The following is a 140,589-nucleotide window of genomic DNA, read 5'->3' on the forward strand; positions in this document are numbered from 1 at the left end:
TTGGGGATGGATGTGGGGTGGATAGAGGTGGGGTGGACAGAGGTGGGGTGGATGGAGGATGGATGGATGGTGTGACGTTATTGACATAAACTGGGACCATATAGATCATTGTTGCAACCAAGGTCCTGTAGTGGCACCCAAATCTTGTATAAAGGGGGTCAAATGGGGTGTCTAGGACAAGGTTATGGTTTACTGGTTATGATTATGCTGTCTATATGTGTGTATCAGTTTTGTAGTTGAAGTTATGAATATTGGCTCTATACTGTCTGTATGGCAAACTTATGCTATGCTTCTGGGTGACATCCCAGACAAGCTGAGATTAGCTCTGCCTAGCCTGCTTGATGGCCCATTAAGGACCATCAGCTATACAATGGACCCATTGAGAGAAGGCAGATACGCCTTGTACCTCAGCAAAGTATGCAGGGGCTGGCCCATGTGACTCCAGACTCCATTTTGCTGTAATTTTCCACAGTAAGAACAAAGAGGTGTTCTTACACCTGGAAAAGACTATATAAGGCTGATGCCTGATCTCCATCTTGTCTTCAATCCTGCTTCTTACCTCTGGAGGGACTTTGCTACAAACTGAAGCTCTGAACAAAGGACTGAATGACCCATCCCAGCGGGGGATGTATTCCAGAGACTTGATTTGAACCTGCAGTTTATTCCATCACTGCTGCAAGCCTGAGCCAAGAACTTTGCCATTACTGTATGTAATTGATTCCATTTAACCAATTCTAACTCTCATCTCTATCTTTTTCCTTTTATGAATAAACCTTTAGATTTTAGATTCTAAAGGATTGGCAACAGCGTGATTTGTGGGTAAGGTCTGACTTGTACATTGACCTGGGTCTGGGGCTTGGTCCTTTGGGATCAGGAGAACCTTTTTCTTTTACTGGGGTATTGGTTTTCATAACCCTTTGTCCCCATAACGAGTGGTACTGGTGGTAATACTGGGAAACTGGAGTATCTAAGGAGATTGCTTGTGAGACTTGCAGTTAGCCAGTGGGGTGAGACTGAAGTCCTCTTAGTCTGGCTGGTTTGGTTTGCCTTAGAGGTGGAAAAACCCCAGCCTTGGGCTGTAACTGCCCTATTTGAGCAATTTGTCCTGAGTTGGCACTCTCAGTTGGGTTCCGCCAGAACCGCATTGTCACAGTGGCGTAGTCGTGCTTGGATCCACAGAACCAGGTCAATTAAGCTTTGGGTCAGAACCCCACGCTATCCAAATTTGAATTTTGGGATTGAGAGTTTTGTTGGTTAAAGAGCTGCTGCAATGGCTGAGCAAAGAGCATATGAGGGACTTGGGAAAAAAGCCCTGGAAAATTTGTGTTCAGAAAAGAGGATAAGCTTTAGAAAGAAAGCTACAAAGGAAGAACTGAGAAATCTGCTAATAGCCAGTGATCAGGGGGCAAGAGCACAGCCCTTACCTGAGGCTGCAGAAGATGCAGAAAAAATTAGGATGCAAAGGGTGACAAGTAAACTGCAATTTGAGCATGAACAGAAGCTAGCAGATCTTCGATTGCTGGAGAAGCACAAAATAGCAGAGTTAGAAAGAGAGAGAGAGAAAGAGGCTGCTGAGAGAGAGAAAGAGGCTGCTGAGAGAGAGAAAGAAGCTGATCAAAGAAAGAAGGAGGCTGATGAGAGAGAAGAGAGAGCCCGTAAGGGGCGTCTAGAGCTGCTCGCTGCTGAGCAGGAGACTCACAGGATGGAACAGGAGACGGCCAGACTTCAGCTCCAAGTAATGGAAGAGCGGAGAAAGTCATCCCCACCTGGTACTCCACTTCCCCCCCGCCATGAGAAAAACTGGGAAAGGATGTGTCCCATTTACAATGATACTGAGGATATAGAGGAGTTTTTGTCTACCTTTGAACGCCTCTGCAATCTGTACCAGATCCCTGAGGGTCAGCGAATGCCTGTCCTGCTAACCAGACTGACTGGAAAAGCCAGGGAGGTGTTTAATGACTTGGGGGAACAAGAAGCATTAAATTATGAGCGGTTTAAGGATTCTGTGTTAAGGCGGTTCAAGGTTACTCCTGAATCTTACAGAGTTAAGTTTAGAGAGTTTAAAATGTCTAAGGATTGTACTTTTGTAGAATGTGCTCATAAGCTGATGGGTTTTGTTAAAAAGTGGGTTATGGGAGCCAAGGTTCATGGGAGTTTTGAAAAACTGCTGGATTTAATAACTTTGGAACAGTTCTTAGACATTGTGCCTGACAATGTGAGAGCAGCTGTGTGTGACAGGGACCCTGAGTCAGTCCTACGGGCAGCAGAGATTGCTGATGCCCATACCCAAAACAGGGCTCGAGAAGGGTGTAAAACCCCGGGGAAAACTAATCACCATTCTCCCCAGTTCAAGAGGAGGGAAGGATTTAAAAATAAACCTGACTCTTCTAAAGGAGTTCAAGGGGGCCCGGAGGGTAGGAACTCACATCCCCAGCAGGTTACATGCTATCGCTGTGGTATGCTGGGCCACATGAGACCAGACTGCCCGACACTGAAGGGCAGCCCAAAACCAGCAACCCCAAATGCCACGGCCAATGCTAACCCTGTTGTTGTAAACTCACAGGCAAGCCACACAGAGCCCAGCATTGGTGCCCTGTGTGCAAATGCTGTTTCTGTTGTCTCTGAAGGATTTGACCTTAAAACTCACATTAAAGCTAAATATGGGGGAAATAATGCAGAGTTTATTAGCAATGCAGAAGTGAATGGAGTGAGGTGTATGGCATGGAGGGACACCGCAGCAGATATTACTCTGGTTAAAGCAAGTCTGGTCAGGAAGGAAGATTATTTGCCAGGTAAAGATGTAACTGTTGTAGCCTTATCTAAGTATTTTGTCAGGGTGCCTTTGGCTAAAATCCACCTGAAATGGAAGGGATTGGAGGGCACCATGGTTGTGGGAGTAAAAGACATAATCCCTAAGGATATTATGATTGGAAATGATATTAAAGCTATGGTCAGTCAAGTTAATACAAACCAGGCACAAGAGAGGATTGATCCCAAGGTTGTGCCTATGGAGGGTTTCTCCAAAAGTTTGTCTTTGGAAAGTAGCTGTTTGGCTGTAAATGAAGTTTCTGAATGTCTATCTAATGTCTCAGAAGTAAATCTGGAATTAGATCAAGCGAAGGGAGAGGAGAACAAGGAGATTTTGGATGAGCCTAGGCAGTCTTGTGAGCTAATGGCTTTATCTAGTCAGCAGTTTGGGAAGGCAAGGAGAGTGGAAGATGGGTGCCCCTATACCTTATCTGTTTCCTGTGCGAAGAATAGTGACAGTGAAGGAAATGTGCCTGTGTCTGTCAGGGGTGTTGACTTGCCTATGGAGGAAGCTACCCCAATCTCCAAGCAGTTGTCTGTGAACAGCCCGGTGTGCTGGAACAAGGGAAATGAAATCCCAAACAGTATGTCTGGTAAAGGAAAATGCGTCTCCAACTCTTTTTTGTCTGTGGAGCAGACAGAAGGTGCCTTTCGGCCTGTGATGGTTGAGAGTAATTTAGTTGTCTCAAAGTTGGTTCTGGATTCAACCAAAGCCCAGGAAGGGAATGGTCCTAAGTTTGCATCTGCTGGGGAGAATGGCCCCGTAACTAGGTTGCATCCAGTTAGTGGCTTAGCAAAATCCCAGAGACCAAACAGTTCTGGTGCTTGTATTTTGCCTGTTGCTCATGTGTGGTTGGAGAAGGGTGTAACAACTCTGTCTGATCAGGGTGATACCCTAGCCAGGGCACAAGGAGAGCAGAAAGGTAATTTGGTTGTGTTACCTACGGACAGTTTAACAACTTGTAGCAAAAAGGAAAAAATTCCTAAGCTTGTGTGTGGCAAAGAGAAGGGAAGTATTTCTAACCTTTTATCTAGAAAGTCTATGGGGTCGCCTGAAAGGGGATTGTGTAGAGATCTGCCTGATGGGCCAAAGGTGATCCTGAATATAAGTAAGATCCAGACAGAGTCTGTTGTTGCTCAGGAAAGTGTTCCTTTAGGGCAAGCCCTAGGTGAAGAGGGTAAGGGCAGAATTTCTGTGAGGGGTGAATTGCTGCTTAGAAAAGCTCCTGGAGAAAGGAATCCTCATGGTACTCGGTGCAAGCAGTTCCCTGCAATTGAAGGGTGTGAGAGTGATTTAATCAAGGAAGTTTCAGTTCCTAGCAGCCAAAAATTGTCTGTTGTGAAGGGATCCACTAACTTTCCTTGTAAAAGATCCAGTGTGGGTAGCTTTAAGAAGGTCTCAGAGGAAGTAAAAGTTGTTAAGGGATTGTGGCATCCCTATAACCAAGTGGCTGTGTGGGGCCAACTTGTTGGGGAGACAATGGTGTTGGAACAGGAATGTCTCCTTTCTGATTCTTTAAATGAGCAGTTTGTGCTTCGGGGTTTGAGGACAGATTTGGTTACTGATGTGTCAGAGCAGAGCAGTTTTATGGCTAAATGCTTGAGGATGCGGGGGAGAGGAAGCAAACTCTCACCCGCAGACTCTTTGGATTTGTGTGGTATCTCTTTAAGACAGAGTCCAGCCTTGGAAATGATAGCAGTTGCGAATATGAAAACTGGTGGACTGGCTCTGGTCTGGGGTAGTGCAAATTACTTGCCTGGCTGGGAAAGGAAGGACTTGCTAATAGCTGTTAGCAAAGAGGGCCCACCCCATCAGCCAGTAAATTCTGTTAAGCAAGAGAAATCAGGGTTTGATCCTGCAGGACAAGGAGGAAAGAGAAAACTGAATTTTGCAAAGGGAAGCCACAGGTTGACCCTAAAATGCCCAAACTCCAATGGTATTGAGCCAAAGGGGTGGCATAACAAACATGACTGTAGATGGACTCTTGCAATGAACTTGTTGTTATTGCTAAATTTTGTAATTAATGTGTTGCTATTGCCACAAACGGTAAAAATATACAATGTGCCTAATCTTTTGGAGAATTCATTGAACATGTTAAAAGGAATACATGAAAACACACGTTATGTTAAAAGGCCTTGTTACACTGGGGTTTCACAGGCAATGCATATAAACAATATGGGAACTTTTCACAGGGGAAAGGACATTCCAGACCTAATGTGCTGTATGAAAAGGAAGACTGAGGCACACTGCCATATTGCTTTCATGGCTAAATGCCAAGATTCCTGGACTATGAAGAACATTAATATCTGCATTTATGCAATGTTAATTGGGTTCCAAACATTGGCCCAAGCTTGTATGGATAAAGTAGCAGTTTTCTTTAGCTCTTGGCAAGATCACATGGCACATACAGGAACCATGCTGCCAGAGCAGATCCAATCCACTATTGTTCTAACTAAGTGTTACCTTGAGTTTGTAAAGAGGTTCAATCATGTTATTGAACATGACTTTGATAAACCATTTCTGTTATACACTGGTATGGCTTCTAACCCCATACTAGCTGTAGTGAGACAGAACCCAGGATGGGAAGCTCTTGGGATGCAGTCAGTGATGTTTGTGTCATCCCTTCCTGCATCAATTTTGCGTTGGGGGTGTGACGTTATTGACATAAACTGGGACCATATAGATCATTGTTGCAACCAAGGTCCTGTAGTGGCACCCAAATCTTGTATAAAGGGGGTCAAATGGGGTGTCTAGGACAAGGTTATGGTTTACTGGTTATGATTATGCTGTCTATATGTGTGTATCAGTTTTGTAGTTGAAGTTATGAATATTGGCTCTATACTGTCTGTATGGCAAACTTATGCTATGCTTCTGGGTGACATCCCAGACAAGCTGAGATTAGCTCTGCCTAGCCTGCTTGATGGCCCATTAAGGACCATCAGCTATACAATGGACCCATTGAGAGAAGGCAGATACGCCTTGTACCTCAGCAAAGTATGCAGGGGCTGGCCCATGTGACTCCAGACTCCATTTTGCTGTAATTTTCCACAGTAAGAACAAAGAGGTGTTCTTACACCTGGAAAAGACTATATAAGGCTGATGCCTGATCTCCATCTTGTCTTCAATCCTGCTTCTTACCTCTGGAGGGACTTTGCTACAAACTGAAGCTCTGAACAAAGGACTGAATGACCCATCCCAGCGGGGGATGTATTCCAGAGACTTGATTTGAACCTGCAGTTTATTCCATCACTGCTGCAAGCCTGAGCCAAGAACTTTGCCATTACTGTATGTAATTGATTCCATTTAACCAATTCTAACTCTCATCTCTATCTTTTTCCTTTTATGAATAAACCTTTAGATTTTAGATTCTAAAGGATTGGCAACAGCGTGATTTGTGGGTAAGGTCTGACTTGTACATTGACCTGGGTCTGGGGCTTGGTCCTTTGGGATCAGGAGAACCTTTTTCTTTTACTGGGGTATTGGTTTTCATAACCCTTTGTCCCCATAACGAGTGGTACTGGTGGTAATACTGGGAAACTGGAGTATCTAAGGAGATTGCTTGTGAGACTTGCAGTTAGCCAGTGGGGTGAGACTGAAGTCCTCTTAGTCTGGCTGGTTTGGTTTGCCTTAGAGGTGGAAAAACCCCAGCCTTGGGCTGTAACTGCCCTATTTGAGCAATTTGTCCTGAGTTGGCACTCTCAGTTGGGTTCCGCCAGAACCGCATTGTCACAGATGGATGGATAGAAGGGTGTGTACAGGGATGGATGGATGGATGGATGGATGGGAGTGTATAGGGATGGATGGGGAATTGGGGATGGATGGGGGGGTATAGAGGTGGGGGTGGATGGGGATGGATAGATGGAGGATGGATGGGGGGTATAGAGGTGGGGTGGATGAGGATGGATAGATGGAGGATGGATGGGGGGTATAGAGGTGGGGTGGATGAGGATGGATAGATGGAGGATGGATGGGGGGTATAGAGGTGGGGGTGGATGGGGATGGATAGATGGAGGATGGATGGGGGGTATAGAGGTGGGGGTGGATGAGGATGGATAGATGGAGGATGGATGGGGGGTATAGAGGTGGGGGTGGATGGGGATGGATAGATGGAGGATGGATGGGGGGGTATAGAGGTGGGGTGGATGAGGATGGATAGATGGAGGATGGATGGGGGGTATAGAGGTGGGGTGGATGGGGATGGATAGATGGAGGATGGATGGGGGGTATAGAGGTGGGGTGGATGAGGATGGATAGATGGAGGATGGATGGGGGGGTATAGAGGTGGGGTGGATGGAGGATGGATAGATGGATGGATGGATAGAAGGGTGTGTACAGGGATGGATGGATGGGAGTGGATGGGGGTGGATGGGAAATTGGGGATGGATGTGGGGTGGACAGAGGTGGGGTGGATGGAGGATGGATGGATGGATAGATAGAAGGGTGTGTACAGGGATGGATGGATGGATGGATGGGGGGTATAGAGGTGGGGGTGGATGGATGGATGGATAGAAGGGTGTGTACAGGGATGGATGGATGGGAGTGGATGGGGGTGGATGGGGAATTGGGAATGGATGGGGGGTATAGAGGTGGGGGTGGATGGGGATGGATAGATGGAGGATGGATGCGGGGTATAGAGGTGGGGTGGATGGGGATGGATAGATGGAGGATGGATGGGGGGTATAGAGGTGGGGTGGATGAGGATGGATAGATGGAGGATGGATGGGGGGTATAGAGGTGGGGGTGGATGGGGATGGATAGATGGAGGATGGATGGGGGGTATAGAGGTGGGGGTGGATGGGGATGGATAGATGGAGGATGGATGGGGGGTATAGAGGTGGGGGTGGATGGGGATGGATAGATGGAAGATGGATGGGGGGTATAGAGGTGGGGGTGGATGAGGATGGATAGACGGAGGATGGATGGGGGGTATAGAGGTGGGGTGGATGGGGATGGATAGATGGAGGATGGATGGGGGGTATAGAGGTGGGGGTGGATGGGGATGGATAGATGGAGGATGGATGGGGGGTATAGAGGTGGGGGTGGATGGGGATGGATAGATGGAGGATGGATGGGGGGTATAGAGGTGGGGGTGGATGGGGATGGATAGATGGAGGATGGATGGGGGGTATAGAGGTGGGGGTGGATGGGGATGGATAGATGGAGGATGGATGGGGGGTATAGAGGTGGGGTGGATGGGGATGGATAGATGGAGGATGGATGGGGGGTATAGAGGTGGGGGTGGATGGGGATGGATAGATGGAGGATGGATGGGGGGTATAGAGGTGGGGGTGGATGGGGATGGATAGATGGAGGATGGATGGGGGGTATAGAGGTGGGGGTGGATGGGGATGGATAGATGGAGGATGGATGGGGGGTATAGAGGTGGGGTGGATGGGGATGGATAGATGGAGGATGGATGGGGGGTATAGAGGTGGGGGTGGATGGGGATGGATAGATGGAGGATGGATGGGGGGGTATAGAGGTGGGGTGGATGGGGATGGATAGATGGAGGATGGATGGGGGGTATAGAGGTGGGGGTGGATGGGGATGGATAGATGGAGGATGGATGGGGGGTATAGAGGTGGGGGTGGATGAGGATGGATAGATGGAGGATGGATGGGGGGTATAGAGGTGGGGGTGGATGGGGATGGATAGATGGAGGATGGATGGGGGGGTATAGAGGTGGGGTGGATGGGGATGGATAGATGGAGGATGGATGGGGGGTATAGAGGTGGGGGTGGATGGGGATGGATAGATGGAGGATGGATGGGGGGTATAGAGGTGGGGGTGGATGGGGATGGATAGATGGAGGATGGATGGGGGGTATAGAGGTGGGGGTGGATGGGGATGGATAGATGGAGGATGGATGGGGGGTATAGAGGTGGGGGTGGATGGATGGATGGATAGATGGAGGATGGATGGGGGGGTATAGAGGTGGGGGTGGATGGGGATGGATAGATGGAGGATGGATGGGGGGTATAGAGGTGGGGGTGGATGGGGATGGATAGATGGAGGATGGATGGGGGGTATAGAGGTGGGGTGGATGGGGATGGATAGATGGAGGATGGATGGGGGGTATAGAGGTGGGGGTGGATGGGGATGGATAGATGGAGGATGGATGGGGGGTATAGAGGTGGGGGTGGATGGGGATGGATAGATGGAGGATGGATGGGGGGTATAGAGGTGGGGTGGATGAGGATGGATAGATGGAGGATGGATGGGGGGTATAGAGGTGGGGTGGATGGGGATGGATAGATGGAGGATGGATGGGGGGTATAGAGGTGGGGGTGGATGGGGATGGATAGATGGAGGATGGATGGGGGGTATAGAGGTGGGGGTGGATGGGGATGGATAGATGGAGGATGGATGGGGGGTATAGAGGTGGGGGTGGATGGGGATGGATAGATGGAGGATGGATGGGGGGTATAGAGGTGGGGGAGGATGGATGGATGGATGGATAGAAGGGTGTGTACAGGGATGGATGGATGGGAGTGTATAGGGATGGATGGGGAATTGGGAATGGATGGGGGGGTATAGAGGTGGGGTGGATGGAGGATGGATAGATGGAGGATGGATGGGGGGTATAGAGGTGGGGGAGGATGGATGGATGGATGGATAGAAGGGTGTGTACAGGGATGGATGGATGGGAGTGTATAGGGATGGATGGGGAATTGGGAATGGATGGGGGGGTATAGAGGTGGGGTGGATGGAGGATGGATAGATGGAGGATGGATGGGGGGTATAGAGGTGGGGGTGGATGGGGATGGATAGATGGAGGATGGATGGGGGGTATAGAGGTGGGGGAGGATGGATGGATGGATGGATAGAAGGGTGTGTACAGGGATGGATGGATGGGAGTGTATAGGGATGGATGGGGAATTGGGAATGGATGGGGGGGTATAGAGGTGGGGTGGATGGAGGATGGATAGATGGAGGATGGATGGGGGGTATAGAGGTGGGGGTGGATGGGGATGGATAGATGGAGGATGGATGGGGGGGTATAGAGGTGGGGTGGATGGAGGATGGATAGATGGAGGATGGATGGGGGATATAGAGGTGGGGTGGATGGGGATGGATAGATGGAGGATGGATGGGGGGGTATAGAGGTGGGGGTGGATGAGGATGGATAGATGGAGGATGGATGGGGGGTATAGAGGTGGGGGTGGATGAGGATGGATAGATGGAGGATGGATGGGGGGTATAGAGGTGGGGTGGATGGGGATGGATAGATGGAGGATGGATGGGGGGTATAGAGGTGGGGTGGATGGAGGATGGATAGATGGAGGATGGATGGGGGGTATAGAGGTGGGGGTGGATGGGGATGGATAGATGGAGGATGGATGGGGGGTATAGAGGTGGGGGTGGATGGGGATGGATAGATGGAGGATGGATGGGGGGTATAGAGGTGGGGGAGGATGGATGGATGGATGGATAGAAGGGTGTGTACAGGGATGGATGGATGGGAGTGTATAGGGATGGATGGGGAATTGGGAATGGATGGGGGGGTATAGAGGTGGGGTGGATGGAGGATGGATAGATGGAGGATGGATGGGGGGTATAGAGGTGGGGGAGGATGGATGGATGGATGGATAGAAGGGTGTGTACAGGGATGGATGGATGGGAGTGTATAGGGATGGATGGGGAATTGGGAATGGATGGGGGGGTATAGAGGTGGGGTGGATGGAGGATGGATAGATGGAGGATGGATGGGGGGTATAGAGGTGGGGGTGGATGGGGATGGATAGATGGAGGATGGATGGGGGGTATAGAGGTGGGGGAGGATGGATGGATGGATGGATAGAAGGGTGTGTACAGGGATGGATGGATGGGAGTGTATAGGGATGGATGGGGAATTGGGAATGGATGGGGGGGTATAGAGGTGGGGTGGATGGAGGATGGATAGATGGAGGATGGATGGGGGGTATAGAGGTGGGGGTGGATGGGGATGGATAGATGGAGGATGGATGGGGGGTATAGAGGTGGGGTGGATGGAGGATGGATAGATGGAGGATGGATGGGGGGTATAGAGGTGGGGGTGGATGGGGATGGATAGATGGAGGATGGATGGGGGGTATAGAGGTGGGGGTGGATGGGGATGGATAGATGGAGGATGGATGGGGGGTATAGAGGTGGGGGTGGATGAGGATGGATAGATGGAGGATGGATGGGGGGTATAGAGGTGGGGTGGATGGGGATGGATAGATGGAGGATGGATGGGGGGTATAGAGGTGGGGTGGATGAGGATGGATAGATGGAGGATGGATGGGGGGTATAGAGGTGGGGGTGGATGGGGATGGATAGATGGAGGATGGATGGGGGGTATAGAGGTGGGGGTGGATGGGGATGGATAGATGGAGGATGGATGGGGGGTATAGAGGTGGGGTGGATGAGGATGGATAGATGGAGGATGGATGGGGGGGTATAGATGAGCATGACGGAGTATATCCCGGGCTCTAACCAGGACGGTTAGAGACAGGACACATGGCAATACACAGATAGCAGTAGCTGGATGGGGTGGTGTGTCTGGTGACAGACAGAGGCTGATAGACAGACAGACAGATGTGCATCATAACAGCGCACACCCCAAGTGCACCCAACTGCAAACGCCGCGTCAAAAGCAGCCCTCCCCATGATGGCCTCCCCAGGGCGCAGCTCTGACTGCAGGGACCTGGCAGCAGAGGGCAGTGCCACGACATGCCAATCTGCTGCATTGGGGGAGGGGGGCGCGGGGGGAGAGATCAGCGCCTTTCCAGAGCAGTCTCCTCAAACCCAGCCCCTCCTTCCTTCCCCGCCTCCTCTGATACTGCCAGGGACAGCGTCAGCGCTGTGCCCCCACAGGCACGGAAACCAGGGTGTGCCGGGGTACATTGCCCCCCACCAGGGCGGCTGGGTCAGAGAGTCACGGCATCCATGCCAGGCTGGAGTCTCTTCTCCCCCTGGGGCAGGCACAGGAGACCGAACAGCTGGGTTGCCAAGAGGGGGCGGCCTGCAGCGGACGAGCGAGTGAGACTGGTGCCTCTCCTGGAGGAAGAAGGGGCGCGGTCTGGGTGGAGGCTCCTCTGGAGGGAGAAGCCCTGCCGAGCTAACGGGGGTGTGGGTGGAAACAGCCTTTGCCTCCAGGCGCAGGACGGGACCGTGTCATTAGCATGGCACAAGTTAAACGGATTAAAACCGGGCTAACGGAGAGGTCTCAATGTGCCTCTGGAACCGGGGACTCATCACCGAGTGGGTCTGTTTCCAGCAGGGTCCCGCAGCAGGAATTGGTTTTTGGCCCTGTGCTGTTTAATGTTTTTCTCAATGACCTGGAAGAAAACATCAAATCACCGCTGCTAACGTTTGCAGATGGCCCAGAACTTGGGGGGAGAGGTGAATAATGATGAGGACAGACAGGTCACTGACACAGAGTGGTCTAGGTCACTTGGAAAACTGGGCGTAAGCAAACAACATGTGTTTTAATAATGTGTCATTATTGTCCAGCCAGCCCGTCGTTACAACCCTGTGAGGATTTTCTGTTTCACAAGGGCTGCACCCCAGTGTGTCTCACCGTTTTTTAACCCTTTTAAAAATATAGCTAGGAACAAACCATGCAGGCCATACTTATAGGAGGGGGCACGCTATCCTGGGAAGCTGCGATGCTGAAAAAAAGCTTGGGGCCCATGGTGGATAATCATCTGAACACGAGCTCCCGCTGTGATGCTGCGGGCAAAGGGGCCAAAGCGATCCTGGGATGCACAAACAGGGTGTGTCAAGTAAGAGCAGAGAGGTGAGTTTACCTCTGCATTTGGCACTGGTGCAACCACTGCTGGGATCCTGGTTCCAGCTCTGGTGCCCCCTATTCAAGAAGGATGATGATACGTTGGAGAGGGGTCAGGGAAGAGCCAGAAGAATGACTGAACAGTCAGAAAACCTGCCTGATCTTAACAAAGAGCAGGATTTGGAGAGATTTGATCACAGCCTATAAGGGGAACAAATGTTTGATAATGGGCTCTTCCGTCTAGCAGACAACAGCCTAACGTGATCTGGTGGCTGGAAATTGAAGCCAGATGAATTCAGGTTGGAAATCAGGCCTACGTTTTTACCAGGATGGGGAATTAACCAAGGGTCGTGGTGGAGTCTCCTTCCCTGACAAGTTTTGAATTGAGAGGGGATATGCTGTAGTTCAAACAGGGCAGGCCAATGGCCTGTGTCAGGCCGGAGGGCGGGTGAGCGGATCACAGTGGTCGCTTCTGACCTTGGACTCTGGCTCTGTCCTTGTTTGCCTGCAAGGGGCTGCAGCTTCCCCTCAAAGGGCGAAGATGCTGGAGCCCAGCAGCTGGGCTGCATTCTGGGGCATGCCCTGGGGATTGTGGGGAAAGGAAAGTGATCTCAGGAGGGTGCTGCCATGTGTGAGGGTTTGGAGCAAGCCCTGTGTGTAACTGGTGCTGGCCTGGCTCGCCCGCCCTTCTGGTGGCATGTTTTGGGGGACAGGGCCTGGGTTCCAGTCCAGCTGGGAAACAAACTGGAGAAGGTGGGGGAGCACTCTCCCTATCTCCCTTCCTGGCAGGATGGAGGCCCACTGACCACACAGCGTGGGAGTGCAGTTTGCTGGACAGGACCAGGCCTGTTGGCCCATCCTTCCCTGCGCTGGTTCAGGTGCGGTGACCTCCGCGCAGCTGGTGGCATGATGCTGCACTCCAGCCAGACAATTCTTCCCGATGCCCAAGCTCCAGCCTCCCTGCTCGTCTGGCCATGGCCAGCTTGGCTAGCAGAGCCTGTTGCCAGCTTCCTCGGTGCCATGGGCACAGGGTGTATGAGGAGGGCTCTGCTCCAGGTCTGGCTGCTGGCTAGCCTCCACCATGGTGCTGCCCTATATGTCCATGTCCCATGCTGCGTCCCCGCCCGGCCCCATGACCTTGAGGATTCCAAGGAGGTGAGGGTGTGGTATAAATGTGGGGGGCTGGGGGGATGCAGTGACAGGAGGTGGGGTATACAGGGACACCAATTGAGAGAGGGAAGAAGGGGGCCTTTTGGGGTGTGCTTCGCTCAGGCTGCGATCCTGGGGGTTGTTTCGGGGAGAGCAGTTTATGTTGTTCTTTGCTCTGGGCTGAGCAAAACGGAGCGGGGGCCTGTGCCTCTGTTGCGGGGGACTAGGCCATGCCTGCGTTGGGGGGGGAGGGGGATGTGCCGGTGCAGGGCTCCTGGGAGGGGAGGGGGGTTGACTGCAGGGCTCCAGCCTGGGGGGAAAGGGCCATGCCTGTGTGGGGAAGGCAGCGGAGGGGTGAACTGGGTGGCAGGGTCCTGCTCTTTGGAACACTCTAAGGGCTGCGCTCCCCTCTCCCCCCAGCAGGGAGCAGGGTGGTGTCAGACCCCTGGGGCAGGCGATGGGGTTTGCACTCCCCAGGCTGCACCCAAGTGTGTCGGGGCTGCTCAGAGGGGGTCAGTGAGCCCCTGCCCCATGTGGGGGGCAGGGCGTGGAGGAAGCCTGGGGCTGGAGCTCCCTCCAGGGGTGAGAGCTGGGGGACACAGACAGGGGGGCAGTGGGCTGGGGGCACAGAAGGATGCTGGGTGTGGGGGCTGCCTCCAGGGGTGAGGGACAGGGGCGTAGCTGGGAGCACAGACGGGAGCTGGGGGCGGGGCTCATGTCAGGGTGGGCGGGGCTTGGGGCGGGGCTCCCTGCCAGGGTGGGGGGCGGAGCTGATGGCGGCAGCCCAGCGCGGCGGCGATTGGCTGCGGCGAGGCATAGAGACAAGGCCTGTCCATCAGCCCCGGGGTGGGGCTGCTCGCTCGCCATTGGCCGGCGCAGCGGCCAATCGCCAGCGCCGAGCCCGTGGAACCGCAGGGCGTTAACGCTTCGCTGCCCGGGGGCCAGGGAGCAGCTCCTCCCCCGGCCGGCGAGGGGCAGCTCGGGGACGGGGGGGGGGGGGAGCGAGGCCTGAGAGCCTGGGGTGGCCTCGGGCTGCACCCGGGTGGCAGCGGGGGAGCGGGGTCCTCTGCAGGCATGTGGAGAGTCCTGCACACAGATGCCCACACGCGCGTGTGACTGGCCACGCGGCACGGGCACATGTGTGATTGGCCACACGGCACAGGCACATGCGTGTAACTGGCCACACGGCACAGGCACACGTGTGATCGGCCATGTGGCAAGGGCACACACGTGTGATCGGCCACGAAGCACAGGCATATGCATGTAATTGGCCACGCAGCACAGGCACATGCGTGTAACTGGCCACGTGGAACAGGCACATGCGTATAACTGGCCACACGGCACAGGCACACGTGTGGGCAGAAAACACTGGGCACCACAGTGCTCTTTGGCCCAGTCGAGGCAGGACAAGAGCCCAGGGCCAGGGGCTGCAGCCAGACACGTTCCCACTGGGAATAAGGCTCATATGTTCCCCAGGGAGGGGATTAAACCGGGGTGGAGGCTCCATCTCCAGATGCTGCCAGGCCAGTCTGGCTCCTTTGGGGAAGACACTTCAGCCAAGCCCGAGTGATTGGGCCCAGTGCAGAGGGGCCGGGTGAGATGCGATGCCCTGCGTTACGCTGGAGGCCAGGCTAGATGGTCTCATGGGCCCACCCAACTTTAAAATCTGTGCAAACGTAACCCAGCAAACCCAAGCTCCCCTGATACAAATGCACACGCGCACTCCCCCAGGTGGACGGACTCGTGCTCACACACTTGCTGACCCAAGCACAGCCATGCACACGCACAGAGAGATCCGTGCAAAGTACACGCCACGTTTGCAAACCCCAGCAATTGGTACCGCTCTGAGGAGAGGCCTGTTGCCCCTCCCCTTGCTGAGTCGTGCAGGGGCTGGGGGCTTCCTGGCATGTCTCTGTGGGGGACGGGGGCACTCTGACTTCATTCCCTCCCCTGCTGGGGCTGAGGTGGTGCCCAGGTCCCCTCTGGGCTGCACCCTCCCCCCACACCTCAAGCTGAGCTGGGGGGAGGGGGATTGAGTGAGGCAAAACCTGCCTTCTCCTGGGAGTGTGTGTGCATGTGTGTGTATATATGTGTTTGTGGGTGTTGCTGCCCTCTAGTGGCTGGCTTGCAATGACTGGCGCTGAGCGGGTTGATGAGCGGAAGCGGCCGCAGGGATAGTGTTTGTTTATTGGGTTCGGGTCTGCTCCCTGAGAGGTGCATGGTATGTATAGGGGCAAACAGCCCATGTAGCAGTGGGGCCTTAGCAGGGACCAGCCAGGCCAGCTCTCTGCCTGCCAAACAGCCTCCTCCGCCCCGGGCTACTCCGCTGCACCACAGGGGTCTCTTGGGAGGGACCATTGGGACTCCCCAGGCCAGAGGAGCCCCCAGCGATCCTGCCTCCAGCCCACAGGCTTGTGGTTGAGCCGCAGTCAGCCTCAGACAGTCTTGTGGCCTCGTGATGGGGCATCTGCCCCACACTGGCCCATAAGGGGTTAATAGGCAGCCAATTAGAGAGGGGCTGCAAGGAGCAGCCAATCATGGCCCGGCAGGTTCCTATAAGAAGTGCTGGGCAGAGCAGATGTCAGTAGCTGACTGGAGCTTGGGGAGAGAGATCAGGCTCCTAGCAACAGAAAGGCGTCACAGTACCCTGGACAGAGTTTGCTGCTAGCAGGGACCAGGGAGGCTAGAGTGAGCTCCTGGCTGGCTGCTGAGACTGGCAGGTTGAAGCCCTGAGGTAAGGGTGAAGAAGGTGCTGGGGGCCATGAGGAAGTGGCCCAGGGAAAGGTATGGCGAGGTTGGAGGAGACATAGCACATGGCTGCCACCTACAGGGTTCCTGGGCTGGGACCTGGAGTGGTGGGTGGTCCCAGGTTCCCTGCCCCCTTGCCACTGAAGGAAGTGGCTGGACAGTGGACTGCAGTTCCCCCCTGGAAGGGGGGAGAACCAAGGGTGACAGCCAGAGGACTGTGTGCTGAAGAGGATAGCGCAGTCCTTGGGGCGACATGGGTCCAGGAGCAGAGGTGATGGTGGGTGAGACACCACCAGAAGAGGGCACAGAGCTAATTCCCAAGGCTGCCAGTAGGAGATGGTGGTGAGTCCCACCCCATTACAGGCCTTCCTTGCCAGCATGCCAGCTCCATCCTGATGGGCATGGATTTCCCCCCCCCACCAAGCTTTTGGACCTACTAGGCCAGAGGGGCAGCTGTGTTGTGGGATCCTCCAAGGCAGGGTTTGGAGGGGACTGGGTCTGGTTTGCCAGCAACACCCTGGGGAGGAGGGTTTTTAGCTCAGTGGGCTCCCTAATCCCACAGAGCCAGACCCCATGGCTGGAGCTGACCTAAGAAGAGCTCAGGAGAAAAGCAAGGTGCAGATATTTTGCAGGGATGGCAAGTGACCCTGGCCACTTGGAGTCTGTACGTTGAGACTGGGGAAACCTCTGCCCTGGATTGGCCAAGCGTGGGGCTAGAGGCAGGTGAAATATTTTCTGGCACAGGCTGTACTGCATGACCAGACCCAGAGAGTCAGTTCTCTGGCCGGCACTGTGGGGGAGACCGGGGCTGATGTGACATGTGGCTGCCCCCAACATCCTTGCTGTTGTCCCCACGTCCCAGCCAGGAGAGCGGGGGTTGTGCTACAAGGACAGTCTGTTAGACATGGGGTGCAATCTGACCCCCTTGGCATGTTCCCATTGATTCCTGTGGGGCCAGGATCCCAGCTGGGGTGTCTCCCCTGGGAAGGCACTGGGCTCCCTGATGGCCCTATGAGTTTGTGGGTTGCTCTCTGCGGCATAGAATAGAATATCAGGGTTGGAAGGGACCTCAGGAGATCATCTAGTCCAACCCCCTGCTCAAAGCAGGACTAATCCCCAAACAGTTTTTTTTAACCCCAGTTCCCTAAATGGCCCCCTCAAGGATTGAACTCACACCCTGGGTTTAGCAGGCCAATGCTCAAACCACTGAGCTATCCCTTCCCCCTCGGCAGCTCTAGGGGGAGTTGAAGGAGGAGATTGGTGTTGGTCGGTGTATCACGGTAGCGCCCAAAGTCCCTGCAGAGAGCAGAGCCCAGTGCAGCCCAGACCCAGAGCAAGAGAATCCCTGCCCCACAGAGTCCACATACATGGAGCAGGGCTGGGCTGGACTGGGGGCGGGGGGGGGGGGATGTGGAGCAGGGCTGGCCTGCTGGGAAGATGGCACTAGGGGAAACTCGTATGTCTACAGTGCAAACTTAGGTCGATTTTACTGAAGATGTCATTGAGCCTCCGATTTAAGCAGGTCGATTTTGCATGTCCCCACTATGCACATTGTGTCAGCGGAGCGTGTCCGCATTGGCAGGACTTGCATCGACGCATGGAGCGCTGCACTGGGGGTAGCTATCCCACAGTGCATGGAGCTGAGTGGAATGTTGGGTTGGGCTCACAATGCCTCATGGGACCAAAACATTTGTGCAGGTGGCTATGGGAACATGGCTTTAGCCCCCCATGATGCACTTACCTCCCTCCCTCCCTGAAATCCATGGCAAACAAACCATCCCTTTTTCGTGCCTTTTTTCCCTGCACAGACGCCATAGCACGGCAAGCATGGACCCCGCTCAGCTGTATGCTGTTGTGAGCATTACAAACACCTTGCGCCTTATCCTGCAGTACTTGCTCTGTTCTGAGCGGCAGCTCCTGCTTCGGCTATGTGATGCCCCGCAAGCAGCCATGCTGGAAGCCCTGGAGCGGAGCAATTAGCAGATGCTGGCGACAGTCGCGCATCACCTTGACATGGAGCGCTGCTTCTGGGCCTGGGAAACAGGCACTGACTGGTGGGACCGCATCGTTGTGCAGCTATGGGATGATGAGCAGTGGCTGCAGAACTTTCGAATGCGCAAGGTCACTTTCATGGAACTGTGTGAAGAGTTCTCCCCAGCCCGAGAAGTGAGTGGCAACAGCTCTGTGGAAGCTTGCAACGCCAGACTGCTACCAGTTAGTGGGGAACCAATTAGGAGTGGGTAAATCTACCATGGGGTCTGCTGTGATCCAAGTTGCCAGGGCAATCAATAAACTTCTGCTAAGAAGGGGAGGGACTCTGGGAAACGTGCAGGACATAGTGGATGGTTTTGCTGTGATGAGGTTCCCTAATTGCAGTGGGGCAATAGACAGAACACACATCCCTATCTTGGCACCAGACCACCTTGCCAAAGAGTGTATAAACCAAAAGGGGTACTTCTCAATGGTATTGCAAGCGCTAGTGGATCACAGGGGCTGTTTCACTGACATCAACATGGGATGATCGGGAAAGGTGCATGATGTGCGCATCTTTAGGAACTCTGGTCTGTTCAGAAAGGTGCAAGCAGGATCTTTCTTTCCAGCCTGCAAAATAACTGTTGGTGATGTTGAAATGCCAATCATGATCCTGGGAGACCCAGCCTACCCTTTGCTCCCATGTCTCATGAAGCTGTACACAGGCAGCTTGGACAGCAGTAAGGACCAGTTCAACCCTAGGCTGAGCAAGTGCAGAATGGTAGTGGAATGTGCCTTTGGACGTTTAAAAGCCCGTTGGCGTAGTTTGCTTACTTCGTTAGACCTCAGTGAATGCAGTATCCCCATTGTTGTTGCTCTGTGCTCCATAATATCTGTCAAACAAAGGGAGAAAAGTTTCCAGCGGGATTGGGTGGAGGCAGATCACCTGGCAGCAAATTTTGAGCAGCCAGACACCAGGGGAATAAGAAGAGCACATCGAGGTGTGCTGCATCTCTGTGAGGCTTTGAAAACTAGTTTTATCTATGACCCACAGTAATATGATACTTATGTGTGTTGTTCCTTACCCTAGCTGTCTCCTTCATTGCATGTCCTCCCCTGTAAACTACACCCCCACTCACCATTGTGTGTTGAATGAATAAAGAGCCTTGTCTCCACAATCCCATTAATTTTTATTATGCTCACAAACACTGATAGACAGCAAAGAAAAATAAGATTACATGGGGACGGGGGGGACAAGCCCAACTTGCTTACCAGTGCACTGCAGTAACAATCAAAGGTGTGGTAATGAGCACCTTCTGGTCCTTGTACCCTGCCCTGGAGTTGAGTGCAAGGGATACTGGACCTCCTCTCTACCCTACCCTACCACTGCATCCTAGGATGTCTGGGAGAGGAGGATGTGGAACTTGGTGACGATGGCAGCAGGTTCAGCATATGCTGCAACGGGACTCTAGCATCCAGCTACCTTTCTTGAACCTCAACCAGATGCCTCAACATGTCTGTTTGCTCCTTCATAATCCGCAGCATCTCCTCCTGCGTCACACTTGTGTTCCTTGCATGCTCTCCTGTCCTCACGGTCATTGTGCAGGCTCTCTGACCGTGCAATCCTCCACACGCTGAGCTCCGTCTTGTCACTCTCAGAGGAACGCATTAACTCGTTGAATGTGTCCTCCCAAGTCATCTTTTTCTGCCTCCTAAACTGGAAAAGTCTCTGTCCCGGCATGGAGGATGCACCTACGGACAAGGTTTCAGCTACAGAGAATACAAAGCACAAGGGTAGAATGAACAGTGCATACATTGTGTCTGGTGCAAGGTTAAATCTTTTTTATAAAAGAAACACCCCTCAATGCACACCCCCTGCAAGCTACAACTTAAGCAGAAGCGCTGGCTACTGCAAGAGTCGGTTTGCTGCTCCAGCCATGGTGAGTAAGGCCACGAGGCAGGGGTGGGAAGTCTTTTGCTGCAGCTTTTGTTAAGATATCCTTGGGATCAATGGTTGCAACATCAGCACAACCCCCTTTCCGATAGCAATCGGGATGGTGCTTGAGGACAGGCACCAGGGGAAAGCCCCACAGACAGTTGGATTGTTACAAAAGCGGCACCAGGTTGGGGTGGAAGGGAGACGAACAGGAAGCGTCGCGCGCCCCCCTCCACATACACACACCTTTTAAATGCTGGCTGCAATACACAGTGATCCCTTCCAACCACAACCAGGGCACGCTCGGGAAAGTGTGACTGTGTGACCCAGAATTCACCAAACGGGGCGGATTGTTTATCAAATTGCTTGCAGTTTAAGGGCTATCATTTAAAGTTTTCCCCTAGGTGACTCTATGCGATATCACTCTCCTGAGGGTAACAGGTGGAAAGGGAGCAGATGCTGCAACCGTCTGGGTACAGACCTGGTCCTTGTGCTGCAATGATTCCAGAAGAGTTAATACTGGAGTGGGGCGGGAAAGTGTCCTACCGTGGTGGACGAAATAAGGCAGCCCTTCCCAGAAACCTTCTGCAAAGGATTGCAGAGTGCCTCCATGAGAACTTCTTAGAGATCTCAAGGGAGGATTCCCAGGCCCATAGGTGGCGACTTCCCCTCTTTTCCATGGATGCTCAACCCCTCCCCCACTCTGCCCCCAGCCCCACCCCCACTCCACCCCTTCCATACCTAGAAGAAATCATTAGAAGGCTGGAAATATTTAGATAGATGCAAACAGGTTTATTTCTTTATTTTGGCTTGTGGCTCTCCTCTGTGCTAACCCCAGATGCTTTTGTTTGCTTGTAACCTTTAAGCTGAACCCCCAAGAAACCACCTCCTCCTCCCACACCTAGTTAAGTATGCACCACATACGGACGTCGACTTTACAAGCCCTATTTTGGGTGCTTAATTTGTTGGAATTGCTCTTTTAAAATCTAGCAAAAGCCTATGTTCCAGATGTATTTTCTTCCTTTTTGTTTTTAATAAAATTGACCTTTTTTAAGAACAGGATTGGATTTTTGGTGTCCGAAGAGGTTTGTGCTTGTGGTTTGATTAGCTGGTAGCCATAGCTAATTTCCTTTGTTTTCTTTCTCAGCTCTTCCTCGGAGGGGGATGGAAGGGCTGGAGGGTACCCCACAGGGAGGAATTCCCAAGTGCTCCTTCCTAGGTCCAAGGAGGTTTCTTGCATTTGGATGGTGGCAGCATGTCCCAAGCCAAGTTCAGAGAGAAGCTGTAACCGTGGGAGTTTAATACAAGCCTGGAGTGGCCAGTATTAATTTTTAGAATCCTGGTGGGGATTTAGCCTTGACAGATGTCTACTGAAGCGCTACGCCTCTTGTGGAGGTGGAGTACGGACGTCGACTTTACAAGCCCTTTAGGTCGGCAGAAGGGACGCGGTAGTGTAGACACATACATTATTAACTCGGCCTAACGTGGCATATGTCAACCTAACTTTGTAGTGTAGACCAGGCCTCAGGCATGACGGGGCAGTGAGTGAAAAGAGCGGAGTAGATTTGCAGCACAAGGTCAGGGTGCAGTAACTACAGGACCTGGAGCTGCAGGTCCCAGCTGCCTGGGTGTTGTCCCTGCAGGATTCCTCCCCTGGCAGAATGAGCCCCCTCGGCAGCGCCCATCCCGTACAGGGTCCCCCTGGCAGCGCCCATCCCTGCAGGATGTCCCTGGCACTGCCAGGGGGTGGCTTAATTCCCCCGAGCCACATCTCCCCCATATCAGGCTGACGCGACTCCATCCGTCTGGGAGCCAGGGCAGAGGACCGGGGAGCTGTTCTGGCCTCGGGCTGGCTATGCCCCACTGACTGGTGCCCTTGTTTGGGGCGGGTGAGCCAACAGCTGGGGCTATTGTCTGCCAAGTGCCTGAGCAGTAAATAAAGTCCCGCTGGCTGGTTTCCTCCTGCTGAACAGCATCGCGGAGATAATGACCGCACTGGGCATCCATGACACAGGCCCATTGTGTGCCCCGGTGCTTCCCTGGGCTGACGCCCGCCGCTGGCCGAATAACGGCAGGGGAGCCCTGGCCAGCCAGTGGGCAGAACAGAGCCAGCCTGGGTCCCACACACCCATCCGGGAGACATTCTCACTCTGTAAAGCCAGGGTCGCCCACACGGACAGGCTCAGGGAGAGAGCAAAGAGTATCTGGCAGTGGGGAGCCGCCACCCCTGGGGCATGTCTGGTGGGGTCCTGCAGGGCTCTGCTCCTGGCCCGACGCAGGTCAGGAGCTTTATCGATGTTCTGGAAGAAAGTATCGAATGGCTGCTGGCGAGGTTACAAAGGACACGCAGAGTGGTGCAGGGTGGTGAGGACAGCTCCGTCTCACGGAGCGATCGGGATTGCCTGGGCTGCTGGTGCCCTGGGACCAAACAGGTTTAAAAGCCAACAGCAAGGTCATAATCAAAGGACAAAGGGTGGTGGCCACATGTCCAAGGTGGAGGCAGTGTCCTGGGAAGCAGGGACTCTGCAAAAGACTTGGGGGTCGTGGGTGGCGGAGCCGGGGTGGCTGAGCCGGGGTGGCTAGCAGGAGCAGGGAGGACATAGCACTGGGGAGACCATCACTGGATCCTGCGTCCGGCTCTGGTGGTCACACGTCAGACAAGGCACTGATAAACCGGAGAAGAGCTACTGGAAGGATGCAAGGGCTCGATGAGGCTGAAGGGACTGGAACTGGGTAGTTTGACCCAGAGAAGGGTCAGAAGCGCCCGGCCTACCAGCACTGCCCAGGGGAGCAGGATGCGGAGAGCTCTGCAACCAGCAGACAGCAGCAGACCCAGAGCTGATGGCGCCAAACAAATCTAGGTTTGAAATAAGGTGTTGCTGTAAGAGCGATGGGAATGAGCGCCTGGAGCAGACCCCTCCGAGCCTGGGGCATTCGCCAGCACCTGGGGCTTTGTACGGAGGCTTTGTGAAAGCCCCGCTGTGGAAGTGCGGGTGGGATGCCGGACTTGCTGTGAGCGGTGTTGTGCAGTGGTTCTCAACCAGGGGTAGGCGTAGCCCTGGGGATATGCCGAGGTCTTCCGCAGGGGGGTTACGTCAACTCATCTAGATATTTGTCTAGTTTTACAACAGGCTCCAGAAAAAGTACCAGCCAAGTCAGTACAGACTAAGATTTCATACAGACGATGACTTGTTTGTATTGCTCTCTATACGAGACACTGACAAGTAAGCACAATATTTAATTCCAGTCGCTTTATTTTATAATGATATGGTAAAAATGAGAAAGTCAGCGATTGCTCAGTAACACCGTGGCTGTGACACTTTAGGATTTTGATGTCTGATTTTGTAATCAAGCTGTTTTCAAGTGAGGTGAAACTTGGGGGTACAAATCAGCCTCCTGAAAGGGGGACAGTAGGCTGCATAGCTGGAGCACCCACCCATAGCTCAGCGCCCACCAGCCACCCGCGGATCAGCTGTTCGGTGGGCCCCGCCGGTCACCGCTCAGCGGCAGGCGGGAGGTGCTGGGGGGAGGGGACAGAGCAGGGGCAGGAAGTGGCGGGGGAAGGGCGGAGTAGGGGTGGGAATAGGAAGGGCAGGGGTGGGACCTCGGGGGAGAGGGCAGGAAGAGGTGGGGTGAGGATGGAGCCTTGGGGGAAGGGGCGGAGTGGGGGTGGGGCCTCAGAGCGGAGCAGGGGTAGAGCCCCCATCTGGACAGAAGAAAGTTGTCACCTGTGGTAGGCTGGAAAGGTTGAGAGCTACTGGCACTAGATCATCCTAATGAACCCTTCTGACCTTCACGTCTCGGAGTCGGTGAAGCCTGGCAATGGGGCTGCTGACCACGCTGCCTCCCATAGCCCCCGGGAGAGAGTAAAGTCACCCCCCGGGCATGGAGGCTGGGGATCTATCTGTCTCGGATGGTTTAAAACAAGTCCTGCATCTTGCCAGGGGGTTAGACCCTTATGGTCTCTTCTAACTCTCTGGGTCTATGATTCTATAAGGACAGCCACAGTGGGTCAGACCAATGGTCCGTCTGGCCAGTGTCCTGTCGTCTGACAACGGCCAATGTCAGGGGCTTCAGAGGGAATGAACAGACCAGGGCAATGATCGAGTGATCCAGCCCGTCGTCCAGTCCCAGCTTCCAGCAGGCAGAGGCTAGGGACACCCAGAGTATGGGGTTGCATCCCTGCCCGTCTTGGCTAACAGCCATCGATGGACCTATCCTCCATGACTGTCATGGATCCGCAGGTCCAGTCCCTGGGAGGACCCGTCAGTGTGTCAGCTCTCTTAGGGGTAAGCCCTATAGCTTCACCGCCCCTTGGGCCCAAGCCGCAGAGCCTTCAGCCCCCCACTTCACTCGCTGAGCTCCCTGCGGCGAGTCCACCTGAGTTGGACACCTGGGGAGACTTACACACCCCAAGGGAGCAAAGCACCCCGACTCCCTGCCTCAGGAGTGACTCTCCACCAGTGCTGGAGAAGCAGGAGGGTTTATTGGCTGTCTGGAGCACAGCGTAGAAAGTCCTTAGGTAACATGGAGAACAGAAAGTTACAGCAACGTCCATCTGGGTCAGTCCAGAGCCCTCCTTTGACCCCTCTGTAGGCCCAGTCCAGAAGCTTCTCTTCCCTCCAGCAGCCCACACTTAATAACCTCCCCTGGTCTCTTCACAGTCCTTTGATCTCCAGCTGGGCACACTCAGCTGGCTTCCTGCGGAGGGTGGGCCATCCATGGTCATTTGTTACTTGGTGCCAAATGTCCGGGCAATTGGAGTGGCCATTGTCTTCTGAGACTCTCCATGGGCAGGGGGCCCAGGCCCCAAGCAGCTAATCACGCCTGTATCTCTGGGTCTCTGCAAAGAGTAAACCACCTCCTCCTCCCACACCTAGTTAAGTATGCACCACATAGGGGAAACTGAGACACGCTCAATAGTCATCCAAAATATTATGAAAATTCCCACTCTGTCACAAACTTATTCTATAACCCAGTTATATAATAATAATAATTAATGGAGATATCCTATCTCCTAGACCTGGAAGGGTCATTGAGTCCAGCCCCCTGCCTTCACTAGCAGGACCAAGTGCTGATTTTGCCCCAGCTCCCTAAGTGGCCCCCTCAAGGATTGAACTCACAACCCTGGGTTTAGCAGGCCAATGTCAAACCACTGAGCTATCCCTCCCCCAGTTATAGTTTTGGCCTTCACAACATCCCCTGGCAATGAGTTCCACAGGTTGAATGTGCATTGTTGAAGAAATACTTACCTTTGTTGGTTTTTAAACCTGCTGCCTGCTAATTTTATCAGGTGACCCCTGGTTCTTCATAGAATATCAGGGTTGGAAGGGACCTCAGGAGGTCATCTAGTCCACCCCCCTGCTCAAAACAGGACCAATCCCCAGACAGATTTTTACCCCAGATCCCTAAATAGCCCCCTCAAGGATTGAACTCACAGCCCTGGGTTTAGCAGGCCAATGCTCAAACCACTGAGCTTATGTGAAGGGGTAAATAACACTTCCTTATTCAGTCTCCACACCAGTCATGATTTTATAGACTTCTATCATATCCCTCCTTAGTCGTCTCTTTTCCAAGCAGAACAGTCCCAGTCTTTTTAATCTCTCCTTATGCAGAAGCTGTTCCATGCCCCTAATCATTTTTGTTGCCCTTCTCTGAACCTTTTCCAGTTCTTTTCTAATATATCTTGAGATGGGGCGATCAGAACTGCACGCAGTCTTCAAGATGTGGGCGTACCGTGGATTTATATAGTGTCATTACGATATTTTCTGACGTATTACCTATCCCTTTCCTACTGGTTCCTAACACTGTTAGCGTTTTTGAGTGCTGAGCGGATGGGTTCAGGGAACTATGGGTCCAAGGTCTCTTTCTTGAGTGGAAACAGCTAATTAACACTCCATCGTTGTGTATGTAGAGTTGGGATTACGTTTTCCAGTGGACATCACTTTGCACTTATTTGAGAGATCCTTTTGTAACCTTGCTCAGTCTGCCTGCGACTTAACTATCTGGAGTAATTTTGTATCAGCGGCAAATTTTGCCACCTCAGTGTTCACCCCGTTTCCCAGATCACTTATGAATATGTTGACTAGGACTGGTCCTTGTACAGACCCCTGAGGGACACCACAATTTACCTTTCTCCATTCTGAAAACTCACCATTTATTCCTACCCTTTGTTTCCTGTCTTTTAACCAGTTACTGATCCATGAGAGGACCTTTCCTCTTATCCCATGACAGCTTACTTTGCTTATGAGCCTTTCGTGAGGGACATTGTCAAAGGCTTTCTGAAAGTCCAAGGAAATTCTAGCCACCGGATCACCCTTGTCCTCATGTATATTGACTCCCTCAAAAAATTTGATTGGATTGTGATTTCCCGTGTTGATTCTTCCCAGCATATTGTGTTTTTCTATGTGTTCTTTACTGTAGTTTCAGCCAGTTTGCCTGGTACTGAAGTTAGGCTCACCGGCCTGTAATTGCCAGGATCGCCTCTGGAGCCTTTTAAAAAAATTGTCAATCCTCCAGTTCTGTGGTCTAGAGGCCGATTTAAGCGATAGGTTACACACCCCAGATTGGAGTTCCCTCAGAACTCCTGGGTGATTCCATCTGGGCCTAGTGCCTGTTGGATTGATCAGTTTGTTCCAAAGCCGGATGTGGAATCTCGAGGAACCCCTGTTTCTAAGAGGGGACAGCCTGGGACACACCCTCCTGCCCCACAAACACTCCCTCCAACACACACACAAGAACACCCTGTTTCTGGTGCGTCGGTGCCTGGAGTGCGAGTGACCCAGCCTGGGCCATGCACTGCAGCCCTGGTCCCCGGCTGGAACAGAAACGATCACAGCCACCTGCGGGGTTCTGACAGGGTAGATGGTGCTCGGGGTGGGGGGGCTGGTCAGGAAGATGGTGCCAGGGAGGGCTCTGCCAGTCCTCCCAGCCCCACCCCTCGCCCCACTCTGCTCCCCCGCCCGCCCCAAAGGGAGTGTCAGACCCAGGGCACCCAGCTGCGCTGTCCGCGCTGGGGATGGCCACAGGGGGGCAGCAGAGGGCCAGGAACGAGGTGCTCGACAGACACCTGCCACTTGTTCGATAAATAATTTCAATGAGCTAATTTGCATGTCAGTAAATCATTTGCATAGGAGCGGGGCTTCCCTCCGGGGCTCAGCCAGCGGTCTGGGTCTCCCCATGGCCTGCCCCCCCTACCCTGCCCAGAGGGGGAGTAAAGCCATTGTGGGGTCCTGGGCCAGAGCAAGTGGGGGTCCTTCCCCACCCCTTCTGCCTGAACCCCCCACATGCTCCTGCGGGGGAAATGGAGTCGGGGCAGGGAGCACCCATTTTTGTGGGGTCCCCCAACTGGCCGTGGCCCCTGAGCATGGGCTGTGTTGGCCCAGTGGCTAATCTGCCACTGACCCCCCCACAACCCAGCCCCAGAGCTCCCCACACCCCCAACCTCCACATGGCCCAGCCCTGGAGCTCCCTGCCCCCACCACAACCCAGCCCTGCAGCTCCCTGCACTCCCCTCCCCACCCCCTGCATTGTCCAGTCCTGGCACTCCCTGCCCCCTCTTCCCCCCACAACCCAGCCCTGGCGCTCCCCATGCCCCCTGCGCCCCTCTTCCCGCATGGCTCAGCCCTGGAGCTCCCTGTGCCATGCTTCCCCCCACCCCCGCATTGCCCAGCCCTGGAGCTCCCTGTCCCCGCTGCCCCCCTCTCGCCCCCCTCACCCCTGCATGGCCCAGCCCTAGGATTGCCAACCCTCCAGGACTGGCCTGGAGTCTCCAGAAATTAAAGATGAATCTTTAATTAAAGATTATGTCATGTAATGAAACCTCCAGGAATACGTCCAACCAAAACTGGCAACCCAACCCAGCCCTGGAGCAATCCCATGCCTCCAGCATCCCCGCATGGCCCAGCCCTGGAGCTCCCCATCCCCCCACGGCCCAACCCTGGAGTTCCCCGTGCCCCTGGACCCGCCCCACATGGCCCAGCCCAATCTGGGGGTGGTCCAGGGTCGGTCGCTCCCAAGGACCCAGTCGATCTTGGCCTCACTGCTGGGCCTGGGACACGTGGGCTGAGACCCTCATCCCCACTTGAGGCCCGCCCGTGGTGGCCGCGGTGTCTTTGCCCTTTGCCCACAGCCGTAGCCGGGAGGCGCCGCACAGACCCCAGCAACCATGTTCCCCAACTACGCAGCACAGCAGGCCTGGCCGCCCGCACATTCGCGCCCCTACAGGGCTCACCAGCTAGTCGAAGAGATCCCAGCCAATGCCTGCCCCTACCGACGGGGCCACCCTTCAGTCCCTGCTGCGCTGGCTGGGCTAATGCTGGGCCCTCCGGCCCAAAGGCGCTGTAGCTCCGTGGCCCTGAGGCAGCCAGGCCCCCAGGAGAAGGAGGCTGGAAAGCTCAGATCTGGCGAGTGGACACAGGCCGGGTCTCCCCCGAGCCCCACACCCGCCTGCACCAACCACCCCCTACAAGCCAGTGCCCTGCATGGCTCCCTTCACCAAAGCGCCGCCTAGCACAATACAGCAAAGACAATCACAGAGTGCACTGCAAAACCAGCCTCACACAAACCTACCGGCCGGGAGCCAGGGCTGGAGACCCAGAATCCCGGACAAACTCAGCCCTGCGCGGGCACCCAGGTCGGTCCCACGCTCGGCCCCAAAGCAGGCGGTCCCTCCCGGGCCCGTCAGCGAATGACACTGCAGCCGAGGAGATGCGGGTTTCCTTGGGAGTTCCCTGCCCAGCCAGGAAGCGCTGCCTGTTGGGGACAAGGCACCCAGAGCAAAGAGCTGGCGTCTCGGCTTTAAACGGGAAACCCGGCTCAGCCTGACCCGGGGTGCCATGAGCACAACATGTAACTCGGCGGGGTGGGGCTGTGTGTCATAGGCCCGATGCGCGATGGTGAGTCTCCTTCAAGGGTTTTGGAGCAGGGGGTCTGAGTTCCACCATCCAGATCCCCCCATCTTGGCAAAGCTCGGATAAGCTCGTGTCCTGAGGCCAAACCGTGGTGCCCCCAGGCCTCGGACCACGGGCCCTGTGCTGGGCCAATGCTCTAGCGTGGGAGGCTAGGCTGGGCCTAGGGGAGGCGACATCTCTGTGTTCCCAGCTTGGCCAGGTTCAGGGGGCTGAGTTGATTGCCTCTCGCCCCGGTGCCGCTCTGGCTGCCCCGGCTCGGAGCCGCTATCTGAGGCCAGCAGCCGGTGGGCATCCTGCGGGGTGTGAGCCTGGCAATGCAGCCAAGGGGCCATGGTCACATGAAGCCAGCCCCACGTGGCCCAACAGGGGCAGCTCCTCTGGTGCAGGATGGTGTGATAAATTAAGGGGGGGAAGCTCCCTTTTATGGACACCCAGTAGATATAAAATCCCTGTTAGTAGCTCTTCTCGACTTGCTTTACCTGTAAAAGGTTAAAAAAAGCCCATAGGTAAAAGGAAGGGAGTGGGCATCTAACCAAAAGAGCCAATGGGAAGGCTAGAACTTTTTAAAATTGGGAAAAACACCTTCCCCTTTGTCTGTCTGTTGTTGTTCTCTGGAGAGAGGAGACCCAGAGCAGCGATGTTGTAAGAAACTATAAACCAGGTCTGACACATCATACCTCGAACCTACTTATCTGAAACCCCAGATATGTAAGTGGATCAGGGAATGTCTAGGAAGACGCGATTAGGTTTATCTCTTTTATTTCTTTATGGCTTGTGGACTTCTCTGTGCTAACCTCAGGTGTTTTTGTTTTGCTTGTAACCTTTAAGCTGAACCTCAAGAGAGCTATCTTGATGCTTAATTTGTGTAATTGTTTTTTTGAGATCTAGCAAAAAGCCTAAGTTCTAGCTGTATTTTCTTTCTTTTTGTTTTTAATAAAATTTACCTTTTCTAAGAACAGGATTGTGTCCTAAGAGGTTGTGCACATGTTGTTTAATTAGCTGGTGGCAACAGCTGATTTCCTTTGTTTTTCTTTCTCAGCTCTTCCCCGGAAGGGGGGATGAAAGGGCTTGAGGGTACCCCACAGGGAGGAATTCCCAGGTGCGCCTTTCTGGGTTCTCTAAAAAGGGTTTTTTTTGCACTTGGGTGGTGGCAGCATCTACCCATCCAAGGTCAGGGAAAAGCTGTAACCTTGGGAGTTTAATACCAGCCTGGAGTGGCCAATATTAATTTTTTTGATTCCTTGCGGGTCCCCAACTTCTGCACTCAAAGTGCCAGAGTGGGGAATCAGCCTTGACAGACGGGCACCTGCCCTTTATCCCAGCGGGGTGGAGCTCAGGGGGCCGGGTCAGTGCCAGCCTTGGGAGGGGCACCAGGGGCTGCACGGGCTCTGCTCAGGGAGGTACCTCATGTACCACAACTCTGTGAGGGGCTCCAATGCTGGACACTGGCTGGGGCGATGGGGGTTCACACGGTGTAGGGGGAGCAGGTGGGAACCCCGGCCAGGGGATCTCGCTCCCTGGAGCTGGGGAGAGCCCATCTCTGCCCCACACTGGGGCCTTTGCTGGGTGCCCTCTTCCTGCCCAGGTCGCCCTTCCCGCTGCTGCCTTTGCACAGGGCACTGGTCAAGCTGTATCCTATAGGACTAATCTGCTTGCTTGTGTGTATATCTTTTCTTATAGTTTAAGTATTTAATGTATTGTAATAGGTTTATAAATTTATATTAAAGTAAGTTTGGCTGGAAAGCAAGAGACCTACAGGCCATATCCTGTATGTTAAGCTAAAGCAAAGTTAGCATATCTACATTAAAACCTTTTACTCAAAAAGCAAAGTTAACCTATAGCTTGTTACCTAAATAAATAAGTACCCACGCCTATGTTTATGACCTTTTATCTAAACCAATACATAGTAAAAATGACATGGGGGCTTTTCCCACAGACTTAACAAGTACGCCACAAAAAACGGATGTGCGTACGTACCTGTCATCAATACGCACATACATACTAGCCTATGGGGTAAGTGAACCCCAACATTTCTGTGGGTAAAAAAAAAATTTGGGCGTAAACGAAAAAATGTCCTGCATTTGCCCTATAAAAAAGGTAACCCACCTCAATAAAGTATCATTCTCCATTTTCTCACTCCATCTCCATTTCTCACTTACTCCGTTCTCACTTTACTCTGGTCTCACTTACTTCCTCCACCCTATCTATCTACAACAACTGCTCCTATTGGTAGGCGATACTTGTTCTTCTTAAACTTGAAGTTTCAAGGGAACTAGGCTAAGGTCGGTTTCCCGAAGTTTTATTCTTAGTTTGTTTATTAGGTTTTGATTTAAGTTTAAGTCAGTCAAGTAAACCCTGGTCAGCTTCGATGGCGCTTAGCATTTTCTAAGCACTGCATCCCTCACTCAAAAATTAAAAAACCTGAACCGCAAGGCTGGTCCTGTGTCTCTTATCATCAGGTTATCAAAAAAGGGTGTGAGTATATTAACCGAAGCTTTGTTGCATATAATACTATATTATCATCTGAATCTTTTAAATAGCAGTAATGCCATTGTAACTTTGTAACTCTTAAGTATTTTACCATTTACTTACTATTATTAATTTTAATAAAAAGTCTTTAAGGCTATATCTGTCTCTGTGTGAGCTTCCTGTCATACCCCCGAGGGTCCTTTATAAATTCTGTAAAGCCTAATTCAAAACAAAAACTTTTATCTTCTAATCAAACAAATTGGCAAGCCTAACCCCTGTGACGAACTGGGACTGTTCTTGCTGGGGTGTGTGAGTGCTGACAGGGGAGTGTGGCTAGGATGGTCTGCATCGGGGGATGGGAGTCTGCCCGAAGGCGCATACCTGAGCGTGTAACATGAGAACCCAGGAAGGGGTTGGAGGCCAGGTGACACCTTGGCCCGGGAAACTGAACAAAGGCTGTGGGAGGGGTCGCTGAAGGCAGAGTGCTGGAAGCAGGCTGGAGAGATGGCTGGGAGGGGGAGATGGCTCTGACCCCTCAAAGGGGGGTGGGCTGGGATGCCCTGGGACCCCAAGCTGGACCTAACTGAGGGGGGCCCTGTTGTCTGTGCCTGCAAGACCTGTCTTGGACTGTATTCCTGTCATTCAAATAAACCTTCTGCTTTACTGTCTGGCTGAGAGTCATGATGAATCGCAGGAAGCCGGGGGTGCAGGGCCCTGAGTCCCCCAATACTCCGTGACAACCCCATACTAATTAATCTTATTAATAATAATTATTATTACAATCAAATACAATTAAATTAATAAATTAAATTCCCATCTTATCCAAATTAATATTATCATTACACTCTCAATCAGGCTACAACGCCCCGTCTGGACCCCGTGTGCCCGACTGGCTACCTGGGTTCAAGGACGAGGGGTTCAGACTGGCGCGGGTGCCGGGACAGGCTGCTGGGCTGTTCAGGAACCACGAGTGCCTTTGTCCTGGGTTTGTACAGCGCCGAGCACAGCGGGGTCCTGGGCCAGGGCTGGGCTCCTTGGCACTCGGTCATGACCATATTGGAGAGCAGGAGATGGGCACAGCTGGGCTCTTCGGCTGGCAGCGCGGGCTGCCCGGAGCGGGGGGTGAACGCCAGGATGGGCGCAGAGCTAGTGAAGCGCAAGGACAGTGTTGGCACCAGCACAGCTGGGACCAGCTGGCCAGGGATGGGTGTCACCCCATGGAGGGGGCGGGTCTGGACCAGCCTCTCAGCGGGAGCAGGTTTCTGGCTGGGATTCTGTGCCAGGATCCCCCTCCGGCCCTGTTGCTGCTCCCCTCTGTGCCAACCTGGCACCTGAAGGGACCCTGGGTGGGGATGGCCCCAAGGCCAAGCTGCCTGGCCGCTCCAGAGCCCCCTGGGGGCAGTGGCTGTGGTGGGGGAGCTGGAGAACCTGGGGTGGCAGGTTTGTATAATTTTTGGTGGTGCCCAAAATGGTGGTGACCCCTCAGCTCCTGCCCTGTAAGACGATATATATATCACTGGTCTACAATTTTTGAGAAGTCGTCTGCTTCAGAGATAAAATGTGCTATTGATTATGTATTTTGATGTGCTGAATTCAAATATGACAATTAAAACAACCGATTGGCTACTGGTTCTAAGATATTTAAGTTTTTACATTTTATGTCCATGTATATTGTGTAGATAGTGGAGTTTTAATCATCAATTGTAAACCTAGGTCTTTTCATGTGTTTATGGTTGCTTTACAGGATAATATTTCACCTGTCCTGTTTATGTAACACTTTAAAAATCAGCAAAAGGGTTATATCAATAAAATGTATTATGAAACAAAAGGCAAAAAACTATTCTGTACATAGTTTAGTCCTATTCAGTGTCTACTCGGCACTTCTTGGCTTGTGTCTTGTATTCATTAAATGGAGCATCTCTTGTCACTGTCCAGCAATAGTCTGCAAGCATTGATGGGCTCCATTTGCCCTGATAGCGTTTCTCCATTGTTGCAATGTCCTGGTGAAATCGCTCGCCGTGCTCATCGCTCACTGCTCCGCAGTTCGGTGGGAAAAAATCTAGATGAGAGTGCAAAAAATGTATCTTTAGTGACATGTTGCAACCAAGGCTTTTGTATGCCTTGAGGAGGTTTTCCACCAACAACCTGTAGTTGTCTGCCTTGTTGTTTCCGAGAAAATTTATTGCCACTAACTGGAAGGCTTTCCATGCCGTCTTTTCCTTGCCACGCAGTGCATGGTCAAATGTATCATCTCGAAGAAGTACACGAATCTGAGGACCAACAAAGACACATTCCTTTATCTTAGCTTCACTTAACCTTGGAAATTTTCCACGGAGGTACTTGAAAGCTGCTTGTGTTTTGTCAATGGCCTTGACAAAGTTCTTCATCAGACCCAGCTTGATGTGTAAGGGTGGTAACAAAATCTTCCTTGATTCAACAAGTGGTGGATGCTGAACACTTTTCCTCCCAGGCTCCAATGACTGTCGGAGTGGCCAATCTTTCTTGATGTAGTGGGAATCTCTTGCACGACTATCCCATTCGCAGAGCAAACAGCAGTACTTTGTGTATCCAGTCTGCAGACCAAGCAAGAGAGCAACAACCTTCAAATCGCCACAAACCTGCCACTGGTGTTGGTCATAGTTAATGTACCTTAAAAGTTGCTTCATGTTGTCATAGGTTTCCTTCATATGGACTGCATGACCAACTGGAATTGATGGCAAAACATTGCCATTATGCAGTAAAACAGCTTTAAAACTCGTCTTCAATGAATCAATGAACAGTCTCCACTCATCTGGATCGTGAACGATGTTGAGGGCTGCCATCACACCATCGATGTTGTTGCAGGCTACAAGATCACCTTCCATGAAGAAGAATGGGACAAGATCCTTTTGATGGTCACGGAACATGGAAACCCTAACATCACCTGCCAGGAGATTCCACTGCTGTAGTCTGGAGCCCAACAGCTCTGCCTTACTCTTGGGTTGTTCCAAATCCCTGACAAGGTCATTCAGTTCACCTTGTGTTATGAGGTGTGGTTCAGAGGAGGAGGATGGGAGAAAAATGTGGGTCCTGTGACATTGATGGTTCAGGACCAGAAGTTTCATCTCTTCCTCGTCTGACTCAAGTGAGAATGATTCTGGTGCATCAGGAACCGGCAGTCCTTCTCCGTGGGGTACTGGGCGTATAGCTGATGGAACGTTTGGATAATGCACAGTCCACTTTTTCTTCTTTGACACACCTTTCCCAACTGGAGGCACCATGCAGAAGTAACAATTGCTGGTATGATCTGTTGGCTCTCTCCAAATCATTGGCACTGCAAAAGGCAGAGATTTCCTTTTCCTGTTCAACCACTGGCGAAGATTTGTTGCACAAGTGTTGCAGCATATGTGTGGGGCCCATCTCTTGTCCTGATCTCCAATTTTGCAGCCAAAATAAAGGTGATAGGCTTTCTTAACCATAGTGGTTATACTGCGCTTTTGTGATGCAAAAGTCACTTCACCACAAACATAGCAGAAGTTATCTGCACTGTTCACACAAGTACGAGGCACCTCTGCTCACTTTGGCTAAACAGAAATGTGTCCCTTTGCAAAATCAAACACTGACAAATAAGAGAGCACGACACTGTATGATTTCTAGAGCTGATATAGGGCAATTTGTTCCGCAGAGTGATGTAAGCTTCGTTATGATTGCATCATCCACGACTTCTAGGAATAACATGATGCAATTCATATCATGTATGACACAATACCGGCTTCAGATTGCATCATTCATTGTTTTGCCTAAAAAGCAAGTACTGTCCAAACCCAGTCATAGATTTATTCATAGATCCAGTCAAAGATGTATTTTAGTCATTTCTGGTATAAATTGAGATCCCTTCCCTTTATAACTCACTTATCCTCCGCCATTCCCAAGTCAAGGGTCGTATATACCGACCCAATAGCATATCTTGAAAACTAGAGCCAATCAACACTTTTAAGCATCATTTTCGTTCTCAGTGACCCAGAATGAGTAAAGTTTGACTACATTTATTTCAGAAGCAGTTTGGCTGTAGAGCAGTGTATTTTATTAAATAGCGTAAACATGGACTGGAAGCTGGAAGCATTTAAGTTTCTCTTTATTGCACAATATCACTATCGGAAAAATCCATTGTTGATTATTAGTGGTCCTACAAATCAAGAATTTGTTGCTGGGATAAAATGAAGCTACAGCGCGTCGGCGCCACAAGATTACAAGGGTCAATTAAAAGTGGAAAGTCAGAAGCAGCCCTCGCTTGCTTCAATATACAGTATTATATTTGGTTGCACCTGTTGTGACCAAGTGGGAATGTTCTTAATGTTTTCTCTGAATACGGTGCGGGTGCCTCAGTTTCCCCTGCAAGGTGTCAACTGAAGGTGTCGGGGACAAAGAGATCAGGTGGCCTCTTTGTCAGGAAGAGACACAAAAGCCAGAGGAGGGAGTGTCAGTTTGGAGCTGGCTGGGGAAATGGGGAAAGGCCCAGAACTTGGGTCTGGGCTCCCCACCCCCCAAGATGGACCTGACTGAGGGGTCATGTTCTCTGTACCTACAAGCTCTGTGTTCCTGTCGTCTAATAAACCTTCTGTTTTCCCGGCTGGCTGAGAGTCACGTCTGACTGCAAAGTTGGGGTTGCAGGGACCTCTGGCTGCCCCAGGAGCCCCGCCTGGGCGGACTCGCTGCGGGAAGCGCACGGTGTGGGAGGGGCATGCTGAATGCTCCGAGATCAAACCCAGGAAGGTGGAAGCTTCTTGCCCTGGAGACAGTCTGCTCAGAGAGAGGAGGATCCCCCGGAGTCCTGACTGGCTTTGAAGGAGTGGTTCCAGAGCATCCCAGCATCCCCTTCCACACCATGCGCTTCCCGGAAGTCCGCACAGGCAGTGACACTCCCTCCTCTGGCCTTTGTCTCTTTTCCAGGTATTAGGAGGCCACCTGATCCCTTTGTTCTCCAACACCTTCAGTTGGCACCTTGCAGGAGAGCGGCCCAGGCCATCAGTTGCCCGGAGACAGGGTGTCGGCCATTCTCTGTGCAGACAGCATCACACTGGCCCTCTAGGGGTCTACAACAACCACACCCCCTTATCCCACCATCTAGATCCTTAAGACATGCATAGGGGAAACTGAGGCACCCACACAGTATTCAGAGAAAACATTAAACACATTCCCACTTCGTAACACCCTGTATACGACCAGTTACGTACTTTAAAGGGTGTAAAATAATCAAGTATTGTGCTAAACGCAATGATACTCCAAACTGACCACCAAGTTTAAGTTGCGTGTTTTTCCACTCAGGTGAGGGCTCTGGGGTGGAGCTGGGGATGAGGGGTTCACAGTGCAGGAGGGTGCTCAGAGGTGGGGCTCAGGGTTGGGGTACTGGAGGCGCAGGCTCTGGGGTGGGGCAGGGCTGGGGATGAGGAACTTGGGGTGCAGACAGGCTGCCCCAGAGCTAGGACCAGAGAGGACTCCCACCTCCCATACTGGCAGCAGAAAGGTCCGGGGGACGGACCCCTCCTCTCCCCCCGCAGCACACTCACTCTGCACCACGGTCACTGCACATGCTCCTAGGGCCTGAAAACCCACTCGCCTCCCCTATGGGGGATACCGGGGGGGGGGATTGGGGGGTTGCCATCATGTGTGGCCTCCCTGCTGCTCCCCTCACCATAGCCTCAGGGGGGATGGGGCTGCCCCTTGCCCAGCATGGGGCAGGTGTGGGGACTGCAGAGTGCAGGGGGGGGCAGGGTGTCACAAAATTCCCCCCAGCCCCAGCTGGTCAGGTCTAGGAAGCCCCCATCTCCCCTGTGGTGGGTGGGTGCTGGGGGGGGGGAGAGGGGACTGCCATCACATGTGGCTTCCTTCCTCCCGTGCTGCAGCCTTCTGCCCCTCACCCTACCCTCACTGGGGCTGGGGGATGGGGCTGTCCCTTGCCCAGAGTGGGGCAGCAGTGAGGGCCGCGTGTGTGTGTGTGGGGGATCACAGGGTCAAACACTCACCAACGCCCCAGCAGCTGCTCAGGTGAGCGAGGTCCACTCCAGATGTCCGTCTCCCGGCCGGAAGCCCCCTTGGCGGCTCCTCCAGGTGGGTGCGTGGGGGGGGGCTGCCAAGCACGCGTGTGCCCCCCCCCCCCCCCCCAGCGGTGCTGCAGCACTCTGCCAGCGCGACGCTTGTGCACCAGCAGCGGCAGCCAAGCAGAAGCAAGGGAGGGGCCCGGGCTGTTTTCTTTCAGGCTGGGAAGATGCGGGGGGGGGGGGGGGCCGGGGCCCGCCCCAAGCAGGGCAGAGACCCAGCTCCAGAGATGGGTGGAGCGGAGCCCCCAGCCCTGAATCTTCCCGGTGCTCGGGCACCACGAGCCCATATCCCTGTCTGGCATTGCACCAGCCCTGCCCCGGTGCCCCCCGTTCTCTGCCGCCCCAGCCCCGGGGAGCCCGGCTGGCCCCTCTCCAGCTCCGCAGTCCCACATCGCTGCCAGCCCCCCGGAGCGGACGCGCCCCTGGGGCGTGGGGAGGGAGCCGCTCTCCAGACAGACACCGGCGCGGGCTCCCCCCAGCCCAGGAAAAAACCGGTGATGACCCTGCTGCAGGCGGGGGAGGCTTCCAGCCAGGGCCACAGGGAGGGGCTTCCTCTCAGGAAACCCCCCCCCCCTCCCCTCCCGACACCCTCCATCTCCTCCGGGCGTCCAACTCACTGCGGAGCCACTGGCCGGTGCGGCTGGGTCCCGGCAGGCAGGAGATGGAGTGAGCCCCAGGGTCCCCTTCAGAGCACGGTAAGGGGGGGCGTGCGGGGCCCCCGCCCCCATGAGCCTCCATCCCCATCCCCACCCCGCCCCCGCTACCCGGCTCTCACTCCAGCCAGCCCAGGGGCCCAAAGCACTTCACCAATATCCCCAGACGCCGGGGTCCCATTGGAGGGAAGAAACTGAGGCACGGGGCGGGGAAGACAGCAAGTGTGAAAAATCGGGACGGGGGCTGGGGGATAATAGGAGCCTATATAAGAAAAAGCCCCCCAAATTGGGACTGTCCCTATAAAATCGGGACATCTGGTCATCCTAAACAGCAGGTCAGGGACTAAGCCAGGAATCAGAACCCTGGAGTCCTGTGGCTTAGCTCCCTGCTCTAACCACTAGACCCCACTTCCCTCCCCCCCAGGATTCTGTGTGTCTGTGAGCCTCACAGCAGGGAGCCACAGGGCTGGGTCAGGCTGCAGTGCCGGTGCTGGGTACGTGCCCTGCCGGCTGGGGGAGCCGGAGCCGGTGCTGCGTACGTGCCCTGCCGGCTGGGGGAGCCGGAGCCGGTGCTGGGTACGTGCCCTGCCGGCTGGGGGAGCTGGAGCCGGTGCTGCGTACGTGTCCAGCCGGCTGGAGTTGTTGGTGCCAAGCAAATGGGAATGAGCCAAGTCTCTGCCCAGCTGGTGCCTTCACCATCCTGGCGAGTGCAATGCAGCCTGCTCCTGGTGTGGTCCAAGCAGGGCTCCCCTGGTGGGGCAGATGGGCACAAGCCAGCCCCTGCCGTGGGGTTCCTGATCTCAGGCCAGTCGCTGCGGGATGGGGCCGGGCTGGACCTACTGGCCATGTCTTGGTGCCACACCCCTGGGGGAGGGGCCCAGTGGGACTGGGACCCCAGGAAGTGAAAATGGGTCCTCCCCCATCCATGCATTTGCTGGACTGCACATACCCCCATGTCCCCTGTGCCCGTCCAGCTCCCCTTGCCCACCCCACTGCCATGGCTGTCCCTCCCCCCACATCCCTCTTCTCCCATCTGTCACCCATCCACCCATGCCTCTGTTGCCCCCCCACTCTGCCCCCACCAACTATCCCTCTCTATTGTCTCTCTGCCCCCTGCTCCCCCCCTTCTCTCCCCCAACTTTGCCCATCCCCCTCCAGCACCAAAGTGCAGTTTGACCCTGGGGAGCCTCAGGCTCTGGGACTCACCCAGGCCCCTGCAGCAGGGTAGAGACAGAGTCAGGAAACCTGGCACCTGCCAATCTTGTGGCCCTAGAAGGCCAGCCACTGCCAGCACCAGGGATAGAACCTAGGAGTCCTGGCTCCCAGCCCCCTGCTCTAACCACTAGACCCCAGTGTTGCCTCAATTCTCCTCACCATGCAACTTGGCCAGACTCTGCGGGACTTTGGTCCCTGGACCTTTGGCATTTTGCTCCAATGCTGTGCAGAGGGGAACCCCCCGTCTCCCTGCCGTGGGAGCAGAGCTTCCAGGGACATTGGCTTTGGCTGCTGGTAATTACTGTATGGATCTAACCCCGTCCAAATGCACTGTCTGCTCCCCTCTCTCTGGGCACCCTGCGAGGTCTCTGTCGGGGGTGGGGGCAGGCGAAGGTGACTGGGGCGTGTGTGTGGGGATTAGGCAGGGAGCAGAGGGGTGGGGGAGCACATTTGTATTATGATCTGTGATACTGTAGTCCCCAGGACCTCAAATCAGTCCCCTCTCCCATGGCGCTAGGTGCTGTACAAACACACGACAGACAGTCCCTCCCCCAAGGGGGCCTCCCCAGTCCTGGCCCATGTCTAATCTGCCCCTGTCGCTGTCCCCAGAGCCACTCCCATACCCCGTGCCCTGCCCCTCCCTATTGACAGCTCCGCAGGGCAGGGGTCTCCTTCATCTCCTGCATGGCTGGAAAGCGCTGGGTGTCCTGGGGCATCTATGTGCCTGCCAGCCTGACGGCAGGAGCGGGTGCCCCTGCCCCACCGGTGTGGGGTGTCCAGACTCGCTCAGAAAGCTGCCAGCTGGCGTGGCAATAAGAACAGTCAGACGGCTGGGCTCCCTGCAGGCTCTGGGGTGAGGAACAACTCCTCGGCCCCCATCCAGGGGCTCTCAGCCCCCAGCAGGCCCAACAACCCAAGCCCTGCCAGGCACCTTTCAGCAGAGGTGCCAGGGTGCCCTGAGGGAGCGGGTCCGAAGCATTAACTCCTGTCCCTGATGCAGCGGGGCAGGCAGAGGGTTGCTGCAGATTGCGAAGCAAGGCAAATGGGCAGGGGGTGGGGGAGACCCAGGAGTCCTGTCCCTGCCCCCTGCCGTAACCCATCAGGGTAGGGACAAGAACAGCAGCGTAGTCTCACTCCCAGGGAGGTGGGTGGGGCTCAGCCATAGCCCGAGTAAATTGACCTGGGCGCTAGGACTCGTTGCTGCCAGGTTATTTTTGCAGTGTAGACGTACTCTAGACCCACTCCCCTCCCAAAGCTGGAGATAGAACCAGGAGTGCTGGCTCCCACTCCCCTGCTCTGACCACTAGACCCCACTCCCCTCCCAGAGCCAGGGAGAGAACCCAGGCGTCCTGGCTCCCCAGCTCTTTCTTGAGCTGCCAGACCCCAGTCCTTTCTCCCGCGGACATGAGCTCTGACCTGCTGCCAGGCCCTGCTGCCCGGGCCCTGTGTGCTGCGATCGGGGGCCGCACATGCTGCCCCCTCCCCCGCTCCTGCCTGGGCTGCCAGTTCAGCGCAGAGGGATCCAGACCCGTTTCCTGCCGTCTGCAGCCCTCCGGCCTGGGGGTCATTTCCTGGTCTCAGCCGGCGCCTCCGGAGCTTGGGGATGTGACTCACGGGCTCCCTGCCCCCCAGGGTCCTACCGCCATGCCAGGATGGCTCCTGTCCTACTGCAGGGCTCCCAGCCTCAGGACCTGCGTGGCACCGGGCACAACAGTTGCACTGCTCATTGCTGGCCTGGGCACAGCTGGGATCTGAGCCAGGCAGGGGGCTGCAGAGGGGTGGCCTGGCTCCCCCTTTGTCTAGAGGCCTCCAGGGGGCACCCTGGGGTGTTGAGCCCCACGGGGCTGGGGAGGGGGGCTGGATTTGGCCTGGAAAACAGGTTCGCTCCATTTCCCCGGAGAGCTTTGCTGGCCTCTGAGCCGTAACCCCCAAGCATGGGAGTGAGTCGGAACAAGGAGAGTTCCTGCTTCGCAGGCTCAGCTGGGAGCCCCGGCAGGCCCTGGGGGGAAGCAGAGCCTGGAGCGCTGCCTGCCCCGAGCGAAGGGCGCAGACGTGGGCCTGTCTACACTGCCTACCTTACAGCGCGGCCGTGGCAGGGCCGTGACCTGGGCAGTGCAGTCACGCTTTATTGCCAGGGGAGAGCTCTCCCGGTGATAAAAAATAACCACCCCGAACAAGGAGTGGGAGCTTTATCGCCGGGAGTGCGTGATAAAGTGCTGTCTATACTGTTTTCTTACACCCCTGCATGACTAAAGTTTTAGCACCAAAAGTGGCAGATTAGACACAGCCTTAGCTCCAGGGACGGGCAAGAAGGGGCTGGGAAGGGCCCATCCTACTCTAGGCTCCTCGCTGTTCACCAGCTGGGCTTTCTAAGTGCTCTAAAATCCACAGGCTGACTCGATGGCTGTGCCCTATGGGTCCAGGGGGGTCCCTACCAGCTCTGGGAGGGGAGTGGGGTCTAGTGGTTAGAGCAGGCAGCGATCTGGAATCAGGACAACCGGGTTCCTTTCTTGGCTTAAGGAAGTGGGGTCAATTGGTTAAAGGAGGAGGGCTCAGAGCCAGGACTCCTGGGTTCTGGCTCCAGCTCTGAGAGCGGTGTTAGAGCTCTGCTGGTTAGAGTAGGGGGCTGGGAGCCTGGGCTGCTCCAGCTATGAGAGGGGAATGGTCCCTTTGAGAGATGGGGCCTTGTTGGAAAACAGCAAGGACACCAAGGTTGTGCAGATCTTATCACGCCTGTGTGCATACCCGGGGCTCCGACTCTGGCTCCGACCCTCCCTTGTGAGGAATTCAGGGCTGGTCCAGCCTGCCCCGGGGACGCTCTCCAGACGTGGGCACCGGAGCGTGGGGAGACGACCCTGCAAAATCAGCCAAGGTCCCAGCCACCTGCACCCCAAATCGAGGGCCCCTTTGGATCTGGGGGCAGCTGAGCCTGGCCTGGTGGGGGGCTGTGTTGGGGCCAGTGAGGCTTCTCCCCTCCAGGGGCATGAAGGGCATTCCCATTTGCAGGGCTCCAGTACCAGCGATGGGCCCTACACCCCCCCGCCCCAACAAACACCCACACAAGGGGGAGGTGAGAGCGGCTGGAGACAGCCTGGCTCAGGGGCAGGGCATTGGCAGGGCCCAGCCTCCCGCAGCAGCTGCATCCAGCTCTGGGGAGGGGTGTGTGTCTGGGTGCAGGTGTGTGTACATGAGCATGTGGCATGTTTGTGTGTGTGCCCTGGGCATGTCCACATGAGCATACAACTGTGTCCATGCATATGTGTGTGTTTGTGTGCATGCTCACACCATTATGCGGGCGCCCCATAACCCAGGTGGCTCAGTGCGGGCGGCTCCTCACCCGTCCTGCCCCATAGCCCGACGTGGCTCAGTGCAGGCTGCTACCCGCCCCATAGCCCAGGTGGCTGTGGGCTGGCTGCTCTCTGCCCCTGTCCTGCCCCATAGCCCAGGTGGCTCAGTGCCCACAGCTCTCTGCCCCATAGCCCCAGGCGGCTCCGTGTGGGTGGCTCCCTGCCCCATAGCCCAGGCGGCTCAGCGCTGGCTGCTCTCTGCCCCTGTCCTGCCCCATAGCCCAGGTGGCTCAGTGCCCACAGCTCCCTGCCCCATAGCCCAGGCGGCTCAATGCCCACAGCTCTCTGCCCCATAGCCCAGGCGGCTCAATGCCCACAGCTCTCTGCCCCATAGCCCAGGTGGCTCAGGGCTGGCTGCTCTCTGCCCCTGTCCTGCCCCATAGCCCAGGCAGCTCAGTGCCCACAGCTCTCTGCCCCATAGCCCAGGCGGCTCCGTGTGGGTGGCTCCCTGCCCCATAGCCCAGACGGCTCAGTGCCCACAGCTCCCTGCCCCATAGCCCCAGGCGGCTCCGTGTGGGTGGCTCCCTGCCCCATAGCCCAGATGGCTCAGTGCCCACAGCTCTCTGCCCCATAGCCCCAGGCGGCTCCATGTGGGTGGCTCCCTGCCCCATAGCCCAGGCGGCTCAGTGCCCACAGCTCCCTGCCCCATAGCCCCAGGCGGCTCCGTGTGGGTGGCTCTCTGCCCCATAGCCCAGGCGGCTCAGTGCCCACAGCTCTCTGCCCCATAGCCCAGGCGGCTCAGTGCCCACAGCTCTCTGCCCCATAGCCCCAGGCGGCTCAGTGCCCACAGCTCCCTGCCCCATAGCCCAGGCGGCTCAGTGCCCACAGCTCTCTGCCCCATAGCCCAGACGGCTCAGTGCCCACAGCTCCCTGCCCCATAGCCCAGGCGGCTCAGCGCCGGCTGCTCCCCGCCCCTGTCCTGCCCCAAGGGCGGGCGGGGCCGGCCTGTTGCCCGGGAGTTCCCGGAGCTGCTCGCCCCGCCCCGCCCCAGCGGTCAAAGGGACGGTGCCGAGGGGCGGCCACCTGCCGAGGCGGACGCGGGGGGCCCGGGCCGTGGGGACCGCGGTCAGCAGCGCGATGCAGCCCCAGGTACCGGCTCCGCGCTGCTCCGGGCGGGGCTTGGGGCCGCGGGGGCCGCCGCAGGGCCACACCCGCGCGGGGCTCCCGGGGGACCGGGCCGGGGGGTTGCAGCTGCTCGGGGTGCCCGGGAGCTTCCCCCAGCACCGGCGGGTTCTCGGGGCTCGCGCCAGGGCACGGTCCGTGCGGCTGCTGCAGCCCGGGGGTCCGGGGAGGCACCGGGGCGCGTCCAGCCCCGGATCGGGTCACATTGTCGGGCTGGGAGCTCCTCGGGGGGCGCTGGGTGCGGGGGCTCTGTGCCGGCCTGGGGGGATCAGGAGGGCTCTGTGCCGGCCTGGACCTGTGGGGGGAAAGGGGGTCTGTTTTGGTTGGGGTTGAGAGGGACTGTGTGCTGGCTGGAGGGCGCCGGAGGGGGGTTCAGAGGGGCTGTGTGCTGGCCGGGGGGTGCGGGAGGGAGTTCGGGGGGGGCTGTGTGCTGGCCGGGGGGTGCGGGAGGGAGTTCGGGGGGGGGGCTGTGTGCTGGCCGGGGGGTGCGGGAGGGAGTTCGGGGGGGGGGCTGTGTGCTGGCCGGGGGGTGCGGGAGGGAGTTCGGGGGGGGCTGTGTGCTGGCCGGGGGGTGCGGGAGGGAGTTCGGGGGGGGGGCTGTGTGCTGGCCGGGGGGTGCGGGAGGGGAGTTCGGGGGGGGCTGTGTGCTGGCCGGGGGGTGCGGGAGGGAGTTCGGGGGGGGGGGCTGTGTGCTGGCCGGGGGGTGCGGGAGGGAGTTCGGGGGGGGGGGCTGTGTGCTGGCCGGGGGGTGCGGGAGGGAGTTCGGGGGGGGGGGGGGCTGTGTGCTGGCCGGGGGGTGCGGGAGGGAGTTCGGGGGGGGCTGTGTGCTGGCCGGGGGGTGCGGGAGGGAGTTCGGGGGGGGGGGCTGTGTGCTGGCCGGGGGGTGCGGGAGGGGAGTTCGGGGGGGGGCTGTGTGCTGGCCGGGGGGTGCGGGAGGGAGTTCGGGGGGGGGCTGTGTGCTGGCCGGGGGGTGCGGGAGGGAGTTCGGGGGGGGCTGTGTGCTGGCTCAGTGGGCCAGTGCCAAGCACAAGGCGTTCGGTCCATTGGTGCCTTCCCCATCGCACGGCCACGTACACCAGTGCCCGCTCTCCTGCCAGGGTTCCTGGGGTAAGTGGTTTCAGAAGGCGAGGGCCAGGAGTGTGGCTGGGTTGACCGGGAGCCGTGATCAGCCGGGTTATAGCTTTGCGTGTGGCCAGGCTGTCAACTGGCATCACCATAAATTAGCCTGTGCCGGACCCTGATGCAGTCAGTGCCCGGAGAAGCCTCCACCCTTCTCCCCAGGGCTGGGCTCGGCTCAAGGCCACTGCGGAGCCTGCTGGCAGGGCAGAGCAGGGCAAAGTCCTGTGTCAGGCCTGGCACTCGGGTGCCAATCTGCTGGCTTCAGAACAGGTGGACACCGGCTTGCAGAAGCCCTTTCTCCCCTGGGTGGCTGGGGCCCCCGGGGTGTTTGCTCTGCTCCCAGGGAGCAGCAGTTTCGCTTTCGTCTTGGCTGCCTACAGAGTGGGGGAGGGGGGCATTTCCCTTGGCAATGGAGCAGAACTCAGCTCCCCCCAGCATTCCCTGGCCCCCGGGCACTCAAAGGGCAGGGAGAGCCTCTGGGTCGCCCCTGCGGAGCAGTCAGCTAGTGCTTGTCAGCCTCCCCCAGCAGGCCAAACTCGCCAGGCACTGCCCTGGGCATGGCTGGCACCCTGTCTGCCTCTCACCAACAGCCCTGGCAGAACTGGGGGCCAGGGGGCACTGCCCTGGGCATGGCTGGTGCCCTGTCTGCCTCTCACCAACAGCCCTGGCAGAACTGGGAGTGAGGGGGGATCAGTCCCCATGGAATCCAGTTCTCTTTGCCACTGGGCCTTGCCCAGCCACCCAACTTCTGGGCAAGCCACTCCCCCTCCGGGCCTCCATCTGGCCCTGGGTGAAAGGGGGGCGCTCCTGCCCTGGGCAAAATGGGGGGTGCTCCTGCCCAGGCAAGGGGCTTGGAGATCGAGGGTCGAGAAGCCCCGTGCTAGGGTTACTAGAATCGCTGTTGTCTGACAGTTCGCCCACACCCTGGGGGGGGAGTGGGGGGCTGTGCAGTTGAGGTGCACAGGGAGGCTGCAGCTATGCTGGGTCCGATGGTGATGAGCGTCCGTGAAAGGGGTTGGAAGGAATCCACCTCCCCAGTGGGGCAGCTCTAGTTCCGAGTCTGAGTCCGCCGTGTACCTCTGCGGGCTGGAGGTGTGGGGGGGTGCAGAGAGGAGGGCGTGGAAAGGGGGCTGGGGGGTGCGGAGAGGTGTTGAGGGGGGGCTGTGTCAGTACATCTAGTTTGTCTCTATCACTCCATTAAAAGGAATTCTTGTGACCTGCGCTCCCCCCTCCAGTGTTTGTAGCAGATCTTTGCTGTTCTGCTGAATGCCCCCCTTGGGCCTTTGCTTTGTCCCTTCCCATGTGGCTGACCCTCGTCTAGGTGGGAGAGTCCGACCAGTTCTACAGGTATAACTAGGCCCTGCCTGGCCGGGGAAATGGCCCAGAATGGCCCTTGCGGAGTCTCCTCCCCGACCGCCCTACTGACACTGAGGTAAAGCGCCTGGGTTGGGTTTAGCTCAACCCCCTTCCCCAGGGACATGAGCTCAGGGCTTGTCTACACCCGAAACTCGTCCCAGTGTAGTGAAAGCCGTCCGGCCCTGCTAGGGCGAGGGCAGTTTTACTGGGATAACGTGCTGGGACTGGCAGAACTGTTGCCACACTGGACGGGGAGGGAGCATTCTGGGTATACGGCCCCTTTGTCCCAGTGTCGCTGCGCCCAACTAGGCTGGTTAAAATCCGCCCTGAACCCACGTGGTTGCACTGGGACAAACACTGCATGTGGAGCAGGGACACAGAGACGACGTGCTCAGCGTAGCCTCGTGGATAGACTCAGTCCTGTTCCTGGCTCTGCCACTGGCCTGCTGTGTTACCCTGGGCAAGTCACTTTGCCCCTCGGTGCCTCAGTTTCCCCACCTGGGGATAATGACACCGACTTGCTTTGGAAAGCACCTTGAAACCGACTGTTGACAAGAGCTGGGTGGGCATGAAGAGCGTCCCCAGGGATGGCACCGTCGAATGGGTCACTTTAAAAATTCACACCTGCCGCAAACACTTCCCACGTGGCTCCTGTGGGAAACGTGAGCACTGCCAGAATCAGTGAACGTTCCCAGGCTGGGCTCGCACCCCCACCAGACACTGCGCTGGGAACCCCTGGGTCCAGGCTTCTCCCTCCGCCAGCATCCCATCTCCCCAGAGAGCACAACACGGGGCAGGAGCCCCCTCCTTGGGGGTGGGGAAGAGAGACAGCTGGGTTGGGTGCCCCGGCCAGCCTGTGTACCCAGCACTTCTCCCCTCAGAGATAACCGCTAGTCCTGACGTGCCAGTGCCCGCAGTCTGGGTGATGGTGCTGAAAGGTCAGGGTTCAAACCTACCCACGAGACAGCCCGGGGGATGGCGGGGGGAACAGGGATAGATGCACATACAACATTTTGTTTTTATCTCTGTCTTTTCAAAGCCAAATCCAAACCTCAGGAATGGAGGGGAGGGGACAATGAGGCTGATGTGGGGGGGCGGGGAGGAGACAAGGAGGCTGATGGGGGGGGGCAGGGAGGGATGGGACGATGAGGTTGATGGAGGGGGGATGATGAGGTTGATGGGACAGGTGGGGACTATGAGGTTGATGGAGGGGAGGGGACCATAAGGCTGATGGGAGGAGGGGGCAGGGGAAGGGACCATGAGGCTGTTGTGTGGGGGGGAAGGGACGATGAGATTGATGGGACAGGTGGGGACCATGAGGTCAATGGGAGGGGAGGGGATGAAGAGGCTTGGCGGGGGGGGGGGGGAAGAGGAGGGGACCAGAAGGTTGATGGTGGGGGAGGAGACCAGGAGGCTGATTTGGGGAAGGGGACTTTGTCTGCTCTTAGCAAATATCCCCAGTGGCTGGACATGGGGCGCTAGATGGGGGGGTCTCTGAGCTACTACGGGGAATCCTTTCCCAGCTCTCTGGCTGGTGGGTCTGAGCGCCAGAGGTGGGGTCAGGCAGGAATTTCCCCCCAGGTCAGATTGGCAGAGGCCCTGCGGGGCGTTCCTCTTTCCCTGCAGCCTGGGACACAGGTCACTTGCAGGTTTGAACTAGAGCCAACGGTGGATTTGCTGAGACTTGATTCATGTTGGGAGCCAAGGCCATCGGTGACTCCATCCGAGGTTGCGGATGAGAAGCTCTGGCTATGGAGGGGGCAAAGACAAGTTAGGGAAGCCCGACTGACAGTTGCCTGGGCGATCCTAGCCCTCTCCCTCCCACCCCCGGCATGGGCACCAGTCCTGGTTACCACGGGTTAACTGGGTTTTGGGATCAGAACCACACGCTTGTCAACATTTAATTTTGATATTGGAGAGTTTAACAGTTAAAAATCAGTTACAGTGATCAGAGAGGCAGACCCATGAGCAAGATCCCGACAGAAAAAGGCTGGGAGAATTGTGCGTACGGGGCGCGTGGCCTTTTAAGAAAAAGGCCCCAGAGCAGGAACTGAAAAATCTGTTAATTGCCAGTAGGATGATCAGATAGCAAGTGTGAAAAATCGGAATGGGGTGGGGGGTAGTAGGCCTCAAATATCGGGACTGTCCCTATAAAATCAGGACATCTGGTCACCCTATTTGCCAGTGATAAAGAAACAGACCCAGCGACAATGCTTGCAGAAACCAGCAGTTAGAACGTGAACAAAAGTAAAAACGAACTGTTATGGAAGGAGAAGCTGCTGAAAGAGAACGCCTGTGCTTTGAACAGGGACAAAGAATGGCATCGATTCGATTGCAGGAACTAGAAGCTAAGGCAGAAGTGGACAGACTTAAGCTCCAACTCCAAAGAATAAAGGAACAACAGGAACTGACTGTATCATCCTGGAAAGCCAGCTCCTCTCAACAACAGAGCTGGGGATAGAATCTATCCAGTTTGTAACAATGTGGGTAGGTTGTTTGACTCTAAGCAGTTAACTGTGTGTAACCAAATTTACCCCAACACGGCCCCCTTTTATGTAGATGCTTTTACTGTGAGCTCAGGTGAAGGTGACCCCATAACTGGCCCAGAGAATGTAAAAGTCAATGGTAAAAGCTGTTTAGGGCAGATTACAGCTTCTAACATCACTCTTGTTAAAGCAGATCTTATCAAAGAGGAAAATTATTTACCAGATAAGCAGGGCCAGCTCGAGGCACCAGCTGAGCAAGCTGGTGGTTGGGGCGGGAGATTGTCGGAGGCGGCATTCTGCCCAATCCTAGGGCGGCCCGGCCGCTTTTTGTTGTTGTGGTTGTTCTTGTTCCGCTCCGGCTGTAGGGGGCGGCGGCGCGGAGAACCAGAGCGCCCTGCAGGGCAGTCGTCTTCCTTCCCTCCCACTGCCCCCCGCCCCAGCTGGTCCCCCTGCACCCGCGCTCCCAAAAGCCAGAGCCGGCCCTGCAGATAAGAGGGTGAATATTGTAATCCTCTATAAGTTTGCGGTAAATGTGCCTTTAGCCAGAATCCATCTTGATTGGATTGGTGTTAAATGTGAAGTTATAGCTGGTGCGAGAAGTTATTGCCTAAGAATCTTTTGATTGGGGATGATATTAAAGCTTTGTTCACTCAAGTTGGTGACATAAACCAGTCACAGGAAAGAAATAATCCTGAACCTGTGTCTACTAGGGGCAAGATTTGCCTATGGAGGGTTTCTCCCAATGTTTGTCTGAGGAAGATGGCTGTTTGTCTGTGCAAAGAAGCAGGGCAGATGTGGAAAACATTTCTGAGTGTTTGTCTGGTATCTCAGAAGTGAATCTGGCATTAGCTAGGGCCAGGGTGACCACGTGTCCCGATTTTATAGGGACAGTCCCGATTTGTGGGTCTTTTTCTTATATAGGCTCCTATTACCTCCCACCCCCTGTCCTGATTTTTTTCATTTGCTATCTGGTCACCCTAGATAGGGCTCAGGAAGATGTTTCTCTAGAGCAAATTAAAGTTGGTGATCAGGTTAAAGCCCTAACTGAGGAAGGAAAGGATACAGTCTTGGTGGGTGATACATTGTTGGCTAGTAAAGCTTGGGAAAGTGAGTCTGACCCAGGTAAAAGTGATGTGCTGAAAGTAGCTCAGTGTAATAAGACACTATGGGTGGAAAACAGGAGTTTATCTGTTAAGGGAGGGGAAGGGATAGCTCAGTGGTTTGAGCCTTGGCCTGCTAAACCCAGGGTTGTGAGTTCAATCCTTGAGGAGGCCATTTGGGGCAAAAATCTGTCTGGGGATTGGTCCTGCTTTGAGCAGGGGGTTGGACTAGATGACCTCCTGAGGTCCCTTCCAACCTTGATATTCTATGATTCTAAGGCAAAGAAAGTTTAGATGAACCTAGGCAGCCTTGTGAGCTGATGGCTTTATCTAATCAGCCGTTTGGGAAAGCAAGGTGTGTGGAACATGAGTGTCCCTAGACCTTACCTGTCACCAGTGTGGAGAATTGTGACAGTGAAGGAAACGTTCCTGTGTCTGGTAGGGGTAATGACTTGCCTATGACTAGAGCTATCCTGATCTCCAGGCAGTTGTCCGTGAACAGCCCTGCATGTTGGGACAAGGGAAATGAGATCCCAAGCTGTTTGGTTGTTAAAGGGGAATGTTTTCCTAGCTCTTTTCTGTTTGTAGAGCAGACAGTAAAAGCCTGTCCGCCTATGATGGTTGAAAATGTATCAGTTGACCCAGAGTTGATTCTGGATACAACTAAAGCCCAGGAAGGAAGTGGTCCTGCTTGTGTGTACGGACTGTGCACAGCAGGGTGTATTGGTGGGGGTTGCCTGGCGTGGGACAGGAGTGGGGCATGGCATGGGGTGGGGGCACATGGGATGGGTGTGCATGGGGGATCATAGGGGGTACACAGTATGGTGGGTGTGGGATGGGGGTACATGGCATGTGGGATGGGGCAATATGTTGTGGGTTGAGGGTATGCTGGGTGATTGGGGGTACACGCTGTGCATGATATGGGGTACACGGCATGTGGGATGGGGCACAGGGCATGCGATACAGGGTGTGCGATACAGGGTCCGTACAGGCTAATATGAGGGGGGCAAGGAGTCCAGGAGAGCTGGCTGTATTTTAAAGAAGCCTTATTGAGGTTGCAGGAACAAACCATCCCAATGTGCAGAAAGAATAGCAAATATGGCAGGCGACCAGCTTGGCTTAACAGAGAAATCTTCAGTGAGCTTAAACACAGAAAGGAAGCTTACAAGAAGTGGAAACTTGGACAGATGATTAGGGAGGAGTATAAAAATATTGCTCGAGCATGCAGGGGTGTAATCAGGAAGGCCAAGGCACAATTGGAGTTGCAGCTAGCAAGGGATGTGAAGGGTAACAAGAAGGGTTTCTACAGGTATGTTAGCAACAAGAAGAAGGTCAGGGAAAGTGTGGGACCCTTTTGATGTGGAAAAAGCTGAAGTAATTAAAAAAAAAAATTAAAAAAAAATTAGGAAGCCAAAAAAGAATTTGAAGAACAGCTAGCCAAAGACTCAAAAAGTAACAGTAAAATTTGTTTTAAGTACATCAGAAGCAGGAGGCCTGCTAAACAACCAGTGGGGCCACTGGACGATCGAGATGCTAAAGGAGCACTCAAGGACGATAAGGCCATTGCAGGGGGGGGGGTTCTGTAATTCTATCCATGTACTGCTTGTGTCACATGTGTTCCTATGGAGCTCTACTCCTCCCTTCTGCAAGTCCCCTCCCAATGGAGCTATCCTGCAGGACCTAGGTTCCCCAGGGCTGGGTTCCTCCAGCCCCAGAATCTAGGATTACCATACGTCCGGATTTTCCCGGACATGTCCGGCTTTTTGGGCTCCAAATCCCCATCCGGGGGGAAATCCCAAAAAGCCGGACATGTCCGGGAAAATCGGACATGCGGTGCCGGGCCGGGGGCTCGGGGGGCCCGGCCGGCGGGGCTCGGGGGGCCCGGCGCCGGGCCGGGGGCTCGGGGGGCCCGGCGCCGGGCCGGGGGCTCGGGGGGCCCGGCCGGCGGTGCTGGGCCGGGGGCTCGGGAGCTCGGCCGGCGGTGCTCGGGGGGCCCGGTGCCGGGCCGGGGGCTCGGGAGGCCTGGCCGGCGGGGCCGGGTCGGGGGCTCGGGTGCTGGGCCGGGTGCCGGGCCGGGGGCTCGGCCGGTGGTGCTCGGGGGGGCCCGGTGCTGGGCCGGGGGCTTGGGGGGCCCGGCCGGCGGTGCCGGGCCAGGCCGGGGGCTCGGGGGGCGGCTCGGGTGCCGGGCCAGGGGCTCGGGGGACGGGCTGGGGACCTGCGGTGCTGGGGGCCGGGGGTGGGCCGCGCCTCCTCCTCCCCCCACACTCCCCCTTACCTGCTTCAGGCTTCCCGTGACTCAAATGTTCGCGGGAAGCAGGGGAGGGGGCGGAGACTTTGAGGAGGGGGCGGGGCTGGGGGCGGGGCTGGGGCCCCTTTAAAGTGTCCTCCTTTCGGAGGCACTAAATATGGTAACCCTACAGAATCAGACGAACACACCCACACACACCAGAGCAAGTCTGAGTGGACCTGGTCAATCAGCACTCTCAAGCTGACCCCCTTATATGCCCCTGGACTCAGCAGTCTGGGTCGAGCAGCTCTTCCAAGCTGCCACCCTTGTATGTCATAGGTTCAGCACGTCCCTATCCCCACTTTCACGTCACAATTATACTGGTAGTAACCCACTTGATGAGCAAACCCCACAGGATTTTTGGGCACTACAGGGATCTTTAGCTTAGGTAAGAGGAGCGTTGCTGCAGAGTAAATGGGGAAGCTAAAACCACAAAAGAGTAAAGTTCAGAGAGAGAGAGAGACGCAACCAGCTTAACTATAAAAGTTATTTATTGACTAATAATGATAACTACATAAGAAGCCTAAACCGACATCACAGTTACATCCGGGGTAGGCAGCCTGTGGCACTCGCACTGCCCGGGTCCTGGCCACCGGTCCGGGGGGCTCTGCCTTTTCATTTAATTTTAAATGAAGCTTCTTAAACTTTTTAAAAACCTTATTTACTTTACATACAACAATGGTTTAGTGATATATTATAGACTTCTAGAAAGAAACCTTCTAAAAACGTTAAAACATATGATTGGCAGGCGAAACCTTAAATTGGAATGAATAAATGAAGACTCAGCACACCACTTCTGAAAGTTGCCAACCCCTGAGTTTCATTATTAAAGGTTAATACCTGAGGTAGAAAAGAAAACACAGAGAGAGGGAGGGATCTCACCCACTCCATAAGGCTTGAACTGGTCGGGATTCCCAGGTGATCGTGGTAGCTCAGGGTCCTGAGTGCTGGAGGCAGGCAGAGCCCCCAGCACCCATGGCTGCCCAGAGGATTCAGGGGGCCCGGGGTCTTCAGCGGCGGGGGTCCTTCCACTCGGGCACTTCAGCCCCCTGCCGCCGAAGACCCCGAGTGGAAGGACCCCCCGCCGCCGAATTGCCACCGAAGACCCGGCACTTCGGCGGCGGGTCCCCGGACGGAAGGATCCCCCGCTGCAGGTCTTCGGGGCACTTCAGCGGCGGGTCCCAGAGGGGAAGGACCCCCCCGCTGCCGAAGACCTGGAGCGGAAGAAGCTCCGGGTCTTCGGCGGCGGGTCCTTCACTCGCTCCGGGGGCCCGGGCCCCCACGAGAGTTTTCCAGGGCCCCCAGAACGAGTGAAGGACCCGCTCTGGGGGCCCCTGCGGGGTCTGGGGCAAATTGCCCCACTTGCCCCCCACTCTGGGCGGCCCTTTAGCACGATCAGTCAGGAGACGATGGAGTTCCTGTGGAACTGATGGAGAGTTTGGATCCAAGCATCAGAACACTTACTTGGGTATAGGTAGGGGTTTTTGTAGAGAGAATGCAATGGTTCAAGGGAGAACACTAGATTTGTTTATGGGTAAACTGATGTTTAGCCTAAAGAAAACCCTTGAGTCAATAGGAGCTGATCACTCCTAGCTATGGGTAGTGTTCCTTCCAGGGAGCTCACAATGCAACTAGGCAGCTTCAGTATTTGGATATCAATCAAGGATTCATTACTAGAATTGGTCTGATAACTGCTGAGCTGGGTGTGTGCAGGTGTAGGTTCATTAGCATCTGGAGCAGAGATTCCCCATGATGCAGTGCGTCCCTGCTTTTCTGGTCCCAGAGTTCAGTGCGGTTTTCTGTTCTCCATTCTGTATGCAAATGGAGATGTCTTTGTTCTTGTCACCCTTGTCAGGAGGGGTCTAGGTGTGTCTCCCAGCGCCCTTCACTGCTCTCTGCAAGTTTTTCTCTGATGGGTTTTGGTTTAAGCAGAGGCTGGTGGTGGTGGGGTGTCAGACAGGCTAGATACTGCACCCTGGTTCCCAAAGAACACATAGCTGACTGGTATCAGTATGGAACAGCTGCCGTATAAGGAGAGATTAATAAGACTGGGACTTTTCAGTTTGGAAAAGAGGCAATTAAAGGGTGATATGATAGACGTCTATAAAATCCTGAGTGGAATAGAGAAAGTAAATAAGGAAGTGTTATTTACTTCATCTCATAACACAAGAACTAGGGGCCACCATATGAAATTAATAGGCAGCAGGTTTTAAGACAAACAAAAGGAAGTATTTTTTCACACAACGCACAGTCAACCTGTGGAACTCCTTGCCAGAGGAAGTTGTGAAGGCCAAGACTATAACAGGGTTCAAAAAAGAACTAGATACATTCATGGAGGATAGGTCCATCAATGGCTGTTAGCCTCTGTTTGCCAGAAGCTGGGAATGGGTGACGGGATGGATCACTTGAGGATTACCTGTTCTGTTCATTCCCTCTGGGGCACTTGGCATTGGCCACTGTCGGAAGACAGGATGCTGGGCTAGATGGTCTGACCCAGTATGGCTGTTCTTATGTTCTTACTCAATGCTTTTTTTGCCTCAGTCTTCACAGACAAGGTCAGCTCCCAGATTGCTGCACTGGGCAGCACAGTATGGGAAGGAGGTGAGCAGCCCTCAGTGGTGAAAGAACAGGTTAAGGAGTATTTAGAAAAGCTGGACATGCACAAGTCCATGGGATGCATCTGAGGGAGTTGGCTGATGTGATTGCAGACTCATTGGCTATTATCTCTGAAAACTCCTGGTGATCGGGGGAGGGCCTAGACGATTGGAAAAAGGCAAATATAGTAGTGTCCATCTTTTAAAAAAGGGAAGAAGGAGAATCTGGGGACCTACAGACCAGTCAGCCTCACCTCAATCACTGTAAAAAATTATGGAGCAGGTTCTCAAGGAATCCATTTTGAAGCACTTGGAGGAAAGGAAGGTGATCAGGAACAGTCAACATGGACTCACCAAGGGCAAGTCATGCCTGACCAACCTGATTGCCTTCTATGATGAGATAACTGGCTCTGTGGATATGGGGAAAGAGGTGGACATGATATATCTTGACTTTAGCAAAGCTTTTGATACGGTCTCCCACAGTGTTCTTGCCAGCAAGTTAAAGAAGTATGGATTGGCTGAATGGACTACAAGGTGGATAGAAAGCTGGCTAGATCGTCAGGCTCAACAGGTAGTGATCAATGGCTCGATGTCTAGTTGGCAGCCGGTATCAAGCAGAGTGCCCGCAGTGGTCGGTTCTGGGGTCGGTTTTGTTCAACATCTTCATTAATGATCTGGATGATGGGATGGATTGCACCCTCAGCAAGTTCACGGATGACACTAAGCTGGGGGGAGAGGTAGATATGCTGGAGGGTAGGGATAGGGTCCAGAGTGAGCTAGACAAATTGGAGGATTGGGCCAAAACAAATCTGATGAGGTTCAAAAAGGACAAGTGCAGAGTCCTGCACTTAGAACGGAAGAATCCCATGCACCGCTACAGGCTGGGGACCGACTGGCTAAGCAGCAGTTCTGCAGAAAAGGACCTGGGGATTACAGTGGACGAGAAGCTGGATATGAGTCAGCAGTGTGCCCTTGTTGCCAAGAAGGCTAATGGCATATTGGGCTGCATTAGTTGTAGCATTGCCAGCTGATCGAGGGAAGTGATTATTCCCCTCTAGTCGGCACTGGTGAGGCCACATCTGGAGTATTGCATCCAGTTTTGGGCCCCCCACTACAGAAGGGATGTGGACAAATTGGAGAGAGTGATTAGGGGGCTGAGGCACATGACTTACGAGGAGAGGCTGAGGGAACTGGGGTTATTTAGTCTGCAGAAGAGAAGAGTGAGGGGGCGGGATTTGATAGCAGCCTTCAACTACCTGAAGGGAGGTTCCAAACAGGATGGAGCTCAGCTGTTCTCAGTGGTGGCAGATGACAGAACAAGGAGTAATGATCTCAAGTTGCAGTGCAGGAGGTCTAGGTTGGATATTAGTTTTCACTAGGAGGGTGGTGAAGCACTGGAATGGGTTCCCTAGGGAGGTGGTGGAATCTCCATCCGTAGCTTGACAAAGCCCTGGCTGAATCATAGAATATCAGGGTTGGAAGGGACCTCAGGAGGTCATCTAGTCCACCCCCCTGCTCTAAGCAGGACCAATCCCCAACTAAATCATCCCAGCCAGGGCTTTGTCAAGCCTGACCTTAAAAACCTCGAAGAAAGGAGAGCAGCAGAATACGGACCCTGGACTTCAGAAAACCAGACTTTGACTCCCTCAGGGAACTGATGGGCAGGATCCCCTGGGAGAATAACATGAGGGGGAAAGGAGTCCAGGAGAGCTGGCTGTATTTTAACGAATCCTTATTGAGGTTGCAGGAACAAACCATCCCGATGTTTAGAAAGACTAGTAAATATGGCAGGTGACCAGCTTGGCTAAACAGTGAAATCCTTGCTGATCTTAAACACAAAAAAGAAGCTCACAAGAAGTGGAAGATTGGACAAATGACCAGGGAGGAGTATAAAAATATTGCTCAGGCATGCAGGAGTGAAATCAGGAAGGCGAAATAACACTTGGAGTTGCAGGTAGCAAGAGATGTTAAGAGTAACAAGAAGGGTTTCTTCAGGTATGTTAGCAACAAGAAGAAAGTCAAGGCAAGTGTGGGCCCCTTACTGAATGAGGGAGGCAACCTAGTGACCGAGGATGTGGAAAGAGCTAATGTACTCAACCTCTAAGGCTGGGATGATTTAGTGGGTGTTGGAACTGGTTTGAGCAGGGGGTTGGACTAGATGACCTCCTGAGGTTTCTTCCAACCCTGATCTTCTCTGATTCTATGATATGGGGTACAGGGCATGGGAGGGGGTACAGGGTACAGTAACTCCTCACTTAGTCGTCCCAGTTAACATTGTTTCGTTGCTGATCAATTAGGGAACAGGCTCGTTTAAAGTTGTGTAATGCTCCCTTCTAAGGTCGTTTGGCAGCTGCCTGCTCTGTTCACTGCTTGCAGGAAGAGCAGCCCGTCGCAGCGAGCGGGTGGGGGCTTGGAACCAGGGTGGACTGGCAGCCCCACTATCAGCTCCCCGCTCCCCTAAGTTCCCTGTGCAGCAGCTGCCCAGCAGGCTAACAATTGCAGCTGTTCCTCCCCCCACTGTCATGTGCTGCTCCTGCCCTCTGCCTTAGACCTGCTCCGGGAGCCTCCTGCTTGCTGTGTGGGGGGAGCGGATGAAGAGGGGGGGTAATGTCAGGGCAAGCTGATCCATTAACAAGACAGGGTACTTAAAGGGGAAATGCGTATCTCTCTCTCTCACACACATACAGGTGTGTGTCTCTGTCTCTGTCTGCGATGCTCTCTCCCCTCCCTCCTTTCCTGCTGCCTTGTAGAGTGTGAGAGTTAACCCTTGAGGGCTCAGCCGAGTGCTAGTTCATCATTTAGCCATAAGGCATTTCCTGGGAAATATCCCACCCTCTGACTCCTCCACCTCAACCAAGCTTCACAATCATCATCACTGCGTACCAGTATTAAATTGTTTGTTTAAAACTTATAATGTGTGTGGGTGTATATATATAGTCTTTTGTCTGGTGAAAAAAATTTCCCTGGAACCTAACCCCCCATTTGCATTAATTCTTACGGGGAAATTGGATTCGCTTAACATCATTTCACTTAAAGTTGCATTTTTCGGGAACAGAACTACAACGTTAAGTGAGGAGTTACTGTATGTGTGGTACAGGGTACAGGGCATGGGATGGGGTACAGGGTATGTACAATACAGGGTACAGGGTGTGTGATGGGATACAGGGTATGTACAGTACAGGGTGTGTGATGGGGTACAATACAGGGTCTGCAATGGGGTACAGGGCATGGGATGGGGTACAGGGTATGTACAATACAGGGTACAGGGCCTGCGATGGGGTACAGAGTATGTGTGATACAGAGGACAGGGCATGCAATGGCGGTATATGTTGCTAGGCTGCGGTTGGGTGTTCCATGTCCCTAGCTGCTCCTCCTCCCATGGCACCGGGATCCCTGCATCCCGCACTCGGCGCTTGACCCTGTCTCCTGTGTTGCCAGGTCCCGGATAGTGGTGGCCATGCCGGTCCTTAAGAACCCCTACAAACTGAAGATGGCCACGGCCAACAGGGCACCGGGCGGCACCGGGGAGCTGATCCTGGCCCAGGAGAGCAGCACCAACCCCTTCGAGGAGGATTTGGAGGAGAACTCAGGGGACTCTGTCCTGGGGGAGCAGAACCCCTTCCTGGAGGAGGCAGAGGAGGAGGATGGTGGCTTTGAACGTGACCTCGTCAATGGCAGCCTGGACCGGCGCCGGGTGACGCGAGAGAAGCTGGCGGGCCTGTCCCCCTTCCGGCTGGGCAAGGGCAAGAAGGGGGCGGGCAAAGAGAAGGCTCCTGCCGGGGACAAGGGGCCCGACCGGCGTCCCTTCCTGGGCCTCGGGTCCCTGGAGAAGCGGAAGTCGCGGCGCTGCTCCGAGGACTTCCGCCTCCTGCAGCTCTTGAATGGGCGGCGCAGGGAGAGCCAGGGCGGGCCGGAGAGCTCCCCGGCCGAGCGTGAGGGTGTCCCCGACGCCGGGAAGCGAATGAGCTTCCTCAAGCTGGGCCTGGGGGGCCGGGCGCGCCGGGCCTCGCTGGTGGACAAGCCCAGCCCCACCGAGGCCCCGGAGCCGGCGCTCGCCGCCCAGGAGGTGGAGACCGACGCCAAGGCCCAGGAGCCTCTGTCAGGTGAGCCGGCGAGCGGCCGTGGGAACCGGGCCCTGGGCTCGCCCTCCGTGTTGCAGCTGGGGGGCCCTGCCACGAGGGGGGGATGTGGGGGAGGGTGTGCCCACATACATCCCGGGGAGGCAGCCTGCCCGACGGAGCCACTGATGGGCCGAGTCATGTTGCCGGGGCGCCCCCTCCCCTGGACTGTGAGGAGCTGTGGGGGAGCCCCTCGTCTCCCTGTCTTGGGCACTGCCTGCCCCCCCACCCCATGAGCCCCTACAGCTACCCCGTCCCAGGACCTCAGCCCACGGGGTAGCACCCTACAGCCTTGCTTCTTTCCGTGTTCTTCTCCCCCCCCCCCAACTGAGTCCCGCCCTTGGGTGACAGGTCGGTCCCGCTTCCTGGCCGGCCCCGGTGCTGAGAGGAGCTGCTGTGGTGAGGGCCAGTCGCAGGGCATCCTGCTCGCAGAGTGGGACCCTGGTGCCGACTGTGACATGCTCCCAGCCGAGATGTGTGTGGGTTCTAGTCCTGGGTCTGAGAGGGGGTCTAGTGGTTAGAGCAGGGGGCTGGAAGCTCGGACTCCTGGGTTCTATCCCCAGCTCTGGGAGGGGAATGGGGTCTAGTGGTTAGATCGGGTGAGGGGGCTGGGAGCCAGAACTCCTGGGTTCTATCGCCAGAGCGGGGAGGGGAGTGGGGTCTAATGGTTAGAGCAAGGGGCTGGGAGCCAGGGCTCCTGGGTTCTATCCCTGGCTCTTGTGTATGTCCATTTGCCTCTCTGCCTCAGTTTCCCCATCTGCACAGTGGGCTCTCCCTACAGCTGGGCTCGGTGTAGGGCATCGCTCTGCATGGGGTGAGCCCCGTCTCTGGGAGTGGGGTTCCTGGACAGGGCAGCCCTGCTGTTGCTAATGGTTCTTGGCAAAACCCCTAAAACCACAAAGGTGCTGTGAGTGACACAGGACGCAGCTGCATGGGGTGGGTCCGGCAATGCCCTGGCTGGTGCCTGACCTGGGGCTCCGCCGGGGCGGGGGGGAGCCAACAATGCGGGGGGCCGAATGGGAAGATAACACGGCACCAGGGCCTGGAACAGCCAGTTCTGAGCAGATCCCTTATCATTCCATGGAGCCGCCCTGTCTGGCCCCCGGCCCCAGAGAGGCCCCATTGTCCCACCCCAGGGCACCAAACCCAGTGGATGGAGAGCAAACACCCGCCAATTAAGGATCCTTTGAGGTGCAAATACATTCCCCCCCCCCATGTTTCTGTTTTAAAGCCAGCTGGTTCCTGACTGGAGATCCAGTGACCATGAGGCCCGCACCTGGGAAGCACTGGGACGCGCTGAGGAGGGAGGGGTAGGGACCAATACAGATGCAGCGGGTCAGGTCTCTACCTGGGGGGCCTGAGGGGGGACAGCATTCTGAGGCTCCCCCTCCAAAAACCCTTGGAAAATTCAGAGTCAGGTGCTGTGGATAATCTGAGCTGGGCGTAGGAACCCTGCCTTTGGTGCCCATGCCGAGGCCCGCTTTGCCCCCTGGCATCTGTGCCTCTCGGTCTCCCTGGGCCACGTTCCCAGCTGCCCTCTGCAAGGCTGGACGTGGGATGTTTCCGTCCCAATGCCAGCGGAGCTTCCCTGGCACGGTGCCGGGAGGGGGCGCGGAGCGAAGTCCTGTTGTGCCCCCGGAGCGGGCGTCCCGCAGAGCTCAGCGTGTGCCGCCCCATGGAAGGAGCTGTCCCGCTGGGGGCGAGGTTTGATGGGCGCAGGAGCTGGCCAGGTGGGGAGCCGGTGAATCAGACATGTGGCCGGAGCAGGCGGGCTGGGGGGGAAGCAGGAGATGACCCCGGTGTTCTGCTTTGCCAGGGCCACATGGTGCTCAGTGCCCCTTTCCCTGCTCGGAAGGTCCTGCCATAGGGCGAAGGCAGATGGGGGTGTCACTTGCAGGTCATAGAAGGGAGTCAGAGGTCACCTGAGAGCACCCGCTGCCCCCCCCCCATGCCCAGATAAAGACTGTCCGCTGGGCGAGCACCCCTCCCTGGCAGGGGAGGAGAAGGGGGGGCACTGTCTGCTCCCCCCGCAGGCCCAGCACCCCATGTCACCAGCCTGCCCGGGCTGGCCGTGGGTCCCAAGGGCTGGGCAGTGCTGTGTGCCCAAGTGTTGGGCCATGTACTGTGCCCCTCACCCCAGCCAGGGGCCATGCTGTGGGCTGTGCCTCCCCCCAACACTGTGCGAGGTGCTGTTCCCCAGGGCGAGGTGGCTGGACACCATGAGGGCACAGTGGCCGGCTCCTGGCTGGGTTGGGGCTGGGCGCGGCTCGGGGCGGCTCATGGCCACGCTTAGGACCGTCCCCTGCCCAGCCCAGCCCAGCCCAGCTAAGCCTCTGGGGAGGCCGGCAGGTGCTGTTCTGCTGCCAGCCTCCCCGGACGCTGATCCAGCAGCCAGCGGGCTCCGGCAGACGGAGTGTCCCGCCCCACTGGGCAGCGCAGAGGTGGGTGTGACGAACTGGGACTGTTCTTGCTGGGGTGTGGGAATGCTGACAGGGGAGTGTGACTAGGATGGTCTGCATCGGGGGATGGGAGTCGGCCCAAGGGAACATACCTGAGCTTGTAACATGAGAACCCAGGAGGGGATTGGAGGTCAGGTGACTCCGGGGCCCGGGAAACTGAACAAAGGCTGTGGGAGGGGTCGCTGAAGGCAGGGTGCTGGAAGCAGGCTGGAAGGAGGCTGGAGAGATGGCTGGGAGGCAGAGATGGCTCTGACCCCCCAAAGGGGGGTGGGCTGGCATGCCCTGGGACCCCAAGCTGGACCTAACTGAGGGGGGGCCCTGTTGTCTGTGCCTGCAAGACCTGTCTTGGACTGTATTCCTGTCATCCAAATAAACCTTCTGCTCTACTGGCTGGCTGAGAGTCATGGTGAATCGCAGGAAGCCGGGGGTGCAGGGCCCTGAGTCCCCCAATACTCCGTGACAACTGGTGGCAGCGGTGGGATCTACTGCACCCCGTGGACGGTGCTTCCTGCAGTAAGTGACTGGGGAGCAGTAAAACGAAGGGGGATTGACGGGGACCAGGCCGGCTGAAGAGTGGGAGAGAGACGGTTATTACCCCTGGGAGTGTGTGACCAGCGAGAAGGACTTTTGCAGTAACAGGGTCCCCCGGGGGGATCGCAGCGAGTGGTCCCAGGGGCGGAGGAGTCTGCAGCTCGACCCTGGCAGAGAGGTGGTGACCTCGAGAAGGGCTGGCACACTAGGGGTCCCCCTGGGAACTGTGGGGAGCTGTGAGCACACAGGCCGGTGAGTGGCCAGCAGGAAGATGTATGCCAAGCGGCTTAAGAGCGACCTGGTGGAGCTGTGCAAGCAGAGGCGGCTGCGCATTGGGAGGCTCACCAAAGCACAGCTCATTGCCCGGCTGGAGGAGGAAGATCGCGCGAATGAACTGATCCCTGTGTCTCAGGGAAGCAGCCTGGCAAATGCAGCGCAGGCCCCAGTGTCTGTCCCAGCTGGGAGTGGTCAGCCGGCTGCTGAGGGCTTCCCGAGACCCCTCCTTCCTATGCCTAAGGGAAGGGTGGGGAGGAGCCCAGCAAATACCGAAGGCGCCGTGGGCCCCCCGGCCAGCAGGGGACCCTCCCGGCGACGTTTGGCATCCGGGGAGCGGAATTGGCTGGAATGGGAGAAAGAGCTAAAACTGAGAGAGCTGGAGGATAGTGAACAACAGAGACAGCATGAAGAGAGACAGCATCAGCGTGAAGAGAGACAGCGTCAGCAGGAACGGGAGGAGAATGAGAGACAGAGACAGGAGAATGAGAGACAGCGTCAGCATGACCTGGAACTGGCGAGATTGAAGGGCAGCGAACCCCCGGCTGCGGTAAGTGAGGGGGGACCCAGGACTGCACGGAGCTTTGATAAGTGCATCATGGCCCCATACAAGGAGGGGGAGGACATGGATGACTTCCTGGAGGCCTTTGAGACGGCCTGCGAGCTGCACCGGGTTGATCCCGCGGACAGACTCCGGGTCCTTACCCCCTTACTGGACCCCAAAGCCGTGGCATTGTACCGCCAACTGGGAGAGGCAGAGAAAGGGGACTACGAACTATTCAAAAAGGCCCTGCTACGTGAGTTTGGGCTGACTCCTGAGATGTACCGGGGAAGGTTCCGGAGTCAAGATAAAACCCCTGAGATCTCATATCTGCAACTAGCCGTCCGCATGGAAAGATACGCCAGCAAGTGGGCTGGTGGGGCCCAGACGAAGGAGGATCTGATTAAACTGCTGGTACTGGAGCAACTGTATGAGCGGTGCCCCTCCGACCTGAGGCTGTGGTTGGTGGACAGAAAGCCAGAAAACCCGCGACACGCCGGGCAGCTGGCCGATGAGTTTGTAAAGAGCCGGTCAGGGGGTGGCAGGGAGGAGCCCCAAAGGAACAGGCCCGCCGCGATGCAGAGAGAGAGTCACCCTGGGACCTCCCAAAGGGGGAATATGGGGAATCCCCTCCCACGGGGAATGCCCAGCGTCAGGGACAACCGACCGGCTCGAGGGGACCCACGGGACCTGAGCTGCTATTACTGCGGCCGAAGAGGCCACGTTCGGGCCCAGTGCCCCAAGCTCAAGGACAGACTGAGCAGACCGAACCCGCATAGGGTTAACTTGGTAGAGGCCCAGACGGACGAGGGGCAGGCTTCTCACGCAAGAGGGGCTGGCAGCTTATCAACTGCTCAAGAGAGAGAAGGGCCCCAGGCCAGCTCCTCTAGGGGGCTGGATGCCCCAGACTCAGGGTTTTTGGTTTATACGGTGGGCGCGGGGCTGTCCCTCCGGAGAGAGTACCTTGTTCCCCTGGAGGTGGATGGGAGGAAGGTCAATGGTGTCGCGGAGTATTGGGGGACTCAGGGCCCTGCACCCCCGGCTTCCTGCGATTCACCATGACTCTCAGCCAGCCAGTAAAGCAGAAGGTTTATTTGGATGACAGGAATACAGTCCAAGACAGGTCTTGCAGGCACAGACAACAGGGACCCCCTCAGTTTGGTCCATCTTGGGGTCCCAGCCCCCCTTGGGAGGTCAGAGCCATCTCTGCCCCCCAGCCATCTCTCCAGCCTGCTTCCCACACTCTGGCTTCAGCCACCCCTCCCACAGCCTTTGTTCAGTTTCCCGGGCTAAGGAGTCACCTGGCCTTCAACCCCTCCCTGGGTTCTCGTGTTACACACTTAGGTATGCGCCCTCGGGCTGTCTCCCATCCCCCAATGCAGACTATTCAGCCACACTTCCCTGTCAGCATTCACAGACCACAGTGAGAACAGGCCCAGTTCGTCACATCTCTCCCCCCTTCGAGACCGAACTGAGCAGGGTCACTTTAGCCAGTGACCTGGGGAAGTTCGAACCTACCCCCGTTCCCATGGATGCCCCCGCATCCCTCCCATTCCTTGGTGGGAATTACACCAGGCCCCTTCAGTTTCACGCCCCCCCTTAGGTCGGGGTGCTTAATGGCACTCGCAGTTCGCATGTGGGAAGGTTTATGCGGCCTGTGCCCTTTTCCCACCCCCATACCTCTGGGGTTCCAACTGGGCTGTGGTCTTCTCCCAGCGCTCCAGTCTGGAGGTCTGTGCTTTGGGCTCTCTTGGTTTAGAGCCGCCCTTTTAACCTTGGCCACCCTCTGGAAAGGATCCTATATGCTGGGCAAGGGTCCTAAAGCTGTTTTCCCCTTGTCCCAGGCCTTCCTCCCCCTCTGACGGGTCACAGGATCCGCAGTACTGTCGGACAGTAACAAAGACCCCAGGCCAGTAAAAGCTCCGTAGCAGCCTCTGCTGGGTACGCCAGGTTCCCTGGTGCCCTGCGAGAGGAATGTCATGGGCCCGGCACAGCAGCTGGCGGCGAAACTTCTGGGGTACCACCAGCTGCCTCCTGATCCCCCCTGACTCCATTTTCCCTGGGGGAGCCCATTCTCGGTACAGAAACCCCTTCTCCCACAGGAACCTTTTCCGGCCACCTCGTCCCATGGTCTGTACCGCATTGAGGTCGGCCAGGTCCCTTATCTTCCGCAAGGAGGGATCTCTCTGCAACTCGGCTTGGAACTCAGCAGCTGGGACAGGGATGGCCACCTGCTCTTTCTCGCCCGCTGGGTCTGAAGCTGCAGCCTCCCTGAGCCGTGTCCCTGGGCGTTCCCTCCCCACCAGGTTAGGGTCCTGCGCCTCAGGCAAGGCACCCCCCCCAAGGCCAGGGCGCAGGGCCCCTCGCCGGCTCTGACTGCGGGTCACAACCAGTGCCTTTTGGGGGTTGCTTGGCCAGTTCTCCAGGTCCCCCCCCATCAATACCTCAGTGGGCAAATACGGGTGTACCCCCACATCCGTGGGGCCCTCCTTGGCCCCCCACTTCAGGTGTACCCTTGCCACGGGCACTTTGACTGGTGTTCCGCCCACCCCCGTCAGGGTCAGGTAGGAGTTGGGCACCACCTGATCTGGGGCCACCACCTCGGGCCGGGCCAGCGTCACCTCTGCGCCCGTATCCCAGTATCCATTGACCTTCCTCCCATCCACCTCCAGGGGAACAAGGTACTCTCTCCGGAGGGACAGCCCCGCGCCCACCGTATAAACCAAAAACCCTGAGTCTGGGGCATCCAGCCCCCTAGAGGAGCTGGCCTGGGGCCCTTCTCTCTCTTGAGCAGTTGATAAGCTGCCAGCCCCTCTTGCGTGAGAAGCCTGCCCCTCGTCCGTCTGGGCCTCTACCAAGTTAACCCTATGCGGGTTCGGTCTGCTCAGTCTGTCCTTGAGCTTGGGGCACTGGGCCCGAACGTGGCCTCTTCGGCCGCAGTAATAGCAGCTCAGGTCCCGTGGGTCCCCTCGAGCCGGTCGGTTGTCCCTGACGCTGGGCATTCCCCGTGGGAGGGGATTCCCCATATTCCCCCTTTGGGAGGTCCCAGGGTGACTCTCTCTCTGCATCGCGGCGGGCCTGTTCCTTTGGGGCTCCTCCCTGCCACCCCTTGACCGGCTCTTTACAAACTCATCAGCCAGCTGCCCGGCGTGTCGCGGGTTCTCTGGCTTTTTGTCCACCAACCACAGCCTCAGGTCGGAGGGGCACCGCTCATACAGTTGCTCCAGTACCAGCAGTTTAATCAGGTCCTCCTTCGTCTGGGCCCCACCAGCCCACTTGCTGGCGTATCTTTCCATGCGGACGGCTAGTTGCAGATATGAGATCTCAGGGGTTTTATCTTGACTCCGGAACCTTTCCCGGTACATCTCAGGAGTCAGCCCAAACTCACGTAGCAGGGCCTTTTTGAATAGTTCGTAGTCCCCTTTCTCTGCCTCTCCCAGTTGGCGGTACAATGCCACGGCTTTGGGGTCCAGTAAGGGGGTAAGGACCCGGAGTCTGTCCGCGGGATCAACCCGGTGCAGCTCGCAGGCCGTCTCAAAGGCCTCCAGGAAGTCATCCATGTCCTCCCCCTCCTTGTATGGGGCCATGATGCACTTATTAAAGCTCCGTGCAGTCCCGGGTCCCCCCTCACTCACCGCAGCCGGGGGTTCGCTGCCCCTCAGTCTCGCCAGTTCCAGGTCATGCTGACGCTGTCTCTCATTCTCCTGTCTCTGTCTCTCTTCATGCTGTCTCTGTCTCTCATTCTCCTCCCGTTCATGCTGTCTCTGTCTCTCTTTCTCCTCCCGTTCACGCTGATGCTGTCTCTCTTTCTCCTCCCGTTCATGCTGTCTCTGTCGTTCACGATCCTCCAGCTCTCTCAGTTTTAGCTCTTTCTCCCATTCCAGCCAATTCCGCTCCACGGATGCCGAACGTCGCCGGGAGGATCCTCTGCTGGCCGGCGGGCTTCGCCGGGGGGATCCCCTGCTGGCCGGGGGGGTCACGGCACCTTCGGTATTTGCTGGGCTCCTCCCCACCCTTCCCCTAGGCATAGGGAGGAGGGGTCTCGGGAAGCCCTCAGCAGCCGGCTGACCACTCCCAGCTGGGACAGACACTGGTGCCTGCGCTGCATTTGCCAGGCTGCTTCCCTGAGACACAGGGATCAGTTCATTCGCGCGATCTTCCGCCTCCAGCCGGGCAATGAGCTGTTCTTTGGTGAGCCTCCCAATGCGCAGCCGCCTCTGCTTGCACAGCTCCACCAGGTCGCTCTTAAGCCGCTTGGCATACATCTTCCTGCTGGCCACTCACCGGCCTGTGTGCTCACAGCTCCCCACAGTTCCCAGGGGGACCCCTAGTGTGCCAGCCCTTCTCGAGGTCACCACCTCTCTGCCAGGGTCGAGCTGCAGACTCCTCCGCCCCTGGGACCACTCGCTGCGATCCCCCCGGGGGACCCTGTTACTGCAAAAGTCCTTCTCGCTGGTCACACACTCCCAGGGGTAATAACCGTCTCTCTCTCACTCTTCAGCAGGCCTGGTCCCCGTCAATCCCCCTTCGTTTTACTGCTCCCCAGTCACTTACTGCAGGAAGCGCCGTCCACGGGGTGCAGTAGATCCCGCCGCTGCCACCAGTTGTCGCGGAGTATTGGGGGACTCAGGGCCCTGCACCCCCGGCTTCCTGCGATTCACCATGACTCTCAGCCAGCCAGTAAAGCAGAAGGTTTATTTGGATGACAGGAATGCAGTCCAAGACAGGTCTTGCAGGCACAGACAACAGGGACCCCCTCAGTTTGGTCCATCTTGGGGTCCCAGCCCCCCTTGGGAGGTCAGAGCCATCTCTGCCCCCCAGCCATCTCTCCAGCCTGCTTCCCACACTCTGGCTTCAGCCACCCCTCCCACAGCCTTTGTTCAGTTTCCCGGGCTAAGGAGTCACCTGGCCTTCAACCCCTCCCTGGGTTCTCGTGTTACACACTTAGGTATGCGCCCTCGGGCTGTCTCCCATCCCCCAATGCAGACTATTCAGCCACACTTCCCTGTCAGCATTCACAGACCACAGTGAGAACAGGCCCAGTTCGTCACAAATGGATACTGGGATACGGGCGCAGAGGTGACGCTGGCCCGGCCCGAGGTGGTGGCCCCAGATCAGGTGGTGCCCAACTCCTACCTGACCCTGACGGGGGTGGGCGGAACACCAGTCAAAGTGCCCGTGGCAAGGGTACACCTGAAGTGGGGGGCCAAGGAGGGCCCCAAGGATGTGGGGGTACACCCGTATTTGCCCACTGAGGTATTGATGGGGGGGGACCTGGAGAACTGGCCAAGCAACCCCCAAAAGGCACTGGTTGTGACCCGCAGTCAGAGCCGGCGAGGGGCCCTGCGCCCTGGCCTTGGGGGGGGTGCCTTGCCTGAGGCGCAGGACCCTAACCTGGTGGGGAGGGAACGCCCAGGGACACGGCTCAGGGAGGCTGCAGCTTCAGACCCAGCGGGCGAGAAAGAGCAGGTGGCCATCCCTGTCCCAGCTGCTGAGTTCCAGGCCGAGTTGCAGAGAGATCCCTCCTTGCGGAAGATAAGGGACCTGGCCGACCTCAATGCGGTACAGACCATGGGACGAGGTGGCCGGAAAAGGTTCCTGTGGGAGAAGGGGTTTCTGTACCGAGAATGGGCTCCCCCAGGGAAAATGGAGTCAGGGGGGATCAGGAGGCAGCTGGTGGTACCCCAGAAGTATCGCCGCCAGCTGCTGTGCCGGGCCCATGACATTCCCCTCTCAGGGCACCAGGGAACCTGGCGTACCCAGCAGAGGCTGCTACGGAGCTTTTACTGGCCTGGGGTCTTTGTTACTGTCCGACAGTACTGCCGATCCTGTGACCCCTGTCAGAGGGGGAGGAAGGCCTGGGACAAGGGGAAAACAGCTTTAGGACCCTTGCCCAGCATAAAGGATCCTTTCCAGAGGGTGGCCAAGGTTAAAAGGGCGGCTCTAAACCAAGAGAGCCCAAAGCACAGACCTCCAGACTGGAGCGCTGGGAGAAGACCACAGCCCAGTTGGAACCCCAGAGGTATGGGGGTGGGAAAAAGGCACAGGCCGCATAAACCTTCCCACATGCGAACTGCGAGTGCCATCAAGCACCCCGACCTAAGGGGGGGCGTGGAACGGAAGGGGCCTGGTGTAACTCCCACCAAGGAACTGGAGGGATGCGGGGGCATCCATGGGAACGGGGGTAGGTTCGAACTTCCCCAGGTCACTGGCTAAAGTGACCCTGCTCAGTTCGGTCTCGAAGGGGGGAGAGATGTGACGAACTGGGACTGTTCTTGCTGGGGTGTGGGAATGCTGACAGGGGAGTGTGACTAGGATGGTCTGCATCGGGGGATGGGAGTCGGCCCAAGGGAACATACCTGAGCTTGTAACATGAGAACCCAGGAGGGGATTGGAGGTCAGGTGACTCCGGGGCCCGGGAAACTGAACAAAGGCTGTGGGAGGGGTCGCTGAAGGCAGGGTGCTGGAAGCAGGCTGGAAGGAGGCTGGAGAGATGGCTGGGAGGCAGAGATGGCTCTGACCCTCCAAAGGGGGGTGGGCTGGCATGCCCTGGGACCCCAAGCTGGACCTAACTGAGGGGGGGCCCTGTTGTCTGTGCCTGCAAGACCTGTCTTGGACTGTATTCCTGTCATCCAAATAAACCTTCTGCTCTACTGGCTGGCTGAGAGTCATGGTGAATCGCAGGAAGCCGGGGGTGCAGGGCCCTGAGTCCCCCAATACTCCGTGACAGTGGGCATTTCCCAGCCAGCGTGGGGCAGGGACACTCTGTCCCCCATATGTGCCCCTGCCAGCCGGGCATAGTTGTACCTGCCCCCCTGGGCTGGGGTCACTGGCTGCTGGCTCTTCAGCTGACCTGGAGGGCAGAAGGCAGCCCTGGCAGGGGCAGGCGGGCGGCAGGGGGCATGTCCGGCTCCCACCCAGAGTCCAGGTTCTCCAGAAGGGCTGGGGCCAACGTAGAGCCAAGCTGGGGTTCTGCGTCCTGGCTCCGCTTCCCCCCGAGCAGAGTTTGTGCTGGGGAAGTGGCCAGAGCCGGAGTGTGTGTGGGGTTAGCGCTCCTGACCCACGGCCCTTCTCTGTCCCGCACCCAGCTCTGCCGGTGACCCTTACTCCCGACCCGCAGCCCCCTGCCAGCCCAGCCCTGGGCTCCCCTTCCCCCAGGGTCCGCGCTGACCTCTCTGCTCCGCTGCCCGCAGTGCTGGAGATTCTGAACCTGATTCAGCAGCGGGACCTGCTGGCGGCCGACAAGCACATCATCGAGCTGGAGGTGGAGTGCGGGCGGGAGGGCCCCCCGAGCGGCGAGGCTGGGGCCGGCAGCCGCAAGGCCAAGGACGTGACGCTGCTGTACGAGGCCCTGCTCCAGCAGCTGTGGGCTATGCTGGCCGAGGCCCTGGCGGCCCGAGGCACCTACCCGGCCCTGGAGCTGATGGTGCGGGTGATCGAGCAGGAGGAGGCCGCGGACCGGCGGTGGCTGGAGGCGCAGGGGGGCGGCGTGGGGCCCCGGCCCCGGGCCATGCGCCGCAGGTGGGCCGAGGCGGTGAAGCGGGCAGTGGGCGAGCGGCTGGGCCAGTGCGCGGAGGACAGTGGCGGCCCCCTGGCGGGGCACGTGGAGCGCCTGACCCGCTGCCTGGTGGAGGACCTCAGCGCCGTCAGGACCCACCTGCTGCCGGCGTATCCCCCCGAGTACCAGGCCCTGGACATCTACGCCCGCAGCTACCATGAGGGGCTGGCCCAGCTGCTGGGCAGCATCGCCCAGAGGAACCTGTCCATCGCCGAGCTCTACTTCCTCCTGGACTGGCACAGTAACACCTACCCCAGGTGAGGGGCGGGGCTGGCTCCTGGAGCGGGGAGGGCGGGGGGCAGGGATGGGTTGGTATGTGGGGGGGGGGGGGAGGGGCAGGGCTGGTACCTGGCACTGGGGCCCTGTAAGCTGGCACTGGGAAGGGGGCCGTGCAGGGGGGGGGCCCTGCTCTCATGGCTGTCTCTGCCCCCAGGGAGGTGCTGGGGCGGCTGGACATCGCCCCACTGCTCAGCGCCCACGAGCTAGAGCCCCTGCTGCCCCCCGAGACCCGGCGCCGCTTGGAGGAGGCCTGCGTTGCGGCAGTGAAGGTAACAGCGGGGCCTGGTGCCCACCCCCCACGGCGCCTCCTCCCTCCACTCTGCCTCCCCATGGCAGCCTCAGGCTCCTCCCCTGCCCCCTGCGGCGCCACCCCGCTCCTGCCCCACTCCCTCCCCATGGCACCTCCTCACCCCCTTCTCTTCCCCTGGGTGCCTCTGCGCTGGGAGTGGGTGATTTCCCCCCCAATAGTCCAGGGGGTTGCGGGTGTCAGTCCTTTAATAAGTAGGTGGGGGGAGCTGGTGGGGGGGGAGGAGTTTACAGTCCGGCCGAGCTGCAGGGCCTGGCTGGGAGCCGGCTAGCCAGACACCAGGCCACAGGGCGAGAGGTGCTAGGGCAGCCCATCCCCCCACTGGTGACATCTTCTCTGTTTCCACCTAGACCAAGATCGTGGCAGACATGAGCCAGGAGCTGCGGGAGGAGGAGCAGCGCTGGGCACAGGAGCCTGGACAAGACCACAGCCAGTTGGAGCTGTCCAGCCGGGTGATCTCTGTGCGTCCAGGGCCAGGCCGCTCACCGCTACCCGTCTGCACTGGGCCCCCCACTCCCCCTCCGGCCGTGCTTGGCCCCCAGGCTCCCCAGGACCCTTCCCTGCCATGCCTGGCCCCCGGGCTCCCCACTCCCCCTCCCCCTGTGCCAGGCCTTCCCTGCCACACACAAACCCTCCCTCCCCCCCCATGCAGTCAGCTGTTCACCCTCCAGGCGCTAGTGGCCTCAGCCTCTCGTGCTGGCTGAGCGGGGCCAGGAGTCGCCCGTTGGGCCCACGGGTGCCAGGGCAGAGGGCAGCCCCTGGCCCAGCTGAGCCGGCCTGGGGCTTGATCCAGGCTCCTCCCCTCCCCCCCCTTCCCTGGTGGCCAGGTCCAGCCTTCCCCTCCCTCACCCCCCGGCCCCATTACACAAGCCGCAGCCTGGCTCTCCCAGCTCCCCGTGGACCCTGGGTGTGGGGTGGGCCCGTGGGCCCATCCCCCTAGAGCCAGGGCAGGGCTATAGGCTTATCCCCGGGCTCGCCCATCCTGGATCCCAACCCCTGCCAAGACACGGCTGCCCCGAGGAGACACCTGCCCCCTACTGGCTGCCCCAGGGCTCTTCGCTTGCTGGCCCCTCTGTGGGTGCCCGGCCTTGGGGATGCCATCAGGGGCCCATGCTGATCAGCTGCGGCTCCCACTGGCAGAGGGCACAGGCGGGCTCTGCCTGTCTCTCCCTGCCCTCTCCGGGCTCTAGGGGAAAGCTGCCAACAACAGACAGGGCCCCGGGGCAGGTCCCCTGGGCCAGAGAGTCAGTCCTCTGCCCCTGCGAGCTCTGCAGTGGGCCTGTGCGGGGCTCCCCTCTGCCAGCCAGCCAGCACCACCCCCAGGCTGCCCACCGGCCAGCCCCCCTCAGCGCCGCGCCCCGCGGGAGCAGACAGCTGCTGAGCTAGGCCTGGCCTGTGCTGGCAGCTCGCAGCCCCTCCCCAGGCGGTGCTGGGTGCAGCTGATGGTGCCCGGGGCTTGGGCAGGGCCTGCTGGGGCCTCCCTTTTGTTGCTGTCGGGGTGAGTCAGTCGTGCCCGCCGGAGGTTTGGGGGCCCCCAGTCCGTGCATCCGGCGGCAGGAGGCTCCCCGCTCCCCCAGCAGCTCAGCGGCCTGCTCCTCTCCCTGCAGGTGCTGAAGGCCCATGTGGACAAGGCCCCCCGGATCACGCCGGAGTTCGGGGAGCAGATAGTGCTCTGCTGTCTGACTGGTCTGGCCGAGTTCCTGCAGAGGTATGCTGGGAGGGGAGATGGAGGGAGGCTACACCAGGGCCCTGTTCTGGGGGGGTCACGTGGGACTCATGTGGGGGGGGGGGGACAGCAGGTGGAAGGGCTTCCCGGTGGGAGGGAATCGGGGTGGGTTCCCAGCCGCCACCACCACCCTGGCTCCCAGCCCCACACACACACACACAGAGCGTGGCCAGCCCTGCCCCCGGGCTGGGAGACCCATGGCCTGTGCGGAGCGATGGGTCCTGTTAATAATACTGTGTGAATTGCCAGTCGGTCAGAGGGTCCCTAGGTCCTGGCCCCAGCATCAGGCGCTGCAGGGCTCAAACCCAGGAGCTGTCTCTTGGCGAGAGCCCGGGGCGCGGGACGCAGCAAAGCCTGGGGGACTTTCACTGGACTCGGCGAAGAAGCCAGGAGGGCTTCAAGCCACGTGACCCGGTCAAAGCCCCCGGCCCAGCCCGCAGCACTAGCCCTGGGCCGAAGCGCTTCCTGGGGGCCCTGGCGGTGACAGGCAGCAGCCGGCCCTGTCTCTGGCGTGCCGATGGCTCTGATGGGCCCAGCCGGGTTGCAGGGTCAGATGGGGGCTACCCAGCTGATGACTGAAGACCCCGCTCCGCATGGTGGTTTCCCGTTAGCGATAGGCTAGTGCTCAAATCCAGCGTAGGAGGGAGGTACCCTGCAGGAGAAGGGCACCTCCCTCCTAACAGATTCATCGGTGTCCAGGCCCGTTTAGCTCAGCCCCGGCACGCCCTGCTCGGCCCATGGACGGTCGTTACTCCCCTGTCCCTGCGGTGGTGCCGTCTCCCACTGAGGTTCCCCAACCCTCGGGGGAGCCGTCAGGCCGTCTGTCCAGCCCCCTGCCCAGGCTAGCATCTCCCAGGCCTGCAGATTTCCTGCCTTAGGGCTGAAGACAAGGAAGGCCAAGCCAGCCCCCTGGGCTCCAGCCCTCGGCTCAGGTTTCTCTCCCCTCCCCATGCTGGGCGGGGTTTGGTCTGGGGGAGGAGGGGGCCTAGGAGGTAACAGCTGAGCGGAGGAGGGGAGTGCGGGTCCCTCCCCTGGGGTCGGTCAGAGAGAGCACTGTGGGACATGTGCCTGGCAGTACAAGGATGCCCTTCCTGGGCAGGGAGGGGTAGGGATCCCCCCCCAGGGCTGTCCCTGGTATAGGGGGTGGGGATCCCCCCAGAGCCTCAGGACACCCCTTCAGCACGTGCCATCTCTCCCTTTTGCAGCTTTCAGAGCAAGGTGGAGCAGTTCCACGAGGGGCCCGGCAAGAGCGGCCCCCCCACCGACAGCTATGTGGGCAGGACCATCGCGCTCGTCAACTGCTGCCCCCCCTTCAGGTGCAGGGCCCCCATACCTTTTGCCTGCCCAGGGCTGGGGGGTGGCAGACCTGGGTGCTGGGGTGAGCCGGCCCATCCCCCTGCCCGGGTCCAGGGGCCTACAGAGCCTGTAGCAGGCACCCTGCATCCCCCGGTGTGGCTGTGCCTGCCCCCAAGCCCCGCATTGGGTCCCTTGTGGCCAAGTTCCTCCCCCCCCCGCCCCCCAGCCTCCTGCTGGGTACCCCCGTGTCATCCCCGCCCCGGCTCCCCACTGGGCTCCCTCCCTAGTCATGCCCCCAAGGACCCCTGCTGGACTCCCCTGAGGTCCCCCTGCTGGGCTAGGCTCTCTGCCCCACAGCCATACCCAAGGCCCCCTGGCTGGAGAGCATGGCAAGATCTGGGCCCCTGCCAGGGTGATGGGGGCCTGGGGCCCATGCCTGGAGGGGGCGTTGCTGCAGGGCATTGTGGGCTGGCTTGCTGACAGGTGCCGCTCCCCCAGGGAATATGTGGAGCAGCTGGCGCAGTCTGGCCACTCGGAGAGCGAAGCCCCCCAGCGCCAGGCCAGCGCCGCCCTGGACAAGGTGACCCGGCTCTGCAACCATGTCCTGGCCCAGCAACTCTTCGAGGAGCTCCGGGTACGTGGGGGCAGGCCAGGGCACTCGTGGGACACGGCCTGGGTCTGTCTCAGGGGGGAAGGTTGGTCTGTCTGAGGACCCAGTGTTCAGATAGATCAGGGGTTCTCAAACTGGGGGTCGGGACCCCTCAGGGGAGTCATGAGGTTATTACATCGGGGGGGTCGCGAACAGTCAACCTCCACACCAAACCCTGCTTGCCTCCAGCATTTATAATGGTGTTAAATATATAAAAAAGTGTGTTTAATTTATTAGGGGGGTCACACTCAGAGACTTGCTGGGTGAAAGGGATCACCAGTAAAAAAAGTTTGAGACCCACTGAGATAGATCATGAGAGAGTCAATATCCTGCCCCTCTATCAATCCGTATACACCCACACCTGGCAGACTGCGTGCGGGGCTGGTCGCCCCAGCTCTAACCCAAGAGGTTAGAATTGGGAAAGGCGCAGAGAAGAGGGTGGAGCAGAGATTAAAAGACGGGGACTGTTCAGCTTGGAAAAGAGATGACTAAGGGGGATATGACAGAGGTCTATAAAATCGTGCCTGGTCTGGAGAAAGTGACTAGGGAAGTATTATTTACCCATTCACATCATACAAGAACCGGGAAATTTAATAGGCAGCAACAAACAGAAGGAAGTAATTCTTCGCACAACGCAGTGAACCTGTGGAACTCCTTGCCAGGGGATGTTGTGAAGGCCAAAACTATAACTGGGTTAAAAAAGCTCCTGGAGGACCGGTCCATCAGTGGTTATTAGCCAAGATGGGCAGGGACCCAGCCCCATGCTCTGAATGTGGGTGTCCCTAGCCTCTGACTGCCAGAAATTGGAACTGGACAACGGGATGGATCACTCAATAATTCCCCTGCTCTGTTCGTTCCCTCTGAAGCATCTGGCATCAGCAACTGTCAGAGCCAGGTGTGATGGAGTCCCCGGGCGATGCTCTGGAACTGCTCCCCACAAAGCCAGTAGGACTCTGGGGAGCCTCCTCTTCCTTGGAGCAGACTGTCTTCAGGGCAAGAAGCTCACACGGCTTCACCTTTCTGGGTCTGATCTTGGAGCATTCAGCATATGCCCCTCCGTGCGCTTCCCACAGCGAGTCCGCCCAGGCGGGGTACTGGGGAAGCCACAGGGTCCTGCACCCCCACTTCGCAGTCAGACGTGGCTTTTAGCCAGCCAGTAAAACAGAGGTTTATTAGATGACAGGAACACGGTCTAAAATAGAGCTTGTAGGTACAGAGAACTGGACCCCTCAGCCGGATCCATTTTGTGGGGGGGCAGCAAGCCAGACAACCCCGTCTGCACTCACTTCCCGTCTTCAGCCAGCTCCAAACTGAAACTCTCCAGCCCCTCCTCTCTGGCCTTTGTCTCTTTCCTGGGCCAGGAGGTCACCTGATCTCTTTGCTCTCTAACACCTTTAGCTATCCCCTTGCAGGGGGGAAGGGCCCCCGCCATTAGTTGCCAGGAGACAGAGTGTCGGCCATTTATGCACACTGGCCTTTATCCCACCACCTAGAGACTTAAGAAATGCATAGGGGAAACTGAGGCACCCCAACACTATTCAGAGGAAACATCAAGAACAGTCTCACTTCGTCACAACAGGATACTGGGCTAGCGGGGCCATGGGTCTGACCCAGCCTGGCCTAGCTGGGGGGCAGGTAGGCCTGTCTGAGCCAGAGGCGGGGCGAGGTCGCAGAGGCCCTGGGGGTGCCCGGCTCTGCCCTGGCGCTGAGGCTGGCCTCTCCTTTCAGCCCTACTTCCCCAAGCTGATGAAGAGGAAGTGGCTGACCAGCTCGGAGAGCTTCGACGCCATCATCACGCTGCTCACAGACTACACTCAGAAGCTGCGGAAGATGCAGCCAGAGCCGTACGAGGTGGGTGCTGCCGAGGGCGTGGGGAGCAGGCACACGGGATGGGGACACAGTCTGCCCCTGGGCCGCCGCCTGGGCAGAAGGGAGAGCAGCCCGTGCCGCCCGGACACCCCCAGCGGCTCCTGCCCCCGCCACGGCCCCACCCCCCTATCCCAGCCCCCACAACCCTGGTGCCGCTCCAGGCCATGCCCCCCTGCCATGGTGTCACAGAGTCCCCGGGCGATGCTTTGGAACGGCTCCCCACAAAGCCAGTCAGGACTTTGGGGAGCCTCCTTTTCCTTGGAGCAGACTGTCTTCAGGGCAAGAAGCTCACACGGCTTCATCTTCCTGGGTCTGAGCTTGGAGCATTCAGCATATGCCCCTCCGTGTGCTTCCCACAGCGAGTCCGCCCAGGCGGGGTCCTGGGGAAGCCAAAGGGTTCTGCACCCCCCACTTCGCAGTCAGACGTGACTCTCAGCCAGCCAGTAAAACAGAGGTTTATTAGATGACAGGAACACGGTCTAAAACAGAGCTTGTAGGTACAGAGAACAGGACCCCTCAGCCGGATCCATTCTGGGGCTCAGCGAGCCAGACAACCCCGTCTGCACTCACTTCCCTCCCCAGCGAGCTCCAAACTGAAACTCTCCAGCCCCTCCTCTCTGGCCTTTGTCTCTTTCCCGGGCCAGGAGGTCACCTGATCTCTTTGTTCACCTTTAGCACCTTTAGCTATCCCCTTGCAGAGGGAAGGACCCCAGCCATTTATTGTCAGCCATTATGCACACTGGCCTTTATCCCACCACCTAGAGACTTAAGAACTGCATAGGGGAAACTGAGGCACCCCTACAGTATTCAGAGGAAACATTAAGAACAGTCCCACTTCGGCTCATCTCTCTCCCCTTCGAGACTGAACTGAGCGAGGTCACTTTAGCCGGTGACCTGGGGAAGTTTGAACCCACCAACGTTGCCATGGATGCCCCATCATCTCCCATTCCTTGGTGGGAGTTACACCAGGCCCTTCCAGTTTCAGGCCCTCCCGTGGGTCTGTTGTGCTTGATGGCGCTTGCAGGCTGCATGTGGGAAGGTTTATGCGGCCCGTACCCTTTTGCCACCCCAATACCCCTGGGGTCTAAACTGAGATTGGGTCTTTTCCCAGCGCTCCAGTTTGGAGGGCTGCAATTCGGGCTCTCTTGGTTAAGAGCCCTCCATCTTGACCTTGGCCACCCTCTGAACAGGTGTCTCTGTCCCCAGCTGCTCGGCATCAGCCCCTTGCATTTGACGCCGCCACGTCGGAGGAGAGTGGTCAGTATACACAGTAAAGATACAGCTGCAGCTTTCTAAGGGCCTGCACCATGGCCGGGCATTTCTTCTCTGAGGCCGCATAGTTCTGCTCCCGGGGCAGCAGTTTCTTGCTCAGGTACCCGATGGGGTGTCTCCCCCCCTCAGCATCGGCTTGCATCAGCCCCGTGCCCAGCCCTGCGTCTGAGGCGTCGGTGAACACTGCAAAAGGCTTGGCAAAGTCTGGGTTTACCAGATTTACCGGGCCCTGGATTAGAGCCTCCTTAAGTGTACAGAGAGCCCTCTGGCACTGCTCCGTCCAGACCACCTCGTCTGGCTTACCCCTCGCACATAGCTCAGGGATGGGGGCAGCTAGTGGGTAAGGTGGGGTAGCACCCCGCCATCCTGATAAAGGCCTGGACTTGTTTCTTGGTCTGGGTATGGGCCAATCTTTGATCATCTCCACCTTGCACTTTTCGGCTTTTACCGTCAGTCCTGCCTCCTTGAGGCAGCCCAGCACCCTCTTCACCTGGGACACATGTCCCTCCCAGGTCTGCCTAAAGACACACACGTCATTGACGTACGCCAGGGCCACGTTCTCCATCCCCCTCAGCTTGTCTAGAATCTCCCCAGGCCTAGGCATGGGGCAGGCATCGGACATGGTGATGGCTTTAAGCTTCCGATAGTCCCCACAAAACCAGATCATCCCATCTTCCTTGGGGACAAGCCCCATGGTGAGGCCCACGGGCTGTTGAACGGCTGGATCACATCTAAAGCCAGCATGTCCTTGACCTCTGTCTCCAGGTTCTGGGCTGCTTTCCCAGTGACTCTGAATGGGGAACACCTGATGGGGAGATTGGCTCCCACCTCAGGGAAGAGATCCACCAGGGGGTCTTCCCCCTTCTCCTCCCAGTCTTCCCCTTCCAGGTCCAGGGGTCCCCTCACTCTCCTCCCATATGCCAGCTCGAAAGGGAAGAACCCTGTGGATTCCTGGGGCACCACCCGCTGCCTCCCGACTCCCCACAGTTCTACTTCCCCTTGGGAAGCCCATTCCCGGTACAGGGATCCCTTCTCCCACAGGACTCTGTCCCTGCAGCCTTCCCCAAGGGGGTTTGCAGCACGGTGGCCAGAAAGTTCCCTCAGCTTCTCCAAGGAGGGATCCTTCTGCAGCTCGGTCTGGAATTCAGCTGCTGGGGAAGGGAGTGGGACCTGTTCCCTCTCGCTGGCTGGGCCTGGGGTCACAGCCCCCCTTAGCCCTGTCCCTGGTAGCTCCATCCCTGCTGTGTAACCACTTCCCAGCAGCACGTCTGGACCAGGCAAACCTGGGGGGCAGCCGACCTGCCCTACCTGTGTGTCCCCCCACTCAGCTGGGGTCTCCGCTCCCACCGTGCTCAGCGCTACCCTGGCTGTCCTAGTGGGGGCAGGCAGGGAGCTCTCTGCTCTGGTCACAGCATCAGAGCCAGCGTGAGCCCCTTCTCCGGTGTGCAGGGGGGCGGGGAGCATCTCTCCCTCTCACTCCGCCCCAGGGGTCTGGTTACAGGTAGGCAGGTACCCTGAGCCCAGCAGCCCCTCCCTCCTGCCAGCCAGGTCATTTGCATTTTCACTGACCATTTCCCTCTTAGCCAATTGTTTCCCTGGATTCAAATTCAAATCTTCTGCCATTACAGGAGCAGGGCCTGGATCCTGTCCCAAAGAGACACAGTCATCCCCCAACAGGACCTCACAGCCAATATCCTGGAGAACCCCAACGACCAGCCAGCCCGACCCCTCCTGGGTCTGCACAGGGATCCGGGCCATAGGCAGGGCAAGGGGCTTCATCCCGGGGACCTTCACCCAGGTCACACAGCCCCTCGCATCTGAGGCTGCACTATCCGGGGCCTGACAACAGTTCTCTCTGTCCCAGGGTCTCGCTATCCCAGGCATGTCCCCCCATTGACCACCACCCTTTGCTCCCACTGGGGGTCCGAGGGGCTTGAGCACAGGAGACTCCACGCAGACATATAGGCCGGGGCCAGGAGTGGGAGCCTGTCCACCACCCCACCCATCTGGCTGACAGCGTCTATGGCCTTGGGACCCAGCAAGGGAGCTAGATACTGGGGCTTTTCCACAGGGTCCCCCTGGTTCAAATCACCTGCCTGCTCGACGGCCGTGTGGTGGGCATCCACATCCCTCCCCGCCCCCTTAACCAGGGGCAGCAATTTAGTGTCGACGTTCCCTGTGGTACTGGCAGCCCGGGGTCGATCCCCACTCACCCCTGGGAAGCCCCCTATGCCTCTCCGCTCCACCATCGCCAATCCATGCTGCTGTTTCTTCTCCTGCAGCTTTTCCTTGGGCTCTTGCTCTCTTGGACTCAACTCCAAACCCATCCATCTCTGATCCCCTGATGGGGAACCCAATCGTGAAGACCCCCGTCTGGTTGGGGACCAGACTCTGGGGAATGCCTGGCTACCGCTCCAGCTCCTCTTGTAGCCCCATCTGGGTCAGGAATCTGCTCCTTAGAGGGTCCTCGTCCTCCAGCTGCAAGATTAACTGGGCCTTGGTGAACTTTCCAATGTGTAACCCTCTCTTCTTGCACAGGATCACAATGTCCTTCTTGAGGAGATGGTGATAGGCCATCACTCTGCTGTTCCCAAGTTGCTCTGGACTCAAAGGCCTGTGCTCTTAGCTCCCCCACGGTTTCCAGGAAGACCCCCCCCAGTGTGCCAGCCCTTCTCGAGGTCAACACCTCTTTGCCAGAGTCGAGCTGCAGATTTCTCCGCCCCGGGACCGCTCGCTGCAATCCCCAGGGGGACCCCGTTACTCCAACAGTCCTTCTCGCTGGTCACACACTCCCAGGGGTTAATCGCCCCCTGAAACCGTCCCTCTCTGAGCCTTCAGCACTCCTGGTCCTCATTATCCGCCCTTCATTTTACTGCTTCCCAGACACTTACTGCAAGAAGCGCCATTCATGGGGTGCAGTACATCCCACTGCTGCCACCAGTTGTCACGGAGTCCCCCGGTGATGCTCTGGAACTGCTCCCCACAAAGCCAGTCAGGACTTTGGGGAGCCTCCTCTCCTTGGAGCAGACTGTTTTAGGGCAAGAAGCTCACACGGCTTCGTCTTCCTGGGTCTGAGCTTGGAGCATTCAGCATATGCCCCTCCGTGCGCTTCCCACAGCGAGTCCACCCAGGCGGGGTCCTGGGGAAGCCAGAGGGTCCTGCACCCCCACTTCGCAGTCAGACGTGACTCTTAGCCAGCCAGTAAAACAGAGGTTTATTAGATGACAGGAACACGGTCTAAAACAGAGCTTGTAGGTACAGCGAACGGGACCCCTCAGCCGGGTCCATTCTGGGGCACAGCGAGCCAGACAACCCCGTCTGCCCTCACTTCCCGTCCCCAGCCAGCTCCAAACTGAAACTCTCCAGCTCCTCCTCTCTGGCCTTCGTCTCTTTCCCAGGCCAGGAGGTCACCTAAGGGGTGAAAGTAACTTACAGGATTTACCGGTAGGGCTGGAGTCCTGAGGGGGGCGTGGCCTCAACTGGAAGAGGCGGGGCCTCTCAAGATTTAAAGGCTCTGGGGCACCAGCTGTGGCTGGGAGCTCCAGGGCCTTTAAATCACCCCGGATCTCCCAGCTGCAGAGGTGGCTGGGAGCCCCCGGGGCTCAGGGGCAAATTAAAGGGCTCGGGGCTCCCTGCAGTGGCGGGAGCTGCGGGCAGGATTTAAAGGGCTCGGAGCGCCCCGCCCGGTGCAATCTGGCACGATGTACTGGCTTTTGCTGGTACGCCAGACCGGACCTGACCGGCTTACTTTCACCTCTGGGTCACCTGATCTCTTTGTTCACCTTTAGCTATCCCCTTGGAGGGGGGAAGGGCCCCGGCCATTTGTTGCCAGGAGACAGCGTGTCAGCCATTATGCACACTGGCCTTTATCCCACCACCTAGAGACTTAAGAACTGCATAGGGGAAACTGAGGCACCCACACAGTATTCAGAGGAAACATTAAGAACAGTCCCACTTCGTCACACATGGTCCTGACCCCTCCTTCCAGGACCTCCCAGTTGCTGAGCTGGACGCTCTGGGACCTGCACCAGTGGGACAACGTCCAGGGGAGGCTTCTCCCGGAGATTCTGCAGCTGAAGGCCCTGGGGACAGGGAATAGCCCCAGCGCAGTGCACTCCGGCCACGCCCCCGATCCGCCCCCTGTGGGGCCTGCGGGCAGGGAATAGCCGCAGCGCAGTGCGCTCCAGCCACGCCCCCGATCCGCCCCCTGTGGGGCCTGGGGGCGGGGAATAGCCACAGCGCAGTGCGCTCCAGCCACGCCCCCGATCCGCCCCCTGTGGGGCCTGGGGGCGGGGAATAGCCGCAGCGCAGTGCGCAGCAGCATTCCTGGGGGCTCCCCCCCGCCCTGGCGGCCCAGCTGGGGGGAGCAGAGCCCCCCCGCGGAGTCCACCCCTCCCCTGCAGGTTGCCCGGCTGAGCCTGCCCTGTGGCCCACAGGTGCTGGTGAACGAAGTACACCGGTGGGTGCTGCTCCAGTACGTCCGGCCCCTGCTGCAGGTCCGGCTCGTCTGCAGCTCGAACAAGATGAGAGGCAAGGTGGCGGCCCGGCTGGAGGACGAAGGCCGCCAGCTGCAGGAGCTCTTTGGCCAGCTGGTGAGCCGGGGCGAGGCTGGGAGGGTCTGGGGGGGCCCGCTGCACAGTGGGGCAGGGCGGGCTGCCCTGTGAGGACCCCCCCACCCCCGGGGCTGAATCTCCAGTATTGCTCAGCTGGGGCGGTGGATTGGGAGAGGGGAGGGGGGTCTGAGCTGCAGGCTGCCCAGAGGGGGGTTCCTGGTGGAGGGCAGAGCCTGGCAGTGCCAGCCGGCCCAGCTTGGGGTAAAACGGTGAGGGTGGAGCCGGGATACCCAGCACGTCCTGTTGCCCTGTGTCAGGACTGTGCCGGGATCAGGGCACCGGACGCTGCGCAGACACCGAGCCCTGCCCGCTGGAGTTCCCTGTGTGAACAGACGCGGGGTGGAAGAGGAAACTGAGGCACGGCGCAGGGCAGTGATGGGGCTCGGTTCCCCCAGCGGGGGGTGACGGAGCTGGGACTAGCACCAGCCTCCAGCCCTGCCTGCTGGGCCGTGCCGCCCTGGGTGTTGTGCAGCCGCTTGACTGAGCCCCATTGCTGGGGTTCTCCTGGGGGACCGGGGGGGAGAAGAGGGGGGCTGAGCTCCAGCTGGCTTGTCCCCTCAGTCTCGCTGCTGGCGCCAGCCCCTGAGTGGCATGGTTGGGGGTGTGTGAGGGGGGTCTCCTTAGCCCCTGCCCTGTCCTGACTGCCCCCTGCCCACAGAACTCGACCTCGTCCTGGCTGAATGAAGTGGTGCCTCACCTGGCCGAGATCCTGCGGCTGGAGGACACGCCTTCCATCCAGATGGAGGTGGGGATGCTGGTGCGGGACTTCCCTGACGTCCGGTGAGTGGGGGGCACCATGGGACCTGTGCACAGCCCCTAACCTATACCTCCCCCGGCAGGGTTGCCCAAATCCTCTCTCTGGGGGACCCCCCCCCCCCCAGTGTCGCTCCATCATCGGCCCACGGGGGGCTGGTGGGTGGAAACGGGTCCATCCTTTGAAGCGTCGGTGAGGGGGCCAGCACCTTGGTGCCCCCGCTGGACTCCTGCTGCTAGGACACTGGGGGCCGTGCTGCTGTCTGGCCCCCCCACCTCGGCAGGGTTGCGGTGGGTGGTCGGATGGGAGATCTGCGCTCTCGAGGCTGTTAAAGGTCTCGGCTGAACTTCAGTTCAGCTAATGAATCCCCCTCCATTCCTGCCCTCCCCCTGGGGCGTGTTAAACAGCTGCCGGGGCTGCAGCGCTGGGGGGATCCTTTCGGGGTTACAGCTGCGCTGCCCTCTCCGCTCCCCCTCTCGCTCCTTGTGCCCCGGCTGAGTGTCACAGAGCCAGGCGAGCTGAGAGCCAGGCGGAGCCCTGAGCTCTGTGGCTGCCGTGCGCTTGTCACGGGGGAGAGAGGGCTCCGGGCTGGCTTGAGCTGTGGCAGCCGCGTGGCCCCAGGCAAGGCCCCAGGGGAGTAAGATGAGTACTGCCACTGGAGAGGGACTCTGGGGGTGCTGGGGAGGGGCCACCCATCACTTGAATGCACTTTGCCCTGGGGCAGGACTGGTGGCTCCCAGCTCCCCTGGGTCCTCATGAACCCCGAGCCCCCCCGCTGGGACCTCTGCTGTAGTGGGAGCTGGGCCATGCTCTGCCAGACAGCAGGTGGGTTCAGAGCAGCATGCGACTCCTGTATCTGGTGGTCTTAGGGACAGTGAGCTCCCATAATGCACCTAGCCAGGGGTGTGATGCAGGTCCACGGTTCTTCCCCCTCCTGCGGTGGGGGTTGGCTCCTGGCCCTGAAATCAGGCAGATCTTGGGAAGGCCGGGCCCAGCGTGTGACTGCACGCCTCCTGTGGCAGAGAGTTCCACAGGTCACCCCAGCTGAGCCAGAAGATTGACAGGGACAGATGGCTCCAGGGCGGACACGGGCGTGAACTCGCCATTGTGACCAGCTGGGAAAAGGGCAAATGGTTTTGCCACCACAGCCGGGGCCTCTGCTTGAGAAAGGGGCAAATGTTCCACATGGCCCCCAGGGAGATGCCCTCTGGGGCGACTCCCCCCCCCCCCAGCTGCTTCCCACGTGCCAGCGGAGCTGACTGCCGCAGCCCCCTGCAGGGATCTCCGGCTGCTTGGCCCCAGAGGGGTCGGATTCTGGCCCTGGCGGCTGTTGGGTTTGACTCTGACGCACAGAGGAGCAGCATGGACCTGCACAGGCCCCAGCGTGCCGGGTGCCGCATGGGTGCGAAACCAGGGACAGTCCCAGCCGCAGAGCGCTCGCCGGCCGGGAGCCAGGTCTTGATCCGGAGCAGCGGCACCCGCAGCACGTCCTTGCCAGCTCACCGGCTGATCCCAGCCACTGCCAGAACGCGGCCCCCCCAGCGCGGCGGTGTGGCCAGAATTAGGAGGCCGATCTGGGCATGGGACACCTCCCCTTGCTCCACGCTTCCAGCAGCGCTTTCCTGGAACCCGGCGTCACAACCCGCTTCCCAGGACCCGGGGAGATAAAAATGCCCCCGTCCGTGGCATTGCCCGGCGCTGGGCTCTGCCGCGGCCGCCTGCGTCACTCTTAGGGCGAAGGGGGGTTATCGGGCTCCTGGCACGGCTCCTCTTTCCATCTTCCGCTGATTGCATCCGGGCACAGGGCTGGGAGGCGACAGATCGCCTGCGAAGCGTGGCTGCGAGCCGTTTCCTGCAGCCGGCCAGGGCGGGGCGGCGAGCAGGGGTGGCTGAAGACGGGGCTGGAGGAGAAAAACAAGCGGCTGGGCTCAGACAGGAAGGGGCCCGGGAGTGACTTCCCCTGGCTGCCATCGTGGGGCAGTTCGCGGTTGTGGAGACCCATGGAAAGGGGCCAGGGGTGGAGGGCTGCTCCGGAAGAGACCTTCAGTGTGTGTGTGTGGGGGGGCAGACATGTATAACCCCCCACCCCCATGCCACCCACCCTGCCCTCCACCCCATCCCCACCCAGCACCACACAACCCCCACCACCCGCTGGCCTGGCATTGCCAGGGGCTGGACTGCGCTGCCCTGGGAATGCATCTGGGACACCTGCCTCTGGAGAGATCCCCCTAAGCCAGCCCCCTGCCAGCCGGCTCCGTCTTCCCAGCAGCGGGATTCACAGGTCGCGGCCCCCCGGGGCTCAGCACCGTGGCGGAAGCCCCCCAAGGAAGGAAGTGTTGAGCTGGCTCACAGCAGGGCCCCGGAGCAGTTGTGGGAGCCAGAGCTGACCCCAGCGGGGCTGTCCCCCAGAACCAGCTCCGGGCCGGGCACCAGCAGGCGCACCAAGCTACCTCTCCCCCCCCGCCCCCCCGCCGCCGCCTACAGGAGCTGCCCGGGAGCAACGTGTGCCTGGAGGGGAGGCCGGGACCTTGCTGATTACACGGGCGCTCTGCCAACATCCTGAAAATGCCGGCAGGAGCTTTAAATAAACTCCTGCCCTGCAGTGCGGCCAGCCGCCCTCGCACAGCGTGTGTGTGTGTGCGGGGAGGGTCCTGGTGGGCACCGGGCTACACCGCCAGGGGGTGCTGATGGGGGGACCTGGTGGGCACCAGGCTACACCGCCAGGGGGTGCTGATGGGGGGGGGGGACGGACGGACTCCCAGTGGGCACCAGGCTGACACTGCCAGGGAGTGCTGATGGGGAGGTGTCACGGAGTATTGGGGGACTCAGGGCCCTGCACCCCCGGCTTCCTGCGATTCACTGCGACTCTCAGCCAGCCAGTAAAGCAGAAGGTTTATTTGGATGACAGGAATACAGTCCAAGACAGGTCTTGCAGGCACAGACAACAGGGACCCCCTCAGTTAGGTCCATCTTGGGGTCCCCGGGCATCCCAGCCCAGCCCCCCTTGGGAGGTCAGAGCCATCTCTGCCCCCCAGCCCTCTCTCCAGCCTGCTTCCAGCACTCTGGCTTCAGCGACCCCTCCCACAGCCTTTGTTCAGTTTCCCGGGCTAAGGAGTCGCCTCGCCTTCAACCCCTTCCTGGGTTCTCATGTTACACACTCAGGTATGCGCCCTCGGGCAGATCCCATCCTGCAATGCAGACCATCCTAGTCACACTCCCCTGTCAGCATTCACAGACCACAGTGAGAACAGGCCCAGTTCGTCACATCTCTCCCCCCTTCGAGACCGAACTGAGCAGGGTCACTTTAGCCAGTGACCCGGGGAAGTTCGAACCTACCCCCGTTCCCATGGATGCCCCCGCATCCCTCCCATTCCTTGGTGAGAATTACACCAGGCCCCTCCAGTTTCACGCCCCCCCTTAGGTCGGGGGTGCTTGATGGCACTCGCAGTTCGCATGTGGGAAGGTTTATGCGGCCTGCGCCCTTTTCCCACCCCCATACCTCTGGGGTTCCAACTGGGCTGTGGTCTTCTCCCAGCGCTCCAGTCTGGAGGTCTGTGCTTTGGGCTCTCTTGGTTTAGAGCCGCCCTTTTAACCTTGGCCACCCTCTGGAAAGGATCCTTTATGCTGGGCAAGGGTCCTAAAGCTGTTTTCCCCTTGTCCCAGGCCTTCCTCCCCCTCTGACAGGGGTCACAGGATCCGCAGTACTGTCGGACAGTAACAAAGACCCCAGGCCAGTAAAAGCTCCGTAGCAGCCTCTGCTGGGTACGCCAGGTTCCCTGGTGCCCTGAGAGGGGAATGTCATGGGCCCGGCACAGCAGCTGGCGGCGATACTTCTGGGGTACCACCAGCTGCCTCCTGATCCCCCCCTGACTCCATTTTCCCTGGGGGAGCCCATTCTCGGTACAGGAACCCCTTCTCCCACAGGAACCTTTTCCGGCCACCTCGTCCCATGGTCTGTACCGCATTGAGGTCGGCCAGGTCCCTTATCTTCCGCAAGGAGGGATCTCTCTGCAACTCGGCCTGGAACTCAGCAGCTGGGACAGGGATGGCCACCTGCTCTTTCTCGCCCGCTGGGTCCGAAGCTGCAGCCTCCCTGAGCCGTGTCCCTGGGCGTTCCCTCCCCACCAGGTTAGGGTCCCGCGCCTCAGGCAAAGCACCCCCCCCAAGGCCAGGGGGCAGTGCCCCTCGCCGGCTCTGACCGCGGGTCACAACTAAGGCGGTCTGGGGGCTGCTTGGCCAGTCCTCTAGGTCCCCCCCCATCAACACCTCGGTGGGCAAATGGTGGTGCACTCCCACGTCCTTGGGGCCCTCCTTGGCCCCCCATTTCAGGTGTACCCTCGCTACGGGAACCTTGAATGGGGTCCCGCCCACCCCGGTCAGGGTCAGGAAGGTGTTGGGCACCACCCGATCTGGGGCCACCACCTCGGGCCGGGCCAGTGTCACCTCTGCGCCCGTGTCCCAGTAACCATAAACTTTCTTCCCCTCCACCTCCAGGGGAACAAGGCACTCGCTCCGCAGGGACAGCCCCGCGCCAACCCTGTAAACGGAGAACTTTGAATCCGGAGCATCTGGCCCCCCAGAGAAGCTAGCCTGGGGCTCTCCTCCCTCCTTAGCAGGTGGTACTCTGCCAGCCCCCCTTCCCTGGGAATGCTGCCTCTCGCCGGGCTGGGTCTCTACCCAGTCAACCCTCTGTGGGTTCGGCCTGCTCAGTCTGTCCCTGAGCCTGGGGCACTGGGCCCGTATGTGGCCCTTTTGGCCACAGTGGTAGCAGCCCATGTCCCATGGGTCCCCTTGAGTGGGTCGGATGGTCCTGATGCCGGATGTTCCCCTCTGATGGGGTTTTTCTGTATTTTCCCACGGGGAGGTCCCATGGTGACTCTCTCTCTGCGTTGTGGTGGGATTGCTCCTTTGGGACTCCTCCCTTTTATCTCCTGACCGGCTCTTTACGAACTCATCGGCCAGCCGGCCTGCCTGTCGCGGGTTCTCTGGCTTTCTGTCCACCAACCACAGCCTCAGGTCAGATGGGCACCACTCATACAGTTGCTCCAGTACCAGCAGTTTGACCAGGTCCTCCTTCGTCTGGGCCCCATCAGCCCACTTGCTGGCGTATCCTTCCATGCGGGCGGCTAGTTGCAGATATGAGATCTCAGGGGTTTTATCCTGATTCCGGAACCTTTCCCGGTACATCTCAGGAGTCAGCCCAAACTCTCGTAGCAGGGCCTTTTTGAATAGCTCGTAGTCCCCTTTCTCTGCCTCTTCCAGTTGGCGGTACAATGCCACGGCTTTGGGGTCCAGTAAGGGGGTAAGGACCCGGAGTCTGTCCGCGGGATCAACCTGGTGCATCTCGCAGGCCGTCTCAAAGGCCTCCAGGAAGTCATCCATGTCCTCCCCCTCCTTGTATGGGGCCATGATGCACTTATCAAAGCTCCGTGCAGTCCTGGGTCCCCCCTCACTCACCGCAGCCGGGGGTTCGCTGCCCCTCAGTCTCGCCAGTTCCAGTTCACGCTGATGCTGTTTCTCATTCTCCTGTCTCTGTCTCTCTTTCTCCTCCCGTTCATGCTGTCTCTGTCTCTCTTCACGCTGACGCTGTCTCTCTTTCTCCTCCCGTTCATGCTGACGCTGTCTCTCTTCATGCTGTCTCTGTTGTTCACGATCCTCCAGCTCCCTCAGTTTTAGCTCTTTCTCCCATTCCAGCCAATTCCGCTCCCCGGATGCCGAACGCCGCCGGGAGGATCCTCTGCTGGCCGGCGAGCTTCGCCGGGGGGACCCCCTGCTGGCCGGGGGGGTCACGGCGCCCTCGGTATTTGCTGGGCTCCTCCCCACCCTTCCCCTAGGCATAGGAAGGAGGGGTCTCGGGAAGCCCTCAGCAGCCGGCTGACCACTCCCAGCTGGGACAGACACTGGGGCCTGCGCTGCATTTGCCAGGCTGCTTCCCTGAGACACAGGGATCAGTTCATTCGTGCGATCTTCCGCCTCCAGCTGGGCAATGAGCTGTTCTTTGGTGAGCCTCCCAATGCGCAGCCGCCTCTGCTTGCACAGCTCCACCAGGTCGCTCTTAAGCCGCTTGGCATACATCTTCCTGCTGGCCACTCACCGGCCTGTGTGCTCACAGCTCCCCACAGTTCCCAGGGGGCCCCCTAGTGTGCCAGCCCTTCTCGAGGTCACCGCCTCTCTGCCAGGGTCGAGCTGCAGACTCCTCCGCCCCTGGGACCACTCGCTGCGATCCCCCCGGGGGACCCTGTTACTGCAAAAGTCCTTCTCGCTGGTCACACACTCCCAGGGGTAATAACCGTCTCTCTCTCACTCTTCAGCACGCCTGGTCCCCGTCAATCCCCCTTCGTTTTACTGCTCCCCAGTCACTTACTGCAGGAAGCGCCGTCCACGGGGTGCAGTAGATCCCACCGCTGCCACCAGTTGTCACGGAGTATTGGGGGACTCAGGGCCCTGCACCCCCGGCTTCCTGCGATTCACCATGACTCTCAGCCAGCCAGTAAAGCAGAAGGTTTATTTGGATGACAGGAATACAGTCCAAGACAGGTCTTGCAGGCACAGACAACAGGGACCCCCTCAGTTAGGTCCATCTTGGTGTCCCCGGGCATCCCAGCCCAGCCCCCCTTGGGAGGTCAGAGCCATCTCTGCCCCCCAGCCCTCTCTCCCTGCCTGCTTCCAGCACTCTGCCTTCAGCGACCCCTCCCACAGCCTTTGTTCAGTTTCCCAGGCTAAGGAGTCGCCTCGCCTTCAACCCCTTCCTGGGTTCTCATGTTACACACTCAGGTATGCGCCCTCGGGCAGATCCCATCCTGCAATGCAGACCATCCTAGTCACACTCCCCTGTCAGCATTCACAGACCACAGTGAGAACAGGCCCAGTTCGTCACATCTCTCCCCCCTTCGAGACCGAACTGAGCAGGGTCACTTTAGCCAGTGACCCGGGGAAGTTCGAACCTACCCCCGTTCCCATGGATGCCCCCGCATCCCTCCCATTCCTTGGTGAGAATTACACCAGGCCCCTCCAGTTTCACGCCCCCCCTTAGGTCGGGGGTGCTTGATGGCACTCGCAGTTCACATGTGGGAAGGTTTATGCGGCCTGCGCCCTTTTCCCACCCCCATACCTCTGGGGTTCCAACTGGGCTGTGGTCTTCTCCCAGCGCTCCAGTCTGGAGGTCTGTGCTTTGGGCTCTCTTGGTTTAGAGCCGCCCTTTTAACCTTGGCCACCCTCTGGAAAGGATCCTTTATGCTGGGCAAGGGTCCTAAAGCTGTTTTCCCCTTGTCCCAGGCCTTCCTCCCCCTCTGACAGGGGTCACAGGATCTGCAGTACTGTCGGACAGTAACAAAGACCCCAGGCCAGTAAAAGCTCCGTAGCAGCCTCTGCTGGGTACGCCAGGTTCCCTGGTGCCCTGAGAGGGGAATGTCATGGGCCCGGCACAGCAGCTGGCGGCGATACTTCTGGGGTACCACCAGCTGCCTCCTGATCCCCCCTGACTCCATTTTCCCTGGGGGAGCCCATTCTCGGTACAGGAACCCCTTCTCCCACAGGAACCTTTTCCGGCCACCTCGTCCCATGGTCTGTACCGCATTGAGGTCGGCCAGGTCCCTTATCTTCCGCAAGGAGGGATCTCTCTGCAACTCGGCCTGGAACTCAGCAGCTGGGACAGGGATGGCCACCTGCTCTTTCTCGCCCGCTGGGTCCGAAGCTGCAGCCTCCCTGAGCCATGTCCCTGGGCGTTCCCTCCCCACCAGGTTAGGGTCCCGCGCCTCAGGCAAAGCACCCCCCCCAAGGCCAGGGGGCAGTGCCCCTCGCCGGCTCTGACCGCGGGTCACAACTAAGGCGGTCTGGGGGCTGCTTGGCCAGTCCTCTAGGTCCCCCCCCATCAACACCTCGGTGGGCAAATGGTGGTGCACTCCCACGTCCTTGGGGCCCTCCTTGGCCCCCCATTTCAGGTGTACCCTCGCTACGGGAACCTTGAATGGGGTCCCGCCCACCCCGGTCAGGGTCAGGAAGGTGTTGGGCACCACCCGATCTGGGGCCACCACCTCGGGCCGGGCCAGTGTCACCTCTGCGCCCGTGTCCCAGTAACCATAAACTTTCTTCCCCTCCACCTCCAGGGGAACAAGGCACTCGCTCCGCAGGGACAGCCCCGCGCCAACCCTGTAAACGGAGAACTTTGAATCCGGAGCATCTGGCCCCCCAGAGAAGCTAGCCTGGGGCTCTCCTCCCTCCTTAGCAGGTGGTACTCTGCCAGCCCCCCTTCCCTGGGAATGCTGCCTCTCGCCGGGCTGGGTCTCTACCCAGTCAACCCTCTGTGGGTTCGGCCTGCTCAGTCTGTCCCTGAGCCTGGGGCACTGGGCCCGTATGTGGCCCTTTTGGCCACAGTGGTAGCAGCCCATGTCCCATGGGTCCCCTTGAGTGGGTCGGATGGTCCTGATGCCGGATGTTCCCCTCTGATGGGGTTTTTCTGTATTTTCCCACGGGGAGGTCCCATGGTGACTCTCTCTCTGCATTGTGGTGGGATTGCTCCTTTGGGACTCCTCCCTTTTATCTCCTGACCGGCTCTTTACGAACTCATCGGCCAGCCGGCCTGCCTGTCGCGGGTTCTCTGGCTTTCTGTCCACCAACCACAGCCTCAGGTCAGATGGGCACCGCTCATACAGTTGCTCCAGTACCAGCAGTTTGACCAGGTCCTCCTTCGTCTGGGCCCCATCAGCCCACTTGCTGGCATATCCTTCCATGCGGGCGGCTAGTTGCAGATATGAGATATCAGGGGTTTTATCCTGATTCCGGAACCTTTCCCGGTACATCTCAGGAGTCAGCCCAAACTCTCGTAGCAGGGCCTTTTTGAATAGCTCGTAGTCCCCTTTCTCTGCCTCTTCCAGTTGGCGGTACAATGCCACGGCTTTGGGGTCCAGTAAGGGGGTAAGGACCCGGAGTCTGTCCGCGGGATCAACCTGGTGCATCTCGCAGGCCATCTCAAAGGCCTCCAGGAAGTCATCCATGTCCTCCCCCTCCTTGTATGGGGCCATGATGCACTTATCAAAGCTCCGTGCAGTCCTGGGTCCCCCCTCACTCACCGCAGCCGGGGGTTCGCTGCCCCTCAGTCTCGCCAGTTCCAGTTCACGCTGATGCTGTCTCTCATTCTCCTGTCTCTGTCTCTCTTTCTCCTCCCGTTCATGCTGTCTCTGTCTCTCTTCACGCTGACGCTGTCTCTCTTTCTCCTCCCGTTCATGCTGACGCTGTCTCTCTTCATGCTGTCTCTGTTGTTCACGATCCTCCAGCTCCCTCAGTTTTAGCTCTTTCTCCCATTCCAGCCAATTCCGCTCCCCGGATGCCGAACGCCGCCGGGAGGATCCTCTGCTGGCCGGCGAGCTTCGCCGGGGGGACCCCCTGCTGGCCGGGGGGGTCACGGCGCCCTCGGTATTTGCTGGGCTCCTCCCCACCCTTCCCCTAGGCATAGGAAGGAGGGGTCTCGGGAAGCCCTCAGCAGCCGGCTGACCACTCCCAGCTGGGACAGACACTGGTGCCTGCGCTGCATTTGCCAGGCTGCTTCCCTGAGACACAGGGATCAGTTCATTCGTGCGATCTTCCGCCTCCAGCTGGGCAATGAGCTGTTCTTTGGTGAGCCTCCCAATGCGCAGCCGCCTCTGCTTGCACAGCTCCACCAGGTCGCTCTTAAGCCGCTTGGCATACATCTTCCTGCTGGCCACTCACCGGCCTGTGTGCTCACAGCTCCCCACAGTTCCCAGGGGGCCCCCTAGTGTGCCAGCCCTTCTCGAGGTCACCGCCTCTCTGCCAGGGTCGAGCTGCAGACTCCTCCGCCCCTGGGACCACTCGCTGCGATCCCCCCGGGGGACCCTGTTACTGCAAAAGTCCTTCTCGCTGGTCACACACTCCCAGGGGTAATAACCGTCTCTCTCTCACTCTTCAGCACGCCTGGTCCCCGTCAATCCCCCTTCGTTTTACTGCTCCCCAGTCACTTACTGCAGGAAGCGCCGTCCACGGGGTGCAGTAGATCCCACCGCTGCCACCAGTTGTCACGGAGTATTGGGGGACTCAGGGCCCTGCACCCCCGGCTTCCTGCGATTCACCATGACTCTCAGCCAGCCAGTAAAGCAGAAGGTTTATTTGGATGACAGGAATACAGTCCAAGACAGGTCTTGCAGGCACAGACAACAGGGACCCCCTCAGTTAGGTCCATCTTGGTGTCCCCGGGCATCCCAGCCCAGCCCCCCTTGGGAGGTCAGAGCCATCTCTGCCCCCCAGCCCTCTCTCCCTGCCTGCTTCCAGCACTCTGCCTTCAGCGACCCCTCCCACAGCCTTTGTTCAGTTTCCCAGGCTAAGGAGTCCCCTCGCCTTCAACCCCTTCCTGGGTTCTCATGTTACACACTCAGGTATGCGCCCTCGGGCAGATCCCATCCTGCAATGCAGACCATCCTAGTCACACTCCCCTGTCAGCATTCACAGACCACAGTGAGAACAGGCCCAGTTCGTCACAGGAGGGGACCCGGTGGGCACCAGGCTACACCGCCAGGGGGTGCTGATGGGGGGACCTGGTGGGCACCAGGCTGACACTGCTAGGGAGGTGACTCCATTTATTTCTGGTGAATGGCTCCCCCCCCCCCCCCCCTCTGCAGCTCCCCCCAGTCAGTGCCTCTGCCCAGGTGCGGCCCGGTTGCCAAGGGAGGGGTGCTCCCCTCACTGCCCCATGGCAGAAGGCAGCTGCATCCCCAGCCCCACTCACATTGGGTCCTTCCCTGAACCCTTGGCTGGGCTATGGGGGGACTGGGCCCCCTTGTGGCCTGTCTGAGGAGTTGCCCCCTCTCTGGGCTGGGTCAAGAGTTTGTTCCCAGGTTTCCGCAGGGAGCTGGCCTGGCGTCTCCCATCTCCGGCTCTCTGGGCGGTGCCCTGGCTGCAGGCTCTGCCCCGTAGCCGTGTGCCCACTGGCGTGGGTGGACACGGCAATGGCCCCAGTGGCGTGGCTCTGCCCGGTGCCGTGGGGGGCTGTTCTGAGCACCCTCTTCTTGTCTTGGCAGGAAGAAGCATGTGGCGGCCCTGCTGGACGTGCGGGGCCTGCGGGGCCAGACGCAGCGCCAGGAGATCTTGGCTGTGGTGAAAGACCTGGAGCTGGGCAAGGGCGAGGTTCCACAGTGCCAGGAGCGGACCTTCTTCTCGGCGATCCCCGCCGCCCGTGAGGTGCGCTGCTTCAGCGGGGCCCTGCCACGCCTGCCGCCCGTGCACCACGCCTGCCTGGGCTGGCTGCGCTGGGGGTGCCTGGGTCCCGCGCCTGATACATGCCAGCCCCAGCCCAGCGAGCATGAGGCGGACATCCAGGTGTGAGACGAGCCAGGACCCAGCCCCTGAGCCGCGCCAGGCCCGGCGCCTTGCGCCAGTGAGCAGCTTCCTGTATCCTGCTGGCCCCAGGCCATGTCACCCAGTCTGCACCCAAAGACCCGGTCCTGACAGCCGGGTGGGTGAGGCTGGGACACAGGCAACCAGCCTTGCTGCCTGTGAGCCCCCCTTAGGCCCCAGCGCTTCGGTCCTGAACTCACACTGGTGCCCAGCGCTGCCCCCGAGCAGGGGGTTTCGGATGTTCATTTATGGCAGCCCTCCCCAGAGATGCACTTGGGCCCTTCGCGTGGGGCTGCAGCTGCTGGGGCAAGGCCAGGCCTGTGGGTGGGACATGCTGGGGGGGTGTTTGACCCTTTGTGCCCGCTGGCCATGCCACCTCCCACTGGGGCTGGTAGCCCTTCTGCCCTGCTCCCCTCTGGCTGCCCCACCTCTGAGTGCCCACCTGTGGGGTAATGCCATACCCCCCAGGGCCCCTCCTGGCTGTGACTTGCCAGCCCCACAGAGGATCCAGCCACTACTGACCCCCTGAGCAGCAGCTGCAACTGGGTCCGTGCCAGAGCCCTGGGCGCTGGTGCCAGGTGTGGTGCCCACCCCCACGCCCCCACAGCATAGGCCCAGGGCAGGAAGGGTCTCATTTCACCCAGTGGGGGCCCTCTGCATAGCCCCCCCCTCCCCAGGCTGCCCGGTCATGGGGTGGGGTCTGGCTCACCCAGGGCTCGAGTTCAGTCTGTAACTGTATGATAAGGAATAAACGTTAATTTAAAGGCTGCTCTCGGGTGTGTGGGGCCGTCTGCACCGATCGGGGCCTTGCCCAGCCGGGCGCCCTAGGGGCTGCTAGTGGGGTGGCTGGGCTGAGCGGGGAGGGAGGGGGTCTTTCCCTCCCCACTTCCCAAGTACTGACCCCTTTGGGGCGGCTCATTCTCCAGGCCAAGGCATGGCACAAAAGTTGGCCATGGAGCCAGGGCTGGTGCTAAGGCAGCGGGTTCCCTGCCGGTGCCTTGGACAGTGCCTGGCACAGGTGGGTCTGTGTCTCCCACATGGTCCCTGCCCGGCCCCAGCTCACACGCAGCGTGTGACCCTTTGTCCCAGCCTTGCCCTGCCGGAACCGCTCCACCATGCGGCACATCCTGGCCAAGTTGGCTGTGTTTTCCAGGAACAACCCGTCCCTGGCCACACCGGCAGCAGGGCAGGGGGCTCGGTTCTTCCCACCGCCCGGGGGCAACATCGATCTGCCCCCCCCCCCCCCCACCGAGGGGGAATCTGGGACAAGGTGCCCCCTCCCACACCCTGCAGGGCCCCCTTGTCCCAGCTCCCCCCGACCCCTGGCTCACTCCAGGGAAGCCGGTGGAGTCCAGCCGGGGCTTGGAGGAAGGAAATTCCTGCGTGTGAGGGGAGCAAAGCTGGGAAAGTCATCAGGCCGCTGCTGCCAGCCTTGCCTGGCGGGGGCCCGCGGTGTTTCCCACACGCCTGGGACCTGGGGGGCTGGGGCCAATCGGGGAAGGGGACAACAGCGCTCTTACTACCTGGTCTTTGCCAGTGTCCAAGGGGGGTAGGGCTCTGGGGAGCCCCAGAGGGAGGGGGCAACGGCAGGGCCCTAGGGCATGCCCAGGCATGGGGAGCCCCCAGCAGGAGGGGGGCCCGCAGGGGGCAGGACCTAGGACAGGCTTGGGAGAGGGGCCCCTGAGGTCCAGGTGTGGGGGAGGGGTGACAGGCCAGGGCTTGTCATTCTCAGTCACCCCCCAGGCCGCTCCCATCGCCCCTCGGCCAGGGCCTCAGACCAACCCCATGGCCTCTGCTGAGCCCCCCCCAGCTCTGCCGGTGCCTCTCAATTCTGACCCACAGCCCCCTGCTGCTCCCAGCCTCCCCTCCCCCAGCTCTGCTGGTGCCCCTCATTCCTGACCCGCAGCCTGCTGCCAGCCCAGCCTTGGGCTCCCCCCCCCACACACACAGAGTGCCCCTCAATCCCACAGTGCAGCCCCCTGGCCTCCCAGGAGTCCCTTGCCCAGGGCACTGGCTGCCCTCTCCCTTGTGCCCTAGCACTAGTTCATCCAGTCGGGAGGGGGGGGAGCGCTGGCCTGGCCTACGCAGCTACTGAGATCCGGCCAGAAACACAAACATCCATCCCAGCCGCCAGCCCCTGGCTGCCCCCACACCCCCGGCCCCATGGAAACAGGGCGAGGGCAGGAGGCCATTTATCTTGACAGATGTAAACTGTGCTGATGGCAGAAGAATAGCAAGGGAGCAGGCCAGGTTCCCCCCCACACACACACACAGCTCCCAGCCAGGTCCCCCCCACACACACACACTGCTCCCAGTCCCCCCCCCACACACACTGCTCCCAGTCCCCCCCACACACACACACTGCTCCCGGCCAGGTCCCCCCACACACACACTGCTCCCAGTCCCCCCCCCACACACACACAGCTCCCAGCCAGGTCCCCCCCCCACACACACACTGCTCCCAGCCAGGTCCCCCCACACACACACACACTGCTCCCAGCCAGGTCCCCCCCCACACACACACTGCTCCCAGTCCCCCACACACACACACTGCTCCCAGCCAGGTCCCCCTGCTCCCCTCACTGCTACCAGTCCCCCCCCCACACACACACACTGCCTCCGGCCAGGTTTCCCCCCACACACACCCCCACTGCTCCCAGCCAGGTCCCCCCCCCCCACTGCTCCCAGTCAGGTCCCCTTCCCCCCCCCCCGTTCCCAGTTGTCGTCCCCCCCACCCCCCACACTCACACACTCTGCTCCTGGCCAGTCCCCCCCCCCCGCACTGTGCCCAGTCGTCGTCCCCCATACACACACACACACACTGCTCCCAGCCAGGTTCCCCCCACACACACACACACACACTGCTCCCAGCCAGGTCCCCCTGCCCCCCCCCACTGCTCCCAGTCCCCCCCCCACACACACACACACACTGCTCCCAGCCAGGTTCCCCCCCCCCCCACACACACACACTGCTCCCAGCCAGGTTCCCCCCCCCCACACACACACACACTGCTCCCAGTCCCCCCCACACTCCCCTGGCCACACTGCTCCCGGCAAGGTCCCCTCTGCTCGCACTGCTCCTGGCCAGATCTCCTCCCCCAAGCTGCCAGTGGCAGATCGACAGGTTTCAGCGGGGTCGCCGTGTTAGTCTGTATCAACAAAAAGAACGAGGAGTCCTTGTGCACCTTAGAGACTAACAAATATATTTGGGCAGAAGCTTTCGTGGACTACAGCCCACTTCACCGGATGCATGCAGTGGAAAGTAAGTAGGAAGATATATATACACAGAGAACATGAAAAAATGGGTGTTGCCGTACCAGCTATAACGAGACTAATCAATTAAGATGAGCTATTATCAGCAGGAGAAAAAACACTTTTGTAGTGATAATCAGGGTGGCCCATTTCCAATAGTTGACAAGAAGGTGTGAGTAACAGTATGGGGAAAAAATAGCATGGGGAAATAATGTTTACCTTGTGTAATGACCCAGCCACTCCCAGTCTTTATTCAGGCCTAATTTGATGGTGTCCAGTTTGCAAATTAATTCCAGTTCTGCAGATTCTCGTTGGAGTCTGTTTTCGAAGTTTTTTTGTTGAAGAATGGCCACTTTTAGGTCTGTAATTGAGTGACCAGGGAGGTTGAAGTGGTCTCCTACTGGTTTTTGAACGTTATAATTTTTGACGTCTGATTTGTGTCCATTTATTCTTTTGCATAGAGACTGTCCGGTTTGGCCAATGTACATGGCAGAGGGGCATTGCTGGCACATGATGGCATATATCACATTGGTAGATGTGCAGGTGAACGAGCCCCTGATGATGTGGCTGATGTGATTAGGTCCTATGATGGTGTCCCCTGAATAAATATGTGGACAGAGTTGGCATCGGGCTTTGTTGCAAGGATTGGTTCCTGGGTTAGTGATTTTGTTGTGTGGTGTGTAGTTGCTGGTGAGTATTTGCTTCAGGTTGAGGGGCTGTCTGTAGGCGAGGACTGGCCTGTCTCCCAAGGTCTGTGAGTGTGAGGGATTGTCCTTCAGGATAGGTTGTAGATCCTCGATGATGCGTTGGAGAGGTTTTAGTTGGGGGCTGAAGGTGATGGCTAGTGGCGTTCTGTTACTTTCTTTGTTGGGCCTGTCCTGGAGTAACAGAACGCCACTAGCCGTCACCTTCACCCCCCAACTGACACCTCTCCAGCGCATCATCAAGGACAGTCTCTACACAAAAGAATAAATGGACACACATCAGACGTTGTCACGGAGTATTGGGGGACTCAGGGCCCTGCACCCCCGGCTTCCTGCGATTCACCATGACTCTCAGCCAGCCAGTAAAGCAGAAGGTTTATTTGGATGACAGGAATACAGTCCAAGACAGGTCTTGCAGGCACAGACAACAGGGACCCCCTCAGTTAGGTCCATCTTGGGGTCCCCGGGCATTCCAGCCCAGCCCCCCTTGGGAGGTCAGAGCCATCTCTGCCCCCCAGCCCTCTCTCCCTGCCTGCTTCCAGCACTCTCCTTTCAGCGACCCCTCCCACAGCCTTTGTTTAGTTTCCCGGGCTAAGGAGTCGCCTCCCCTTCAACCCCTTCCTGGGTTCTCATGTTACACACTCAGGTATGCGCCCTCGGGCGCCCTCGGGCAGATCCCATCCTGCAATGCAGACTATCCCAGAACACTCCCCTGTCAGCATTCACAGACCACCGTGAGAACAGGCCCAATTCGTCACATCTCTCCCCCCTTCGAGACCGAACTGAGCAGGGTCACTTTAGCCAGTGACCCGGGGAAGTTCGAACCTACCCCCGTTCCCATGGATGCCCCCGCATCCCTCCCATTCCTTGGTGAGAATTACACCAGGCCCCTCCAGTTTCACGCCCCCCCTTAGGTCGGGGGTGCTTGATGGCACTTGCAGTTCGCATGTGGGAAGGTTTATGCGGCCTGCGCCCTTTTCCCACCCCCATACCTCTGGGGTTCCAACTGGGCTGTGGTCTTTTCCCAGCGCTCCAGTCTGGAGGTCTGTGCTTTGGGCTCTCTTGGTTCAGAGCCGCCCTTTTAACCTTGGCCACCCTCTGGAAAGGATCCTTTATGCTGGGCAAGGGTCCTAAAGCTGTTTTCCCCTTGTCCCAGGCCTTCCTCCCCCTCTGACAGGGGTCACAGGATCCGCAGTACTGTCGGACAGTAACAAAGACCCCAGGCCAGTAAAAGCTCCGTAGCAGCCTCTGCTGGGTACGCCAGGTTCCCTGGTGCCCTGAGAGGGGAATGTCATGGGCCCGGCACAGCAGCTGGCGGCGATACTTCTGGGGTACCACCAGCTGCCTCCTGATCCCCCCTGACTCCATTTTCCCTGGGGGAGCCCATTCTCGGTACAGGAACCCCTTCTCCCACAGGAACCTTTTCCGGCCACCTCGTCCCATGGTCTGTACCGCATTGAGGTCGGCTAGGTCCCTTATTTTCCGCAAGGAGGGGTCTCTCTGTAACTCGGCCTGGAACTCAGCAGCTGGGACAGGGATGGCCACCTGCTCTTCCTCGCCCGCTGGGCCTGAAGCTGCAGCCTCCCTGAGCCGTGTCCCTGGGCGTTCCCTCCCCACCAGGTTAGGGTCCTGCGCCTCAGGCAAGGCACCCCCCCCAAGGCCAGGGCGCAGTGCCCCTCGCCGGCTCTGACTGCGGGTCACAACCAGTGCCTTTTGGGGGTTGCTTGGCCAGTTCTCCAGGTCCCCCCCCATCAATACCTCAGTGGGCAAATACGGGTGTACCCCCACATCCTTGGGGCCCTCCTTGGCCCCCCACTTCAGGTGTACCCTTGCCACGGGTACTTTGACTGGTGTTCCGCCCACCCCCGTCAGGGTCAGGTAGGTGTTGGGCACCACCTGATCTGGGGCCACCACCTCGGGCCGGGCCAGCGTCACCTCTGCGCCCGTATCCCAGTATCCATTGACCTTCCTCCCATCCACCTCCAGGGGAACAAGGTACTCTCTCCGGAGGGACAGCCCCGCGCCTACCATATAAACCAAAAACCCTGAGTCTGGAGCATCCAGCCCCCTAGAGGAGCTGGCCTGGAGCTCTCCTCCCTCCTTAGCAGGTGGTACTCTGCCAGCCCCCCTTCCCTGGGAATGCTGCCTTTCGCCGGGCTGGGTCTCTACCCAGTTAACCCTCTGTGGGTTCGGTCTGCTCAGTCTGTCCCTGAGCCTAGGGCATTGGGCCCGTATGTGGCCCTTTTGGCCACAGTGGTAGCAGCCCATGTCCCATGGGTCCCTTTGAGTAGGTCGGATGGTCCTGATGCCGGATGCTCCCCTCTGATGGGTTTTTTCTGTATTTTCCCATGGGGAGGTCCCATGGTGACTCTCTCTCTGCGTTGTGGTGGGACTGTTCCTTTGGGACTCCTCCCTTTTATCTCCTGACCGGCTCTTTACAAACTTATCAGCCAGCTGCCCGGCGTGTCGCGGGTTCTCTGGCTTTCTGTCCACCAACCACAGCCTCAGGTCGGATGGGCACCGGTCAAACAGTTGCTCCAGTACCAGCAGTTTAATCAGGTCCTCCTTCGTCTGGGCCCCACCAGCCCACTTGCTGGCGTATCTCTCCATGCGGGCGGCTAGTTGCAGATATGAGATCTCAGGGGTTTTATCTTGACTCCGGAACCTTTCCCGGTACATCTCAGGAGTCAGCCCAAACTCTCGTAGCAGGGCCCTTTTGAATAGTTCGTAGTCCCCTTTCTCTGCCTCTCCCAGTTGGCGGTACAATGCCACGGATTTGGGGTCCAGTAAGGGGGTAAGGACCCGGAGTCTGTCCGCGGGGTCCACACGGTGCAGCTCGCAGGCCGTCTCAAAGGCCTCCAGGAAGTCATCCATGTCCTCCCCCTCCTTGTATGGGGCCATGATGCACTTATCAAAGCTCCGTGCAGTCCTGGGTCCCCCCTCACTCACCGCAGCCGGGGGTTCGCTGCCCTTCAATCTCGCCAGTTCCAGGTCATGCTGACGCTGTCTCTCATTCTCCTGTCTCTGTCTCTCTTCATGCTGACGCTGTCTCTTATTCTCCTCCCGTTCACGCTGATGCTGTCTCTCTTTCTCCTCCCGTTCATGCTGACGCTGTCTCTCTTCATGCTGTCTCTGTCTCTCTTTCTCCTCCCGTTCATGCTGTCTCTGTTGTTCACGATCCTCCAGCTCTCTCAGTTTTAGCTCTTTCTCCCATTCCAGCCAATTCCGCTCCCCGGATGCCGAACGCCGCCGGGAGGATCCTCTGCTGGCCGGTGGGCTTCGCCGGGAGGACCCCCTGCTGGCCGGGGGGTTCACGGCGCCCTCGGTATTTGCTGGGCTCCTCCCCACCCTTCCCCTAGGCATAGGAAGGAGGGGTCTCGGGAAGCCCTCAGCAGCCGGCTGACCACTCCCAGCTGGGACAGACACTGGTGCCTGCGCTGCATTTGCCAGGCTGCTTCCCTGAGACACAGGGATCAGTTCATTCGCGCGATCTTCCGCCTCCAGCTGGGCAATGAGCTGTTCTTTGGTGAGCCTCCCAATGCGCAGCCGCCTCTGCTTGCACAGCTCCACCAGGTCGCTCTTAAGCCGCTTGGCATACATCTTCCTGCTGGCCACTCACCGGCCTGTGTGCTCACAGCTCCCCACAGTTCCCAGGGGGCCCCCTAGTGTGCCAGCCCTTCTTGAGGTCACCACCTCTCTGCCAGGGTCGAGCTGCAGACTCCTCCGCCCCTGGGACCACTCGCTGCGATCCCCCCGGGGGACCCTGTTACTGCAAAAGTCCTTCTCGCTGGTCACACACTCCCAGGGGTAATAACCGTCTCTCTCTTACTCTTCAGCACGCCTGGTCCCCGTCAATCCCCCTTCGTTTTACTGCTCCCCAGTTACTTACTGCAGGAAGCGCCGTCCACGGGGTGCAGTAGATCCCACCGCTGCCACCAGTTGTCACGGAGTATTGGGGGACTCAGGGCCCTGCACCCCCGGCTTCCTGCGATTCACCATGACTCTCAGCCAGCCAGTAAAGCAGAAGGTTTATTTGGATGACAGGAATACAGTCCAAGACAGGTCTTGCAGGCACAGACAACAGGGACCCCCTCAGTTAGGTCCATCTTGGGGTCCCCGGGCATTCCAGCCCAGCCCCCCTTGGGAGGTCAGAGCCATCTCTGCCCCCCAGCCCTCTCTCCCTGCCTGCTTCCAGCACTCTCCTTTCAGCGACCCCTCCCACAGCCTTTGTTTAGTTTCCCGGGCTAAGGAGTCGCCTCCCCTTCAACCCCTTCCTGGGTTCTCATGTTACACACTCAGGTATGCGCCCTCGGGCGCCCTCGGGCAGATCCCATCCTGCAATGCAGACTATCCCAGAACACTCCCCTGTCAGCATTCACAGACCACCGTGAGAACAGGCCCAATTCGTCACAGACGTCAAGAATTGTAACATTCAAAAACCAGTCGGAGAACACTGTTACTCACACCTTCACGTCAACTGTTTGAAATGGGCCATCCTGATTATCACAACCAACCTTTTTTTTTCTCCTGCTGATAATAGCCCACCTTAATTGATTAGTCTCGTTAGAGTTGGTATGGCAACACTCATTTTTTCATGTTCTCTGTGTATATATATCTTCCTACTGTATTTTCCACTGCGTGCATCCGATGAAGTGGGTTTTAGCCCACAAAAGCTTATGCCCAAATAAATTTGTTAGTCTCTAAGATGCCACAAGGACTCCTCGTTCTTTTTAGTGGCAGGTTGGTGGCCCTGACCCTGTACCATATTTCCTAGAACCCAGCCCAGGGCTGAGCCCCATAGAGCCCGAGACCCCACACATGCACAGAGCTGTGCCCAGGGGGCTGCGCGGCATCAGGCTGGCCAGCAGCGGCTCAGGAACGTGGGTCCCAACCTCGGGCCGGCTGGGCACTAGCCTCACGCTGGCTGTGAGCGCCACGCTTAGTTTTCACCAACAGTTTCTGAAGTGTGAAATCCCCAGGTCCTATAACAGCCTACGTATGGCATCAGAGCCAGGCCCCATGGCTGGCCCCGTACCCTGAATGCCGCTGTGGTTCTCGGTGTAACTCCCCGCTCCAAAGGGCCAGTCACTCATGCAGGCCACGGGGTCCTGAGCGCTCACCACAAACCCCCGCTGAACAGCCGAGCTGACGTGTGGTAACTAGGGAAAGGAGCCGAGCGCTACGGCTGGGTTAAAGCAGGGACCAGCCCCACACTACGGCTGCAAAGGCAGATGCTGCTATAACCAGCAAGCTCCGGCTGGCCTTTGGGGTGGCCCAGGCCAGGCACCCCATTTCCTCCTTGTTTGGGCAGTTTACTCCTTCCCCCTTTTGCTTTGAGTTGCAAACTCGGCTGGTGGGAGGAACCCAGCCGCCCCCTCCTCTTCACGGGAGTGGGGCGCAAGCCACGAAGGCTACTCGGGGATCCCCTGGCGGAAACGGGTCAGTCCGTGGTCCCTGCACTGTGGGTACAGCTGTGAGCCCCATGCCGGCAGCGCCTCACAAGTCTAACCACGCAGCCCCGCCAGCCCAGAGCTACCAGCCCGGTGAGCTGGGTCTGTCGGGATCCCACTGCGGCCTGGGGACCTTTGCAGGAGACAGCACCTGCCTGGCAGCGGCACAGGTGGGCTGGCTGGGTGGTGGTGGAGATCAGAGGCTCAGGCAGGGTGTGTGTGTGGGGGGGGATGAACGGCCCAATCAGCCCCTGGCTGGAAGATCTGTGGCGAGTGGGGCCTGAGGCGCTAATGGGGCCGTGGGGCGCCCCTTTCTGGGTGGGACCGTCCACAGGCCTGGCTCCTTTGCCCTCCTGGGCAGATTGCAGGGCAGTCTGGAGTCTCAGCTGCTGAGCAGAGGCTGGGGAGATGTCAGGGGCGGGTGGGGGGGAGTGAACCAGCCCATTCGCTCAGAGCCCCCTCAGGAGAGTGCTGGGCTGGGCTGGGCAGACCCTCCGGCTCCAGGGCTCTGGTGTGTCATGGGGCAGCTCGGGCTCTGTGATAGCCTGGCCCTTCCCGGAGCCTGCACTGGGCGTGGTCCAGGGGTCCCCAGCCCTCCCCTCACCTAGCTCCCCCGCCAGCCCCAGCTGGGCCCTCGCAGCCCCAGGGAGCGCCCACTGCCTTCCGCAGGCTCGGCCCAGTGCTGTGGGCGGGGAGCCGACTGGAGCCACAGACAGCTCCGCGCTGCTCCAGGCTACACCATCTCCCCTCCTCTATTTCCCCCAACAGGCCAGGGCACAGCTCATCCTGGGGGGCTGGGAAGGGGGCCCCTGCCCTTTGCACAAGGGCATAGGGAGGAGCTGCGGCCCGGCCGGACAAGGAGCACGGCGCCAGGGGAAGTGGGCCAGGCAGTGCCACCCCGGCTGTGGTGTGGGGAGCTGGGGGTGTCAGGCACAGGTTGGGTCTGGGCACCAAGGCCTCAGCATGGAAATCGGCTGGTTTGGGGGCATTGGTGGCCCCGATCCTGGCTGGGCTGGGGGAGCCTGGGGCAGCTGTGGGGCTGGCATCACAGTGCTGGGGGCGGGGGGTGGAGCGTGGCCACCTGTTCAGTTCTCTGGGGTTCATCTCCCCCATTTGACTCTGACACCCAATAAACCATCTGGAGAGGGGCCTCAAATCGTCACTTGTGGGCAGGGCTGGCAGCCCCCCCAGCCCAGGCAGGTGCAGGGAGACATCCCTGAGCCCCTGCCCCTTCCAGGCCCCAGGTGCCCAGGCTGCCCCAAAGTCCTTCACGCCCAGGGGCAGACATGGGCCCGGGGGAGGGGGGCGCCGTAGCTGGTGACCTGCGGCTCGGCTGGGTCCCCCGACTGCACCACATACAGTGCTGGGTCCACCCCAGCCCCAGAGTCCTCCCTGAACCCCTCCCCCCTCCGCGGGATCAGACCTGCCTGTTGGTTCCCGAACGTGTCACACGTGGCTGGGTCAGATCAGGAGCCACGGAGCAAAATACGTTTGGGCTCTGCAGCTCCGTCCCAGACCGTCCCTCCAGAACCCCCTCCCCCACTGGGCCAGACCGTCCCTCCAGAACCCCCCCACACTGAGCCAGACCGTCCCTCCAGAACCCCCTCTTTACTGGGCCAGACCGACCCTCCAGAACCACCCTCCCCCATGCAACAGGCCAGACCGTCCCTCCAGAACCCCCTCTTTACTGGGCCAGACCGTCCCTCCAGAACCCCTTCTTTACTGGGCCAGACCGACCCTCCAGAACACCCCCCCACACACACTGAGCCAGACCATCCCTCCAGAACCCCCTCTTTACTGGGCCAGACCGACCCTCCAGAACCACCACCCCCCACGCAACATGCCAGACCATCCCTCCAGAACCCCCTCTTTACTGGGCCAGACCGTCCCTCCAGAACCCCTTCTTTACTGGGCCAGACCGACCCTCCAGAACCCCCTCTTTACTGGGCCAGACCGTCCCTCCAGAACCCCTTCTTTACTGGGCCAGATCGACCCTCCAGAACCACCACCCCCCATGCAACAGGCCAGACCGTCCCTCCAGAACCCCCTCTTTACTGGGCCAGACCGTCCCTCCAGAACCCCTTCTTTACTGGGCCAGACCGACCCTCCAGAACCACCACCCCCCATGCAACAGGCCAGACCGTCCCTCCAGAACCCCCTCTTTACTGGGCCAGACCGACCCTCCAGAACCACCACCCCCCACGCAACAGGCCAGACCGTCCCTCCAGAACCCCCTCTTTACTGGGCCAGACCGACCCTCCAGAACCACCCCCCCCATGCAACAGGCCAGACCGTCCCTCCAGAACCCCCTCTTTACTGGGCCAGACCGTCCCTCCAGAACCCCCTCTTTACTGGGCCAGACCGACCCTCCAGAACCACCACCCCCCACGCAACAGGCCAGACCGTCCCTCCAGAACCCCCTCTTTACTGGGCCAGACTGTCCCTCCAGAACCCCCTCTTTACTGGGCCAGACCGACCCTCCAGAACCACCACCCCCCACGCAACAGGCCAGACCATCCCTCCCGAACCCCCTCTTTACTGGGCCAGACCGACCCCCCAGAACCACCCCCCCCCCATGCAACAGGCCAGACCATCCCTCCAGAACCCCCTCTTTACTGGGCCAGACGACCCTCTAGAACCCCCTCCCCCACCGGGCCAGACTGTCCCTCCAGACCCCTCTCCCCATGCAATGGGCCAGACCATCCTTCCAGAACCACCCACCCCCACTAGGCCAGAAGGTCCCTCCAGAACCGCCCCCCCTGGGCCAGACCCTCTCTCCAGAACCACCCCCCAACTGGGTCAGTCCATACCCAAGAGCCAGCCCACTGCACTGGGCCGGAGCGTCCCTCCAGAACACCCCCCCCACTGGGCCAGACCCTCTCTCTAGAACCACCCCCCAACTGGGCCAGTCCATACCCAAGAGCCGGCCCATCCCTCCAGAACCACCACCGCCCCCTGGGCAGACTATCCCTCCAGAACGACTCCCCGCACTGGGCCAGACCATCCAGAACTGCCCCCCCCCCACACTGGGCCAGACCATCCCTCCAGAACCCCCCCGCCAGACCGTCTCTGCAGAAGCGCCCCCATCGGGCCAGGGCCAGACCAACCCTCCAGAGACCGGGCCAGACGGTCCCTGCAGACCCCGGAATGAAGCGCTGGGCACAGGGCTCGCTGCACATCCTGCCCCCCTGTGCAGGGCCGGGGAGGGGCCGGGAGTCTCGGCCCAAAGGGGCGGGCTGGGGCGGGCGGCGAGGCTATAATCAGCCGCGGGACGCCCCGGGCGGAAGGAGCGGGCGGCAGGCGCTATAAATACCTGCCCCCTGTGCGGCCCGGCGGGGCAGCTCCCCTGGGGCCCAGGGGGTCATGGGGGTCTCCGTGTGCAGAGCGGAAATGCGGAGCCTTCCCGTGTCCCCCCGGCTCAGGGGATGTTTTTCCTCGGGGCAGCGCAGGAAAAGCTGCTGCTCCGGCCGCGTTTCCTCCCAACAACTCGGCGGTGTGGGAGGGACCCAGCCCGGCCATGCCAGCCCCGGTCTCTGCCAGTAGGGGGCGCTGGCTGGGGGCTGAGGCCAGGGGGCACTCTGGGGCACAGGGCAGTGGGCACTGGCTGGGGGCACTGTGGGGTGTGGGGCTGGGGGCAGGGGGCACAAAGTATGGGGTGCTGGCTGGGGTGGGGGATGCTGTGGGGCAGGGGGTGCTGGCTGGGGCAAGGTGCACAGGGCAGGGGGTGTTGGCTGGGGGCATGGGGCAGGGGCTGGGGGTGCCAGCTGGGGGCAGAGGGGACAGGGCAGGGGGTGCTGGCTGGGGTGGGGGGTGCTGTGGGGCACGGGTTGCTGACTGGGGGAAGCTGCACAGGGCTGCGGGTGCTGGCTGGGGTACGGGGTACTGGCTGGGGTGGGGGATGCTGTGGGGCACGGGGTGCTGGCTGGAGGGAAGTTGCACAGGGCTGCGGGTGCTGGCTGGGGTAGGGGGTACTGGCTGGGGTGGGGGATGCTGTGGGGCAGGGGGTGCTGGCTGGGGGCAAGGTGCACAGGGCAGGGGGTGTTGGCTGGGAGCATGGGGCAGGGGCTTGGGGTGCCGGCTGGGGGCAGAGGGGACAGGGCAGGGGGTGCTGGCTGGGGTGGGGGGTGCTATGTGGGGCACGGGGCAGGGGGTGCTGGCTGGGGTGGGGGGTGCTGTGGGGCACGGGGCAGGGGTTGCTGGCTGGGGGCAAGCTGCACAGGGCTGTGGGTGCTGGCTGGGGTAGGGGGTACTGGCTGGGGTGGGGGATGCTGTGGGGGACAGGGCAGGGGGTGCTGGCTGGGGGCACTGTGCGGCGCGGGGCGCTCAACTGGCCCAGCGTGCCCCTGCAGGCTTCCCCTGGCCATACCCTGCGGCGCTGGGTGTTGCTGGGGTGAGGCTGCAATGAACCCCCAGTGGAGCTGCACGGTATGACAGTGCTGGGTGAGCTCTTGTACCCTGGGTTTCTGGGGATCCTTCAAATGGAGAATCCCTGGCACCCTGCAGGTCTGAGCTTCCATTAATTTCATTTGTGCTCATGGGGGAAACTTCCAACCGGGCCCTGAGAGTGACACAGCAACACTGCCTGAGCCTGCAGAGAGCCTGAGCTGAGAGCTCGGTGGGGGAGGGGGTAGCTGCCCCAGTCATCACAGGTGGATGTTAACTCTGGAACCTAACAACAACCCCAGCATCGTTAACTATTTCCTTACTAAAAAGAACGAGGAGTCCTTGTGGCACCTTAGAGACTAACACATTTATTTGGGCAGAAGCTTTCGTGGGCTAAAACGCACTTCATCGGATGCACGCAGTGGAAAATACAGTAGGAAGATATATATACACAGAGAACATGAAAAAATGGGTGTTGCCGTACCAGCTATAACGAGACTAATCAATTAATGTGAGTTATTTTCAGCAGGAGAAAAAAAAAACTTTTGTAGTGATCATCAGGATGGCCCATTTCCAACAGTTGACAAGAAGGTGTGAGTAACCGTAGGGGGAAAAATTAGCATGGGGAAATAGTGTTTACTTTGTGTAAATATAATTAGGCTTGAATAAAGACTGGGAGTGGCTGCGTCATTACACAAAGTAAACACTATTTCCCCATGCTAATTTTTCCCCCAATGGTTACTCACACCTTCTTGTCAACTGTTGGAAATGGGCCACCCCGGTGCTGTCCCATGGCACCTGCACAGCGCACCACAGGGTGAGAGGCGACCCCGTGGAGGCCATGTCCCATCAGTGCCCCCAGGGCCGCAGTGCTGAGGGGCTCATCCCCGTTCTGCGCAGGGGACGCTCCCCATGGCAGGCAGCGTCTGAGCGAACGGCCAGTGACAAATGCACCCGTCTCCGCTGGTCCGATTGCTTGTTCTTGTTCTTCCTCATGGGAATGAGAAGCATCACCTGGTTTCCCCTGGCCAAGCCCATGAGCTCCGCGAGCTTTTCCTGGAAGGTCAGTACATATTCCACCACTGATTCTCCATCGGGAGAGGCCTTCCCCTCCCATTCGTCCCTCATCAAGTCCAGGGGTCCCCTCGCTCTCCTCCCACACAGCAACTCGAATGACGAAAACCCTGTGGATTCCTGGGGCACTTCTCTGTATCCAAACAGCAGGTGGGGTAAATACTTGTCCCAGTCTTGCAGGTGCTGGGTCCATAAATGTTTTCAGCATCATCTTTAGGGTCCCATTGAAGCTCTCCACCAGCACGTTGGACTGAGGGTGATACGCCGAGGCCCAGGTGTGTAGGACGCCACTCTTCTCCCACAAGCACTGGAGCAGGCTAACATGACGATGGACCCCTGGTCTGTAAGGACCTCCTTGGGGAACCCCACTCTGCTGAAAATGGTCAGCAGCACGTCTGCCACAGTGTCTGCCTCGATAGAGGACAAGGCCACCGCCTTGGGTAGCGCGTAGCGAAATCCACCACCACATAAGAACGGCCATACTGGATCAGACCAAAGGTCCATCTAGGCCAGTATCCTGTCTACCGACAGTGGCCAATGCCAGGTGCCCCAGAGGGAGTGAACCTAACAGATAATGATCAAGTGATCTCCTGCCATCCATCTCCACCCTCTGACAAACAGAGGCTAGGGACACCATTCCTTACCCATCCTGGCTAATAGTCATTAATGGACTTAACCTGCATGAATTTATCCAGTTCTCTTTTAAACACTGTTATAGTCCTAGCCTTCACAACCTCCTCAGGCAAGGAGTTCCACAAGTTGACTGTGCGCTGTGTGAAGAAGAACTTCCTTTTATTTGGTTTAAGCCTGCTGCCCATTAATTTCATTTGGGAAGAATGTATTTCTTCCCCAACCGAGTCGCCCTGCTGAGGGGCCCCACTATGTCCATAGCCACTTTCTGGAAAGGCTCCTCTCTGATGGGCAAAGGTCTCAGAGCTGCTTTAAATTTATCCCGGATCTTCCCCACTCTCTGGCAGGAGTCACAGGACCTGCAATACTATTGGACAGCGTCAAATACCCCGGGCCAGTAAAAGTTCTGAAGCAGTCTTTGTCTGGTGCGCCTGATGCCCCGAAAGGGGATTATTGTGGGCCAAGTACAACAGTCTGTGGCGGTACCTCTGGGGGACCACCAACTGCCTCTGGCCTTCCAAGGTTCAGTTAGCCCCGAACCAGCCCATTCCTGGTACAGGAATCCCTTCTCCCAGAGGAATCTCTCCCGGTGGTCCTCCCGCTGGGATCCTGCACCGCTGTGGCCAGCCAGGGCCCTCAGCTTCTCCAAGGAGATCCTTCTGCAGCTCAGTCTGGAATTCAGCTGCTGGGTTTGAGGATCCAGCCCTGGGTGGTGGCGCCTCAGTTTCCCCACCTGGGGACGGAGGCTCCAGTCCAGCCAGGTCAAGACCTATCCTCGGTGCTTCGGTCCCCCGCTTCGGGAGGTCCTGTGTCCCTTGCTGGCTCTGGCTCTGGGTAAGGACCAGGGCGCTCTGAGTGCCATCTGGCCAGTCCTCCAAGTCATTACCCATTAGCACCTCGGTAGGCAGGTGATCGTGCACCCCAACCTCTTTGGCTCCCTCCTTAGCCCCCCATCTGCTGTCAACAAACTCATCCGGTGCACCGGCGCAGATCTTTAGGCTTCCGGTCCACTAACCACATCTTAAGGTCTGGAGGGCAGATGTCAGACAGCTGCTCCAACCCCACCAGGTTATACACGTCCTCTGCGGTAGTGGCCCCTGTGCCCTTCCCCACTTACAGAGATATTCCCCCAGCAGGTTGGCGCTTCCTTGTAAGTGACACCTGAGGTCTTGCATACACCCTGGAATCGTTTCCTGTACGCCTCGGGGGTCAGTTCAAACTTCAGCAGCAAAGCCTGTTTGAACAGGTCATAGTCCCTTGTCTCAATACCATCCATTTGGCTGAACGCCTCTATGGCTTTGGGACCCTGCAGGGGGGTCAGACAGCGAAGCCTGTCTGTGGGGTCAATCTGGTTCAGATCACAAGCCTTCTCAAAGGCTGCGAGGTAGGCATCAATATCCCCCCACTCCTGGAACTGGGGCAGCAGTTTGGTGTCTAGATTCCCCGCAGAACTGGTGTCTTGGGGCCCTTCCCCACTTACCCTCTGGCAGGCCCTCTTGGCCCACTGCTACTCCAACTCCGACTCGTGCTTCCGCTGTTCTGCACGGTCCGCCAGCCTCCGCTCCTCCAGCTCCAGCGCCTTCACTTTCAGCTCCAGTCTCTGCAGCTCCTCCAGGGTGTTGGGTCTGATAGACTCCCGGCTGCTACACGGACTGCCCCCATGGCTACTCCCCGGCTCTCCGGGCATCCCGGGAGCCCCCCTAGGATCTGGAGCCTGTTCCTCAGACTGGTCGTTCTCTACCAGCCGGGCAATCAGCTGCTCCTGGGTGAGCCGCCCCACGCTCAGCCCTCTCTCCCTGCACAGATGTGCCATGTCCCTCTTACGGAGCTGGTTATAGGCCATTTCTGCGCTGGTTCCCTCAATTCCCTCGTTTTAGTTCTGGCAGCCACTCACTGCAAAGCACCTCTGCTCGCAGCCAACCATCTACAGGGTGCATCTGCCAACCATCCTCTGCTACCACGTTGTCACGGGCTCACAGGTCATGCTCACTCTTGGCCCCGTACAGTCCCTGGGGGGAACCCCCTTCAGTGTGACAGCCTTTCTCGGGGGTCCACTCTCTCCCGGGGGTTAAGCCCCTCTGCCTCCTGGAACTGCACCTCTCTGAGCCTTAGCACGCCTGCCTCTCGCCGTGGGCCCCCTCAGGGAGTCCCCTCACTCTGGACCCCCGAGGCCTCCACTCCCAGAGGGAATAAAGCCACCCTGTTCTCTAGACCGGAGTGAGACTCAGCCAGCGTAACACAGGAGGGTTTATTGAGCATCTGAACACATCACTGGAAACTCAGGGCCTCAGGCCTGGTCTCCCTCAGCACAGTACATCTAAGTCTCTCCTGCAGCCAGGTAGGCTCTGCCTGCTCTCTCTCTCCAGTCCCAAGCTCCCCTGCTTCCCAGCTGGGCATCTGGTATCACCTCTCCCAAGCCCCACATTTGTCCATTGTCTTTTATCCAGGTAAACAGGGTCACCTGGGCCTCCTCTCCTCTCTTCTGTCCTCTGATCCCCTCTGGCTGGCACCGGCTGGTCAGGTCACTGGGGTCCTCTCTCCGCAGCCCATTGTCCTCCCACTGGCCAGAACCGCAGGTCACCAGTTGCTGGGGTATTCATTCTCCAGGCCATTGGCTGGGGTCCCAAGCTCTGTCGCTGGTCCTTTGAAACAACAAACTCCCTCTCCCATCACCTGCAACCCTGTTCTCTAGCCCGGAGTGACTCTCAGCCAGCTTAAACCAAGAGGGTTTATTGAGCATCTGAACACAGCGCAGGAAACTCTCAGGGCCTCAGGCCTGGCCTCCCTCAGCACAGCACATCCCAGTCTCCCTGCATCCAGGTGGGCTCTGCCTGCTCCCCCTCTCCAGTCCCAAGACCCTCCACTTTCCAGCCGGGCATCCAATATCGCCTGCCCCCAAGCCCCACCTCTGTCCTTTATCTTCTGTCCAGGTAAACAGGGTCGCCTGGATCTCCTCTCCTCTCAGCTGTCCTATGTCCCCCACTGGCTGAAACTGTCTGGTCAGGACACCGGTTTCCTCTCTCCGCAGCCCATTGTCCTCCCACTGGCCAGAACTGGCTGTGATGTCTGAGCCGGGCCTCCTGGTCACCAGGTCACCAGTTGCTGGGGTATCCATTCTCCCGGCCATTGGCCGGGTCCCAAGTTCTGTCGCTGGTCCTCTGTAACAGCTCCCTCTCCCATCACCTTGTTAAACTAGTAACACCCAGGGAAACTGAGTCCCACCCGCTCGGCATGCAAACCATTGAAAAAACCACAAAAATCCCCCACTTCGTCACACCGCGGTCAGAGCCCTGTTGGGCCGGGCGCTGCAAAGACAAACAGTGACTGAGATCAGAGGCCCGTTGCACCAGACTTTTCACAGACACACAGTAATTGAGGTTGGGACCCCGTCACGCCGAGTGCTGCACAGACACACAGTGAATGAGGTCATGGCTGGGATGTGAGGCCCTGAAAGACGCTGGGGTCTGCCCAAGGTTGCCCAGGGCCTGGGCAGCAGAGCCAGGATTCCCACCCCGGGCCCAGGCCAGCCGCTGAGCCACGAGGTCGCCCTTCCTCTGCCAGGTGTTATTTTTAACCTGCCAGAGCAGCGCCTTGCACATCCCCAGGGGCCTGCCCTGCTCGGGTGAATCAGACACAGGCCTGTCTCCTAGCGATGTCGGGCAGGATGAGGAGACAGAGCAAGCGGCAGGCGGGGGAACAAGAGAGACAGACAGGAAGCCTGTCACCGGATGTGAGTCTGACGTGGGCAGAGTGGGCACTGGGCGTGTCGGGGTACAGGATGTGGTTGCAAGAGGGGTACAAGGAATCCCCCCCCCAACTCTGCCAGGTGCCTCTCACTCCCGACATGCAGCCCTCCGCTAACCCAGCCCTGGGCTTCCCCCGCAGCTCTGCTGGTGCCGCTCACTCCTGACCTAAATGCTCAGGCCCCCAAGCGAGAGTCGTGCGACCTGGTCTCAGGCTGACACCCTGGGGTCTCCCTGGCCAGGGAGTCCCTGGTCCTTGAGGTGGCGAAATCTTTGCCCCCTAACTCTGTTCTAACCCTGTGGGTTTAGTGTCGCCTTTGGGAGCCATGGCCAGTATCAGGGAGGGGCAGAAAGGGGTCAGGGGCCCCACAGAGGGAATGGGCCATGGGCTGCCCAGCTGGTGTGTGGCCAGCTCGCCTATGGCCCCAGGGCTGGGCTCCCAGCCGGGCAGCACCGGGCGCACTGCCACAGCCGCACCGCGCGGCCTTGCAGGCGCACAGGGGACCCTGAGCAGGAAAGGCCGGGATGAGCCTTCGGTGTCCTAGCAACAGCAGAGACATGGTCACCGTGGCAACTGGGGGACCAGCCACCTGGCTAGCGGCCTGTCACAGAGAACCTCAAAACACCCGCGGCCGGAGAGCGAGTGAGATGGGCAGGCAGATGGATGGAGCGGGACAGACGGACGGATGCATGGTGGAATTAGGACAGACGGATGGAGGGAGGGAGCGGGATGGACAGAGGGAGCAGGACAGACGGCTGGGGCCAGGTGTCCCATGCTGGATGTCTCCCACGGGCTTCAAACCCCCTCCTGCTCCCGGCCCCCATTCCCTGACCCTGCCTCCCCAACCCAGAACCCAGGGTCATCCCCTCCCCCCACCCGGACCCCCAGCCTGGAACCCGGGATCATCCCCAGCTCCCTCGCCTCACCTGGGCTCTGCCCACATCTTGCTGCTCTACCAGACCTGTCAGCAGTGTGCGCCCCAGAACTGGACACAGGGTCCAGTGATGGTCTCTGAGGTGACGCCACCTCCCTGCTCCTACTGGGAAGCCCTGACCATGCACCTGCCTCACATCGGCCATTGTAGCTGCAGGGTTCCCACCAGACCCCCGAGAGCCTCTCCAGAGTAGCTGCTTCCCAGGACAGAGACCCCCCCCCACGCCCCACAGACACGCCAGTTGCCGCCCGCAATGGCCCCAGTGCAGAGTTATTGTCTGGCAGCATCTCATACCCAGCCTGAACCCACTGAAACCCAGGGGATGCGGAGTCCTGGGACATCAGCCCGGCCCTGCAACCTTAACTCTGTCCCTTGGAGCTGGCCTGAGCCACAGGGAATGTACCGCAGGTGGGCTCCTGCATGCGCTGCCCTGTAACAAGGCAGAGGAAATGTGCCCTTGATGTGGGGCCTCTGGGTGTCCCCTCTCTGCATCCCCTGCTGCACTAGGGATGGCTGCAGTGACTGGTCAGGGATTGCTTGCAGCAGGTGGCCATGCTGCAATGTGAGAAGAGGGGCATCTGCACCTACTGGGCCCGGCCCCTGCAGGTCTGGGCTCATGCAGTCTAAGGCCAGAAGGGCCCCTGAGAATGTGAGCAAGAGCCAGCCAGCCAACCTGCCGGAGCAAATGCTCGGTGCCCCCCCAGAGCCCTGGCCCATGCCACCCAGTGTCCCCTCTAGCCATGGCCACCTCTGATGCTTCAGCGGCAGGAGGCCAATCCCCCTCCCCACAAATACAGTGGGGAGGCAAAATCCCTTCCTGACCCCTGCCAGCGGCCGGCTGCGGCCCTGGAGAATGAACTTTAGGAACATGGGACATAAACCAGAAGTGACCCCAGGGCTGCTGAGCCCTGACCCCCCAAACAACCCCATCATACAGACCCCCACATCAATGGGTCCAGCCCTCTCTTCAAACCAGTTCAGCTGTTTGCCCCACCAGCTCCTGGTGGGAGGCCGTTCCCGGAGCTCACCCTTCAGATGGTGAGAATCTATCTGCTAATTTCCAGCCTGAATTTGTTCCTGGCCAGTTTCTCCCCATCGGTACCTGGGCCCGCAGCACTGGTAGCTCTCCTCCCTTCCTGGTGCTTAACCCCCAGCAGCTGTATTTACAGGGAGCAATCACATCCCTCTCAGCCTTCCTTTTGCTAGGTCCCCTCTCACAAGGCAGGCCCTGCCTTCCCCTGAGCAGCCAGCGAGCTCTTCTCGGCACCTGGGCCGGGCTGGATTCGTCTTTCCTGAGCATGGGTGACTAGACCTGTGCGCAGGCTCCCAGCCAAGGCCTTGCCCGTGTCTGGCACAATGGCATTAACACCTCTCTGTCCTAGGATCGGCTCCCGTTGGTGGCTCCAGTCCCGCTATGCTCCCGGCTTCTCTGGGCTGAGCTCCACGGGGTATGTAGAGAGAGGAGCACAATGAGCTGTGCTAGGCATGGCGCCTTGCCCGGGCCGGGCAGGTTTTGTTCCGCAGGGGTGGGGAATATCTAGCAGGGCCACGCAGAGCAGCTGACGCGGTCGAGCCCAGGCCGGGCGGAGCTGGCTGGTGCTCCCTGAACCCACCTCAAACAAGGCCTTTAGCTGAGCGAGGACGAGGTCTGCCCGCTCCCTTGCCGTCCCTGGTGTGGCGTCCTCGCTGGGCCCCATGAGAAGGGCAGAGCCTAGGGGCCAGGACAGTGTGGCTGTACACCTTAGCTCTTTCCTCCCTGCTGTCTGCTGGGCTCTGTCTAGCTGTATTCAGTGCCCTGGCAGGGCCCGGGGCGGTACCGGGCGACCCAAACGTGGCATTAACAAAGCTTTTAGGCCGTGCATTTCCCTGGTTTTCAGAGGAGGTGGCGGTCAAGAGCGGGGCATGATTGGGGCTTCCTGGGAACCCCCCAGTGCCATTCCACCACCAGCTCCGCCAGTCGCCAGGATTGGTCTGTTTTAAAAAGTCTAACATTGCCTCTGGACCCCTTGTGACGAAGTGGGGGGGGTTCTTATTTTTTTCTTGTTTTTTTCAATGGTTTGCATGCTGGGGGTAGGATGGGGGGGTGGGACACAGTTTCCCTGGGTGTTACTGGTTTAACGAGGTGATGGGAGAGAGAGTTTGTTGTTACAAAGGACCAGCGACAGAGCTTGGGACCCCAGCCAATGGCCTGGAGAATGAATACCCCAGCAACTGGTGACCTGCGGTTCTGGCCAGTGGGAGGACAATGGGCTGCGGAGAGAGGACCCCGGTGACCTGACCAGCCGGTGCCAGCCAGAGGGGATCAGAGGACAGAAGAGAGGAGAGGAGGCCCAGGTGACCCTGTTTACCTGGATAAAAGACAATGGACAAATGTGGGGCTTGGGAGAGGTGATACCAGATGCCCAGCTGGGAAGCAGGGGGGCTTGGGACTGGAGAGGGGGAGCAGGCAGAGCCCACCTGGCTGCAGGAGAGACTTAGATGTACTGTGCTGAGGGAGACCAGGCCTGAGGCCCTGAGTTTCCTGTGATGTGTTCAGATGCTCAATAAACCCTCCTGTGTTACGCTGGCTGAGTCTCACTCCGGTGTAGAGAACAGGGTGGCTTTATTCCCTCTGGGAGTGGAGGCCTCGGGGGTCCAGAGCGCGGGAACTCCCTGAGGGGGCTCACAGCGAGAGACAGGTATGCTAAGGCTCAGAGAGGTGCGATTCCAGGAGGCGGAGGGGCTTAACCCCCGAGAGAGAGTGGCCCCCTGAGAAGGGCTGTCACACTGAAGAGGGTTCCCCCCAGGGACCGTACGGGGCCAAGAGTGGGCATGACCTGTGCGTCTGTGACACCCCTCTTTCCCAGCACTTTGAGGGGGACCTATAGCGTGAGCCCTCAGGTTGCAGCGATTGCACAAATTAGTGCCGAAAGCTGCACATTAGTTTGTGTTTATTTGTCGTGACAAATGTAAGTTGCTGTTCAGGCCCAGAGCCAAGCTGGGGGAGGGAATATCTTTTATGGGACCAACATCTGTTGGCAAGAGAGACAAGCTTTCGAGGCGCACAGAGCTCTTCTGCAGGGCAGGGAAGGGAGCTCCCAGCACCTCAGCTACATACATGGTGGAACAGATTGTTTAGCATAAGTAAGGCCGTGATGTAGTCACGGAAGTCATGGAATCCATGACTTCCAAAGACCTCCATGACTTCAGCCAGCCCCAGCCGGGAGTTGTAGGGTCCCCTGCCACCTGCGGAGGGAGGGAGCTGTGGGGTACCCACGGCACCCCAGGCAGCGGAAGCCCCCTGCAGCTTCCGGCCGCCGTGGGCAGCAGGCAGACCCCCCACAGCTCCCGGCCACCGCGGGTGGCAGGGGGAACCCCTGGAGTTCCCAGCTGCTGCCAGTGGTAGCGGGGACCCCCAGAGCTCCTGGCCGCCACGGGTGGCAAGAGGGACCCCCATCGCTCCCAGCCACCCCAGTGGCAAGTGAGATCCCCGCCATTCCCTGCCACTGTAGGCATCACAGGGGACCCCCCCCGTTCCCCGCCGTGGCAGGGGGTACCCCACAGCTCAGAGCCACCAGCAGAGGGGCCCCTGGAGCTGCCAGCCTGCCCACAGCCGTCCAGGCTTCCCATTTTGTCGTGGGTATTTTTAGTACAAGTCAGGGACAGGTCACGGGTCCCCGTCAATTTTTCATTATTGCCGTGACCTGTCCCTGACTTGTACTAAAAATACCCACGACAAAATCTTAGCGTAAGTGGTTAGCCGATTTCAAGGGACCATTAAAGGGGAAGTGGCCTGCAGTCAGAGGACAAAAAGGGGGTTAGTGGGTTACAGAGGTTGGGGGGTTGTTTGAAGGCCAGAAGAGGGGGTTCGGGAAGATTTCTTTCAGGGTGGGGTTCCCATCAAGTACAGGTTGTAATTATTTAATGATACCCCATATGGGTGCCTGTGTGGGGTGGTAGGTGACAACTAGAGGTGTGCGGTCGGTGCGGGATTTATTTCGGCCTGTTCCATGGTGTGTGATCTACTTCCCTGGTGGAGTGTCCTTGTTTGATGAAGGTGGTTTTGAGTGTGTTAAGGTGTGTATCCTGGACTCTCTTCGCGGCATATTCTGTGGTATCTGAGAGCCTGGCTGCAGCTAACAGATTTCTTGGTGTTTGGGGTGGTTACAGGATCTGTGGAGGTAGGTGTGGGGGGATCCGTGGGTTTCCTGTGTATAGTTGGCTGTAGGGCTCCATTGCTGAAGCGGATTGTGGTGTTCAGGAAGTTGATGTTGGTGTGGCAGCATTCTCGAGAGAGTTTAATGGACGGGGATGGGAGGGGGAGTGGCTGCTGAAGTTGTGGTGGAAACCTATGAGGGAGTTTCAGTTGTCTGTCCAGAGGATGAAAATATCATGGATGTATCTCAGTATATCATTGGCTTTTGTGGTGCATTTGTCCAGAAGTTCTTCTCCATGAGGCCCCACGAAGAGGTTGGCATATTGGGGAACCATCCTAGTGCCCATGGCTGTTCCCATGGTTTTGACAAAGTGTTTGTTGTTGAATGAGAACTGTTCTGGGTGAGAATGAAAGGGGTGAGGTTTGGGGTGGACAGCGGAGGGTTATCCAGTGTCTTGTAGATATTTGAGCAGTCAGCGAGGCAGTCACTGTGAGGGATGTTGGTGTGTAGGGAGGTGACACCCATGGTGGCGAGGCTGGTGTTCTGCAGGAGATAGCTAATGTCGCAGCATTTCTGGAGGAAGTCGGTTGTGTCCTGGAGGAAGCCGGCCCTTTGTGTGCTGAGTGGATTTTGGATGGTTTCTATATTTGGGCTGAGGACAGTACCGGGTGCCACATTAGTCAATGTTGACCTTGCGTCAGTCGTTACAATAGGGCTCTCTATTCTGGGTGCATTTCCTGTTGCTCAGCAACCCCTGTGATCATGCCAACTTTGATGAGTCGCAGCTACCCGGTTTTCTTTGATCATATTCAGTCCCGTTGTTCAGGAAATGAGGAAGGCGCACAAGGCATAATTACAGCCCCTGAGTGCTTCTGCTTCCTAGAATCTTTCATCCCCTGTCTAATTAATGCTGTTTGCCTTGGCCAAACGTGTAATGCAAAATCTGGGGGTTTGAGGGCGCTGCAGAGCACTTTGAAATGTCATCTCTTAACCCAGACGCTTTGCTCTGAGAGCAAAACTTTTAGAATGAGCCCCTGCAGAACAGCGGCAGAGAGCAACTCATGTGCTCTCTGGCACCAGCCGACCAAGCACGTGCTTGGGCGGCACCTTGGGGCAGGGCGGTGCTCGATTTTTTATTTTATTTTATTTTATTTTTTATTCGGCGGTGTGGTGCTCGGAGGGGGGGCGGGGCTTCAGGCGGCGCGGCGCTCGGAGGGGGGGCGGGGGCTTCGGGCTGCGTGGCGCTCGGAGGGGCGGCGGGGGCTTCAGGCTGCGTGGCGCTCGGAGGGGGGGCGGGGGCTTCGGGCGGTGTGGTGCTCGGAGGGGGGGCGGGGCTTCGGACAGTGCAGCGCTCGGAGGGGGGGCGGGGCTTCGGGCAGTGTGGTGCTCGGAGGGGGGGCGGGGCAGGGGGGGCCCGGCGCTCGGAGGGGCGGCGGGGGCTTCGGGTGGCGTGGCGCTCGGAGGGGCGGCGGGGGCTTCGGGAGGAGGCTCTGGGCTGGGGCAGGGGGTTGGGGTGTGGGAGGGAGTGTGGACTCCAGGAGGGACTTTGGGTGCAGGAGGGAGCTCAGGGCTGGGGCAGGGGGTAGGGGCGTGGGAGGGGCTGCAGGGTGCGGGCTCTGGGAGGGAGCTTGGGTGCGGGAGGGGGCTCAGGGCTGGGGCAGGGGGTTGGGGTGTGGGAGGGGAGGAGGGAGGAATGCGGGCTATGGGCGGCGCTTACCTCAGGCTGCTCCCGGGAAGCAACCCGCATGTCCCTCCAGCTCCGTGCGCTGCCCCCACCTGCAGCTGCTGCCCCCACAGTTCCCATTGGCCACAGTTCCTGGCCAATGGGAGCTGTAGAGCCGGCGCTCAGGGCGGGGACAGCATGTGGAGCCCCTGTGGCCGCCCCTGTGCCTAGGAGCCAGAGGGACATGTCGCCGCTTCCCAGGAGCAGTGCAGAGCCAGGTAGGGAGCCTGCCTGCACCACCAACCGGACTTTTAACGGCCCAGCTGCTAGGGTCCCTTTTCGAGTGGGTGTTCTGGTCAAAAACTGGACATCTGGCAACCCTAAGCCCCAGTCATCCTGCAGCTCATGTGAAAATTACTTTCTCTGGCTCGTCAGTGTGGTTTGGGCCCCAATTATAAGGACTGTAACATTTTGATGTCACTTTTTGGGCGGGGGGAGTCTGTATCTTGGGAACTCCATGCTCAAAAAACCTCAAATTTGGATCATTCATGCTACCCCGGATTCCCACGAAGTAAAGACAATCCGAGTGGGCATATGGATTTTAGTGCACGTAGACAAACAGCTGTTAAACAGTAAACTAGTTTCAATCTTACCTATAATGGTGCTACTGTCACGGTCTGTATTAAACCACGGTCCTGTACCAGCGTTCCCATGATTTTAGCCAGGATCAATGTCATATTAACCAGCCTATTGTTACCCTGAACATCCCATTTATATTTTTTAAATACTGGCACAACCGTGGCTTTTTTCTGGATCTCTGGAACTTCCCCAAAATTCCAAACTTTGTTAGAAATCAATACTAACAGTTCATAGAGCACCTCGGCCAATTCTTTTAATACTCTTGGATGCAAGTTAGCTGGTCCTGCTGATTTAAACATGTTTCACTTTAAAATGTAATAGTTGCTGGTTAACATCCTCCTGTCTCCTTGTCACTGTAAAATGGGGATACATCATCCAACTTCTTTACAAAAACAGAACAGAAATGTTTATTGAACACTTCTGCCTTTTCTGCATCATGATTTATAGTTTTTCCACCCTTGCTAGGACTGGACCTATCCCATTGCTAGCCCCACTGGGCAGATCCATTGATACCTTTAGCTTCCCTCATCAGTTGTCTGCATATCCTGACTGCTCATTTGAACTCAGTGCTTTCAGCTTCCCCACTTTCCACTTGTTATACACTGTGTTTGTATCTTTTTTATCGTTGCTTTCACGCCTCCTCTTGACTTTTTTAACCAAAGAAGTCTTCTTTCATGATTGTGGAACCGTGTACTGTTGGGGTATCGAAAACAACCTCCCCATGATTATTCAGATCTTAAAGTTTACATTTTGACTCCCACACAGCTTTGATCTCAGCTTTTGCAAAGTTGGCCCTTGGGAAGCACCAAGTTTCTGCATCACTGGTTGGGACGTTATTCTGGTGGCACATTGCCAATGAAACTGGATTGTGATCACATGTGCTAGGCAACCAGGAGAGTTCAGTTCAGCGACTAGTTCCGGCTAGCATGAGCCTCACATCGGAACATCTCAGTGCGTGTGTGTGTGTGGGGGGTGAATACTACTGCAGGCGATGGAGCTGTACCGATTCCCCCCGCTGCGGATGTGAGTTTTCCCCTGGGTAGCGTGCTGTGTAAGACAGGGCACGTGGCACCGGGGCAGATCCCGCGGTTCTAGGGTACGATGTGACTGCAGGAGGGCCCTGTTCCCTGCTGCTGACCTCCTGGCGCAGCCACTGACGTCGGTGCTGAGCGAGGGCTCCGGGCCTGACTGCAACATGCCCAAGCCCTGCGCCGGCCGTGCTGTCCTCGCCTCACCCCCGGGCAGCAGCCGGAGGCCCAGGACTTCCTGCCATCCAAACTCACACCCTGGATGGGACCTGAACGGCTGCAGCTCCCTGCTTCCTGTTTTGTTTCTTTTCCTTGGCGGGTTCAGGGCGCCGGAGCCAAGGGGGGCGGAGGGGAGGGATCAGACTGGCTGTGCCAATTAAAGGTCAAACACAGCCGAGAATGTGACAACATGGGGCCAAATCCGCAGCCGGTGTCAACTGGCCGTAGCACCATTGGAGTCAATGGGGCCAGATCCCAGCTGATCTCAGCATTGCCCCGTGGGGTACAATAGCTCTGCTCACTTCAACGTTGCCGCGCCGAGTGATCCCCGCCGAGCCAGGGCGCGTGGCGGCGTCAGGCTGTGGCTGGTGGTTTTAACCTGATAGCTAAAGCCCCAGCTTCGGGCTGCAAGGCTGGGCCAGGCTGCGTCCATGGCTGGTGCGTGGCACTAGCCAGGCTGGGAACACGCCCCCTATGCTCCTGTCCTCTGCAGGCAGAGCCAGTCCTACATGGCAGGGCATGAGTGACATCTAGTGCCTGATCAGGGTAAGACAGGGCTACACAAAAGGCCCTCATGGGAGAACAGGCCAGGGGCCAGTGCAGGGAAGCAGGGTGGCTTGGGATGCCCCGCATTCCTCCTCGCTCAGCAACCCAGGAGGCTACAAGGAGGGGCAGCTCAACAGAGAGAAGCAGTGGGGTTTGAGCAAGGGCCTCCTGCCAGCCAGCCTGCTCTGACATGGGCTGCTTCCGGGAGCTGCGCAGACCCACGGCAGACAGGGAGCCTGCCTTAGCCCTGCTGTGCCGCCAACCAGACTTTTAACGGCCCGGTCAGCGGTGCTAACCGGAGCCTCCAGGGTCCCTTTTCGACAGGGCATTCCGGTTGAAAACTGGACACCTGGCAACACTACTTTGCAGCCTAGAACCACATTGTCAAAGGGATTTAGGTGCCGGAGTCGGCCATGTAGGCACCAAATGACATTTTCAAAACCACAGCTCAGCTGCTACCTACTTCCATCAGTGCCTAACTCCCCTAAGCACCGACGTTCCTAAGCCACCTACGCATTGACCCCTTCCCATAGCTAACAAGTGGCTTTGAGCCCTAGCATGAGCTGAAGCCCAAGCCCCAGAGCAGGATTCTCACCCGAGGTGGGTGAACGCCTATCCCGCCAGCAGGGCCCAACCCTCTAGGCGTTCTCTGAGACCAGCCGGGCTGGGGACGGGCCAGGGATGGTGGGGGCAGCACAGCCCCTGCGCGTCCAGCCGAGAGCGCAGGGAGAGGGTAAGCGTGAGGGAGGTGGTCAGGGTGAGCACAGACAGTGTTTGGGTCACTAGGGCAAGGGCTAGTGAAGCGGCTGGCATGGCCTGGTCGCCAGGCTCCAGGAGAGGGTTTGGGGCTGGGGAGGAGGTTCGGCGGAGGGCAGTGCCGAACTCTGGCCCCTCCGCTCGGTGCACCAGGGCAGCTGTTTAGGTGCCTCAGCCCATAGGCGCCGACTCTGTGGGTGCCCACGGGGAAAAATTGGTGGGTGCCCTGCACCCACAGGCAGCCCAGCTCCCCGCCCTGCCCTGCTCCAGCTCGCCTCCGCCTCCTCCCCTGAGCGCGCCGCATCCCCGCTTCTCCTCCCAGCGCTTGCCGCCACAAAACAGCTGTTTTGCGGCATGACAAGCTGTGGGAGGAAAGGGGGATGAGCGGGAACGCGGCGCACTCAGGGGAGGAGGCCGGGAAGAGTCGAGGCCGGGGCGGAGATGTGGGGAAGGGGTTGGAATGGGGGCGGGGCAGGGGTGGAGTCGGGGTGAGCACCCACCGGCACCAGGAGAAGTGGGCGCCTATGCCTCAACCCCTCTCCTCTCCCGGCCTTCTGCTCTGCATTACACCGCCCGCTCAGCTGGCCGGTTCGGAAAACCCTTCTCTCAGGCACCTGGCTCGCCCCAGGCATCGTACGGGCAGCCCAGGCCACACGGAGCCGCCTCATGCCGGGCTGACGATGCCACTAGCAGGGGTCTGAACCAGCTCTCCCCTGCCATCTAGTGATGAACCGGGGGAACAGGCCTCAGGAACAGACCGTATTTGCATAGAACATAAGAACATAAGAAAGGCCGTACCGGGTCAGACCAAAGGTCCATCTAGGCCAGTATCCTGTCTTCCCACAGTGGCCAATGCCAGGTGCCCCAGAGGGAGTGAACCTAATAGGCAATGATCAAGTGATCTCTCTCCTGCCATCCATCTCCACCCTCTGACAAACAGAGTCTAGGGACACCATTCCTTACCCGTCCTGGCTAATAACCATTAATGGACTTAACCTCCATGAATTTATCCAGTTCTCTTTTAAACTCTGTTATAGTCCTAGCCTTCGTAACCTCCTCAGGCAAGGAGTTCCACAAGTTGACTGTGCGCTGCGTGAAGAAGAACTTCTGTGCCTACTCTGCCTAGGGGACCAGCAGGCACTAGCAGGGTGATCAATTTGGGCCGTTTTGGGTTGTAATTCATGTTAGTCTCGGACACCGGGGTGATGAAGTGTTATATGACTGTTGTATGATTAAGGGGAAACAGAGCTGTGTTTTATATGCCCTCACTAAGAGGCGTCACCCTAACAGGAACCTCACTCACTGAGCAGGGGTAATTTTGCCAAAAAAAAAAAGGGGGGGGGGATTTTTCCTACCTGAGTGATGTCGCTGACTTGTTCTCACTTTTTAGTGGGGTCTGAGAGCCCTTCTCTGGTCTCAGTGATCAATAGAGCTGAAATTTTTGGGCTAGGAGCCGAGCCTTTGGTGAGGTGTGAGGACAGGGCCATGGTGTAAGACAACCAAAAGGAGGGTGTCACACTGCGGGAGCTGAAATCAGTAAGGCAGAGGTCCCCAAACTGTGGAGGGTGCAGAGGAAAGTTTTTTGGGGTCATGGCTGGGGCCTAGGCCAGCCCCCACAGGGCCAGGGGGGAGCACCCCCCACCAGCTCTGCTTCTGGCCCCGTCCCCAACCCCAGCTGTGGCCCCAGCCTCGACCCCTTTACCCCTGTCTGTGTCCCCCCTCCCAGAGCCGTGGCCCTGCTCCCAGTTCCAGCTGAGGGGCGTGTGGACAGGGGTAGTGGGGGCATGAGGTAAAAGCTTTGGAGACCACTGCGCTAAGGGCTGAGCCAGGTGGTGGAACCCGGAGCATAGTGGGAACAGCAGTGAAGAGCAGAGGCATCATTCAACCTCCCACCCCCGACAAGGAGAGGCAGGTAAACCCACCTGAGACGCACTGCTGGACTCTGGGACTTGGCTGACCTTGGACAACCAGCTGTGAGCTGGATGCAGAGGAGGGAAAGGGGCTGTGTTAAAAGGACATTCCTCTGTCGGACTTTCACACTGCAAGGTAGGAAACTGAGGCAAAGGTCACTGCCCAAGATACCGTGTCATAGGGCTTGGGGTTTCTCATCGTCTGCTTGCTTTTGAGTCATCGTTGTGGTGTTTTACCAAATTAATGTTGTGTTCGCTCTCCTCTTAAACATTTTCTTTTGTTAGAGAGGTAAGGCAGGGGAAGCAATCTCCTTTATTGGACCAACTTCTGTGGGTGAGAGAGACAAGCTTTCCAGCTGTACAGAGCTCTTCTTCAGAGCTGGGAATGGTAGTCCGAGAGTCACAGCTCAATGCAAGGCAGGACAGCTTGGAGTTAACACCTTGCAAGAGACCATTCCAGGTGAAGTGATCAGGTTACACATCAACAGTCAGAGAACAAAGGAGAGTTAATGGGCTACAGGTTAGAATTATAGATTATTAGGGTTGGAAGGGACCTCAGGAGGTCATCTAGTTCAACCCCCTGCTCAAAGCAGGACCAATTCCCAACTAAATCATCCCAGCCAGGGCTTTGTCTAGCCTGACCTTAAAAACCTCTAAGGAAGGAGATTCCACCACCTCCCTAGGTAACCCATTCCAGTGCTTCACCACCCTCCAACCTAAACCTCCCCCACTGCAACTTGAGAGCATTGCTCCTTATTCTGTCATCAGGTACCACTGAGAACAGTCTAGATCCATCCTCTTTGGAACCCCCTTTCAGATAGTTGAAGGCTGCTATCAAATCCCCCCTCATTCTTCTCTTCTGCAGACTAAACAATCCGAGTTCCCCCAGCTTTTCCTCATAAGTCATGTGTCCCAGCCCCGTAATCATTTTTGTTGCCCTCCGCTGGACTCTCTCCAATTTGTCCACATCCCTTCTGTAGTGGGGGGACCAAAACTGGACACAATACTCCAGGTGTAGCCTCATCAGTGCCAAATAGAGGAGAATAATCACTTCCCTCGATCTGCTGGCAATGCTCCTACTAATACAGCCCAATATGCCGTTGGCCTTCTTGGCAACAAGGGCACACTGCTGACTCACATCCAGCTTCTCATCCACTGTAATCCCCAGGTCCTTTTCTGCAGAACTGCTGCTTAGCCAGTCAGTCCCCAGCCTGTAGCGGTGCATGGGATTCTTCCGTCCTAAGTGCAGAACTCTGAGAACCCAGAGCCAGAGAGAGCCCAGGCCTCTCCACCTGCCCAGGGTGGATGAGAGCAGCCCCCACCCATGTCCCCACCCCCCTGGCCCTCCCCCAGGGAAGGTGGAGGGTCCATGGCTCCTCACAGCTGCCTGTGTGGCTCTTACCCTAACATGGCTGAGGCCGGGGGACAGGGCCTCAGAGCTGCAGCCTAGCTGTGGGGAGCCACAGACCCTCCATCTGCCCTGGGTGGGAGACCTGGGGGGTGGGGACATGGGAGGGGGCTGTTCTTGGACCCCCCCATCCCAGGCAGGTGGTGGGTCCAAGGCGCCTCAGAGCTGCCCAAGCTCCCTCAGGGGGAAAAGTAGAGGCAGGGTCGGGGTCTGTGGCGAAAAGAGGATGGGCCAGGCCCATCACCTTTCAAAAAGTGGGAGGGCCCTGGCCCCCTTGGCCCCTCTGTTCTGCCGCCCCCTGACCCAGCATTAGATGTGATTCGCACCCCAAAGCGCTGTGTGAAGGACGCCGAGTGCCCTCAGTCGCACCCTGGGGAGTGCAGAGGGCTCGGACGACATTCAGTGCACAACTCTCCATGTCCGTCAGCAAAGGGGTGAGAAGGTTTTAACCTCTAGGCCAAGGCTGGAGAAACTGCTCCAGAGGGCCGGGGAGCAGTGACTGCTGAGCAGATGGACCTGGACACACTGGCCCAAGTCGGAAGAGGAGCTCGATATCGGAACCCGATTGTACTCCACCTTCCAGGACAAGGACTGTCCAGCCAGGATCCCACCAGAGCAGAGGTCGTGGTAAGGATCGAAGGGACAGAACAGGAAGCTGGTGCTTGACCCCAGACCTCAAGTGACCATAGGTGCCGACTCTGTGGATGCTCCGGGGCTGGAGCACCCACGGAAGAAAAATAGTGGGTGCCCAGCACCCACCAGCCACAGCTGCTCGGTGGAGCCACAGATCAGCTGTTTGGCGGCTGGAGGAGGGCCTTGGGAAAGGGTGGAGAGCCGTGAGCACGGGTGGGCGGAGGCTTTGGGGAGAGGACGGAGCAGGGGCAGGAAGAGGCAGAGCGAGGGAGGGGCCTTGGGGGAGAGGCAGAGCAGGGGCAGGAAGAGGCGGAGCGAGGATGGGCCATGGGGGAGAGGCAGAGCAGGGAGAGGAAGAGGTGGAGCGAGGGCGAGGCCTTGGGGGAGGGGGCGGAGCAGGGGCAGGAAGAGGCGGAGCGAGGGCGAGGCCTTGGGGGAGGGGGCGGAGCAGGGGCAGGAAGAGGCGGAGCGAGGGAGGGGCCTTGGGGGAGGGGGCGGAGCAGGGGCAGGAAGAGGCGGAGCGAGGGAGGGGCCTTGGGGGAGAGGCAGAGCAGGGGCAGGAAGAGGCGGAGTGAGGGCAGGGCCTTGGGGGAGGGGGCGGAGCAGGGGCAGGAAGAGGCGGAGTGAGGGCAGGGCCTTGGGGGAGGGGGCGGAGCAGGGGCAGGAAGAGGCGGAGGGAGGGCGTGGTCTTGGGGGAGAGGGTGGAGCAGGGGCAGGAAGAGGCAGAGCGAGGGCGAGGCCTTGGGGGAGGGGGCGGAGCAGGGGCAGGAAGAGGCGGAGCGAGGGAGGGGCCTTGGGGGAGAGGCAGAGCAGGGGCAGGAAGAGGCGGAGCGAGGGCGGGGCCTTGGGGGAGAGGCAGAGCAGGGGCAGGAAGAGGCGGAGTGAGGGCGGGGCCTTGGGGGAGAGGTAGAGCAGGGGCAGGAAGAGGCGGAGCGAGGGTGAGGCCTTGGGGGAGAGGCAGAGCAGGGGCAGGAAGAGGCGGAGTGAGGGCGGGGCCTTGGGGGAGAGGCAGAGCAGGGGCAGGAAGAGGCGGAGCGAGGGCGAGGCCTTGGGGGAGAGGGCGGAGCAGGGGCAGGAAGAGGCGGAGCGAGGGCGAGGCCTTGGGGGAGGGGGCGGAGCAGGAGCAGAAGAGGTGGAGCGAGGGCGAGGCCTTGGGGGAGTGGGCGGAGCAGGGGCAGGAAGAGGAGAAGCGAGGGCGGGGCCTTGGGGGAGGGGGCGGAGCAGGGGCAGGAAGAGGCGGAGCAAGGGCGAGGCCTTGGGGGAGGGGCGGAACAGGGGCAGGAAGAGGCGGGGCGAGGGCGGGGCCTTGGGGGAGAGGCAGAGCAGGGGCAGGAAGAGGCGGAGCGTGGGCAAGGCCTGGGGGAAGGGGGCGGAGCAGGGGCAGGAAGAGGTGGAGTGAGGATGGGCACGGGGGAAGGGGCAGGGGTGGCACCCCCAGGGAAAAATAAAAGTCAGCGCCTATGCAAGTGACTATTATATTTCAGTCCTTGGGCACCTGCCCATACAGTACCCGATGGGACTCAACCTGTGTAGCCCCAGCCTGCATGAACCCCCTGCCGACGGTCTGGCTCAGTGCACTGGGGGAACGAGAAGAGGTGGACACCGCTCCATTAACATGCCCTGAGCCTGATGAGGTGTCTGTGTCTGTGCTGTTAGGGACCAATTGCAATCCCTTCAAGGCACTGGCTGATCACTGCAGACAGCGAGAGGGGACCAACACCTGAACAGCACGAGGAGCCACACACTTCGTGCTGCTGCCTGTAGAAAAATCGCGAAGACGAGAAAGGAGACATCTGAGCTCCAAAGGGCAGTAAGGGACCATTAGCAATGGTGGAGCAGCCAGCGTCCTAGTCCTACCTAACAAAGCCCAGGCAAGAGGGATTCCCTGGCTGGCTAAGGATCAAGCCGAGATATGGTTCTGAGACCCTGGCAGAAGGTAGCAGGCCTCGCTGAGCCCTAAACCATTGTGAAACCCCAGTGCAAAGTACAGGCCCCACCGACAGACCCTGCCAGGTTTGGTTTCGGGGCATGGAAGGACCTGGGAGAAAGACCTGGGTGGGAGATCCAAGGCTCCTCACTGCATGAGTGGGACGTGGGACGTGCGAAGGGGGTGGTGCACAACATCATATGACAAGGCTCAGGATGCTTCGGAGAGCAATCTAGGAAGATGGCTCTCTCAGAGATGGAGGATGTGCGTCGTCGTCTTCAGGAGCCGACTGTAAAGGGCATCACTGCAGAATCCCGCAGCCCGTACGCCTCCCCCAGTGGGATGGTCCTGTAAGCAGGGATTGAATGAATGCTTCCCTGACAGCTAGCTGGGAGGGGGAGAGACTCTGGGTGTGGTTCTCCTGCTTTGCTGAGATTTGCTTAGATGTTCAGCAGATGGAGTGGTGTTTTGCTCATTGTAATCAACTTGGCTGGTGTTGGGTCATGTGACAAAGTGGGGGATTTTCTTAGGTTTTTCTATGGTTTGTATGCAGAGAGGGTGGGACACAGTTTCCCTGGGTGTTACTGATTTAACGAGGTGATGGGAGAGGGAGTTTGTTGTTACAGAGGACCAGCAATGGAACTTGGGACCCCAGCCAATGGCCTGGAGAATGGATACCCCAGCGACTGGTGACCGGGAGGCCCAGCTTGGGAGCCACAGCCAGTTCTGGACAGTGGGAGGACAATGGGCTGTGGATTGAGGACCCTGGTGACCCGATCAGCCGGTGCCAGCCAGTGGGGAACAAAGGACGGCTGAGAGGAGAGGAGGCCCAGGTGATGCTGTTTACCTGGATAGAAGACAAAGGACAGAGACGGGGCTTGGGGGCAGGGGATATCTGATGCCCAGCTGGGAAGCAGGGGAGCTCAGGACTGGAGAGAGCGAGCAGGCAGAGCCCACCTGGATCCAAGGGAGAATTAAATGTACTATGCTGAGGGAGGCCAGGCCAGAGGGTCCTGAGGGTTTCCTATGCTGTGTTCAGACACTCAATAAACTTTCCTGTGTTACACTGGCTGAGTCTCGCTCCGGTCTAGAGATCACGGTTGCATTATTTCCTCGGGGAGTAGAGGTCCCGGGGGTTGATAGCAAGTGGAGAGAGAAATGGCAAGAAGAATTAGAAAAACTATTTCGTACTTCAAAGAAGTATTTGAAAAAAATCAACAGTCAAGGAGAAAGCTCTAAGCAATGCATTGAAAGCGATTATTCATCAACTGATGAAGACCAATCGAACCAAAGATTATCTTTATCAACTGATAAAGATGAACAACAATCCGACCAAAGATTATCTTAGCTAACTGATAAAGACGAACAATCACAATCCATCCAAAGATTTACTTCTTCAGCTGTAGAGTCCAGAAATGAAGAACTGTTATCCAAATCTAAAACTGAAGAACAATTATTGGAAGGTGGAGAGGCTGACATAGGATCGGATCCAAGTATATGGCCGACAGTAATTACTGATGCTAATGATTACTGTGAAAAAAGGCCCTTCAAAACTAGATCCTACATTTGAATATCCATTTAATGAGTCGAATCATCGATTTATGCCATCCAGTATGAAGAAAAAAATGAAAACTGGGGAACAAATTAATAGACCGTGGCTAGTATATTCACAGATCAAAGATGTAGTTTTTTGTTTTTGCTGCAAACTGTTCTGTAACTCGGACATTCTTCTGACAACTGTCGGTTTTAATGACTGGCGAAATTTGCATCAGCATTTGAAAGAAAAATCATTTATGCTCATTGACAAATTGGATTGAGCTGTCAAACAGATTATGTTCCGGTACAACAATCGATGCAGTACAGCAACGTCTACGAAATTCTGCATTGGCAAGTTGTGTTGTAACGTTTACTGGCAATCATTAATTTCCTAGCCGAACAGTGCCTCACATTCCGTGGATCCTCGGATATTTTATATGAGAATAACGATGGGAATTTCTTGAAATTGGTTGAGTTATTGGCAAAATTTGATAGTGTTATGGCTGAGCATGTACGAAGAGTGAAAGATGGAGAGATTCACACCCATTATTTGGGTAAAAATACACAAAATGAGATAATACAATTAATTTCTAATGGAGTGTGTAATGAAATGTTATCGGATTTGAAACATGCCAAATATTACTCAATTATAGTTGATTATACTCAAGATCTGAGCAAAACCGAGCAAATGTCAATAGTTTTATGATTTGTGAAAACTGATGAAAATGCAGAAGTGAAAATTTGTGAACAGTTTCTAGAATTTATACCAGTGAATGAAACTACTGGAAAAGCCCTCACAGATGTAATTCTACAGAGATTGGAACACTATGGAATACCTTTAGAAAATATGACCGGCCAAGGGTACGATAACGGCTCAAACATGCGAGGACGACATGCAGGTGTACAGCAAAGAATATTGAATGTAAATAATCAAGCTTTTTTCGTTCCTTGCCGTGCACATTCGCTCAATCTGGTTGTCAGGGATGCCGCCAAATCATCTAAAGATGCCGTTTCATATTTTACCACAGTGCAAGCAATTTACAACTTTTTTAGTGCTTCCACACACCATCGGGCAGTCTTGAAGAAGCATCTTGAACAAAAACTCACACTTAAAACCTCTAAGTCAAACTAGATGGGAAAGCAGGATAGACGCTATTAGACCATTCCGATATTCATCAGGAGAGATTTACGATGCACTGTTCGAAATAAGCCAGGACTTGTCGTATGATCCTTCATTTTGACATGAAGCTGAAACATTGGCTCAGAAAATGATGCCGTTTCAATTTTCATGTTGCATCGTTATTTGGCACAATATTCTAAATCAAATGAATTTGACCAGCAAAGTGATTCAGTACATAATCATAGACATATCTGAGGCAAAGATGATTTTGAATAAAACGCTGGAATATTTAAAAAAATACCGTTCAGCTGAAGGATTTGAAGAAACTGTCAAAGAAGCAACAACAATAGCCGACGATCTTGATTTTGAACCGGCGTTTGGACCTCAGCAATTCATTCATCCTTGAAAAAAAAACAAGGCAGTTTTGTTATGAGGCTCATGATGGTCCTATTCTCGATCCAAACGAAAGGTTTAAAGTTGAATGTTTCTATTGTATTTTGGATGTAGCTATAACTTCCATTGAAGGAAGATTTTATCAGTTGCAGGGTCATTGTGAAACTTTTAGAATTTTTATATGATATTGGAAATATTAAAAATCAGTTTTCCAAAGAAGATCTCATGAAGTACTTCCAAGACCTACATTTAGCGCTCAGTACTGATAACGCTGCTGACACTGGTGGAGTAGAATTGTATGATGAATTAATAGCTTTATCTGATCTAATAAGTCCTGAAACTTCTCCTCTAAAAGTATTAGAATTTATAGCAAGAAATGATTTTTTCACTCCAAACACTGCTATAGCATTACGCATTCTTTTAACATTACCAGTATCGGTGGCTTTTGGTGAGCGCCGTTTCTCAAAACTGAAATTACCAAAAAATTCTTTGAGGTCCAGCATGTCTCAAAATTGTTTGTCAGGACTCGCATTAATTTCAATTGAAAGTACCATTGCAAAAAAATGTAGATTTCACTGACTTATTAAAAGACTACACAAGTATAAAAACCAGAAAAATTCAGTTCATATAAATTCTTTTAGTTTATGAGAAACTGGGCGCACCGGAAGGCACTAACATTTTTCATTACAGTGTATAGTTGAACCCAAATTGTTTGTAATTGTGATTTTGTTAAAATTAACTGAGTACACTAGTAGGAAATTGTTTTATTTCACTAACTACAAATTCTCTGTTTTCATTTTTTTAAAAATTTTAAACAGTCAAAACAAAACAAAAAAATTGCAAAGTGCAAACATGTGTAAAAGCCAAAAAAGGGCGGGGGGATTTTTTTGCTTGGGGTGGCAAAAAACCTAGAGCTGTCCCTGATGCCTGAAGATGAAGGAAATGGCAGCCAAGCAGAACTTGCGGGGTGTCAATTGGGTGGAAGCCCACCGAGAGGAGGCACTGCCAGTCCAGGGGGCCCGTAGTCGATAGGGCTATGCCAGGGGGAGGGGACTGCCAGGCCAGGCCAGCAGGGGAAGGCGGGGCTCCAGGTCCAGAGCGCCCGTATTCCATCTGCCAGGTGAGCATGGGACAGGCCCCGGGGAACAATCGCCACATCACCCCATTGAGGTGGGGGGAAGGAGCGTCCAGAGGTTCTGGGACACGGGCGCAGAGGTGACACTGGTGTGGCCCAAGGTGGTGGGCCCAGACCTGCTAGTGCCCAATGACCCTGAGGGGAGTGTTTGGGCCCCCCGTCAAGGTGCCTGTAGCGAGGATACACTTGAAATGGGGACTAAGGAGGGACCCAAAGAGGTTGGGGTGCACATTCACCTGCCTACTGAGGTTCCCTGGTCCTTACCCGGAGCCGGAGCCAGTGAGGGATGCGGGAACTCCCGGGGGAGGGACCAAAGCACCAAGGGTAGGGCTTGACAGGGCTGGGCCGGAGCCTCTGTCCCAAGGTGGGGAAACTGAGGCACCGCCAACCAGGACTGTACCTTCAAACCCAGAAGCTGAATTCCAGGTGGAGCTGCAGGAGGATCTCTCCTTAGAGAAGAGCAGGGTGCTTGGTGGCCACAGTGGTGCAGGATCACAGGCGGAGAATTGCCAGGAGAGAGTCCTGTGGGAGAGGGGATTCCTGTACTGGGAATGGGCTGCTTCAGGGCAAACTGAACCTTGGAAGGCCAAGAGGCAGTTGGTGGTTCCCCAGCGGTACCATCGCAGACTGTTGTACTTAGCCCACGATATCCCCCTTTCAGGGCATCAGGGCATCCGACGCACCAGGCAGAGGCTGCTGCAGAACTTTTACTGGCCCGGGGTCTTTGACGCTGTCCAACAGTACTACAGGTCCTGTGACTCCTGCCAGAGGGTGGGGAAGGCCTGGGATAAATGTAAAGCAGCTCTGAGACCTTTGCCCATCAGAGAGGAGCCTTTCCAGAAGGTGGCTATGGACATAGTGGGGTCCCTCAGCAGGGCGACCCAGTCGGGGAAGAAATACATTCTGGTGGTGGTAGATTTCGCTACGCGCTACCCCGAGGCAGTGGCCTTGTCATCTATCGAGGCAGACACTGTGGCAGACGCGCTGCTGACCATTTCCAGCAGAGTGGGTTCCCCAAGGCCGTCCTTACAGACCAGGGGTCCAACTTCATGTCAGCCCTGCTCCAGTGTTTGTGGGAGAAGTCTGTGGTCGGGCACACCTGGGCCTCAGCGTATCACCCTCAGTCCAACGGGCTGGTGGAGAGGTTCAATGGGACTCTAAAGATGATGCTGAAAACATTTATGAACCAGCACCCGCAGGACTGGGACAAGTATTTACCCCACCTGCTGTTTGCATACAGGGAAGTGCCCCAGGAATCCAGGGTTTTCCCCATTCGAGTTGCTGTATGGGAGGAGAGTGAGGGGACCCCTGGATTTGATGAGGGACGAATGGGAAGGGAAGGCCTTTCCCGATGGAGAATCAATGGTGGAGTATGTACTGACTTTCTGGGAAAAGCTCGTGGAGCTCATGGGCTTGGCCAGGGGAAACCTAGCCAGGACACAAAGGAAGCAGAAGGTCTGGTACGACCGCTCAGCACATGCCGGCTCCTATGCTACTGGGGACCTGGTGATGCTTCTCATCCCCGTGAGGAAGAACAAGCTGCCTGGGACGGCCCCTTCAAGGTCATCAGACAGGTAAACGAGGTGAACTATTTAGTGGAACTGTCCAACCGGGCACACAGCCACCAGGTGTACCCTGTCAACATGATGAAGCCATACTGGGACAGGGAGAAGTTGGTGCTGGCTGTGTGTGGGCAGGGGGAGGAGAAGGGAGAGGATCCCCTGGTGGGACTCCTCCCTGGGGCTGGGGCTGACCCCTCGCTAGAATCAATTCCCCGCTCAGACCTGCTAACCCCTGCCCAGGAGGTTGAGATCAGGGAGGTGCTGCATTCATACCGGGGGCGGTAGCTGTTCTCCAGCCGGCCTGGGCTCTCTAACCTGGCTGTTCACCGGGTGGAGACGGAAGCCAGCCCTCCCATCAGGTGTTCCCCATTCAGGGTCACTGAAAAAACATCCCAGGACCAGGAGAGAGAGGTCAGAGACATGCTGGCTTTAGGAGTGATCCAGCAATCCACCAATCCCTTGGCCTCTCCCGTGGTGCTGGTCCCCAAGAGGGACGGGTCTATCCAGTTCTGTGTGGACTATCGGAAGCTCATTGGCATCACCATGTCCGATGCCTATGCCATGCCTAGGACTGATGAGATCCTAGACAGGTTTGGAGGCGCCCAGTACCTCACTACCATGGATCTCACCAAAGGCTACTGGCAGGTGCCTTTGGACCCAGAGGCCAGGGCGATGTCTGCCTTCACCCCCTCATAGGGCTCTTTGAGTTCTTGGTCCTGCCTTTTGGCCTCAAGGGGGCACCTGCGACCTTCTAGCGCCTGGTGAACCAGTTACTAAGGGGGATGGAGGACTTTGGTCTAGTGTATATTGATGATAGCTGTGTCTTCAGCCTCGGGAGCCGCACCATGCGGCCATGGAGAAGCAATGCCTGGCCATGGGGTGGGCCCTTAAAAAGCTGCAGCCGTATCTATTTGGGCAGCGTTTCACGGTGTACGCCGACTATTCGTCCCTGACGTGGCTGCACCAAATGAAAGGGGCTAATGCCAAGCTCCTGAGATGGGCCCTGCTCCTCCAGGGGTATGACATGGAGGTGGTCCGTGTGAGGGGGAGTGCCAGTGTTATAGCCGATGCTTTATCACGGGGCGGGGGCCCTGAACTTCCCCAAGTCACTGGCTAAGTGACCCCGCTCCGTTCAGACTCGAAGGGGGGAGAAATGTGACGAAGTGGGGGATTTTCTTGGGTTTTTCTATGGTTTGTATGCAGAGAGGGTGGGACGCAGTGTCCCTGGGTGTTACTGATTTAACGAGGTGATGGGAGAGGGAGTTTGTTGTTACAGAGGACCAGCAATGGAACTTGGGACCCCAGCCAATGGCCGGGGGAATGGATACCCCAGCGACTGGTGACCTGGTAAGCGGGAGGCCCAGCTTGGGAGTCACAGCTGATTCTGGCCAGTGGGAGGACAATGGGCTGTAAAGAGAGGACCCCAGTGACCTTGCCAGCCGGTGCCAGCCAGTGGGGAACAAAGGATGGTTGAGAGGAGAGGAGGCCCAGGCGACCCTGTTTAGCTGGACAGAAGACAAAGGAGAGAAGCGGGGCTTGGGGGCAGGTGATATCGGATGCCCAGCTGGAAAGTGCAGGGTCTCTGGACTGGAGAGAGAGAGCAGGCAGTGCCCACCTGGATGCAGGGGAGACTTAGGTGTACTGGGCTGAGGGAGGCCAGGCCTGAGGCCCTGAGAGTTTCCTGCGCTGTGTTCAGCGCTCAATAAATCCTCCGGTGTTACGCTGGCTGAGAGTCGCACCGGTCTAGAGAACAGGGTGGCATTATTCCCTCTGGGAGTGGAGGCCCCGGGGGTCCAGAGCGAGGGGGCCCATGGCGAGAGACAGACGTGCTAAGGCTCAGAGAGGTGCGGTTCCAGAAGGCGGAGGGGCGTAACCCCAAGAGAGAGTGTCCCCCTGAGAAGGGCTGTCACACTGCAGGGGGTTACCCCCAGGGCCTGTGACAGGTCACAAATCACATTAGTACTGAATGCAGGGGTGGTGAAATGCTGTTATCAATGTTGTGATTATTGTGGGAATGCAGGGAAGTAGGACTGCACTTAACCTGTTCCAAAGGGGGCGGGGGGTCACACTTGGCAGGGAGGACCTCAGTGCACCAGCGGTTCAACTGCCAACAGTCTGTGACAGTAATAGGGGTCGGACAGGAAATCTGGTCAGGAGGTCCTCTCTAGACTGGCTTGACTTGTTTTTCCTACTGTTCAAAGAATGGAGCTGAATAGGCTTCATTTGTTGTTTTAATTGCTCAACCAGAGCTGCAACCAGTTGTGGTAGGACTGTTTTTACTATGTCGGCTAAGAACTAAAATCACTGAGAACTAAAATTATTTGAAATGAGGCAGTGATTCTCCCCGGCCTGCAAAAGAGCTGAAAATCCCTGAAACTGATGTGCAGAGCTCACAGCAGAGAGGCAGAAGGTGATTGACAGTCAGCCGGTGAATGAGTGGCCAGCAGGGAGGCGATGGAGAGGCGTGATGAGTTGCCAGCAGGGTGGTGGCAGAGAGGCGTGTTGAGTGGCCAGCAGGGCGGTGATGGAGAGGCGTGATGAGTGGCCAGCAGGGAGGCGATGGAGAGGCGTGTTGAGTGGCCAGCAGGGCGGTGATGGAGAGGCGTGATGAGTTGCCAGCAGGGCGGTGGCAGAGAGGCGTGTTGAGTGGCCAGCAGGGCGGCGGTAGAGAGGCGTGATGAGCGGGTGGCAGTGGTGGGCCGCGACGAAGGAGCATGACGAGAGCAGGTGGCTGGTGAGCGACCAGCGGAGCGAGTAAGATGCCTCTTTTTCCCTCACCCAGGGTGAGAGGTGAACTCTGCAGATACACCTCTGAATTCTGGGTCTGCACTGACCAAGGACAACAAACTGAGTGGGGCGCAGAGAAGGGCCGGGCATGTGAAAAGGACTTTGGGATTGCTGGAGTTAAGGACCTGAGGGGAAAAGGGCACTGCCCAGTGTAGTTGGGGGTGGGCCTTTTACTCCTGGTTTATGTTTATTAACCCAAATTAACTCCAAGTTACTTCCCTCCTTTTATTACTCTGTGCTTGCGAGTGGAGAAGTATTGCCTCTCAGAGGCGCCGGGGGTGGTGTGTAATTTTCCCAGGTTACTGGGTGGGGGCTCAAGCTGTTGTACTTAAAGTACTGCACAGGATCTTTTCAGGGGGAATAAGACAAAACACCACATTTATTAGTAATACATGTATTCATTAACACTGTATTATATGCATATAATATATTACACTTACACTCACACACACACACACACAAACACACTCCGTCTTGTTGTTACCAATTAGTTGCTCCCCTTAACTTCACTGGCCAGGTGAGTTAGATGGGGGAGGGGGTGGAGCCGGGCTTCTGCCGATCCGGATCGATGCTCCCATGTTGACAAGACGAGACCCGGGGTCCTCTGCAAGACACCTCACTTTTATAGCAGCTTTCCTCTTATGCAAATCTATACCAGATTCAAACTCTGTGTCTGTGTCCATTGGTCCTTTGTGCTGCTTTCTTTTGAGTGTTGTTCCAATGCTGCAAAGAGGGTGTTTCCAAAAGAAGGTGTTTGCTTCTAAACCCCCCCCCCCCCCAGGCCGTCCGTCAGTATGTCTGCTTGTCTTTAATGAGCCCACTTGACACGTTTTATTGTCCTTGGCTCTGGCTCCCAGCCCCTCTCCAACAGTTGAGGCTGTTTGGAGGTGCTGCCTTCCATGCCTTGCTCATCCACACCTCATTCATTCAACAGGGCAATTGATTAAGAGTGGGGTGGGGGAGAGCTCTTGTTCTACTGCTAGCAAAAAGAAATTTTTCTTCTATCTTATTCTATCCTTAGGGGCTATAATATTCTACCAAGGGCAATGCAAAGTTTCTAAATGAGGCTTTGATACAAAGTCCCATGAAAACAGAGGTCACACGTGGGTAGACCCACCACAAGGTTATATGAAGAGGCACAATGTAAAGTCATATGAAAATTATCAGAGATTTATCTACAAAGCCAGTTCTATGTTGGATCGATGGAAAGAAACCCCTAGATATTGAACCTGGCCCTAGTTGTTGCTGGCTCCACCTGGCAGAAGATTACAGTCCAAAGGAGGGTGGGAAAATCCAGACGTGTATCAACTACCAAACCCAAAATAGGCACATTGCAGTTGACCTGTACACCATGGCATGAGTACAAGGGGCCTTGGACTGTTTATTAGGGAGCCAGTGGTTCTCAGTGTTGGATCTTTGAAGTGGAGGATAAGGGGAAGACAGACTGTCCGTTAGGTTTCTCTCAGATTGAATGCATGTCCCAAGGGATTTCTCGACTGCCTGCCACGTTTCAATGTCTTATGGAGGAAGTTGTGGGAGACAAGAACTTACTGCAAGTCTTAGTTTGTTTGGATCACCTGGTATGTTTGGAAGACCCTTGGAGAAAAGTCTTCTAAAAGTGGCCTACAGACTGGAAATAAGGTGTAAATGTTTAACAATTAGAGTAATTAACCACTGGAACAATTTACCAGGAGTTGGGGGTAGATTCTCCATCACTGACAATTTTTCAAACAAGGTTGGATGTTTTTCTAAGGCCATGTCTACACTACCACTTATGTCAGCAAAACTTATGTCGCTTGGGGTGTCATAAGTTGGTTGCTTTCCCAAATTAATGGTTTACTCAAACCCGAGTGACATGAGTTATGCTGGCATAAGTGGTAGTGTGCCCAGCCCACAACCTGGCCTCCATCAGTGGAACCCGTGGGAGCTCCACTTCTTTGGCCCTAAACTAGGGTGACCAGACAGCAAATGTGAAAAATCGGGACAGGGGGTGGGAGGTAATAGAAGCCTATATAAGAAAAAGACCCCAAAATTGGGACTGTCCCTATAAAATCAGGACATCTGGTCACCCTACCCTAAACCCCACACTAACCCGCTGCTGGAACACTCATGCCACCAATGAGTCCAGCCTGGGGCGATGAGTCTGCCCCACATGTTCCCAGACCTTCTTGAAGAAAGACAGGACTCTGATGACACACCGAGGTTGCCAGACAGTGGGGCCGTACAGGTGAGAGGTGTCCCTGGTGCCCCAGACCCTCCAGTACTAGACCAGGAGATGCAGGAGTCTATGGCAGTGTCTGAGGGCCCCTCAAGGGAACCTTCACCATC

At 57.8% G+C, this 140,589-nt stretch overlaps 1 protein-coding gene across 3 annotated transcripts; it reads left to right on the forward strand.

Annotated features, from left to right (window-relative positions):
- The first annotated feature begins 38,440 nt into the window (after positions 1 to 38,440).
- EXOC3L2 (exocyst complex component 3 like 2) lies at positions 38,441 to 95,454 on the forward strand. Of its 3 annotated transcripts, none has more exons than XM_054010086.1 (12): positions 38,441 to 38,520; positions 58,543 to 59,207; positions 70,220 to 70,841; positions 71,018 to 71,132; positions 71,521 to 71,631; positions 72,778 to 72,878; positions 74,102 to 74,212; positions 74,691 to 74,826; positions 76,570 to 76,692; positions 82,419 to 82,574; positions 83,254 to 83,375; positions 94,377 to 95,454. In XM_054010086.1, exons 2-12 carry the CDS (start codon positions 58,562 to 58,564, stop codon positions 94,678 to 94,680), a joined length of 2,547 nt encoding a protein of 848 aa, XP_053866061.1. In that variant the 5' UTR covers positions 38,441 to 38,520; positions 58,543 to 58,561; the 3' UTR covers positions 94,681 to 95,454. The 3 variants fall into 3 exon arrangements, with proteins under 3 accessions (XP_053866061.1, XP_053866060.1, XP_053866062.1); XM_054010085.1 differs by lacking the exon at positions 38,441 to 38,520 and adding an exon at positions 44,015 to 44,129; XM_054010087.1 differs by lacking the exon at positions 38,441 to 38,520 and adding an exon at positions 49,571 to 49,619.
- The last annotated feature ends 45,135 nt before the right edge of the window (positions 95,455 to 140,589 follow it).

Source organism: Malaclemys terrapin, chromosome 20, assembly GCF_027887155.1.
Source record: "Malaclemys terrapin pileata isolate rMalTer1 chromosome 20, rMalTer1.hap1, whole genome shotgun sequence".
Taxonomy (NCBI): domain Eukaryota; kingdom Metazoa; phylum Chordata; order Testudines; family Emydidae; genus Malaclemys; species Malaclemys terrapin.

Excerpts from the sequence above, each read along its gene's own strand:
- EXOC3L2 (XM_054010086.1), top strand. The coding sequence starts at position 58,562 with ATGCCGGTCCTTAAGAACCCCTACAAACTGAAGATGGCCACGGCCAAC. Across the intron at positions 76,693-82,418 it reads TGCAGCCAGAGCCGTACGAG|GTGCTGGTGAACGAAGTACA; the intron begins GTGGGTGCTGCC and ends TGTGGCCCACAG. Across the intron at positions 83,376-94,376 it reads CGGGACTTCCCTGACGTCCG|GAAGAAGCATGTGGCGGCCC; the intron begins GTGAGTGGGGGG and ends TTGTCTTGGCAG.